At 44.5% G+C, this 144,179-nt stretch overlaps 1 protein-coding gene across 2 annotated transcripts; it reads left to right on the forward strand.

The window, feature by feature from the left end:
• The first annotated feature begins 43,643 nt into the window (after positions 1 to 43,643).
• LOC135248650 (glucagon receptor-like) lies at positions 43,644 to 116,596 on the forward strand. 2 transcript variants are annotated; one of them, XM_064323471.1, is made up of 14 exons: positions 43,644 to 44,258; positions 91,017 to 91,168; positions 93,693 to 93,789; positions 94,354 to 94,461; positions 96,058 to 96,149; positions 97,334 to 97,437; positions 98,651 to 98,816; positions 100,228 to 100,387; positions 101,312 to 101,372; positions 106,690 to 106,759; positions 108,954 to 109,042; positions 109,314 to 109,455; positions 109,731 to 109,772; positions 111,023 to 116,596. In XM_064323471.1, exons 2-14 carry the CDS (start codon positions 91,115 to 91,117, stop codon positions 111,410 to 111,412), a joined length of 1,575 nt encoding a protein of 524 aa, XP_064179541.1. In that variant the 5' UTR covers positions 43,644 to 44,258; positions 91,017 to 91,114; the 3' UTR covers positions 111,413 to 116,596. The 2 variants fall into 2 exon arrangements, with proteins under 2 accessions (XP_064179541.1, XP_064179540.1); XM_064323470.1 differs by having other exon boundaries at positions 43,646 to 44,258; positions 97,331 to 97,437.
• The last annotated feature ends 27,583 nt before the right edge of the window (positions 116,597 to 144,179 follow it).

The following is a 144,179-nucleotide window of genomic DNA, read 5'->3' on the forward strand; positions in this document are numbered from 1 at the left end:
GACGGAAGGCAATTTAAAAATGAGGGGGTAGAAATGTATGTCAGATGAAGGAAACATATCTTCTTCCATTACAGGCGGGGTTAGGTAATATTCGCCGCCGTTTCAGATGATGACGGATAATGTTCGGAAACCCTTACCGACGACGGGAACAGACGCGCGGTGTAAGAAGGATCATGAATATGTAAATGGCCTTCAACTCTGGCCACCTGTACGGCGGTGTGCCGTCTGGTTTCCATGGCTCCGGGGGGTGTTCGTTTCCTCCCAGGTACGGAGCCGCGCACCTGTGTGCTCCGCGGGTCACTGAACGACAGCTATACCGCCGGGCCCGTCCGCGTCGGGGCGAGCTTATGAAAATTTACGGGGAACGTATGGAAATTACGTGGCAAAGGGGTACAGAGTACAGCAGGGAAATGCAACAACATTCAAAACATGCAAAAAGATGAATGCAACAGCTGCCTTTTTAACGACTTCAATGTCACATTTGCATTAGGTGTCCCAAATGTCCATGTGCTTAACCTGTTCCTCCCGTACATAGACAGGTCATTTTTATTCACCACGCTCATACACGTTGTTACATAATGCTTAAAATTGCTTAACATGTCTGTTGTGATTATTGTGTAGGCCATGTGATCCGAATGCACGTAATAGGAAATGTAGGCTACCGGAAGAAAGGAGTGGCTTATACAACATGATATGTGAAATATGAATGGCAATAGCAGTTTGATAAGAGTAGACATTAACTGGTGTCGAGCGGGTGTCTGGTTTCACGCAATAATTTAAGTGAGAGTGCCTTGATTTGGATTTGTCTTGTTTCACAAACAAGAAAAAAAAATTTGAACACTTGTTAGGCTATTATTCTTTTTTTTCTTTTCTTTTTTTTTCCTTTTTTTTTTTTAAATGCACGCACATGTAACCCCTGCTGAATTTAAAGGCATGGCCCATCCCTCCATCCTACTGTGAATGAGAAATGTTCCCGCAAATGTGTGAAATGGCCTTAATGTGTTAATTCATGGCTATGAATAACTGTCACTTAATGAGTAGGCTATTGTACCCTATCGGACCTGTGTGCTGTAGTTGTTCCAATGACCTTCGGTAGCCTATGCACTTATTGTAAATCGCTGGATAAAATGGATAAAAGCGTCTGCCAAATAAATGTAATGGAATGTAATGTAATCGCAACTGCTACTTCAGTCCTGAGTAATGTCCAGTTATGTACTGTGTTGTGAGTGTGTTTGAAAACAGTCAAATGGAATGCATTTCTGTGTGGTGGCACTTTTGTCTGCCAGGGCTCCCTTGAAATGTCATATCTCATGAATATTTACCGCGAGAAATAAATGATTCTTAAAAATCAGATAAATTAAATTAAATAGCAGCCACCCTGTTGCGTGTTTGGGGCAGGTGGACCGTAGGGCTTGACCGCAAACGGTCATGAGTAGGGTGTATCTTGGGTGTCTGTCTCCACCACACCACCACAGCCAAGTAGACAACATCTTGTTTCTCGCACACGTAATAAAAAAATAAAAGAAATATAAATAAATAAAAAAACACACGAAAGGAAACGTTTCTTCAGTTTCCACTGAGATTTCCCATTAAATTCCTCCCGCGAACACCACCGCGGCAATCCTCGGCTTAGCATTAGCATGCCGCTTCGCGTAGTCAACACTGCAGTTAGTTATGACTGTTATGGGTGGATTGGCATCATCTGGGGTCGTTTACTAAAGCTGTGTGACTTATATGTGCCTGCATGAGGCCATAAGAGCGTTTGTCCATCTACAAGCGCCTGCTAAACACCTACATGTAAAGTAATATAAAGACAGAGAAATAGACATGAAAATAAGTGTGACTCTAAAACAAAACAAAAAACAAAAAACAAACAACAAAAAAAATAAAAACCGAAACAGATTTATTCCATTTTTTAAGTAAAACGAAATGCTTCTGCTTTCTCAGTAGCCTAGACCAAACGCGTACTGTGGATTGGTTATCTACCCACGCACACCCCTCAGGGAAACCTCGGGCGTCAGAGAAACCAGCTTTGATCCTACGGCTGTGACCGATGAAGGTAATGGATACTGGGAGTTTATCTAGAACCTATAACAGTTTATCATTCTCTCCCAGTCTCTGTCAGAAAGACGCATCTTAATGGTCGAAAAATCTCCAAGAGGATGGGCAAAAAGACACAAAAATTGATTGCTAGCTCGCTTTCTCTGTCTCTCTGTCTCTCGCTTTTCCTTGGCAAGACTTATGTAAAAATACATGTCACCGAAGCTTGTGCATTTTATTTATCTTAACAAATCTCTTTCTCATCCAATGAGGACAATTAACAGTTTCTCCCATTCCTGTTGTTCCTGTTTTTCTCTTTACCTCTCCTGTTTTCCACTTCCTTTTTCTCTCTGCCTATGACTATGCCTCCACCAGTCTGACCAAGCAGAAGCCATTAGAAAGAGAGAGAGAGAGAGATACAGGGGTACATGTTCTTCCTTTTCAGGCCAGTGTGTCCATTTCCTCCACCAATCTGAATTGTAGGATGGAAGCATGCGTTGGGAGGGAATTTAGCCTGCAGGATAATGATGGGAAGCTTGCATTGAGTCATGTATGTTTGTGGACTCTCCTGTTTGGAGGGAGAGACCCTACTGGTGAATTAGTGGTACTGCACCCCACTCTCCCCCTGAGAGCTTGCATGGAGTTTCGGCCTGGCGTCCTGTGTGCGGAGTACACAGACAGCCTCTGTCTGTCTGTCAGTTTGGGCCATCTACCAAAGTGAATGTTGACAAGGCACCACTCAGTTTATTCTCACTACAGGGAACTTAAATAGCAATATCATCATCATAATCATCATCATCATCATCATCATCATTAACATCATCACCATCATAATTGGTATCCTTAGACTGAACCTTGTAACCTCTATGCCCTTCTTTTCCATGACCTATTCTCAATAGTAGTCTCAGAATATTGACTTTTTTCACAGTCTTCTCTTCGTTGTGAGAGACGAAAGAAAAGAGAAGAAAAACGCTTTTTACCATCACCGCAGGTGCTTTCAGCACCTCCTCACTCGTTCCGTCTCCTGGTTCACCCTGCTCTCCTTGCGCTGTGATTGCGGAACGGCCTAAGCTCTCTCACGAGGTCTCGGCACCGAGCTGCCCCAAGCTGAGAGCATTAAGCTCAACAAGCAGACAGATTAGCCTCCGCAGCACGCTTTTCCCCCGAGCCATTTAACACAGAGGTAAGAGGGAAAGTGAAGCTCGGCGTAGCGGGAACGTTTCCTGCATGTGAGCCGCCTCCTAATCCAACAGTGGGCTTTTATGCTGATTACATTCATAACTGGGCCACCCCGCAGGGTTTCTAGTAATCGCTGATACTTTGTTGAAACTTTCGTGAAAGCCTTTTGCGACTCTCGGAGCGGAGTTGGGTCAAACAGTTTATCGAACAGAAACACAGGATGTCTGCAAACCTCGGGATTTGAGAGCCACACGCAGTAAGGCGTTCAATTCAGCTTTAGCCGGGTTTTTATGGGTCTGCCAGGGTTCACACGTGTACTGCATCCAGATGAAAAATTAGCTCCTTCAGAGTTGATTTATTACTTTGTTACTGTACTAAAGGACTGCGCAGCTGATAGCTGCCTATAGGAGGCACTGTTGTGTCATGGTGCAGGGGATTCCCAGCACATCCACTACCTTGTGTCTCCAGGAGACAGCACTGACACCCATAGCAACTATATATATATACTCAATGCATAAGTGCTTAAAGTGAGTACTCAAAGTGCTTAATGCAGTAAAGTACTTTATTTTCAGTGAAGTATTTTATCTGGATTGCTACTCAGGCCCAGGTTAAATATCTCTGTTTGTTTTGTGCCAAAAGATTTAAGTGATGTCCCATGATCCAATCTTGATTCTCACTGGATCCCAGCTCATTAATCTCTTTGATAAATGTATCAGCCAGAAAACTTGCCCCTGAATTTTAAAAAATCGACTGAATCAGTGAATGATGTGGTGGGACATCCCGCAATGGTAGATCACGCCTGTTTAAATAAGTACAAACATTTTTTTTTTTGTTCTCAACTTTTGAGCTGCTCGCAATGCATACTGGTACTCCTTACAGTTTCCCTTTTTTCCCCACGATGTTGTGGAAATGGTCATTTTTGATGGATAACGAGACTACATTCATTTTAAAATTGGATATTTTTAATGCTGAGCAGGTATCCTGAACGACCCCATCGGGTGGAGTAGGGAGGCGCTCTGACGGTCCACAAGGCGCTTCTCTCTCGGAAAGCGTTCTTGGAGCAGTGCCAGCGTGGGGGAGATGAGCACATGACCTGCGGGGTCACGCGCCTCTGGCTCCCCGCTCCGCTTACGCACGCGCGGCGCGTCGGCAGACACCTCCGGCGTGCAAACACCGGGAAAAAACGACCGAAAGCAGGCTCATTCGAAAGAGAAAAGTGCTTTTTGAATCACGATTTCAACCTGAGTTTTGTTTCTTTTTTTTTTTCTTTGCGCCGGCCCAAGAGGAGAGCTCCGGAGACAAAAGCGTGCTGATTTCAGGAGCCAATCGGGCCGACGGCTTTGCCATTACGGCGTGAGTCACCGTTCTTCTCCCTGGGCTGGCACAGAGCCTCCGCTTCTGCCAAAATGCCTGTGATGGTCTGTGATGGGAAAGCTGAGTTCGGAGTCTGTAGATCAGGTTCGCAATAGAAAGTTGTGGCAGGAGTCAAGAGATCAGATCTGTAATAGGATGTTGTGGTAGGAGTCAGTAGATCAGGTCTGTAATAGGATGTTGCAGTAGGAGTCAGTATATCAGGTCTGTAATAGCATTTTGCGGTAGGAGTCAGTAGATCAGGTCTGTAATAGGATGTTGCAGTAGGAGTCAGTATATCAGGTCTGTAATAGAATTTTACGATTGGAGTCAGTAGATCAGGTCTGCTATATAAAGTTGGGGTTGGAGTCAGTAGATCAGGTTTGTTATATAAAGTTGGGGTTGGAGTCAGGAAATCGGTCTGTAATAGAAAGTTATGGTAAGAGTAAGTTGAGCGGGACCCAAGGACACAGCGATGCTAAATTTTCTTGCCCTCCTTTGTATCAAAGAGAGTGACTCATCTCTTTATGCATTCCATGTGAAGGATGGGGGGGGGGGAGGAGGGCAGCCTGTGGGGGGTGGAAATGTGCTTTAAAGTGGGTTAGAATCACTCCTTTATTCAAATAGATTTTCTCTATATCTTTTCACTTTCAAATAAATGCAAGCCTTACTTAGACTTTGTCTTCACAAGCTTAATTTGACTAGTTAGCATTGGCTATTGCTGAAATGGACAATCTGTGTTTTGTGAATAGCAAAAAAAATAAAATAAAATAAAATAATAATTCTTGCTTTGAATTGAATTCTTAATCAAAGTTATGTTTAAATGTTGATTGAATCTCAGCCATAGATACAAAGAACCCGGACGTCAGGGGACCTGCGTTTTCGGTGAATGCAGGTCCTGAGGTCCCTTCCACTGCTGTGACAGTGTCCTTCAGCTGTTGACAATGAAAGCCGGGTGGAAAGCTGTTGAGTGCACCCGATGAGGCAAAGAAATTGAAATCTGGCTCAAAATGTCCTTTTTTTTGCTCAAAATGAAGAAAGGAACAGTTACCATGAACCAGGAACAGGTATGTCTACAAAGCTTAATTCATTCACATTTATTAAACTCACTTCAGGGTGGATAAAAGGGAAAATTTACCATTATGTGTTCAATTTTCCATCGCCAAATCCAGCCCCCACTGTACACATTGCATTTGTATTCCTGATTTCTTTGATCTTTAATGAAAAATAAAATCTTTATTTTGTCTATTGTTTTCACTGGGATAATGACGTTCATGACTTTATTATAATTCCTGCACTACAAATCCCATTATCAACATCCTAATATTGTTTCTTCTGTGACTGTCATTGTGATTGTCTCGCGTGTGTTTGTACACAGTGAGTGTGTGTGTATTTGCATATGTGTGTGTGTGTGTGAGCGAGCAGAGCATTGTGTATATGTATGTGTTCAGCTGAGTGTGTGCATGTGTGTGCCTGTTCGAGCATAGAGGGAGCATGTGTTTGTAGACCTATTTGTGAGTATGCAATTGTTGAATATAGAGAGGACACAGTGTCAATGTATATTCAGGTGTGTGTGTTATGTGTGTGAGTGAGACTGAGTGTGTCTGTGCATGTGTGTGTGCATGAAAGTGATTGTGTGTGTGTGCATGATAGTGAGTGAGTCCACGTGTGTATGTGCGTGAGAGTGTGTGTGTGTGCATGTGTGTGCATGCGAGTGAATGTGTGTGTGTGCATGTGTGTTTCTATGTCTGTGCATGTGTGTGTGCATGTGTTTGTGTGTGTGCATGTGTTTGTGTGTGTGCATGTGCACGTGTGCGTGTGTGTGTGCATTTGCACGTGTGTATGAGCATAAAGAGAATGAGTGTACAGTCTGCTCATTTGTTGCTAGAATCTGTCATTGCTCTGACTGAATATTTATTTCCCCGCACACCACGATTGACTCCTCTGCCTGTTCAGGCACTGTGTTCCTGTCTCCTGATGGGTTCAGACAGATGTGCTCTTGTCTAGTTTGGCACAATGGAGATAGATGCTCTAGTCGCTCACCCCCACCACCCCTGCACTCAATCCGTGTATAGCGGGCCCTTCGTTGAGCCCCAGGGGATCGTGGGTGAGTCTTCCCTCGTTACCTCAGGAGACAGCGGGACCTGGGAAACGGTGGAAACTGAGTTAAGACTGACATTGAATGGTGACTGCTGTGAGGTTTCATCTACTCACTCTTTGTGCTTCATGCCCCCCCCCCCCCCACCCACACACCCACATCCCTCCCCAGCCTGAACCACTTGTCTAAGAGAGAATAAACCTGGTGAATGTTAGCACTGTGGGGATGCCAGACAGCTCAATGCCTCCCGGTTGTCCTCGTTAAACCTGGACAAGGTGCCCTGGCACACACACATAACCGTTCTCCGTCTGTCTCAGCCTGCTGACCACTGGAATCAGAGAGCTGTGTCTGTCAAGGGGGCGGGACTACATGGGGGTACACAACAAGGTCCACAAAGAAATGGTTTTGTTGAGAACGGAGTGGAAGGACTTGACTGGCTTGCACAGATCCCTGACCTCGACCCCATCCAACCCCTTGGGATCAATTGGAAAGCCAACTGAGAGCCTGGCCTAATTTCCCAATTAGTGTCTTTCTGTGCAGTCAGCCCACTGGTGTGGTGGATAAAATTCACAGCACTTCACATTCCTCTGTTTCTGGGCTTCTCGTGCCCAAATTCAGCTGTGCACTTTCACCAGTTCCTGTTTATATTACAGATTAAACAGTACCAGAATACATCACCCATCACATGAGAAAGGAATGTCCATTTAGCATATTTCTCCACTGGCCTTGTACAACAAAGTTAACCTGTGCACATGCTTTTCTTTTAAAGAAGAGTAGACAGTCCACCCCACTTCCATGAATTATTTTTATTTTTTATTTTACTCAAACAGAGAATGTTGCAGATAAAGATGGGATGATAGTACTGAAAGGGCAGGGGACTGAATCCATGGCCACACAGGAGGATTCGAACCGAGGACCGGTATCACTATGCTGCCCTACAAAGCCTGCAGTAACTACGCAAAGAGTAAAACTGAGGAGAATGGCTTTAAAGTGTTTTAACTGGCCAGCCAAATGGGTTATAGGTATATAAGTGATATTGCACTAATTGTACATGTATTCATGAGGTAATTTCTATGCCAAAAACCACGACGGCTGGGCAATTAAAATACTTTAAAGCCATTTTTCTGTTTTACCCTTTGCGTAGTTACTGCAGTTAGGCTTTGTAGGGCAGTATGGACTGTGCAAAAGTCTCCTGTGCACACATCTCTGTGCACAAGCACAGAATTTCAAAAGGCAACTGCAAATAAACTGACAAAATGCAAATTTACATCTATAAAGGTTATGCTGTGCCATTTCTTTAGATCCAACAATGTTTAATGTTGGCAGATAACTGTACTGTAATCATTCACAGCCAAATGATATTTTGGAATAATGTCCACAAAGGAAGCCACATTAAATCTGAGTAACTTCCTCTAAACAGTAAGGACAGACACAGCAGTTTCGTCAATGTGTTAGAACAAAAAAGAAAAAAATCCAAGTACAATAAGATAACAATAAATCAATATGCTACCATGCCATGTTTGCCATTGCATTAGCCAATGGTTAATTAATTTACCAACCAATGAGATCACATAACTGTGAAAATGATAAGCTGCACTGAATTTGTTGAAAACTGAATACCTTTGTGCAACCCAGACTAGCTTAAAAACAATGGTTTCATGTGCAGCAAATTCGATGAAACAGATGGCCCTTGGTGAAGATGGGGCTGTCTTCTCAAGCCAATAGCAAATCACAGCAAGTGCCCTTGAACATGTCGCTGTGTTGCGAGCGATTTGATTAGCCTGAATCTGCTGTGATTTGAGCAATTCGGTTGGCGTGATGTTTTTCCACCGTAGACAGCGAGTGCGGCAATTTTCCGCAGCTTGTGGGGCATTTCACCAGTGATGGTGCTTCATCTGCTGTCCACGTAGAGTGATGCATCTGGAATATGAACGAGTAAAATGAAGCCATTACGTTCATGTACGTACGCATGCATGCATGCACGTACACATGCACACACGGATGCACGCATACACGCATGCCCGTACGCATGCACACGCACATACACGACTGCACGCATGCACGCACACACATACACACAAACATATCCTTTTATCCAAACCCTGTTAAAACAGTCTCTGAAATGCATTTGTCCTCAGAGACAGGTTAGTCCTGAATATATAATGAATGAACGAATGAGTGAATGATCATACAATACATTAACCAGCCCCAGAAGCTGAATTGTATGTCTGTTTTTTCTCTATTTTACCAGGAAGTCCCATTCAGATAAATAATTTATTTTGCAAAGGAAACGTGGTCGGGGGTGGGGGGCGGGATGGTGCCGGGGGTTGGGGGGGGGGTATAGGCCTCTTCAGCTGACGTCAGCCGAGCCCCCCGGAACCATATCTGACACAATGACGTGGGCCAAGGCACTAATCCAGGAAACCTTTTGTGCGTGAAACAAAGAAGGTTTTATTGTGACAGCGTTGATTTTTAATTTGGAAATAATGAAAGCTGTCTCGTTCTGGCAGCATCCATCCTTGACCCCCCCCCCCCCCGCGCCACCCTCCCCCATTAATCTTTTTGCAGTTGTTCAAAAGCTCTACCCTCATCCAGAGTCTTGGCTGGACAGCTGCCATTTACTCTTCAATGAGAAGTGAGCAACCATAGGTCAATATTGCCAGTGATGCACGGTGACTGTGACAAGTCTCCTCTAAATATATTCAGCAATCATTATCTGTAATGAGAAATACTTTTCAGATATTCATCTTCATGTCACAGTTTTCCCCGACCAGACATTTTGTGAATGAGACAGCCTCCAAGATGAATCTCATTCATCAAATGCTATAACAAAGGGACTGATTGGGCAACTGATACTGTGAGCATGCAGTTATACTGGTGTATGTCTGAATGTGTTCAAGCTTTGCACTAAAATGGGCATTCAGTTCAGAAGGGGGTTTATAAATTAGAATCTTTGAATGTTATTATTATTATTGTTATTATTATTATTACTTACATTTCCCCAATCACTAGGCTGACTGATGCTTAAAAAAAGATACATTTAATAATAGATTTATTACTCAAAATATTCTACTCAGAAAGACCCAGAGCTCTCAGCCTGGCCCAGCGAGCAACCAATCATGCCCGCTTTTCTGGCGATTGCCCATCTACATGTGTATGTGCCCATGCACATGTCACGCGCATCATTAACTCTGCTGTTTTAATTTAAACAAAAATACTGCACTTGAATGTCTGCCAACACCCCAAGGGCAAGTATCATATCCCCAGCTGCGTCCATGGAGTGGAATTGCAATCACCCGAGGCGAATTCAGACTCACGCGTAGCATCGCGTAGAAACCCACCCTCCCCCCAAAAAAAACATTAATTACTGGAATGCGCGAGTATCAGTTTAGAGGAGGCAAACGCACGTTAGTAATTATGGCTGTGCGGAATGTGCGCTGGCTCACCCGTGTAATGAGAACTCAGTCCCGGCAGCACGCGGAGACCGGCGTCGCTCACGTACGGAAGCCCTGCCGCAGCTGTCTTCGGGACTCGTGAGTTAGCGCTCAGGCCTGCTTAATTTCCTCACCAAACAAACACGTTTGGTCAGTTTTAATGAGGTCGGTGTGACATCTGACACAGTTACCCATTATCACTGTGCTACAATAAATTGAGGGGCCTGCATTTCAACGGCTCGTTATGGATAATTGCTAATCCATCTCTAATTTTAGCTGGGTAAAGCCACGAGGCACGTCATAATTATATTGATGAAAACTCGGTGACTAGCCACTGGAAAATAGTTGGAGTGCTCCAATGTTATTTTCCAACTTCATAGTCTGTAGTTGTAGGGCAGTTCTCTCATTTTTGTTATGATTAAGAGCAGAAGACACATAAAGATTGAACTACTAGCCGTCCTCATTTCTTTACCTTCTTTTTTCCTCACAAGCACAGGTTAACACTAAAGTTTTGGTGCCTGCTGAACTTGCTATACTGTGTCTGTGAGCAACCTTGCATTCATTTCTTCATTGAAGTGAAGGGCAAATGATTGAATCCAAGCCAAATATCCACTGGAGTTATACTTATGGGGATCTAGTTCCTGAAGAGAAAGTACTTTCTGTGCATAATCACGGTTAATAAACCGCGTCTTAAGACAGACTATGGTGTAAATAATAATAAATAGTAATAATAATAATAAGATTTAGCAGTTGAAAACAAAGAAGACAACAAAGTAGTATAAGAAAACAAATAAGAGAAAACATGATCATGAAGAAAAAAATTATTTCTGCTGCACCTTTCATCCACTTTAACTGTAAAATGAGTAAACATTACTCTCCAGAATTCAGAACACCTGGCAAATCCAAAACACCTGGCAAGGGTTGCATTTTTACATTTTGTTTTTTTGTGCTACGTCACTGGGCCAGATGTTAAAAAAAGGACTTTTTGAAGGCGACATGATTAAACAAAGGCCTAGGTTTCTCTGTATTTCTCCCTGTGCTGCCAGGAAAATAAGTTTTACATTTTAAATGTTTAAGATCATCCCCTTCATGTATCTAGCGTTGTAAATCCCTTAAGAAAAGTTGCACGCTATCACTTGACGGGAGAGTGTGGGGCAGATTTTTAATGTGGAGAACATTCACTTATTTATTTTAAAGGAGTAATATGTTAAAAGCATGACAGAGGTCATAATTAATTATATTTATCACCCCACTGGGAGCCACTAATGGTTGTATGTGGGCACATATAGAGTAATAGAGCCTAATGTGAGGAAATTGCAGGCTCCCTGGATGCATGGGTATGCAATTAACTTGGACAAAGGTAGCCCTGTGGCTCTTGACATTTTTTCCTGTCCCTTTAACCCATTGAGTGAGTACAGAACTGAATATTTTAAATATATATATATAGAAGCCTTTGCATCTTTTATTCAGTTATTCTCTTGACATGTATTTTGCTTTTAAGTGTATAATAGCTTGTTAGAGAGCAATGGTCCCTGCCTCTCTGCCTTGAATGAGAGGCGGTCATAATTCAAGGGAAAATGGCAGCCGGACCCACATTGGTAGTGCTGATATGAGTCAACCCAGGTCTGTGAAAACATTTCTTCTTCTTCTTCATGTCTTCTTCGTCATCTTCTTCCTCTTCTACTACTTTGTCATCTTCTTATTATTATTATCTTCTTCTTCTTGTTATTAATGTATGATTAACAACAACTGTGTTCCAGACACCAAGCTTTCGGTACTTACAGCTAAGTTACACAGTAGGCACATTAAAATGCATGCAATAGAAAGAACACAAATGTATAATTGCCCAAACAGGCTCGAGGTAAAGTGTTTTGTTTGTAGCAGTTCTTGAAGAGGGAAAAAAGGCACAGTATTATGGCTGGACTGTTTCTTTGGGGTCCTTGAGAGCTGTATCTTTCGGCTAGATTCACGAGCCAGGTGTTCCTTCAGCTGAATCTGACGTTGGGGTTAAAGGCAGACCAGCTGTTGCTCGTAGGCTCTGCGCTAACCGAGCGAGCCCACGGACCGTGAGCATGGCGTTAAAACCGCAGCGCGGCGCGTCACAGCTCCGCCGCTGGGAGGGAGGTCTCAGTGCCAGAACACTACCTTACCGCGAGCTGCACCTGGAGAAAATCCACAGGACCACGGGGAAAGTTTTAAAACATGCTGAGTGGTCAATCAAGCAAACCGACTTCGGTATTATTATTTATTGTTCCGACAGCAGGGGTGTCGGAGCAAAATAAAAAAAAATAAAAACTTGACTGTGATTATTTCAAAACACCGCACTGTTTGATAACATGCACGTTAATTTCTGACTTATAATGCTATTGTTACATAGTCAGGCTTGAAGCCTGCTTATGGGATAGCTCATGCATCGTATGACTTCACTTACACTGAATTAGTGAATTTTAAGTAGTGGGAGTCTCTCTGTGACTGTGGTACAGTAGTGTTGCTATGTTTTCACTTTCCAGTATAATTTTTTTATTCAGATTCAGCAGTAAAGCTTAGCAAGTGACACTAGCTCAATAAGATTCCCTCGACACAAATGATTTAATTGGTCTAGTCATACTGAGATAACAAAGGCTACTGTGTTAACTTTACAGGCCCAACCTCAGTGACTTAATCTTACAAAACAGATTTTACTGAGTTAACTTTATTGCGGAAATCTTATGGAGTCTCAATGAGCCAACCATGCTAAAATAAATTTACAGAGTCAATTTTACTGAGCTAATCTCAGTGCTCTATTATTACTGAGTTAGTTAAATTGAGCTAGCTCACATTAACTCAGATTGGTTCAAGAGGATTAGCTCAGAGAAATTAATTCAGTATGATTACCTCAGTTAGATCAACTCAGTAAATTTATCTCTGCAGTATTTTCTCAGTATAATCGGCCAGTATGATGACTACTTCAGGGAGATTAGTTCAGTAATCCCGACTGCTGCATTAGCTCAAGCAGGATCAGACCAGGAAGATGAATTTGGTAAGATTATCTCAGCACAGCTAAGCATATGACACGGGCTCAGTATATTCAGCTCAGCGACATTACCGCAGTCATTAAGATTAACTCGGACGGGTTCACTTGACAGGTCTCGGTGTCCATCTTCAGGTACAGGGCACTATCAGCGAACGTGACACAAGCGGCCTTGTCTCGTATCGCCGGTGCAGCGGCGCACTTCGTAAGACAGCGGCGAGGCAGAAAGGGAGAGCGCTCTCCCGTCGACACTAATATCCTCCGCTACACCCCCCAGGCCCTCTTTGTGTCACCTGTAAGCCTCCCGCCCTGGGGGGGGGAGAATATCGTGTTCTTATGGCGCTGAAGTAATCCGCACTCCCCATGTCCGGAGGTGACAGCTTTCAATTCAGTTCCGGTAAGCCATTCCTCCCACAGTCGGACGTACGGACATTGACCTTAAATTCTGCCGAGGCTCTAACACGTGCACCCAGACTAAAAAGAACACGATGATGCTGTGCTGTGTTTGTGTTCTGATGCCCGGACTTAAACAGGTGAATGTTGTTACTGTGGTGACAGTTCAAGGGAAGCTTCACCCTAAAATCAGTATTTAAAAAAATAAATAAATGGAAGTGTACTCAGGAAAAACCACTCCCCGTCAGTTTAAGTTTTTTAGGATCTTTAGAGTCAATAAGATGGGCGATTGTGTAGCTGGCCTGTACAAGGACACTCTAAGCTGTGGGAAACTTTCTCTTTGAGACTTTTTCACTTTTGAATACCTTAAGTTAGCTCTCAAGACTTATCAATCTTGCACTCAGACATTAGAGCCCTTCAAGTATTAGACATTGCAATTTCTGACCGCTGTTCTGTTTTTTTTTTTTGTTTAAATGTCAGCCTGTTCCAATAAAGGACAATCACCAAGCGTAATCTTACCGCGACAACCTTCAAGAACCTCTTGTGCTCTCTACCTCCTCTATCAGCCTGTTTGTGACACAAATTAAACTCCAGACTTATTATTATCCACGCGTATTAACACTGCTGCCCCACTGAAGACTAAAACTGTCTCTGTAAGAGCCAAAGCTTCCGGGAGGAATGCAACTAAAACTAACTGAACTAAAAAAGCACTTAGAAGAGAACTAAAAAGAGTCTGCCTATTGTCGGAAAGGCTATGGCGGCACACAAAACTAAGAGTTAACAGAGATCACTTAAAAAGACTAAACAGGGAAATGAAGCGGACTGGAAAATGCATCCTATTTCTCAGACCTGATCGACAATCATCACTGAGACAGCCCAAACAGAACTGTGGTCCCCGCGGATTATAAACTCCTCCTACACACAATGGAACAAAACACAAAATGTCCACTTTGTCAGTCATTCATTTTAAAGCATTAACTAAAATTATACAGTAGCACTCTGAAATACCTCAAGCTGATCTCTTGATCCTATACTCGCCAGTCTTTTTTAAACAAGTCTGGATCACTCTATCAACTGATGTGCTGAATATAGTAAATCAATCACTGCAATATAATTTATCCATGTAGCCAAAAAAATAATAAAATAATTATCAGGCCTCTGCTGAGGAAAAGTTATTTTTAATACCACTGTGTTCAGTAACTACAGGTCAATCTCCATCCTTCCATTTCTCGGCAAAATAATTGAAAAGGCAGTTTCTATTCAATTCGATGTCTACCTTACTGTCAATAATATTAATGAAAAATTCCAATCTGGTTTCAGGCCTACCACAGCACAGAAACAGCATTTCTGAAGGCATTCAATTATTTGATAATCAACAGAGACTAAAATTCCAATCTGGTTTTGGGCCTACCACAGCACAGAAACGGCACTTCTGAAGGCATTAAATGATCTGATAATCAACAGGCAATGTGTCTACTAGTTGGCTGAAAATCTGGGTTGGCCTTTCTGGTTGTGTCTTGGACTGGTTCAGATCCTGTCTAACAGGCCATGAATACTATGTCACATTGGGCACCTGTCTTTTTGTCCCCCAGGGCTCAATTTTAGGGTCACTGTTGTTTGGCTTATACTTGCTTCCTCTACCCAGTATAATTAAAAACTACAACAGCTCTTTCTGTCAGTATGAGGAGGACACATAACTGTAGTTGCCTTTGGCACCAGATGCCCACAGTTTGATCAGCTCCTTACTTGACGGTATTAATGACATCAACGCATGCAACTTTCTACAACTAAACTACAACAAGACCGATGTTTTTGTTTGTTTTCTAATTAGATAACATAAAATAATATCGGATACACTTCACGGTCTTCCCCCGTCTAAAATAGCTAATTCTACTTGTCCAGTGCTTCCAATAAAATTACACAGAATCCTGACATTCAGTTTACGTCATTCCAATAGTAGCATACCAGATGTGTGTATGTTTAAATTACTTGCTGTACATTATGGTGGTGAACAGATGTACACTAGCGAATGTGTTTGACCAATATAACGGAAAGCAACGTACTCGCGCAAAACAACTGCTACCATGAGCAGATACACAGCTAAACCCCATTAGTTTTTACAAATAGTGTTAAGTTTAAGAACTCCATTACATTACTTTACATTATATTCATTTAGCAGACTCTAATCCAGAGCAGCACACAGTGTCAGAGAACATTAGTTCGCCCACCTGTTTATTCTGAGCAATAGTGACAGACCTAGCTGACAGCCTTCCCAGAATAATCCCTGTCCATGCAGCAGGAGAGAAACACTAATGCACGTTAACTATGCTCCTGGAGAACCAAAATACATATCCTGAATATATACAGATTATACATCCATAGCAAGAAGATATCTCCAAGAAGATAAACATTAGACCCAAAAGAATGACAATAATAATAATAATAATAATAAATTAATATGAAAGGAGGAAGTGCTATGGGGTGGGGATGGGAGAGGACCAAGATGCAGTCTGAAGAGGTGGGTCTTCAGTTCACATCGGAGAAGATGACCAACGATTCTCCTGTCCTGACCACCGTCAGATATGGCAAGCCGTTGTATGATTTATTAGCATGACCAGATTCACCTTAAAGATTGCATTATAATTGCATTTCGACTAATAAGATTTACATTGCCGGTCATCGTTCTACTAACGTTCTAAGATCATCCACACTTGTTAAGTTCCTCTCATGTATCAAGAGATTATAAATGTGCAGTTCTCAGTAAATGTCTGGAACTGTTAATCGAATAGAGCTCTGATTTACCTAAAATTCCTTGATGAGCTCTTTTAACTTCCTGACATTTACTTACAATTTTTATTTTTATTTTTTGAGAACAGCCACCACCATTGCTTCAACCAAAATTGATCACACCTGGTTTGCAAGACCAATATCCATTGTGAAACTGCATCAGAGTCACATTATGCACAGCAGATTTGACTAATCAGAATTCTAACTCAGATATCTGAAAATATCATTTTGACTAGTCAAAACATAATTCCAGCTGTCTCTAGTTGTCAATCGGGATGTATTATGAGTTGCATGGCAATATCTGTGATGCCATTGTAGATATCTTAAAAGGTGCCTTGATGAGTTAAAATGCATTTGCAGATATCCTGAATTGCCATTCTTACTAGTCAGATAAAATTAGCGAATATCTTGAATTTTCATTATGGTCACACTGTAATTGTGACTTGTCAAAATGCATTTAAATGTACATTTGAGAGAAACTATTATATGTTAAAAGGACTTGTCATACTGAGAAGCTCAGTCCACCATTGAGGAGAGGCTTTTGTCATATTCCCATGGGGATTGTAGGATAATAATATGAATAACAATAATCCAACAGATTCTTTTTCTTCTTGTCTTCTTCTTCTTATTATTATTATTTATAGTGTACTTACATTAAAAATGACCAATAATATACAAGATGATATTTCCTGTCTCATGTCAATACTGTCAAAGACTAGCAGGTTGGTTCTTTATGTTGAGTGTGGAACTTAATGAATAGAGAATTTAGTTGCGCTTCATTTAAGCAGGAGCGCCATTTGATTTATGGCCACTACCCGCGGAGAGGCAGCGGTAGGTAGCTAATGTGATTGCACAGCCAGAACATTAAAAACCGACATGATAAAGCAATGGCAACTTAATTCGTATGGATCAGATTTTCTCATTTGTGCCGCAGCTCAAAGTGCTCAGCAGACATTAAAATGAAAGGACCTGCTGTGGGACAAAACCAAAGTGTATGGTAAAACAGGCACAGCGATATATACCATACCTTATATGAATTAAAAGCACAAAAACATGATTTAAAACAAAAGCATGATTTATTTGAAACGGTAACCACGCGAGTGAATGTCTTTTTTAAAAGGTGGCTAGATTGAGAGAGCCTAGCATAGTCTCAGCTATGTCATGCTACTGTCTCTGCTATTTCAAACAGGCTTCCTTAGCTCATCCTATTCCGTGAAACGGCTGATGTATTGTGTAACAGACATAATCCGCACCATCCACACAGCGGTCCACGCTTTACATGCCTTCAAAAATGCCTTTAATGTAGCACACAGGCTATTCTGCAGTTTATTAATGGGAAGGAAGTGTGCCTTCGAACAGATCAGAGAGTATTCGTCTTTCTAAAATCCTTATCTGTCTGGGCTGCACATACAGCTCTTTAATTCTGGGAATGCTTTGGTGTCCCTTCTTGTCTCCCCTCTGCAGTCTGTAATTAACACTGATGGGCTTCATGAATAAATGAAGATGGCCCTATACGTTCAGTAAATTATGTTCATGCATATGACTCAGGGTGGCCACACCTTCGCTCTCAGTTCCATAACCCCCCCCATCCCCTTTTATTTTTTTGCACGTCCAGAGTCTTTCATCTTGGTAGGCCCCCTGCTATCACCTCCTGCCACTTTTTTTGAGTGCTGGGTTGTAGTGAATATGATTGGCTGCTTTCCAGATAGGAAAACACGAGGGACTTTTAAAATGACGACATCATCTTGGCTAGCAACCATACCACCATGCACCCTGCTCCTGCCGAATGGCTGAAGCTAAGCAAGTGTGGGCTTGGGAGACTCCTGAAAAAACTTAGTTGCTGCTGGAAATCGATGGACCAGCAGGAGGCAATCTTCCCTCTGCTCGAATAAACCCCAGTGACCCAGTGCTGTGAAGGGGACACCTCTCTGTTGAAGATGCCGTCTTTCGGGTGAGACGCTAAACCGAGGTCCTGACTCACTGTGGTCATTAAAGACCCCGTGACACTTGTTGCAAAGGGTAGGGGGTTCCCCAGTGTCCTGGCTAGATTCCCAACCTGGCTCTCTCAAACTTGCCACCTAATCATCCCCTGATTTAATTGGCTAAAAATGTTCTCTCCCTCTCAAATTTAGCTAATGTGTGGTGAGTGGTCTGGCACAAAAATGGCTTCCGTGCATCATCCAGGTGGATGCTATACATGGGTGAGATGAGTTCCCACTCATCACTGTGAAGCACTTTGAGCGTTTGGAAAAAGTGCTATATAAATGCAACGATTCATTAATCTCTCAATTTCAGTTGTTGATTATGACTCAGTGGCTGAAATATGCTCCTGCTTTTAATCTCTTTAATTTCTGTTATACTACTGTCCCATTCCCGATTTGTTGTTCGTAGCTTGATTGACAGCTGTCTTGTTGGGTAACTTTGCGTTTTATGTCGCGTCCCCCTTGCAAACGAGATTTAAATCTCAATGGGCTAATCCTGGTTAAATAAAGGTTAAATAAAAACATTTTTAAAGCTTAAAAAAAAACAGTAAAGTAATATGCTCTGGACAAGAGCATCTGCGAAATGTCTAAATGTAAATGTCAATGTAAGTAATCGGATCTTCAGACTATTCAGCAATTAGCCTTGGGACTAAATTCATTCCTTGTTACAGTTCCCCGATGAGAAGGTTTCTGTTTTTTTTTTTTTTTGGCGATCAACGTTAAATGTGACGTGCAAGAATGACTGCCCCTGAGTTGTCATATCCGGTGAACACTATTACCCAAAGACTGACGTGCTGTGCACACGCAGAGGCACTGCTGTCCCCTGAGGTTTTGACACTCGTTTAGAAGCCGGGGGCTTCTCACCTGCGGTGTGGTCATTTACCGCGCTGTGCTTTTATCGCGCGGCGAATCCTCCACAGCTCAATTTATCCCGAGTGTTTGCAAACAAGCTGTAATTATTTTAATAGTGCTGATGAAGTGCTAAACGCTCTTCGCGGCAGGAGGGCTGATTTGGGCCGACAGGGCTGTCGTGATGTGGATGAGAGCGCTAATGATAATAATGTGTTTCTATGACGGGGAAAAGCATTCGTGATGACCTGTCGGTGAGCTCCATGTTTCTAAGCACTGACCTATAGACGGGGGATACGCATCCATGACAACTGCCAAGCTCTGCCCCTCTTTCCAAATTTCAGGCCTGTGGGGCAGCGGTCCAGCAGGTTTTACTTGTATATTTAAAACTGAGGCCCAACTGTTCTTTAAAAAAATAAATGTTCCAGTAATGAATGAACCTGCATTCAAAATATTCATTCTTTGATGGAGTTTCCTTCAGCGCAGAGCTGTTCTCTGACCCTTTACTTGCAATGTGGAATAATGCAGTTGAATAAAATGGAACAAAACTGTGCAATTGAATGGAGAAGAACACGTTGCTTTTTTTTTTTTTTAGCTTGTTCTCAAAAGGTTATCTCTTGTGCTTTTCATAAAGTGCGACGTGACAGGATAAAGTAGAGGAGCATGACACGCGCTGCCTCGGTATTTGTCATGCTGACAGGTGTGGGGTCGGCACAGTAAAAGCACGAGACTGCGTACCAGCTGTGGGAAAAAGAGAGAGAATGTGTCATTGAGTGCATTAGGGGGGAGCATTTGTGAGAGAGATTGTGAGACAGAGTGTTTGTGAGAGTTAGTGTATGTGAGAGACTGCGCATGTGCATAAACTGCATATAGCGTGTGTGTGATGTGATCTCGAGAGAGACAGAGAGAGGCACAATACGAGCACCATGCCAACCAGTTCTTGCAAATAAATCCATTAGAGTAATGAGCTGATTGAATGATGGCATCGCCGATTATGAGATGACCTTTCTCTGTGCTGGGGTGTTGAACTTATACCGTCATTCCATTTGGGTCCAAAGAGATAAGGGGGGGGGGGGGGCCTTAAGCTGGCGCAAAGCTCACACACCTGTCTGTGGTTACCCCGGTAACGCTGAAACGCTTGGCGTCCTGTTGGCCTGCAGGTGACCCCTCGGGCAGACCGGGTGATGGAAGTGCCCCCCAACCCTCACCTCCGCTCTATTTCTATGAAGGAAGCTTGGCTCCTTGTAAAAATGATTACCGTATAATTCTGCTGAACCAGGTTTGTTTGTTTCCTTTTCTTTCTCTTTTTTTTTTTTTTTTTTTTTTTTTTACAACCAAATGGGATTAGATAAAATGGGGTGAAAATGCAGGGATTGTTGATTGGGTGACCCTTATTTAAACTGACATGGGCGCAACTGGAGCGTGTCAACTGAAAACACATTCAGGACGCTTACCAAACAGTCCACCTTCCCTTATTTATGAGCTCACCTGCCACTGCTTTACAAACCCATTTCAGTCACGCAGTTTCAAAAGGTTATTGTGGCATTTACAATAAAATCATATAACAATTTTCGATTGTAATGCAGTATGCACACAGTGAGTGGAGAACTTTTCAGAAATTATATTTTAGGGCTCAAGCTCAAGGGTCACCTTGCTTATGTGAAACATTTTTACAGCGCTGCAAGGCTTTTGGTGGAGGGTGACAACGTTACGACAACATCCCAGGAACATTGAGAAAACGTTCTGCCCTGGTTGAGTAAGAAGCCTTTTTTGTGTTGCGCTCACTATTGTTGAGCAAAAAGAAAGCATGTAAAAGATAAACGAAGATGGGAGAGAGAGTGCGTGAACAAAAGAAAGTAAGAAAACAAGAGAAATACATGATAGGAGAGGATGAAAATTTGGCCATATGTTGGGAGCTCAGTGGCTGTTTTTGTCCCATAATCATTCAGCACGTTACTGGGAGAGAGATGGTGGGAGGACCAGAGGAGGATTTAAATTCACAGAACATTCCTCTCCACCTCTTCAGCCCTCCTCAGATTTCTGACGACTCTGGCATGATCCCTCACTTTTATCTTTCATTTTTTTATTTTTAAGCGACAGGTTCATTCTCTCCACTGATTTACTGTCCTGCCCCATGGCCTTCGTTGTACACGATGACCATTTTAAGCAGCTTAACATGTGCATGGCTCGAGGCCGCAGAAGTTGCGTCTCGCCCAGGACTTGAACCCGTGACCCCCGCTGTCTGTTCCCCAATTCTGCACTCTGCAGTTGCTCCGGTATGCTATTTCATCTGCTCTGCTGCAGCAGAATCACATCGGAGACGGAGAGGTTAGCGCTGTCATTAGCATTATCTTCAGGCCTGAAGACAGGAACCCGCTCGAGCCCAGGTGATCCCGGTTCTGCATCCCTGGAGGGTAGACCTTCAGCCCGCTTCGTCGCCGTGGCACCGGGTTGCCCTGACATTGTGTTGCCACGTTCCACTCCGCGGCACGCTGTGTGCTTGCGCCCGTCGGCCCACAGGGTAAACGGGCTGTCTGATATTTGTGTTCTCGCGCGTCAGGAGGCCCATTACTTTAATGTGCCCTCTTCCCTGATGTCGACTCCGCCATCCCCCATCCCCCATCCCCCATCCCCCAGGTTAACTGGCAGCAAATCGGTCTCTTTGTCTTCCCCTCATCTGCAATTTTCTGTTTTCCTCCTGCTGTGTGCGTACGCACGTGTGACGGAAATTACACAAATCGGAGCGGAGTGCAAGTGTGCTGGAAGTGCTGAGACAAATAAGGACAAGCTCATAAAAAGACAGGAAGCCGTCCTGGGCTGCGGTGTGAACAGAGCTGGCCTCTTCTAAACTCAGGTCATTAGCGGCCCCCGTATGTGCCTTCGTTACCCAGCGGAAGGCAGCTGTTAGGAGGAAAATTGTTCTCTGCGCAGCTTGGCCTTGGAATAGAACTGCTTGTTTTGATGGGCTAATTCAGCCATTGTTCCAGGTCACCTGCCCCCCCCCCCCCCTCGCTTCCTCCTCAGATGGAAGCTTGTCACGGCTGAAGAAGCCACACTCCTTTACAAGGACTCCAGTGGACCGCCCCTGTCTGCCGCCTGGTCCAATCACTGGCTCGTGTTGCAATTAGCTGCTGACTACGATGACCTTTGTGATCTCTCCTCTTCGGGTCCATTTGGGAGTACCGTGCTGCCCAAAACACCTGGAACGATTGCGCACTGGAACCAATCAGAATTCTGCTTAAATTCCTGCTGGTGATTTCTCACAGCCAAGGAGGAAAGTAGTGTGTTTGTGTGTATGTGTGTATGTGCATGCGTGTGTGACTTGTGTACGTACATCTAAACTTGTGTGTTTGCATGGTGTGTGTCTGGGTAAGTGCTCATAACAGGGTCAATACGTCAGTTCACAATAACAAAAACTCTCTGTGCAGCAGCAGTACGATTTGGCCCGTGTGAGACAGAGAGGGGCGTCACTTCTGCTTCCTGCAGTGGATGCCAGTTGCCACGGCGTCAGGGGGTGGAGTTTGTGTGGCACTGCTGGTGTACTCTGATATTCTACGTTCATCACCTGGCAAGAGGTTAAATAGGTCTGGTGATACTTTCTGGCTGATGTCCTGTCTTGTCATGTTCTGTCCTTTCCTGCCTCATTTTTGCCCACAAAACAGCTGGTACCGCCCCCCCCCCCCCCCACACTCTATGGAGCAGTGCTTAGAAAGGCCAGAGTGTCCTGCACATCTATGAGGCCACAGGAACCTAAGTATGCTCATTAAAGAGAAGAGGCCATTCAGCCCATCAAAGTTCATAATTTACCTGCATTTCTGCATGATTCAGTACCAGCTGAGTGGAGTTAGATTCAAAAAGGCTTCTGCTCTGGCTGAGTGGCTTCGTGTGAGTGTGTGTGTGGGTGCGTGTGTGTGTGTGTGTGTGTCTAAGTGTGTGTGTGTGTGTGTGTGCGTGCATGTGTGTGCGTGTGTGTGTGCCCACAGGAGAGAAATATCGCAAAACTGTATCCAGTATATTTGCAGACCAAGAGAGTGTTAGTGAAATAATCTGCTTGAGAGTTTGTGTATGCGTGTATAAATACGTACATGAGAAAGGTTTTTTAGAGAGATTGTGGGAGTGTGTATATGTGTGTATGTCTTTGAAACGTTCTTAAGTGTTTGTGAGTGGGTGAGAGAGGGCAAGATTGTGTGTCTTATGGAGAGAAAGTTTGGGAGAGTGTTTTGTGTGAAATAGTTTTTGGAGAGTATTTTTATAGATACTACATGCGTGCGAGAGAGTGAGCATGCTCAGTAGTGGCAGACTGAAGTATAGGTGTTGCCATGACTCCGGCGCTCATTAATCATGTTTCCATCTACTTGGGGAATACATTTTGGCTCACCTTGTGTCCTGTTGCATGGATTAGTTAAAAGATAGGAAAGAGAACTGATTTGGAGTGTGACAGAATTACCTGCTACGGACAAAATGGTTAGGCAATAAAATTTCGCTGGCGATACCCATGTCTCCAATGTCATTCTAATCTTTAATTCCTCCTTAGCCGAAAAAAAAAGGTCATCGCTCAAGCCGCCGTTCATTAAAAGCAGACAGGCGAACGATCATAGTTGCCACGGTAGCCATCTGACCGTGACAAATAGGTCTTCTCTGACAACCAAAAGCATGATTACACGAGTCTCAGCGAAGGGAAACCCAAACACCGGCAAACAAATGACCCTTTCCTCGTCAAACTGCACATTACAGTGCAGATGCATCTTTAAAGGTCCTCAGACATCCCTTTGATCGTCTACGGGGAAATCCAGTTTCACTATGAGAACCTCGAGGCTGAGTTGCTAAGCGTGTGGGGTCAATAAAAGAGTGGTGCTTTGACTTGCTGCTCACAGCTGGCCAGCATGCTGTGTGAATGTGCGTGTGAATGTGTGTGCGTGAGTGTGTGTGTGTGTGTGTGTGTGTGCGTGTGTGTGTGCGTGCGTGTGTCTGTGTGCTTATAATGCAGCACTAAAACATGTTTTTCCAGTGATCATGGTCATAATTGAAGACCCTGAGGTGATTGGATTAATGCGATGTTCTAGCTCTGGGCTAAAATAAAATCAGAATCCCCAGCAGCTCTTGACAGGTCAGACTGGCCCCTGGTCTGAAGAGCTGCCCTTCACGCTGCTCTCTGCCGTTTGACGTAAAAGCGGGGTCGAGGGCCGCTAGCTTCCGGCTAGCGGGGCGCTTTCAGCGCACGGCGGTCCCGATTCGAGGCTCCGCCCCCCTCCCCCCCCCGGCCGGAGGCGACAGCGCGCAGAGAATCATCCGCGTCTCGTTTAACGGGGGTCACGGCACCGTGGGATGCCTCTGTGACGCAAAGAGCTTCCTGTAAAAAATGCATCTGGGTGCACGATGCATTTAAATGCAGTTCATCAGACGCTCTTATCCAGAGCGACTGGCTAATGCGCATCCACAGAGGACTGGAGGTGAGTCATTAGTAGCAGACAGGAGTACACAGACCTGCAACATGAAGTTAATTGTTGTAGTCGGGGGCAAAAGGGAGGACGTTGTGCTTTAGCAAATGGGTTTGAGGATGTAGTGTTAGATGTAGCTCAGGGAGAGCTAGCAGATCCATGATAAATGCTTTGAGTTCAACAGTTGAGCTGTACTGCAGTGTGAACTGGTGTGTTTTCAGTCTGCGACAGAAGATGGGCAGTGGCTCTGCTGTCCTGACAGTAGCAGGGAGCTTATTTCACCACTAGGGGGGCCCTTTAGGGAGGGGACCACAAGAGTACCAGGGCATGTAAGTGAGTGTGTAAGTAAAAGTTTATTTGTACAGTGCCTTTCTAGAGCAGAGTCACAAAGTGCTTCATTAGCAGTGCATAATAAACAATGTAACCTAAAAACAAACAGAGTTACTGCCACAGCACAAGAAAAACAGTTCTCATGTTCCAACTTAGAAAAACCCGGAACATAATAAATAATAAAACAACGGCTTCAGGTGAAAACTGTATGTGAGCAAAGCCACTCAGGAGTGCTTTTGAAGTCACTCTCTATTCACACGGATGATGACTCATTACTCAAAAAGTCCAACAGAGTGCATTTTCATCATTTTATACCCTGGCGTATAGGTCAGTTGAGCACTACATGTCTTTTATCCTTAATAATGGCAAATAATTTTGAATATGGCTATAATTTTATGTTTGTCTCTCAACAACTCTTGCTAAATTTAGAACAAAGGACAGTGACGTTAGATTGAATCAGTCCCCCAGTTTGCAAATGCATTTGTAATCCATTTGGATCTGGCCGAGCAAGTGGAAGTGATGATTCATAGTAATGAAAATGATTTGCCTTTTTTTCCTCCATATATAATCTTGCAATTAAAGAACTATAAAATAAGACTGCAGCTACATGCCCTTCTGAGGAGAATGAAGCCGTGTTTGCTTTCTGGATTTGGCCACGGGGGAAGATCCTCCTTTTCCAAGGGTTTTCTCATTGGATGCTACTGTCTGTCTGATTGAGCCTGGTAGGTCCAGGGCCAAAGCAGTTCCCATTCACTCCAAACAGCCGCTGTTATTAGTGTGGAGAGGATTGCTCTTATATTTTCACCCTTGTAAAATGCCTACTTGAGCATCCCTTGAGCATATGCCCCCCCCCCCCCCCCCATGACCACCACAAACACACAAAACTTGACATAATGTACGCAAACAGTACAAAACAGTGTGTGTGTGTGTGTCTGAGTGTGCATGTGTGCTTTTCTGCATGTGCGTGCGTGCGTGTGTGTGCACGTGCCTGCATGTGTCTGTGTGTGTGTACATTGTATTGTATTCGTTTATCATATGCTCTTATCCTGAGTGACTTACAATCCACCACACCCTCAGTCTCATATACAGTGTTAATTAATTTCTAACTAAATTTAGGTTGCTTTCATTTTGTTATTTTTATTAATCCTTTATATATGTAAGTAATTCATGCAGAAATATTGTAGAAGTCAAGGTCAATGTAGTTTGTTCACTTGATAAATGTATTTAATTTGCTAAATAGATTGCAACAGATGGTATTAAATTGATTACATACCATTACACATACCAGTGATATTAAATCTGGTTGCCATGGAGTGCAGCTCTGCATTGTGTCCCATATTTTTGGAAAAATAATATTTCCAACCCCACCATCCCTATTGTACAGATCTCTCTCTCTCTCTCTCTCTCTCTCTCTCTTTCTCTCACACACACACAAACCTACACACAAATACACACACACACAAATGTACACACTTACACACACACACACGCATGCAGCATTGTTGAAAACACAGGTACATGTCAAAAAAGCACTCTACTCCACTAGTCAGGAAGGAAGAAAAACACATTGCTTAGGTGTCTGATGGATATTCAGAGAACCCATTTATTTCCCATAATCCCCTGGGGAAGGCTGCCTTGCCATGTGGTCCTAAATGAACTTGTTTGCACCAACAGGGTGAGAAAGTGAGGAGGACAAAATGTGTGGACAGCCAATTTCACAGATTCAATGTTGAGGGTTTCGTATATATATTTAACTTATAAGCTGTCACCATTAGAATGAGTCCCGTAGTCATGGTAACATTGCTTAATGGCAAATGGTAAATGGACTTTTATCCAAAGCGCTTCACAATTGATGCCTCTCATTCGCCAGAGCAGTTAGGGGTCAGGTGTCTTGCTCAAGGACACTTCGACACGCCCAGGGCGGGGTTTGAACTAGCAACCCTCCGACTGCCAGACAATCAGTCTTACCCCCTGAGCTATGTCGCGTTTGTTTACAAATGGTGCTTGATATAGCTCCACCAGTGCAGTGTCTTCAACCAACTGTTACACTGTACACACTTACTAGATCACTCTGGTCTGATGGCTGGAACCATCTGACCTCATGCAGGAGCTTTTGCCCCACCCCGCCCTCACATACAAAGCACCTGGCCCGGTGCTGGAGGTGGACAGACGTTTTCACAGAAGAAGAAGAGGAAGAATAACAACGATGACAATGAAGGTCAGCCAGTCGAATCAAGGCTCGTCATAGAGAACTGTTGCTTGCCTAGAGAACTGTTGACCCTTGCTTCTGCTCAGGCATGAAATCTAGATCTTGCTTGTGAACTACTATTCCCTGCCCTTCTATAATTTAGCATGATTTTATTTTACCCTCTTCCATACAGTAGTTCTGTCTTAGGTCATGCAATCTTTGTATTTTGCTATTTTAAATGTCATTTGCCAGATTTCTTCCCAATTCCCTGATGACAGTCAAATAATCTTTGAAGATTCTTGGCAGATGTTGGATTTCGTAGGATATTTTAGAAGCGTCTAAACACCACCATGTCCAACAGCACATCTCTCAACGCATTTCTGGAATGTGTATGTCCTCAAATGCATAAGTGTGCACGTGTGTGTGTGTGTGCGTGTGTGCATATAAATAATCACAACCACCCTTGAAAAACAGTTTTATCCCTTACTTGTAGGATTTGCAGCATCCCCATTTTGCCAGCATGTCATTGTTGTTTTAACTTTCCGCAGAAAGTAGTGAGCTTGTCAGGAAAAGTGTGCCTGTTTGCAGGCTTAAGAGCTGAAATGGATCTAATCCTGCAGAAATGACAGCGTCTCATCTTCTGGTCCACAGAGCTGCCTTGCACATGCCTGCACCTGCATTAGTGTCTAAAACAGACTTATGCAGGTGTAGTGACATTTCATTCCAGCATTTAAAAAAACACGATGAACACTTTAACATGATGATGTGATGCATATTCGATTAAAATGCACATTATTTTATACATTTAAAAATGTGCCAGTTTCATGTGTGATGGTTCTGTTAGTGCTGAAGTTTACTGATGTGCGTGTGTGTGTGTGTGTGTGTGTGTGTACATATGTGTGGTGATGATTCTGTTAATGGCAATAACATTCTGTGCTTCTGCAGAAAGTAATGATTGCCTGTCTGTTCTTTATGGATTTCATTTAATAATTTTCTCTCAAATATGATGCATGAATCACTGGTCACATCTCATCTACAGGCTGTTTCTGGTAATATGCTCCACAGAGACAGATGAAAGCGCTTTTCCCAGTTCAGCAAATCACTCCCGTGCCATTTGAAAGGGAAAAAAAATGCAGGAGCCTCTACTGCAGGATGAAGTAGAAATATTGTACATTTCTCTAATTCTGACTATTTTTCATATTTGTGCAAATGGTAATTCTGCAAATGTCATTAATCAGTTTTTTTTTCTAATCTTGCAAGAAACCTACTGTGCTTCTGTTTCAGAGTGGACTGCACAGTGTCTCCCTCTGTTGGTCACATGGAATATCTGCAGCGCACTGGTCTCTGCCAGTCCCGGGTGGTTCCTGTTCGGGGAGAATGGTCTAGTTTCTCTGTCTATTTCTCGGTGCCTTGATGCTCTCCTTGCCCTAAAATCCCCACATGTATCGTTGCTAATAAACAAGCGTGTACTCCTTAAAGCATCATTCCTTAATTTTACAGTTTTGGTGGATTTTGGTGATGTTTGGTGACTGGTTGTCACGACAAATCCCAGAGTTCAAAGCAACGCGGTTTGCTTGGGGGTGCAGCACTAGGAGCCCTTTGAGTGTCCAACAATCAGCAATGCCGTCCGACACGGTAATATTGGGCAATGCGTCACGCCTAATTTTAAAGACACAGTGTCAGCAGATGCGGTTGCATTTGATAGATGTTACTGTTCGAGACACCAACTCAAACAAAAAATGGAGCCACCGTTAGGTAATTATGTAAGAATGTGTAAGATATTAATTAGGCACTCTCACTTTTTTTTTTATCCACAACCCTGTAAGACTAAGAAAAGGAGGAGGCTGACACCTTGACACCTTGATTAGCAAAATATAAAACCATCAAACATCTTTTACCTGAAGCACCTGCTAATGCACCTGCTAGACACTTGCTCCTCCGCACTCGGCATGCTGGCTCCTGTGCGTGTGTTAGCTCACTGAAATGTAGCACCCGACAACACCAATGTAAAACAACACATAGAGGAGGAATTACAGCGCACAAATATTTAGAATGGATACCGATCCAAAAATGCCAGCATGAAAAAGTATAAAATATGGCATTGAAAAATATTTAATATGACTGTATATTCAATGAAACAATCCAAGTGAAATAGCCAAGGTTTCCCAGGTAAGAATCGGCACGACACCAACTTGGTTTTGCAGTCACTACTTTCATCAGAGTATAACCATGACATTCTGCCTCTTCTACTTAAGTCTGCCGTAAATACAAGGATTTTACAGAACGGCAAATGTGTGGATGCAGTTCTGAGATATCGCAGTCTAATCATCTCATTTTCTCAAAAATCCACTTGCCAACAGCCTGCAAAAAACAAACTTTAATTCAGCAGATTTTTCAGTTATTTTAAATAATTAAGCACGATTGGCCAATAAACTGCTAATGATATAATCACAGGGTACCATAGATATTTCTGTCACACTTAGGTTTTTGCTCCACTGACAATGACCTAAACATGTAAAGCATGTTTGCCTTTGATCTGAGTGACCAGTTTGCTCTTTCACATTGTGTCTTCTAGTGGTTTATTGTGAAAGACACATGAAAAATGATTATAAAGGGATTATTAATAGATTTTCACACAGCCACTGCTGGGTCCTACCCCGTATTGATTTCAACATTGAGTAATGTACCCACCCACCATCCCAATGCACAAATTACTCGCTCTGCCCACACACGCACACACACACATACACCCACTCATACATGCACACACATTTACACACACACACACGCACACACACACTTCATCTACTCCAAAGTACTTCATCTGAAAAACATTGCTTACTGTTGTATACAAATCATGAGTAATGATGCAATATATCTTTACATAAACATGTATGTGTGTGTGTCTGAAAGAGGGTGCGTGTTTGTGCGTGCTTGTATATCTGTTTGTCATCAGTTCTTCCACAGTGATGGAAACTATGGGTGGATGCTGATCAGAGAGATATGGCATTGAGTGTAATATGCTAAGATTCACTCCAATTCGCTCACCGTATGCAGGGGAGAAATGGTTTACAACACACACAACAGCATGGTTTAACCCTGCCCTGAGTGGCCTCTAATACCATAAATTCAACATAAAATGTGACCAATTTTAGTAACGGATGAGGTACTTTAACAGCACATGGTGGGGAAGTAGCAGAGATAACAGCATCATTATACTGTAGAAATTAATACAGTAATATATTGTAGAAATAAATACAGTATACTTCTTTCTTAACACATAAATAGGCTTGAGTGTCTTCAGAGGTTTACAGTGAGGGAAAACACTGCCGTTAAAGATCTACAGACTACCAGTCTTTCTTGGTGAATCACATTTACTGTTTACTAAATTAACATTTTTTTTTTCTTAACGAAGCATGTTCACTGTAATCCTATTACCACATATTCGGATACAATTTGAATACATTGATTTTGCACTGTTGGGATTGGAGTATAAGATGTGAAAATTCTGTAAGGATTTGTGTTTGATTGATGCATAAACAACTAATCCCCCTGTGCCAGTGCATTTCAACAGAAGGATCATTTAATAGGGGGCCTCGCCCAAAATAAGGAATAATGGAGCACACTTTATTCAGGGCAAAAGACTCATTAAAACAATGTATTTTTTGCTCAGACCAAAGTGTGCTCCGGTTTTCCATATTTTTGTTTTTAAAAATATGGTACACGGTTGTATATATATATAGGGTTGCCCTGTACAGTGTGGTCTGATACTGCATGTGGCTGCATGGTGGGACTGTGGGACAGGAGCAGAGTCACCCCCGCATGGTGGGACTGGGACAGGAACAGAGTCACCCCCTCATGATGGGACTGGGACAGGAGAGTCACCCCCCCATGATGGGACTGGGACAGGAGCAGAGTCACCCCCGAATGGTGGGACTGGGACAGGAGCAGAGTCACCCCCGCATGGTGGGACTGGGACAGGAACAGAGTCACCCCCACATAGTGGGACTGTGGGACAGGAACAGAGTCACCCCCCCATGCTGGGGCTGGGACAGGAGCAGAGTCACCCCCTCATGCTGGGGCTGGGACAGGAGAGTCATTCTCGCATGGTGGGACTGTGGGACAGGAGCAGAGTCACCCCCCTCATGCTGGGGCTGGGACAGGAGAGTCATTCTCGCATGGTGGGACTGGGACAGGAGCAGAGTCACCCCCACATGGTGGGACTGTGGGACAGGAGCAGAGTCACCCCCGCATGGTGGGACTGGGACAGGAACAGAGTCACCCCCTCATGGTGGGACTGTGGGACAGGAGCAGAGTCACCCCCTGCATGGTGGGACTGTGGGACAGGAGCAGAGTCACCCCCCCCCCATGCTGGGGCTGGGACAGGAGCAGAGTCACCCCCTCATGGTGGGACTGTGGGACAGGAGCAGAGTCACCCCCGCATGCTGGGGCTGGGACAGGAGCAGAGTCACCCCCGCATGCTGGGGCTGGGACAGGAGCAGAGTCACCCCCCCATGCTGGGGCTGGGACAGGAGCAGAGTCACCCCCGCATGCTGGGGCTGGGACAGGAGCAGAGTCACCCCCCCATGCTGGGGCTGGGACAGGAGCAGAGTCACCCCCTCATGCTGGGGCTGGGACAGGAGAGTCACCCCTGCATAGTGGGACTGGGACAGGAGCAGAGTCACCCCCCCATGATGGGACTGTGGGACAGGAGCAGAGTCACCCCCCATGTTGGGACTGTGAGATGGCGGCAGCCAGGCATGCTCTGCGCTCATGACCTTTTCCACTACCACTTCTTTTCACACTCACCCTCTCCTTCTCTTCTTCCTTTTTCCCTCCCTCCAACTCTTTCCCCTTCTCTCCCTCTCTCTTCTAAGTCTTTCCATCTTTTTCAGTTCAGGTTTGCTTTATTGGCACAATAAAATATGTGAAATAACAGCAATAATATATTACATTACATTACAGGCATTTGACAGACGCTCTTATCCAGAGCGACGTACAACAAAGTGTATAACCATAACCAGGAACAAGTGTGTCGAAAACCCTAGAGAGAAGTACCGTTCCAAGTGCAGGGAACAACTGCATAGTTTAACTTGGACCCTGTAGGTTAAACTGATTAACACTAACACAAACAAGAACAGCAACAACGCAGTCTATGCAAAAATACAAGCAGTAGTTAAGACACATGTGCATTAACTAAGTCAACTATGAAACAGCTACCTAGTTACAACCCTAAGCTTACAGTCAATTCAGAGCTTACAGGGAGGTAGGGAGGGATGGGGAGAGGTGCATCCTGAAGAGGTGAGTCTTCAGTTGTAGCTTGAAGTGGGTCAGGGTCTCAGCTGTTCTGACTTCCACAGGGAGGTCATTCCACCATCATGGGGCCAGAACAGACAGGAGACGTGATCGGGAAGCGTAAGTGCGAAGAGGGGGAGGTGCCAGGCGTCCTGAGGTAGCGGAACGAAGGGGTCTGGCTGGCATGTAGGGTTTGAAGATCTTGTGGAGGTATGCTGGGGCTGATCCATTGACTGTCTGGTATGCTAGGACCAAAGTTTTAAATTTAATGCAAATAATAAATTGATATTTTCACTTTTCAAAACACTCATTCCTCATTCTCATCCCTTGTCTTCCCTTTCTATTTCACTGCTTTTTAGGAGTGCATCTCAAACAGTGATCATAATCATTTCACTGTATTTTTTCTCCACTGTATTTTGTTTTTTAAAATTTGTTCTTATTTCCTCTGGGAAACCTACCCGATCCATTTCCTCAGCCAGCACTCTGGCCAAACATACGACCATAATTCTGTGGGCTTGCTGACGGTCGGGTCGATTGAGCAAAGGTGCTGTGCAGTTGTTCTCTTCGGTTTTCACAGATTTTGTGCCGCAGTTTGGCTTATTGGTGCAATAAGACGTTTTCTGAAAGGAGCAAAGTAAAACGATGCGAGACAAGGCAGCCATTTCGTGTGCCTTGCATCATTTTTATAGAGGTCTTCCGGTCGAAGTGCAGAGCACTTTGGGTTGCGTGCATTAAAATCGCATCTACCGCATCGATGCGTACGGTATCTATGTCCGCAATTCTACCCCCACCGTGGCGTCTGATGGAGTAACTCTACCCCCATGGCCACTGTAACGTTTACCACAAAAGCAGGGGATTGTGGGTAACGCTGGGGGGCTGCTGCCCGACTGTACCTGGGCCTTCAGCGATGTCGCCAGACTCGCTCCTCTGGATCCGGTGACAGAGGAGAGAGAGCCGGTGCGGGTGAGGGTCTGCGCCCTATCGAATTACGCGCCCCCCACCCCCAACCCCCGCACACACAAGCGTAATCGTACCCTCGCAGCCCGCAGGAGCGCGGCCAATACCCATTACCGCCACGGTCCCGGAGACAATGCTAAGAATAAACGGCTTGTTTAGGTTCCCAGCAGCCCACAGACGCCCGTGTTCAGTTACGTTTCGGCGTTGAGGGATGGGGGGTGGAGCTCAAGGTGACCCTGAAGCAAAGAGGCGAGGGATATCGGGTGCTCCCCGTGCGCGCGGAACTGACCAGGGGCGCGATGGTGCTCCATTCATCATCTAATCATCTAATGAGCGATCAGCTGTGTCCAGGCAAATCCCTATCGGTATCCCATAAATTCCCCAGGGACAGGTGACGTCCTGCGCCGTGCGCGGAATGTCCCGCCGAAGCACGGCATGCTGCCCTTGTCAGGTTCCAGGACACCCTGAGACTCCCGAAAAAATCACCCCGGGCCCCTCGGTCGGTGCACCGCGGCGCTAAGACGACCGCGCGTGGCGGTCCCGAGTGATTGATCTGCTCTTAGATCGCCTTCCGGGGGAAAAAAACGACAGAAAAATGCCTCTGCTGAGAGGATGAGAAATGGCCTGACATGCAAAATGCAGAAGTAGACCCCCCCCCCCAGCACTCTTTCCTTACATGATTACTCTGGGGTTGTTATGCCATGCTTCACTCTTTTAAATGTGCGCTACGTGGCCAATAGTGTGTGGACACCTGACTTCCAACATCTCATCCAAAATTTTGGGCATTAATATGGAGTTTGTCTGCACCTTGCTGCTATAACAACCTCTACTCTTCTGGGAAGGCTTTATACAAGATGTTGGAGCTTTGCTGCAGGGATTTGCTTCCATTCAGCCAGAAGAGCATTAGTGAGGTCAGGCCCTGATTGGGCATTTATGCCTGGCTCTCAGCTGGCTTTCCAACGGATCCCAAAGGTGTTGGATGGGGTTGAGGCCAATCAAGTTCTTCCGCACTGTTCTTAATAAAACCATTTCTAAATAGACCTCACTATGTGCCCAGGGGCATTGTCATGCTGTAACTGTGGATGTACAGAATCATCTAGAATGTTGATTGTATGCTGCAGCATTAAGATTTACCTCCACTGGAACCAAGCGACCTAGCCCAAATCATGATAAACAGCCTCAGAACAAGGGATGTCCAGACACTTTTGGTCATATAGTGTATATTAGCAGGTTGATTGTATGATTTGGATTATTGTCCTAGTTTAGCACTCTGTGGCAAACACGCCTGCCACAGGCCACCGAAGTGGCTTTCCTAGGGGCCCTCCAGCACAGAGACACAGGGAGAAGATGTTCAAATAGTCCACATTTATTCACGAGGGTTTGGCAAGATGGCACAGCCAAATGAGCAGATGTAAAACCCTGTCATGACAGAGAGGCTCCCCTTGTGTGGGTGGGGATGGCAGATTTAACCTGTGCGCAGTGATTACCTCACTACGCACAGGTGCAGCCACTCCTGTTCCTGGGTCCAATTAGCCTGGCCAATGATCTAATTCTTAACCAATTATCCAATTGGCCAGGTCTAATTAGCTTGACCCAGGGCAGGTGTGGCTGCTTAAACCAGCCATCCCCACACCACACACTCATATTCAGAGTTTAATGATGTCGCTTACATGCTCGCTGGTCTGGAAATGTTGTTAGCAAGGTTAGCAACATTGTCTCACATAACTCCAGTAACTGGACCCATGTTCTCTTTCATTGAGCCACTCTGTATGAGAGCATATCCTCAAGTGAATGAATGTAAGTGATGGAACCGATACCGAGTAATGAGTAAATCTCACTGGCCGTCTTTACCGAAGGCATTTATGCCGCTGCGGTTTTGTGCTCGTGATTAACGATGACAGCCGTCCGCCTCTTTCAGCCTGCTGATGTTTGACTTTGGACCTTGAGGATTAGTTATCACACGGATGGGGAAATACAGTTGTTTGCATGGTAAAAAGAATTGCTAGGTAAGCTAAAAATACATAAGTATGCATGTATATTTGGGAATACATTTATCAATGTATGTCTGTATATTATATATGGACATATATAGCATCAGAATGGGGAAGAAAGGTGCTTTAAGTGACTTTGAACGTGGCATGGTTGTTGGTGCCAGACCGGCTGGTTTGAGTATTTCAGAAACTGCTGATTTACTGAGATTTTCACGCACAACTATCTCTAGGGTTTACAGAGAATGGACCAAAAAGAGAAAATTTCCAGTGAGCGGCAGTTCTCTGGGCGAAAATGCCTTGTTGATGGCAGAGGTCAGAGGAGAATGGCCAGACTGGTTTGAGCTGATAGAAAGGCAACAGTAACTTAAATAACCACTCGTTACAACCGAATTACGCAGAAGAGCATCTCTGAACGGACAACACATCAGACCTTGAAGCAGATGGGCTACAGCAGCAGAAGACAACCCGGTACTAGCAAGGTGTACCTAATAAAGTGAGTGAGTGTATAGAAGGGAATATATATATATATAATAAAAATATTTAAAAACTATTAAAAGCAGGCATGTTATAAAAAACGACAGATCCTTGCGGCAAAGCCATGGACAATATATTCTAAAAGTCTGTGGAGCTATTGATCCAATACGTCATTGGAAAGGCGTTTGCTCATCACGTGCTGTGATATATATATATATATATATATATATATCCTCTGTAAAGCTCTTTGAGCTGTGTCTCTCTGTGGTACTATACACCTACACACAGATTTCCAAGACCAGAGTCGTAGACCCTCTGATAAACGCTTTCCACTGCCTTTGTTTTATGAACTGTGCATGGAAACTGCTTGACCCGAATTAACTATTTTTAAAGCCGTTTTTTTTTAAAACTCTGGGCCTCATTAGCAAATAGCTGAAGAGCCTAATCTGTCTACTGATGGGCATGGCTCCAATCAGAAGCAAAACGGAACATACCGTTTCTCCTAATGCAACAAAAATATATTCTTCCATATTTGGAGATTCAATAAACAGTCATTCTTTATTTATTTATTTTTTTGCTTATTTATTGTGACAGCAGAAGGCCATTCTAATATTTTCAGCAATTAACTGCACATAACAATGATATCGAGGCATATATCATGGGTGTATTTCTCAAATGGGAAATGGTTCCCAATGTACAAATGCACAATATATTGTAATTGTGTATTGAGAAATGTATTGCTACAGAAATATACTGCAAATTTCGATGGCCTCAGCAGTGCTGATGTTGCTGTGGTAATAACCATGTGGTCATACGCGAACAGGAGGCTCGACCGTGCATATTCCTGACATTCCTGATATTCCTGACACGTGACGGGAGGAGGTTCAACTTTGTGTTTTCCTCGCTCTGTTTCCGACATGTCTTCACCCTCCGTCTGCACCTTGGTGTTCCCCTGGAAAATGCAGGTGTGGCAAACACGCCTGCCACAGGCCACCGAAGTGGCTTTCCTAGGGGCCCTCCAGCACAGAGACACAGGGAGATGATGTTCCAACAGTCCACATTTATTTACGAGGGTTGGCAAGATGGTACAACCAAATGAGCAGATGTAAAACACTGTCATGACAGAGAGGCTCCCCCATGTGAGTGGGGATGGCAGATTTAACCTGTGCGCACTGATTACCTCACTATGCACAGGTGCAGCCACTCCTGCTCCCGGGTCCAATTAGCCTGGTCAATTATCTAATTAATAACCAATTATCTAACTAGCCAGGTCTAATTAGCTTGACCCAGGGCAGGTGTGGCTGCTTAAACCAGCCATCCCCACACCACAGCATGGCAGGGTGATTGCTAAATGGATTTCAAGATCAGTCTGAGGACTTATTGCAAAGTAAATGAATGCAAATAGCAGATATCCGCACCCTCAAGCCAGGTAACAGATATCTCTCCCGCGTAAAGGGCTTGGCTGCGTTCTCTTCGGCTACAGAGGGAGGGAACTTGCTTCCTACATTCTAAAAAAAGACGTGTTAATATCCAACACACTTTCTGTGTTACTGTTATGTAACTTTCAACACCTTTTGTGTCAAAGTTCCTCCTACCTTTGTGTTACAAATTAACTATTTATTTGTTGTAAGGGGAGAGACAAGGGGAGACAAAATGTGTTGTTCATGACCGGACATGGAGGTGTGTTAAAAAAAAACGTCATGTGTCATGTTGTTTTTAACACGTTTGATCTGAGAGTGATCCTGTCTCTGCAATAATTTTGTCGCCTGGTGCTTGTTTTGTTATCCTGTTGGTTTTTTTCATTCATCCATTATTTATGCCCAGCATGCACCGAGCGAGTGGCAGGATACACCCCGGACAGGTCCCTAATCTATCGCATAGCACACATACTATTCACTCACACACTCCGACCTATGGGCAATTTAGAGTCTCCAATTAGCCTAGCTGCATGTCTTTGGACTTTGGGAGGAAAGCGGAGTACACGGAGGAAACCCACGCAGACACAAGGAGAACATGTAAACTCCACACAGAAAGGCCCAGGCTGGGATTCGAACCCAGGGCTTTCTTGCTGTGCCACCCCCTGTCAAATTAGACAAGACCAGGTTAAAACCTAGTATATGGCTGGCCATAACACAAGTGGCTGACCAATGGTGTAATTTCATCACTCAGTCAGTCACTCACAGACATTCGTGTTTGTAGGGCTGGCCCCGCTGTTGCGGTCCAGCCAAAAAAAAAAAAAAGCAAGTTAAAAAAAAGGTAGCAAACAAATGGTGCTTTTTAAGCTTCCTCAAGATCTACAGACTCGACTCACCTGGTTTTTCCAGGTAACAGTCAAAGCCAGAGCAGCATATCCCCGCCCACCAGTGCTCAGCAGTTTTATCAATGATAAACGAACCGCAAGTTTTATTTAGCAAAACAAATAACGAAAAAAACACCTCACCTCACCTCACCGCTCACAACATGCAAATCGGTGACGTTTGGAATGCAGCGCTGAAGGATGGCAAGCGTTTGCACCGACGCCCCTGATGAAAAATTAAACATTTATGGAGCAAAACCACAGCCTCTGTCCACCATGGCCTGCCTGCCTGTGGGCACAGACACTCAACTCCAAACTCCTGACCAAGTCCAGAATTCAAGAAGTACAGCTTTCCTCTTAATTAAAATAGAGATATGTATTTATTTATTCATGTTATTCCTTGTGGTGTTCTTCCTACCAGATGCATATTTGCAATTAATTTCCCCACGTGAAATCACAACAGCTTGTTAAAGAAGGTCTAAAGGAAATCCCTGAGTAACTTTATAATTAAGGCTAAATAGTCTCCACTGGTAACGAAAATAAATAATATAATAATAATAATATCCTTGCATTTATATAGCACCTTTCCAAATGCTCAAAGTGCTTTACAGTCAGGGGGAACTCACCTCACCCACCACCAATGTGTAGCACCCACCTGGGTGATGCACGGCAGCCATTTTGCGCCAGAAACTCACCACACAATAGCGAAGGTGGAGAGGGAGAGAACTTATTTTTAGGCAATTAAATCTGGGGATGATTTTGGTGGCAGTTTTGTAAGAGCCAGATCTGAGATTTAGCCAGGACACCGGGGAACCCCCTACTCTTAGCGATAAGTATCATGGGATCTTTAATTACCACAGTGAGTCAGGACCTCGGTTTAACGTCTCACCCGAAAGACGGCATCTCCTACAGCACAGTGTCCCCGTCACTGCACTGGGGCATTGGGGTTTTATTTGACCAGAGGGAAGATTGCCCCCTGCTGACCCACCAACACCACTTCCAGCAGCAACTCAGTGTTCCCTGGTGGTCTCCCATCCAAGTACTAACCAAGCCCACACCTGCTTAGCTTCAACCATTCGGCAGGAGCAGAGCGCATGGAGGTTCTACACCTGAGACTTGAGCGATTTCAGTCCTTCTTAATACCCAAAAAGCGTTCACTTTTGCCTACAGTATATGCTTGAATGCAGTCAATGACTGCTGCTCTAGAGTATTTTTTGACCTTCAGTATCTTGAAGTAGCTTCCAGTTATGGATTAAATGGGTGTCTGAAAATGAACTGGCAGATATTAAGAGAGAGAGAGAGAGAGAGAGAGTATGTGAAAAACAGAGAGAAAGAGAAAGAGAAAAAGATAAAGTCAGAAAATCTTTTTTTTTTTTTAATTCAGAAAACGAGCTGACAGGAATAATTATTTATGTGTTTTTTCCCCCTCTGTTCAAAGCATGACCTTATGTATTTATGGAAGTTCCATCAAGTTTTCAAATGAATCTTATAATATTAACTGTTGTTATTCATTTCAAAGCCTTGGGACTTGATATGAATATAAACTGAACTGCTCAACCTACCTGTGCTATCATCAGGGGCATAGGTTTCATTTTCATATGGGGGGGGGGGGGGCACAACCACGGATCATCCAGTTCCTCCCAACCACAAATGCCAATAGAAAATGAAATGTTTTATACCGCCAGACAAAGTAAACAACTCTGCATCATCTGGTGTCATCATTCTCCCATAGTATCTGTGTAATGCAACGGCAAAATACATGTACATCTATAATTCAAAAAGTTAAACAAATGAAAAAAGGCAACTTAGGCAACTCCTTCAAAAAAAAAAAAGACCTGTTCAATATGGCAAACAGTTTATCATTTTGAAAAATAGAATGACAAAAGAAAAGCAACTGAGCTGATACGCCTTTTTGATAATGTATTTGTACCATTCAATAATTCAATAATTAGCGTCTATGCAGGCACGCACGCTTGCTCTAATGACGAAATTAAAAATACAATTAGCATCAGTCAATTGCAAAAAAAAGATTTGAGGGAACTTTGCTGATGCTTCATTTTGAATCATTGAGGATCATTAGAGAAAAATAAATTCAATGTGACACAATGAAAACAAATCAATTTTTATCTTTTCTGAAGTCTTTTCTCTATCTCCATGTGCAGCAGAGTTCTACAGTGCCAATAGAATCATTTGACCAGAAAGCGACCGACAGACTGTTGGAAAGTGGACTTGTGAGGTCAGTCACTCAGCTGACCACACAATTAAAAACAATGCTGTGAGTGTGACTCACTTCCTCAAAGTCTGTGAATAATGTATTGGCCCAGCAGGCCAAATTACATTTATAACAATTTTCATAGATTGTGTAAATTTGTGAAAATGTTGTGCTCTCACAACTTTGTCAGCGCATAGTCGCACCTGCAGGGAAAACCTGAAAGGTTTTGATCAACCATTTCTCCCAAGTCTTTTTCAAATTGAGCACATTCCAATTTTGTTTCCTCCCATAAAGTAATCCTGCCTGATGTTTTTCTTTCCCACATGCAGAACTCTACATCTGACTATATTGAATTTAATTTGCCAGGTTTCTGCTTGCTTCTGGATTTTGTTTAAATCTTCTTGGATTAGTTTAGTAGATTCCAAAGTATTAGCTGGGCCTTCCAGTTTTGTATCATCTGCAAATTTGACTAATGTACTTTCTACATCCCTGTCAAGGTCACTGATATAAATGAGAAAGAGCAGTGGTCCTAGTGTCAATCTTTGTGGGTCTCTTTGTGGGATTTCCCACAGTTCCATGCTCAAATAATATCCCTCCTACAAGTACTCTTTGTGTTGTACCCTGTAGCCGGTTCAAAAACCACGTAACCTGAATCGCTTCAGTAAAATATCCAATTCAGTATAAATGGACTGCATCTAAACAATGTCACCTGTGTAAGTCACTCTGGATAACAGTCTCTGCCATATACAAAAATATAAAGGGACAGACTCGGACGAATAATGCAGTAATAATGCAATGAGATGCTTGCTCTTCATATGATGAGGGAGGAGAGGGAGAGGTCTGTCGATACCTCCGGAGTTGTGCTGCAGGGGGAGTCAAGCCTTCAGTTGCCGCACATGCAGACAGGTGAGGGTTGTAGCCTCCGTTTCGCGTGTGTAAAACTGTCCCAGAATCCCATGGGATCAGGGCAAGAGATGGACGGCCTCCTCTCAGGCGTTCATCCGCCTGGGCTTCGCACCTTAGAGCCAGCCGGGACTTATCAGCTCACAGGCCAGACCCGTCCATCAAACACCACTTATCCTCTGCAGGTAAACCTGGCCGTCGCGCCGCAGGTTGCCACAGCTGCGCGTTCGGCACTTCGGGCCAGTGCTGGGGGGGGGTGGGGGTTGGGGTGTTAGGACTCCCTTCGCTGGTTCCGGCTGGCTGTCATTCTCTCACGCTCACCAGGGGAAGTATGGAAAGATTACAGAGTGTGGATTTCAATCTCCCGAACATGCGGTGAAAGGGAAAGAGAGAGAGACAGAAAAAAGACGGACAAAAATGTATATATGGCAGTATAGAGAGATTGACAGCTGGGGTCTCTGTTTGAACACAGGATAGATAATATGCACTGTATAGAGTATACACATTGTATAGGGTATAAACACTGCATAGGGTATACACATTATATAGAGTTCACACACTTCATAGGGTATACACATTGTACAGGGTATACACACTGTATATGTATTTTTAAAAAACGGTAACTTATACGCAAGTGGCCATTTCTTACGCGCGCTTGCCAGAGGATGCCCTGCACGCGTCGTCACATGATGGAAAATTGACTTCACGGCAGTTATGTTCATATCATCTACAGCACCTCGGGGCAAGTCATCAAGTAAAATTAGCTGCAAACCGAGAAAGACACTGTTTTGATCAGGGGTGCATTCAACCAGCAAAGTGCCACAGGACATTTTGCAAAGGGGCTGACAGGGGTGCAGCCCAGAGCTTGTCAAACAGACTTGAAAATGTCACTCTCTCGACCTCCTGCGCCAATCTGCTCACTCTTGTGATGTTTCCTGACTCTCTGATTTTTCTACACACAAAATTGGTAGCGAGAGACCAATACTTCCGTCACTTGAAATTCAACCCCCAATTTGCTGTCAGTGTCGCACTTGTTTGAACCAATCAACTTGTGAATTTTGCTGTGTGAGGCAATGATTGGCTTTTGCAAATGATTGACGTACATCATGATCGCTCCACTCCCCTTGAGGCTCCCAGGAGGCTCACTTTCTGATACCAGGACAGTGATATTTCAGTTTACTGCAAACTGCATCCTAATGACAGGTGAACATACCTGTTATTCAAGTCGAGCAAGTCCTTCTAAACCTGCAAGAGAAGATTCTGTCATTCAGCGATGCAGGATGCGGAGACAAAGCGAGGTGGCAAACGTCGATCTAAACGTGGCTGTGATTAGACCTTATTTTCCATTACAGCGCAAAAATTGAAAGGAGATGATGAAAAATGTCTGGTAAAAATAAACGCATCCTCGCTGCAACGTGATTGGCGCTCCAATTTCCGTTTCTTCTCATTTAACATCCACAGCTGCATCCTGAAAATGCAACGGGGAAAATGCTATCATTGGATTTCTGAGCTCTGAAATTTTATTTCACTTGTCTCTCGTTGTCTTTTGCGTTTTTTTTACCGGAGCGTCTGTGGAGCGTTCAGACTAGGGCCAATTGCGATTCATTCTCCAATGAATAGTACAGAGCATACGCACAAAAAAAGTTATGTCGGTCTTTGACCAGATAAAACAAATACACATTTTTGCGCATGATCATGTTTTCTATTCCTATGTGAGACCACATTCTAGAAAGTATAATAATCGTATGGCGAGGCAGATTTTTCATCTGGAACATCAAATACATGTAGTACGTGTATTGGCGTGTATGGCGGGAGCGCGCGTAATGGAAAGAGAACCGGGTTTGGGACTCTCTCAGGTCGTCGGGCACTGCCCTTGCGCCCTTTAGCGAAGTACTAAATCTTAATCGCTTCAACAAAATATCCGGATGAATGAACTGATATACAAGAACGTAAGGTGTGAATGTTAGTCGCTCTGGATAGGAGCGTCTGCTAAATGGCAAAAATAAACGATAATCGTATTTACTCAAATATTATTTATTATTTATTCTAGATTTATGTAAACTACAAAAAAAACATATGCATGTATAAAGTCAATCATAAACGGTTTGAAAGTTAATAACATTAATGTTTTCTGAACATGCCGTTTGATATTTCACTGGGTGTCGCCTCAATCGTTTTTCTTTACAGTCTGTAGCCTTTCAGCTGTGTTTAATGAACAACCACTAAACAAAAACCAGTCGCCTGTCCAAATGGAGAATTTCTCGTCACAATACTGATTAGAATACAGTCCGATTAGAATACAACCTACTGGACAATAGGGATGAGTGATAGCATTAGGCTAGTGCCGAGATTCCTCCTATACACGATCCTCTGAGTTCCAAGAGTCATAATCTTTCATTTCTATTTAAATGGAAGATATCTTGTGGCTATAAAACAACTGTAAATGTCCAACGTTCTTCATTTCCTGACGATTCTTAATGGGGGAAAGACAAGAGTCTTTTTGAATCATATTTGTTTCACTAGTCTTCCGAAACTTTGCCAAGTAAAGTCTGGCAAAATTCGCATATTACGAATACAGGGTAATAAAAACAAGATTCACAGAGGGCAAGTTTTTTTTGTTTTATTAATTTTTTGTACTGAAGATGAGAAGAACTGCATAATGTAGCCTATGGTTTCAGCGCGCTGCTTCTGTGGGTCCCGCTTGCGCGGTCGCTGACCGGGGCTGTGTAGTGACGTCACTGGAGAGCAAAGAGCTGTTTTCTTAGCGCTCGGCGCACACTTCGCTTCTCAGAACCGAATACTGTTCTGCTTACTCTACGTTTCTATCTACCTTCTATCTGAACAAAAAAATAACCGCAATTATTTAACTCATAGTTTTGTTCTGCTGCTCTGCGAAGACGGGCTCAGAATCAGATCTGCTCTCTGTTCCTTTTGGATTATGAACATTGCTTGATCAGATGGATTGTATCTGCGTTTATGTCTTTCATTAGAAAGAAGATGAACCGTTATGGCGTGATGATCGGAGATACAAGCGGAGTTCGACGCGTTCCAGGTAGGCTACCCCCTTTTCAATGTTAGCCTCTGCGCGTGCCTCTGTTGTTTGAAGTTTGCAACTTTGAGTCATGTAGGCGAGTGTTTATGACCAGCTATGTTATTTGCAATAAGCATTTTCTTATAACGCAAGTTGGTGCGCTGAAGTTCAATGAAACTTTACCGTTACGCACACCAGCTGTTTCCGTGGTTCAACTGCTTCTTAGGAAACTCGTCGGGAAAACATGTAGCCTACACTCTGGTCTCTCCCGTAGAACCAACTTTACTTTTTGAGGTCAACGTGCTTAACCCTGTGGTGCACACTGCCACTGTCTTCATCAGCTTGATACAAATGAATGGCACCGTATAATTTATATTATCTATACTTCTTTTTAATCACAACCACGAACTGTAACTATCCCGTTACCTGATTAAGGCTTATCGGGCACTAAAGCAGTTCAATTAACAAACGCCCTTCAGTTTAACAGCTTTAAAATAAATTATGCGGGAACCCTGTCAACCTGGTTAATGTGGGCTATCCCCATTTAATTACGTAACCCCTTCTCACCGTTTGCGGAGTGGAAAGAGCGCACGCGCGCGCTTGTGTTTGTGTGTTCTGCCACTTCTCGCCTGGCACCTCCGCGGTTGGCAGCCGCTGATCTTGCTGTGAAGCTGCGCTCGACCTCGGTTTAAACTAGTAGGGAGAGGTCTGGTTTTCCTTACACCTTGCTGAAAAGGATTCTCTCTCTCTCTCTCTTTACTCATCTGTATGTCTTTCTTAGCTCTCTGATTAAATAAATACTGGGAATATCAATGCGTTCCTCTTATATTCACTGGATTTACAAGTCATTTAATACACTGGATATTTACATTATTGATGTTAAAAACTTCCGCTATATTAACGGCGAAATTGCGCCTTGTATTCGTGAGTGAGTGAGCGAGTGAGTCCACAGGTCTATAGAGCAAGTGTGCTGAGAAAAAGACAAATTATTGCGAATGAGCAACAGGTTGTTCTGGGATATTAGAATGACGCATGACCCCTCCCTAGAGGTCCGGCTCAGTTACCGGACGAAATTGTCAAAAGCTGGTGATGCAAAGCATTTTTATATGATGGCAAACCGTGCAAGTGTGAATGCAGATTGTAGCCTTTACAATTTGCCTGGTGGTGTGACTTTGCTGACCTGCTGCCCCCGCACCCAAAGGTACTGTATTATAGGCAATCCAGGCAAATTCATTTAACCTACCATCTTCAAAATTAAGCCACCTATTCCCCAGGAAACAGATTTAGAAAGAACATAAAACAGAAAGTTGTATGATGGTCGTTCACATTTGAACAGCATTTCCTTTAGACTTTGCGTCAAGGGAGAAATGAGAACGTGCGTTGTTCCTGTTTCAGCACAATTAGGTGCCTTTTTTACTAGACAAGTGAATAACATGCTGCTAGTCCCATTCGTTTCTATTGATAAAAGTGTAAGAATTGAAAGAAGGCATTTGAGAGTCACATATTCATTTCCAGCAGGGAAGTTAGAGACGAATATAGCGTTATGTTTGCAAGAGTATAGTCGGCTCAGCTGCACGTTTTTCTATAAAGTGTGTCTCGTGCTTGCAAACCGAAAGGGCCCCAGCCACCACGCCCCTTTTAAAGAAAATAATTTTTGCAGAGAGTAGCGCACTTGAATAATTCCGAATACTTTCATTACATTACATTACATTACAGGCATTTGGCAGACGCTCTTATCCAGAGCGACGTACAACAAAGTGTCTGTCATTACATTACATTACGTTTATTTGGCAGACGCTTTTATCCAAAGCGACGTACAAAAGTGCATTTCATGGTCATGGACAACTACAAAACACAGGTTCAAACTTTCACGTAAATTAAGTGTGAGAAAGTTCCGCAATGGGGCTGATGAAAGGACGGATGTGGTGTAATGGTAGAGTCGTGTGAAATATCCTTGTATCTTTTGACGCGTCTCTCATTGCGCCGTTGAATGGTACGGGCGCAATAAGCGATGCGGTGCTCGAGATGTGTGTCACTCACGGTAACGCCGTCCGCGTCTCAAGAGATACAGCATGGATAACAGATGAGCTTCACACGTCTACGCTTACACCGCATCCGTGCTTTACACCGCATCCGTCCTTTCCTGAGCCGCATTCGGGAAGTTTCTCATACCTTTAATTTACATGAAAGTATACGGAGTTGTTCGAGTGCGCTTCTCTCCCCAAGCCGAAATGCTGAAAGAATGTCTTTCTGTAAATTAAATATGGAGCGTGGGCGGGTCCCTATTTGTTAGCAAGCACTAGGTGCACTTTAGCCCCGCCAGTTATTTCTCAGTGTTATAAAATGGTTTAAACCCTTTTTGTGCTGGCGAGGACTGCACACTCTGGTGCTCTACTTTGGGTCGTTCCTGGGCATCATGCGTAGTAAGGATTCGCGCATTTGAGAGAAATTTAGCTGGGTCGTAATAAAATGAACTGATATTAATAACACATACATAATCAATACGCCTCCTTTTAACACAGGCTACTGAACATTGTTATTTCTAAATCTGAAATGCAGTTACGTGGACTGTGCTTTGACGTAAAAACATCTGATGAAATATTTTATAATAAAAATAGACTGACGTTCACTTGCTACAATAACATCTGAATGAACGCATGAAATCAGAATAACCACATTTCCTCCGCAAACGAGGATCGTGCTCTCAACTGCAGTCACATGGTGCCATTGGCGATGCCAGTGATTTCCAGCATCACTTCTACGTCACGTAAACGTATAAATAATACATAATAACAAATAAAGCAGACGTGTAGCAATACTGCATATTAAAATGAAGATTACAAGTCGATGCAATCCAATACTATGCCACTTAACTTATGAGATATTTAAATCCATACAATATTTAACTAGCCTGTCAATTATGGCGTTCATTCTGATACCTTCATTGTGCGTCTTTAAAATACTTTTAGAATGATTAATGATTTTTCCGTCTCCCTCTGTTGTGGTAACAGATCTCCGCGGTAGGTACACATCACTTAAAACATTTTTCACATTAGAAAACCTGAACAATACATTTTCTATCACGATCTTCGCCAAACCACAGGCCACGCGGACATTATCACTATTTCAAGTATCAGGGCTGCACACGACAGAATTCTCTTTTTTTTAAAAAAAGTTTTCTTATTTTCTGTCAACGAAACAAGTGTTCTGTCACCTGGGCATGTTCTGCCTGTTGTGATACATTGGCCGTGTTTGCGAAATAGACCGCAGGACCAAAGGATGAGTAAAGGAATGTAAACACTTAAAGGTCTGGCGTACGGAAAAACAATAAAACACATATTGCTGGGCGTTAAGTATGTAATTTACTTAACACCTTAATCAAGGACAGCAAACATCTAACGTATCATAGTATCCCGGCTGCATATTTGTGTCTCATATCTTTGACCATTCCCATGCGTAAATCTTGGTTTCTTGGTTCCGTTTAACAATGCATAATAAGATGTTTTCTTGTTTTTTGTAGAAATGAACGAGATTGAGCATGAACCTGGTGTTCCTGAGTTGATTTTAAGTCAAGTCGGCTACTAATGGTTGCGGGTGAATTCTATTTTAGTTTACAGTTGTGAAAACCAATGGTGAGACGGAAAGGCGCTCTTGAAAATTACACAAGGAACTGCACAACGCCTATACCTTTGGTTTTAACCATGTGGTTAATATGTTGAAGGCTTGTCCTGTCTTGTCGTTCTTCATTGAGTTTACATCAATATTCCTGCAACGTGAAATCTCTCTGACGTGTGCGGGGGGTGCTGCAGCCGTGGCCTTGGAGTGGAACGGGGGGTGGGGGTTGGTGGGTGGGGGGGTGCCGTGGTCAGAAAGCAGAAGCGGAAGGGAAAGCCATGTTAGCATAAACAGCAGCGTGAGTAGCCGCCCCCCCCCCCACCACACTTGCCAAAACTTGGATAGAGACCTTGTGCCAGAAGCCTCTTGCAAAGGCCTTGGTTTCTTTTCTGCTGCTAGGAGCCCTCGTGCCAAATAGCGTGCTGAACCGCGTGCCAAACCTCACACCAAACCCTCTGCCAGCCCCCGTGCAAGCCCCTATATCAGCCCCTGCTGGGCAGTTGCTGACCTCCAACCCCTGTTTATGTGACCTGTAACCCATGACCACTGACCTTGGAGTGGAAGTGTCCTTGACCACCACGACCCCCTCCCCCCCCTCCGATCCGCTGTGTTCGCAGGAGGACAGACTTGTTCAAATACTGTAGTTTCTTTCACTAATTCTGTCTCTTGAATTTCAGCCTCCGTCTCTCTCTTCCTCTCTGTCTCTTTCTATTTGTCAAAGTGTTTGTCTTGACCTCATGGTAACTCTCTATCCCTGTTATTGTCTCTGTACTTCTCTCTGCCTCTGTCCCTTCATCCTTCTCTTTCTGCCTCTTTCTCTTTGTTCGCCTCCATTTGTCTGTCTCTTTTTTAGTCCTTCACTCTTTTTTTGTTATACTTTTTCTCTTTTCTTCCTTTATTCTCCTCTGGAGAAATTATCCAGGGACAATTTTACACCCTACAGGCCATGTAGCAAACTACAGGAGAGCCCGTGTCTGTTTTGTGGGAGAGGACTTGTGCTGATTGGAGGAGAGGCTCTCGCCGATGGTGAGCTCTTATCAGATTAAGTACTCAGCTCTGGGGAAACAGCCATTTGGTGATTTGCTTAATGTGTGAGAAATGCAATTAGTCTCCATCCTCCTGGAGAAGAAGGCTGTGTTGTAACGCTAGGAAAGAGCGATCATCAGCAGAGAAAGATTCCAGAACCTTCCAGCTCTTTAACTCTTTTATTTTTGGTCGAGAAAAAAAGCAAGGGAAGAATTTGCTTAGGGTCAATTTTTAACGCTTGTTATTTCAAAATTACTGGAAAATTGGTTTGTATCTGACCAAGAAAAGATCACTAAAGAGTGTTGATTGATTTACCCTGCAGTACATGAGGACATTATGTTTGGCACTAAAGAAGAAAAAAAAGTCACCAGCAGTCACTGTTGATCTTATCACTGTACCGGTTCCACTCACGCCAGTGTTTGATAAACAGAGTGCTTTTGAATTCACGGCTCGTCAAGGACTGCCGAATGTGTCTTGAAAACCACTAAAACAATTCAAACTGACAAAGCATACGACTGTTTTAACGACAGGGCCGTTCGACCTGTCTGGGCATCTTTTTGCTTGTATGGTCCATAGTGTGTCAAGCACTGTGCCACGCCTGGTCTTGATTAAACCAGGGATTTCTGCTTTTGTTACGACTCCTGGTAATCTGTTGTTATGTTCTTCCAAGGGAAAAACAAGGCACGCCTTAGCTAATCGGACAAACCCTCTCTGGAAGTGTATGCTTCAATAAGGGGAGGAGTAAACCTCTTGTAAATGTCCTTAAGATGACTGCTTATCAGCCTTTCGCAAACATGCTGGGCCTTTGTGTGTTACTATGCACACTAAATGACCAGTTAAGATTTTTGCTGTAATGTAGTCAGGAGAAAAACATCTGTGTGAAGATGGTGAGAACACAAACTTTTTTCTGAAACATGGAATCCACTTGCAGAAGGTCAAAGGGCAGCCATCGATACAGCTTTCACAGGTCATTATCCCTGACAGCCTCCCCCTCCCTCTCCATGGTTAATGGCACCCTGGCCCCTCAGCTTCTCAGAGTTACTGTGAGACCAGAGTGACCGTGTCCAATCAGAGCTGGGATGGAAGGACTCTGCAGTCAGATTGTCCAATCAGAGGTTCAATGCAATGACTGCTCAGTGAGCATATCCAGTCATAGCCTTGTGCAGTGAGCTTGTCCGATCATAGCTTTGATAGAATGATTGGCATGTCAAATCCGAGCTTGGGTGGAATGACTGAACGACCAGCTTGTCTAATCAGAACTTGACTGGAATGGCTAATCGGTGACTGCGTCCAATGAGAGGAGGGATGCCAATGGACCGGAAGGTGTGGGATGTGAAGAGTTTGTGCTCGGTGTGAGTTGTCGAGAGAAGCAGGAAGAATGAAGAGCTGAAATAGCTCAGGGCCTTCAGATTTAAACGAAACGGCAATTGAGGCCATGCCGTATTGTGCATACGGTCAAGGTGCGGGCGTGTTAATAGGCACCGTGTGAAGCGGAGGATCCGGCAACACCCTGCAGCCGTGATTGGCCTTCGGTTCTGTATTGCTTTTATAAAAACGGTGGCAACGAATAGAAACAGTTAATTGATGACACAATGTTATTTATTTTGGAATATTATTTGTTAGTAATGGTTTTGAGTGCAGTGTGATACGGTTCATAAACAGGCTGTATGATTAACTGTTACTGTTATAAGATTTACAATCACTGTAGAACACAGACTCAGCCAATCAGCACTCAGAATGGAAACAACCCGTTTTGTAATGCTTGACACGGTATAACTCATCATTCTTTATGTACATTTGCATGACAACAACTGCAGTGAGACAACAAGCCGCCGCCCCTCCTCCCCCAAACACACACCACCCTGTAGAACTGTAGAAAATATTTTAGCCCACGCCCTTTTCTCAAACTACGGCAGGCACATATCGCTAACTCCACTGAGGTTTTTGCTTTGCCCAGATTTTTATATTTTTTATTTTATTAATTTTCATCTGCTAAATTCTGAAACATCTATGCATATATTTAAAGATATATTTGAGCTATGGAGAAGAGGCACAGCACTTGGGGCAGGTATTATGAGAATGAGCTTGTTTGTTTTATTTCTTTTTTCTTTGCCATCTCCATCTTTGTACTTTTTCTCCATTCTTGCTTTTCTGTGTCTACTCCTTCTTTAACTCTCTCTCTCTATAGTGTACTGATTAAGGAGTAGAGAGATAAAGAGGCTGCTGGGAGTCTGAGTTTTTTTTTTTTGTGGGGGGGGGGCTTTTTTCAGCTTTATTTGACAGATCAGTGTAGAGAGACAGGAAGAATTAAGAGAAGAGAGACATGCAACAAAAGTTGGTGGTCGGACTCGAACCACCTATGTCGCGGCTCAAAATGGGCATATGGAAAGCGCTCTACAGGCTACGCCACACAAGACACCTGGACTTTGTGTTTTTAACGGTAGTTAGTTTATTTTGTAGGTGAAAGATGGACGAAATCAGGACTCTTTGAGGCTTGAGGTGATCTTGAATCAACTCTTGATTCAAATGTATCCTGTTAGAGTTGAATTAACATTTCATGTTACTCTGTAGTAGGTATTCCTTCTCCCTTGTTAGTTTCTGGTTCTGGAATCTGTTAGTTTCTGGTTCTGGAATCTGTTTGTCCTGCTTCTGGACTCTGTTAGTTCCTGGTTATGAAATGCGTTAGTTCCTGGTTCTGAATGCAGTTAGTTCCTGGTTCTGGACTCTGTTAGTTCCTGGTTATGAAATGCGTTAGTTCCTGGTTCTGAATGCAGTTACTTCCTGGTTCTGGACTCTGTTAGCTCCTGGGTCTGGATGCTATTAACTCCTGGGTCCATAGGGGAGATTTTTAATGCATGTGCGTGCATTCATGCGTGTATGTGTATGCGTGTGTGTATGTGTGCATATGTGTGTGTGTGTATGTGCATGTGTGCATGCACGTGTGCATACGTGTGTTTGCGTGTGTGTGTGTGTGAATGCGTGCATTCATGTGTGTGAGTGTGTGCGAGTGTATGTGTGTGTCAAAACTATATGGACATGCCTGGACAGGATTTTACTTATTTTTCATTTCCTAATTATTCATTCACTTTTTCATCTTTAATTCATCTTTAAAAAAAAAAATCATTCCCATTACTCTAGGATTTACATTTAAATCTAGGATTTATTTAAGAAAATGCATAGAGCGCAACAACAGGAGGTATTTCAAGGCTTGACTGACAGGTTTTTTTCCTATGAATAAAAATCCAGACAGCTCTTTTCTGGATTCTATGCCCAAGGCTATTATTTGAGCTCATTTCATGCGATTCAAAGTGGCAGATTGTGGATAAATGCCATACGGATGCGCGAGTGAAAGGCGGCTGGCATTTTTCACCGTCCCCCGTCCATCGTGCTCCCTCCTCCTCTGCCCCCGCCCCCGCCCCCGCCCCTGACCCCACCTCTGCCCCTGCCCCCGCCCCCAGCCCCGCCCCCGCCACCTTCCGTGTTACATTATCGTCTGAAGATGTAACACAGAGGGCTGTTAGCCGCGTATCATGACTACACACCTGAAGGCTTTCAGGCCTCACCCCCGGGGGAACCTCTGAGTAAAATGGAGAGGAGCAAAGGGAAATGTCATAAACTGTCGCTCGCCCGCGCTGACATGTCCTGTGCCCCGGGAAGTGCTGATAGGTGGCGGGCGGGGCCTGTCAATCAAAGCTTGCCAGAAAGCTTGTGGTCAGAAGGGGTTAGCTGCGGTGGCAGCTGGTGACACGTATATGCTCCGCCCCGCTCCCTCCGCGCGTGTGAGATCGCCATCGGCGACGGATCTGCTCGATCTCGGCTGCGCGGGGCTGTATCTCTGCGCGTGTAATTTTCACACTGCTTTGGAAATCTCTGGGGGAGCAGAGATAGGCCAGGCGGCTGGGCCCCTGGCTGCGGTGGGGGCCTCTGCCATAAGGTGTTCGCTGCATACAGATGGCAGAGCACATGTGTGTGTGTGTGTGTGTGTGTGTGTGTGTGTGTGTGCGTAAGTGTGTGTGAGTGTGTGTGTGTGTGTGTGCGTGTGTGTGTGTGAGTGTGAGTGAGTGTGTGTGTATGTGTGTGCCTGCATGTGTGTGTGTGTGTATGAGTGTGTGTGAGTGTGAGTGAGTGTGAGTGTGTGAGTGTGTGAGAGTGTGAGTGTGAGTGAGTGTGAGTGAGTGTGAGTGTGTGTGTGTGTGTGTGAGTGTGTGAGTTGAGGTGGTGTGAGTGTGAGTGTGGTGGTGGTTGTGTGTGTAGGTGTGAGTGTGAGTGTGTGAGTGAGTGTGAGTGTGAGTGAGTGTGGGTGTGTGTGTGGAGTGTGTGTGTGAGTGTGAGTGAGTGTGTGTGTATGTGTGTGTGTGTGTGTGTGTGTATGGGTGTGTGTGTGTGTGTGTGTGTATGGGTGTGTGTGTGTGTGTGTGTGTGTGTGTGTGTGTGTGTGCATGGATTACTCTGAAAGGCAGAAGAGTTTGCTCTTGTCAGAGTCTAAGCCCCAGCAGCTGTTTCGCAGGTAAATTCCAGCAGGACTGGAGGCTCATCTGAGATCTGAGTTTGATGTGCTGCAGGTGCGCTGGTCCCCCAGGCCCCTGTACTCACTGTTCTGCCCAGGCCAGATTGAGTTACAGGTCCTGAGACGTGCACCTCTCTGTCAGATTGCAGCAGTGTGATGTGGTCTGATGTTTGCTCTTTGCTTAAAAATGAATATAAGTTTCTCTTCGCAAACAATTTAGATTATTATTCTGACGTTAGTGGATGATGCAGTAAAATGCACAATTACCATGTGGGCAGGGCAGCAAATGGGGAGGAAATGACATCACTGTTTGTGCTCCTCTGGTCAGTCAGTCATCTGTAGCCCATGAGAGCCTGATCAGCAAATTTTATCTTCACAGCACTTACTCATTCTTTATGCACTGTTTATTCAGTCTTTATTCAGGGTTAATTCAATTCATATCAACCTTCTCCTGACGCTCTTTGCGACTGGATCGGCTGACTGTCCCAGTCTCCCAGCATGCACGTCTCCGTGCAGGTTGTGCGCTGCGCGCTCGCATTCCTCTCCTCTTCATTGGAAAATCGCATTACCCCAGCATGCTCCGCTGCGGGAACGGACAGGCGCTGATGTCATAACTGCCCTAACGCCACCCGCCCCCCTCCGTCCGCTCGGCGTGGTGAAATTACAATTAGAAATCAGAGCGATGTGTGCCTGTGTGATTAAAGAAGGGGTGCGCGACCCCTCCGGTGTGAGGGGAGGCGGGGTCACGCAGAGGGAAGCGTTGATTGACAGATACAGTGCTTTGCCGCTCTGTATCTTCCCGTTTTGCATTGTTGGTTGAATGCTCAGAGAGGGAAAACTGCCGGCTGTCTTTTCTGCGTCACGATAATCGCGACCCCCTGAGTGCGTCTTTGCGTGTGGGTGCACACGCGTGCCTACGTACGGGATTATATGTGCACCTTCTTTGTGTGCAGTCCATGAGTACTTGTACAGTCACACAAAGTTTGGTGTTTTAAGTTGGATTTGAAATGACGCAACGGATATGAGTGTAAAGTGCAGGCTGTCAGCTGTAAAGTGAGGGCACTTACATCCATGTCAGCTGAACCGTGTAGGAATTACAGGAAGTACCTTTTTATACACAGTAGCCACAGCTTCGCTACGGCGCTGTCACGTGGCCCCTATTCCACCATGACCTTCTTGTCACCGCACACCCCCCCACCCCCCCTTCCCAGAGACGGCATGTGGGGAATCATAGGGCTTTTAAATCCATCCCACAATGCATCATGCCCTTTTCTCCACTCTCCGCTTTTTTCCCTGAGAAATGAAGGAGAATTGATGGAATGTGCTATCCGAAGTTTGGAAGTGGATCCAGGAGCACACTGCAAAATTCAGCGGCTCCATTTGCATACGTACATGCTTGCATGCAAACAGCAGCCTGCTACTATTCATCTCCACAGCTCTGCTAGCTCATCAGGCTCTGAAATATAGTCTGCCGAGCTGGAATATGGTTTGAAAGTATGAAAAATATCTTGGCTATAAAGTTCCCAAAGTGGTGCTCGTTTGATAAAGAGGTCTCAAGAAACCAAACATAATCAACAACAATAAAATATCTTGCCAATATTCGAAAGGGTAATGTATTCCAGCATTGCGCGTTATTATAGTATGAAATGTACTGGCATCGCCAGGGATGCAATTCCATTGCTGTACATATTTTGACCTGTAGTGACACTAATTTCCCTCCTAGCTGTTTTTTTTGTGCACATCTTGATGCATTTGATTCCCAGCATTTAATAACGAGATCCTTCTCGTTCTTGTAGTCCTGTCTAAGAGCAGCGGAAACAGAGGTTCTCACCTGTGAGCTGTGAGAATTGGCTCTGCCAGGACCTGAGTCACCCTCTGCTCCAGTGAAGAAAGAATGTTTTCCACAGCTTTACTGCTTGCATTGTAGTGGCACACACACACATTCTCTCTCTCTCTCTCACACACACACACGCACACACACACTCTCTCTCTCTCACACACACACACGCGCACACACTCTCTCTCTCTCTCTCTCTCACACACACACGCGCACACACTCTCTCTCTCTCTCTCTCTCTCACACACACACACTCTCTCTCACACACACACATGCATGTGCACTGTTAAGCAGCAACACTAAAGGGCTAGTCAGAAAAATGCACTAAATAATACATTTCAGATTTGTGAATTTTGAACAGGACAAATCAAATTAAGAAAGGCACCGATCTCAATTAAGGTGGCAGCGGCACAAAAATGAATTGCTACGAACACAGATAACCTCTCTCATCCAAACCAAACTGACTGTCTGGTCTGGACAGATGTGAGCGGAAGCTTCAGAGGGTCAGACCCTGGATTCTGCGCAAGCCTTTTCAGGAATGCTTTAAACGAGTTCCTGGCGACGAGAAACATCCCAGGATCTTAATCCGTTCCAGGCTGAAAAATGCGCTGCCGCACCAGGACTTGCAAGCCAGCTGTTTTCAGGCAACCCCAGTACTTTCTGGCAGGCCACAGCTTAACCCATTGGCTAAACGGCGTTAAGTTTTACCGCTGGCTCTTATTCTAAGTGACATAACCCAAAAATGGTCCAAAAATCATATTTCTGTATCAGAACTTTGTGTTTGGACCCCTTTTTTTGACAGGACGTAGTTTTAGGTTTTTGCTTCTTTTTTTTACAGTGTTGAAAATATTTAATTCCGACAGGATATCAGGAACAGGAATCAACATGTGGCATCGTAACCCGGTTAATACCATCACCAAGTAATTGCAGCATTCCCGCCTCTCTCAAAACTGTCTAAAAAATAATTTGAGCACCGAAGTTAGCTTTAATATGTTTTTTTTCTGCCAGGTCAAGAAACAACGTGAGGCTGAATGTAAGACTAAACAGTGCTCTTATGGGGTTGCTCTGATTTATGAAGCCAAAAGACCCACATCTCCAGCACAGCTTATGGCTCTCATTCTGTTATGTGCTTTTGTGCTTTACATAGAACAGTCGAATATGATGTTAGATTTGTACTGAGAGATGTTGGGAGGACTGAATGGGAACCCAGTCAAGAGCACTGCATGAGAGATAATAATAATCATAATAATATCATTATTAATGCCTCCTGCCCAGTGCATGCTGGGTTAGGCTCCAACACCTCCTGTGACCGTGACCAGGAATAAGCGGGTATAAATAAGGGATGGATGGATAAAAAATTTTTAAAAAATAAATTAATTAATTATTAATAATAATAATAATAATAATAATAATAATAATATTCTCATTAGTATTGTTATATAAGTAAGCATAATGCAGTTATTAATATTTTATTACACATTAATAATTACCAAGTGATTTGAAGTGTTTGCCTACATACCACAAATATTTATGTAATACCTGCACTTAAGGGCACTGGCCAGAGAGTGAATGTTACATTATTTATTGTTCTGAGGAAGGTGTGCTGTTTGCATATGCCACTGAGCGCTCTTAAATCATTTATTTTCTCAGGTAGACGCCCCTGGTCTTCTTCTGTATACCAGCTAATATTTCAAGGGGGCCTTCAGTATCCCATTTTCTTATTTATAGAGCAATATAAGCAACATGTATACTGCAGCTGGCTCTTTGTGTGATTGACAGCTATGTTGTTACAGTGCAATCAGTGATGTCATCCTTAACATGAGCCTGATTGGACACAAGACCATAAAGAACATCTTTTGCATTAAATCTAGTTACTTCTGCGGGATGAGTCAGGCTGACAGTCTCCTGAAATATCACCACAAATTAAACAGATATCAAACGTGATGCTGGTAAAATAGATCTGAGAGTTGGTGTGCGCATCTTTTGATTTTCACACCATGTCCCATGTTCAGTGGTGTCTTTGCAACGTCCTGAGTTACTTTGACGCATTGCACAATTGTAATTCAAACTCCGTAAAGCTTTATTGTCCGTTACATGAATACAAATGTAAGAATTCAACCTTCGATTGTGCGGCAGACACACAGGATGCTCCACATGCTTGACATACGACAATCAGCAGTAGCGAGGCTATTAAAATACCAAACAGTCTCTGCCTTTTACAACTGCAGTAAATAATAGTAGTGCTTTCAAATGACAGGGTAGGCAGTGAGGACACACTTCTTTAGATTAGATTCTCTGAAATGGGTGCCTGTGAGAGCAGATAAGGGAAAGGAATACCTAACGAGGCTGGTGTTATTTCCATTTTCAATTCAGTCACTTCAAAAAGAAAAATAAAAAAAAAATTGGAATTCAATTTACAAGCAGAACAAAGATTCTTGTAGAACATTATGTGCTTAGGATTCTAATTCATTCATAGTAAGGGGCAGAACCAGGCAAAGCTGGAATGAATAAGAGATTGGGTAAACCTGTGAAATGTATAGGAACAGCTCAGAATCTGATCTGGTAGTGGTTGAGCAGTTGTGAGTGTGACCAATGAGAGTGCAGCGTTATTAAGTGATATTTGCGATAAATTTGTGCTTTATTTCATTTCTTTCACAGCGATTAGCTTAAGAAGGCCACGTTCTCAAATTCAATGGCAGTGTAATTAGATGATTTAATCTTCCATGTGCCGATGAGGCATCCCCTGGCAGTTTCGTCTCTCAAACGGAAACCCTGCGTCACGTATCTGCAGCGACCACGCGTTCACGTCGTGTCTAATCTCACCCTCTCTCTCTCTCTCTCTTTGCGCGTGAAATTGGAATCGTCCCTCCTGCACTGCGCGTACATCCTTCGCAGTTTCCCCTTTCCCTGTATTTTTTTTTACAGGCGATGTCACGCCCTAAAATTGCACAGTACGGGTTCAAATCCCGGGGTCTGGGTTTTGCCCGCTGTGCCTCGGATCACTGGCGCATTAACTGCGATGCTCCCAGGGTAAATAAATAAATAAAAATAAATAGAAGAAGCAGCTGGTGCACGGGCGTCCGCTGCGCTTAACACGCTGTGTGGTGTGTGTGCTGCGCAGCCTCCTGCCTGCGTCCGCAGCCTCTGAATGTGTCTGTGTGTGTGTGTGTTTGTGTACAGCATTAGATGAGCATCTTCTTTACTGTGTGCTGTGTTCTGATATCGACCTGTCAGTGCCAAGAGCACGAGACCCGGTTGCTTTTTCCTAAAACGGCCATTTTGGAAATGACAGTGACTTAGCCAGTCTCACCCTTCTTGATGGTCAGGGAGAGAGAAAGTGTGTGTGTCTTTGTGTGCGGGGAATGGGGTGGGTTTGGGGGGGGGGGGGGTGTCTGTGTGATGATGTGTGTACAAGTGTTTGTATGTGTATGTCTAACTTTATATGGCTGTGCATGTATGCGTGTGCAAGTGTTTGTGTGTGCATTTATGCGTGTCTATCTATGTGTGAGGGTCTGTGCAAGTTCAGTGGGGGTATAGTCCATTTGAAGTGGCATTGTGATATTGTGAGCTTAATCAGGCCAGGAACTGAGCGTAAACCTCATTCATTTTGAAATGTGTAACAGATAAAATGTGCATATTCACGTGTCTGGAGAAATTGGTTTCTCACTGCGGAGTGAGCAATCATCTTCAAAGCATTCTCCTGATAAATAAGGAAGGAAACGCTGATGCTAATGTATGCTAATTCCCTTATGACTATAGAGGAGAAAACATGAGGAGATAAAAGTTTGAAAAAGTGGAATTTATTAGCATGTTCACAGTCACAATGTTCAAAGTCAAAGACAGACATTTTGTCCTTGTCTGTGTGCAGTGTAGATATCTGGGTATCTGCACACATGCATGAGCTGTTATTACAATGTATTAAACACACTGTAGGTGAAATATTCCTGGTTTCTACTAATATTGTCAGAGTGTTTTCTGTGCTTCACTGTGCAGTGTTGCTTGAGAAAGAAGAAGTGTGTGTTTATGTGTATGTGTGTGTGTGTGCGTGTATGTTTGTGTGTGTGTGAGAGAGAGAGAGGTGGAGTGAGATGGTGATGTTTGTGTGTGTATTGAGATAAAAGATGTATTATGCACTGGAAAACACAACAAAAACATTGATTTTCACTGTGAAATGTAGTATGTCCTAATGTACCACTTTAAGATGATTTCTATACATGTATTATTCGCTGAAATACTGCATCATACACACTTTGTAGTTTTAAACACAAATCAACAAGAACGAAAATGTGGACATTTAGAGTTTTAAAACCGCTGAGAACTTCTGGCAGCTTGGCCTCTCGTTTTTCTCTGTCAGCATTGTTTACGTGTCTGCTAAATCTCAACACGGAGATGCACCTCAAATCCAAGGAGTATGAAATTGCATTCGCTGACCCCCCCACACTCAGCCACTTAAGAGCTGAAGTGCATTGCGGACTATCGACTTCATTATCCCGTGAATCGGAGATCATTGCGTTACGCTTCTGGTATTCCTGTGTTTGCTTAATCCATTTCATTGACCATGGCCTTTGCATCAGACTGAAACACTAGGCAAAGTGAAACCTTAGAACCAAGTCTCTGCTTCCCTCTACATCACTGCAATTGTGTAAAGTGGAACATTCGTGTCCTGACTGGCTAAAAGAGGTGCCTGGTAATAATATTCATCACGCTCTCTGTATGGTGCTTTTTTTTAGAAGAGGTGTGTGAAAAGGCTTCTTTTACGTGTGAAGGCGTATCTTTTACGCAAGTTCTCATAATGAATAAATTCATGCGCTGATTTCAACCCCTGTGACTGAAACACAGTTTTTTCATTGTCACCCAGGCGATGCTGACATAACAGCGTTGAGTGATTTCAGGAAATAAAGTTAAATGGAACACTCTTTCTTTAGGCCTTGTCAGGGTGAGGCGGGATAGGACCCAAGTGCAGAGTAAAACCAGACGGAAAAAGGTAAATTCAAATAAAGACTTTACATTCAGAAAAAAAACAGAACAAAAAAAAGGCCACGATGGGCAATTCCAAAAAAAAAAACACAAAATTACAAACAAGCAAACAAACTCACAACACTAGAAATACAGGGAACTTGAAAACTCGAAACACTTAGCGAGGGCAGAAAACAGTCAGGGCAGAACACCGGACGGGCAGAACACAGTCAGGCAGCACACAGACAGGCAGGCAGAACACATGCAGGCGGAACACAGTAGGAACCAGCACCCGAGTCAGGCAAACCAAGAACTTAAATAGACAGGGGCTAACAAGACACAGGAGGACACAATGCACGATGAATCCAGAGAGGAAGGGACACACACTACTAAAAACAAGATTGGAGAATCACACGCTTACAAGTTAATCCAGTGGATCGGATCGAGGGATGGAAATAAAACAGGTTCTCTTCGCAGGTCTATCCGTCAGCAACAAAACACTGCAGACCATGAGGCAGGCTATTAAAACCATCTCCAATCTACATGTTTCCCCCAAGCTACCCGCTGTATTCCCGATCAGGGACGAGGACATCCGGCTCTCGTTCACAAAGGCAAATCGGCCTTTTATTCGTTAGCGCTTCGAAGGCCAATGTTTTCCATAGAACCCCTTACAGCTGTTCAGCATTAAAACGTCCACAAGTCATGGAGTTAAGCCCAGGGGCTGGTCAACAAATCACTCCAAAATGCAATTTGTGACACCTTGTTTTTCACACGACCTGGTCGCTGCGGGCTTGAACTTTTGCCCGTGAGCCCTGTATGGGGTCCACACGCGCATCCCTGCACCGCTATCGCTGTCGAAATCACATGACATGGCAGCCGGGCACCAAATAGATGGCTTAACGGGAAGCCAGCTGAACCGCAAAAAGGCTGTTTCGTCTTGTGGAGATGGCCCTTTGCTAGGCCCAGTGCTGCTTGTGTGAGTATGTGTGTGTATGTGTGCACATGCACGTATGCATTTTCGTGTGCATGCGCCTTATCAAATTCCTGATTTAGGCTGAAATAAGAAGGAAGAATAGTTTATTAAACTGCCACTCATATTACAATAATCCACACGCACAGACACACACACACACACTCACACAGACCATATTATATATTATGTTACGGAACACTCTTATCGTGATTGAAGTGCTGCATGACCTTTTGACCTCCACTTAAGACCACTCAATGTTATGTGATGATCTATGAAGTGACGGTAGGAATCAGCAATGAGTTAGAACAGAAGAGCGTGCAGCTAGGTTGGTCTGCCTGTCTGTCTGTCTGTCTGTCTGTCCCAAACTGGACAAAGAGAGCAGTGCTGTTATTGGTTCAGCCAGAGTGTACATATCGGACTGCCAGTGGTGACAGCTGTCAGTCTGCCATGTGGCTGGTTATACAGCGGTCCACGGACCACAGGACTGTGCTCCAACTATTTCACTTTTTCAGCTATCAGCCAGCGGACCGCTGTAGTCACCAGTCTGCACTGACAAGGGCAGCTAATGCGCATGCTGAATGGCTGGGGACATTTGGCATGCCCACATGTGCTCCATTCCTGCCCTGCACTTGCCCTGCACCTACCCTGTACCTGCCCCGTGGCTGCCCCGTAGCTACCCCGTACCTGCCCTGTACATGCCCAATACATGTGCCATGCCCCTCACTCCCAGTGAGAGAGAGAGAAAACGAGGGAGGGAGAGAGAGGGAGGTTGAGTTTTTAAGCGTGTGTGAGAAAGAAAGAGAAAGTGAGAGACAGAGAGAGCGAGAGAGGGAGATGGGGTGAATTTCTTTTTTTCTAGTGAGTGTCGTGAAGACTCTAAACATAAAGAGCTCTCAGTGGTTTGATCTATTGAGCCACTCTGTTTGTACAAAACAGACCCCCCATTCCAACTGCCTAAAAATGCCATTTTGTGCTGTTACAATGTGTTCTGGCCAGCTTTAGCCATTGGGCAAAGTCCAGTTTCTCTACTGAGTCTACTCAGTTTAATTAGCACAGCGCACAGGGCTAGTACCTGTTATTGTAAATACCTGCAGCCTCTGCACATCCTCCTTCAACGCCATAATCTTTATCGTCGTCCCCTTCACTTCTGGTGAGGGGTTGGGTTCATTGTCATGACAACACTCGTTCCAGAATGTTCTTGCCATGCGTGAGGACTCGTGGAATCCTCGCTGACTCTCTTAGCCTGGTATATTTCCAGGGACGTGTAGTTTGACCATCATTGGACAGTGAGCATGCACTCCAGTGTTCTGATTGTGAAGGCAACTCTCACTTCAAATACATGGAGTCCGTTTTTTTTTTTTTTTTAATTAGCAGGATCGCTTTGATCAGGCTCTGCTAATGGTAAATAATTTTCCTTCCGATAATTGTCACCAGCGTCTGCATTTCATTAGCGATGCTAGAATGGAATCAGCATAGAGACGTTATTGAATCATCACACTGATTTCAGCCATATTTTTCCGCCTTCACACAGTGTTAATATAATGGTGCTGCATGATGTGATGATTTTTACCAAGCACGCATCATTTATGATGCATTGTTAGCTTTCAAAGGTGTATGTAATTTTGCTAAACGTAGCTACCGGTCTGGACTTTAGTTGGATACAAACTAATCAAGATCCATCAGAAAGATGACACCTCCTACATTTTCTGACTTGAAAGCACTTGAACTTATACAATATATGCTCACGTCTCGTGGTGAATACAGTCTGGAAACAAACAGGAACAATTTTTTATGGATCCGTCACATTAGCTAGGTGACATTGCTGCTACACAGTCTCCGATTGGATCCCTGACACAGTTATCTGGGTATTTAGCTATATGAGCTGATTCAGGTTGAGAAGAATCAAGGACCGGTTTTTATCTCAGCCACTCATTACAAGTGCAGGATGTGTAGGGAACTTCATTCCTAGTTGTAATTTTTCAAGAAACAACTCATAAACGGTACATAAACTACATATACAATTTTTTCAAACATTTTTGTGGGCTGCCAGTTAGCATGTTAGACTCAGTCACGATTTTCCTGTGCAGTGACAGGCCACGCGATCTAGAATTAAATTGCAGCCATGGCAACGGCTACGACCATGGTAACCAGCTGCTTAACAGAGCACCGCGCGCCTGGCCCTAGTGTGACCCCAGGAGGGTGGGTTTCTGTCAGCTGGGTACTCTCCACATCACTGCACAAGGCCGTAGGGCCATAGGCTGAATTACTTTGGATGTACTGTAATGCAGTCCTACTGTGCGAAGGCATCTGGTGGACTGCGGTTTTAAGATGAACGCTGTGTGCTAGCTGACTCTCTTCCAGACTTTCCCAGTGGATGGGGTGGGCCTACAAGTCCAAACTGGGACAAGAAAATAAGCTTATAAATCACTATCCAAATCATCTCAAGGAGCTCAGATGCAAGGACTGGCAAGTCCAGACCTGAGGGCGTTTGATATGTTTCTTGCCAAGATCCGCTGCTGGGTGGCTCATTCAGTTAAAGCACCATGCCGTGATGCATGGGTGAGACCCATGGTCTCGGCTCGAATCCGGACTGTGCCAGTGCCGACTGTGGCCAGTAATTTCATTGGGCGATGCACAGTTGGTGATTGTGTCACACAAGGTACCCATGGGTCCCGTAATTTAAGGCTCAGAGTTTCACTGCAATCTAGCGACCCCTCCCCGGTTGATTGGGTGCCCATGGGCTGCATGTCAAAGCTGCATTTGAAAGGTCTTCCTCTGACTCCAGTCTGTGAGAGCTGACCTGTAGTCTCAGGGAGGAGTGATTCTTGTCAGTCTTGTTTGTCGGTTGATTTTAATTTTGTATTTATTTATTTATTTATTTATTTTCTGTGATGGTTCCTATGTTACATTTTGTGGTCCTTGCTGCAAATCATATGCTGCACTGTCCCCAATCGGCAGTGCAGCATATGATTTGGAGTTAAACATGGAGTTAAACATGTTTAACTCCATGTTTAGCAGAAAATTTATATCAAAAAATAGAAGTAGTCTTCTTGTGTGGAGTAATGCTTTCACTCCCAAACCCCCACCCCCTGCCCCATTCCCCCTGCAGGGCTTCACAGCGTTCTCTCGGTCGTCATGACACTATTTCATGAACATATGAGTAAAAATGACTCTTGTCAAACACAGCAGTTAACCTGATATACAAGGGCACTCATTTAACGTGATTAACTGACAGCGACGTAAAAATGGTGGTACCGTCGCTGCCCGTTTTCAGTGTACTGATACAGTACTTGCTCAAGTAAGGATTATGAACTGTATTATAATCTCTTGGAAGGAAAAAAAAAAGAAGTAATGTGGTATACCTCAAGGGAGGCTGTAAGCCAGTTTTTGGCTGAAGTCGGTTTTGGACACTTTTTTTGACCATTACTTGGATTGTGAGTTCTGTAGTTTTTGGACCTTTACAATCCGGCAGGCTGGCACTGAAAGGTTTCCTGTGAGGGGGGTGTGGGGTTTTGGTAACTAAGCCTGCCCATTTATCCATGAATTCTCTCATCGTTGAGGGGATTTTGTGTAATCTGGTGCTCTGATTTTTTGTAATATCCAAGCGGTTATTTGATTAGAAGTCTTTTTTTAAATTGGAGTGGGGATGGGAGGGGGGTTCTCTTCATTTAGAATCAGACTGTTTTTAAACATCATTATCTTATCCAGAGTATCTCTTTCAGATGGTACCGGGTCCCAAGAGAGCATTGCATTAGCAGAGAATCTGTTGTTCATTATATTTCAGACCAGGCCTATCTCTGTCTGTCTGTCTGTCTAGCTATTGATCTATCTATCGTCTATGTTGCTGTCCATCTCTTATTTTCTTCTTCCTCTCGTATTTATGTATCTGTCCTTCCATTTACCCTTTGTCATCAGCCTTTGTGTGTATCTGTCATTCATGTCACTGTCATCTGACCATATATCTGATCTCTCTCCGCCATTACATTGCAGATGCTTAGCTCTGTTTTTGCTCTTTTCTGTCACTCTGTAAATCATCTTTGTGACAGTTTTTTGGTAAAAAATGCGCTATACAAATAAAACAGATCTTATCTGATTTGAATTGACTCAGCAGACGCTCTTATCCAGAGAGTGACGTGCAGGTTTGTCTGTCCCTCTGTTGATTTTTATCTCTGTCTGCATCCGTCAGAAGTGTCACTCAGCGCTGTGTGATGAAGACGCTCTTTATTTGACCGCTTTGCATTCTGGGTCGCAGCCAGCTGGAAACAAAAAATATGTCCTCCACGTCATCAGGAAACTCAGAGGTCACGTGATGTTTTCCCCCTCTATAGTCTGTAAACTTTGGGGGGGGTGGGGGGAGGGAGCTGGTGGGGGTCATTGACCCTTTTACCCTTGACCACTTGCTGCCCATTGAACTCCATGACTCACTGACACAGTTCTAATGCTGCGCCACGCCAGCGTTTGTTTACTTAATCGCCTTCTCCCTCGTGCTGATTTGTCAGAAGCAAGATTAGGTGAACATTCAGACGTGAGTTTCATAGAACAGCAGAACTCAGCTCACTCTGTCTAAGCCCTGTGTGTACTGTTGACTAAATCCTGTGTGAAGGCAACTGAAGCCAGTTAACATATGAAAATAAAATATATGGACGACTGTCAGTTGTCCTGGAATGTAAAAATGTTGTTGACTATCTGAATGGTACTGGACCTTTTTTGACCTGATCCTTCAGCTGCGTAAAGCCTTGGAAATTCATCAAACCGTTTTTTGAGGAAGAGGTATTCTGGGATATGTTTATTCCTAAAATAAATGCAAAATCATATTTTCTGCCAACAGGTCTTAATTTTCCGCATAAAGGTTTCCAGTTTTGATCCTTCCTGATGTAAAAAGGTGTCGGTCTGGCGCCTCCTGACTGGTTCTCCCCTGTGGTGCGAACGATTGAATTACATTCGCCCTTTGTATTCTGCGATATTAATTCACATCTCTTGCCTGCCCCTTCTCCACTGATTGCTTTTATGGGTTAGAGGAAGGTATCGATTGTACATCATTGTTCTCTATTGTACATCTAATGTTTTAACACTAGAGGTTTATTGTTACATTACATTGTACATTTTATTTTTCCTTACACAGGTCTGACCCCATTTATGAAGCCCATTTTTTTGGTGAATACAAGTTATTCCAGAATGCAATGCCACTTTCCCTTTCGAGAGTCATCCTAAGACTTAATGTGCGTTGATGCACCTTAGCTCGTTACAGTGGCATTAACATGGAACGAGATTTCGATTTTGTTTGCGTAGGTTGTGCAACTGATCGTGTTTGCATAAGGCCGGGCGGGTGATGTTGTGTTGCTATACACTATATATGATGAGTCAGTGATGTTGTGTTAAGATGGATGGCGTTGGTAACGGGTTGACATTGCGTGGGCAGTGTCACTTCGCGCAGGGCTGCGGGAAAAATGGCTACTGCTGATGGTTGAGTAAAGGTTAAAGAGAACAGCTTTTGTGGGAGCTTCCTAATTAGCGGGTTACAGATGCCAGCTCAGATCAGGCGAGTCAGGTTCTGATTAGCATAAGCATTGTGTGGTCAGGCTCATTATGACCTGGGGGCGGGCTGGAGGATTGAGACGGGGCGTTCCCAGGGGAGGGTTAGCCTGGCCATCGTACGCGACCGGCGGGCGGGACGTTTCTGTCGCGGCGGCTCGCGCTCGCTAGCGGTTCACGCCGGTGAGCAGGGTTTTTAATGACTCCCCAGGTTTCCGTTTAATCCCCACGGCACGATCGGCCAAAGAGCGGGTCAGCCGGAGACCGCGTTCGGGCAATCTGCCACGTTTCCCCCCACCAACGCGCGGGAAGCGGAGGGCTCAGCCTGCAGGTTTTGCTGAGGTACCCATTCCCGCCATCACGGCCGCCACAGTCCGGGCTCCGCAGAGCTGCTGGATCCACTGCTTTTCGGTTTCACCTTAAAAACAAAGACCAGGTTAAAACCTAGCATATGGCTGGACCTAACACACGTGACCCGGGCGACCAACGCTGTGACTTCATAACTCGGCTGACCAATGGTGTAACTCACTCAGTCACTCACTCAGTCAGCCACAGTCATTCGCGTTTGTAGGGCTGGCCCCGCCGGTGTTTTGCGGTCCAACCAATAAGATTCAACTGATTCAGACCCAATAAACCCAGGTAAGCTGATCATAATGGACTTTAACTGTAACCAGTGCACCCCCCACCCGTCACCCGCCAGTGGTCAGCTGAAGAGAGCGACAGCTCCTCGTCCTGCTGGTGTCTCTCTGTAGTGAAGACGGACAGGTGGTTATCCTGATACAGCACACAGGGCGGGGTCATGGCTTGAGCACACAATGTGCCAGTCACACTGTTTGCTGACAGTTCCTCATAGTACCTGAGCGGAACCGACACGCTTCACTGCACGCGGCACAGCAAGGCCAGCCCGTATTCCTCCTCTACGGTCACTAGCTGAGCAGCTTTTAATCCTGCCCACACACACGCAGACACACACACACATACATGCACACACACACACACACATACACTCATACACACACATCATTTAGGGGTTCGTAGGTAGGTAGGTAGGTAGGTAGCAGAATTTGTTTGTGCTGCTGATACAGGACACAGGCCCCACACTTTTCTGCTGAAGAAATTCAGGTTAAGCACCTTGCTCGAGGGTACAACGGCAGAGCCACAGCCTGGAATCAAACCCGCAACCTCTGAGTTGCAAGCACAGTTCCCTAGTTGCTTTATACTCAGGCACTGCTTGTGATGAAAACCAGCTAAACAGATAAATAATGTAAAGTATAAGGCGCTGAGTAGCTGCTGGTTGTCCACTTGCGTGTCTTTCTTTCGCGGATCTCAGATCCAGAACAGATGGTGTCTATACTTTGAAATGTTACAGAAAATGAAGATGATTAAACATGACAAACATAAAAGCATATGGATTTGGTGCAGATGGATCCATTTTCTGTGTTGCTTTGTCCTTTCTTTGATGGTGCTCCTTAAAATGTAGAGCAAGAGTCAAGTTGGGTGTGAGGTTTGCATTTTGACTGACCTTTTTTCAGTTAAATAAATAAATCAGGAGGGGAGGTGAGGGGGAGGCGGCTTTTAAATAACTTAAAGTGTGTGTTACGCAAAAGAGGAAAACCGCTGATGGTTTGAAAAGGAACGTGTCACATTTTTAATGGGCCAATTATTTATTTATATCTGAGGGAAGTAAAAGTGCGATTGCTTATTTTCAGCTTCTGAGATTCTGCTGGAGGAACGCGTCGCTCGGTAGAACTAACCAATGCTTGGTACTGACCTTGTGTAAGGGCATGATCCTACCCTAGATGTATATTTTGGATATTGTTACTTTCGAGTGGTGATGGAGGAATCTTATTCTTACAGATTCCATGGAGGGAATTGATTATTATTATTATTATTATTATATGGTTTCTTTTCTCCTTCTAGGAGGGTAGGATGTGGACACTACAAGTCCTGGGGAGGAATAGATACATTTTGTTATTCGATGAATTTCCTGCATCAGGAAATGATGTCATCAATTTGTCTCCTAAAGTGATGCTTTTTCCATCTGTAAGTGGTACCCCATTCTTTTCAGCTCTTGCCACCCATAACAGAACCACTTGAACCCATCTGTGTTAAATGTGGTTGCCTATCCACCCATTATCTATACCCATTTTTCCTGGGCAAGGCCACGGGGGTTCTGGAGCCTATCCCAGCATGCATTGGGCGAGAGGCAGGAAAACGCCCTGGACAGGTTGCCACACACACCATTCACTCACACACTCATACCTATGGGCAATTTGACATGCAAACTCCACACAAAAAAGGCCAAGGACCTTCTTGCTGTGAGGCGACAGTGCTACCCACCGCACCACCGTGCCACCACGTTTTGTTGGGTGCAGGACTAACAGGACTAATAGTGAATGAGAACATTGTAAGGGATGGAAAAAATACTTTTTAAACACCATACTTTCACAGCTTACATCCATTTTGCACAGACAAACAGAATGTGAAACGTAAAATTAAACGTGAAAGATGGCGGGAATGATTAGCCCTGATGTGTCCACCTGCTTCTGTTGAGCCACCCCGCCCCGCCCCGCCCCGCCCACCCCGCCCACCCCGCCCCACCCTGCACCCACGCTCAAATAATCTGCTAAAGAAAAGCTTAAGCAAGCAAATGGCGCCATTTAACCCTGCTATTATGTTACGTAGTTCTCAACTAAACTAAACTAAACTAAAACTGAAAGGCATAATTCCTAAGTACTTACACTTGTCGCTCAGCTCGTTAATTGGAGGGTTTAAAATGAACATCTGTCTCACTTTGTAGCAGCTGTCAGCCAGGAGCGAAACACTGTCTGCAAGGTCTTATGTTTTGGCAGTGCAATTAACTCAAACATGTGACAGGTAAGTGCGGAAGATCAGCGCAACAGGAAACAGGAAACAGTCTAATCCTGTGGTGACATATAGTGTTACTCACAGTGGCTACATTATCTCTGCTTTATCTACAGAGGTGTCATGTTTGCAAGCAGTAGCCGAATAAAGTTCTCAAGACACTCACGCCACACACACACACACACACACACGCTTGCACGCATGTACACACACACATACACACACATGCATGCAAGCACGCAAATACGCACACACATATACACACACATTCTAAACTGGTAGTCAAGTCCAACTGTTAAGAGTAGTTGTGCATTCCATTTGTGTGCTGACATGTCTTGACATGTTAGTGCTGTCAGTGTCAGCTCTTTGTTATCATCCCAAACGTTGTGATTGGAGGATAGACTTCAAGCAGTTAGGCCTCAACAGGTCCTCCTTTCCCACTGGAGGGGGTGGTCGGGCATGTTGCAGGGATATGGTGTGAGCCATCATTGTGTGTCATGCTGTGACATCATATCCACCTGGCAACCACCACCCCCACACAACATGTCTTCTGAGAGAAAACTGAGGTGATATTTGATCTAGGATTATGAAAAATTTAATTTAAAAAAGTGGACCACAATAGATATGTAAAATTTGAGATTTGTCAATCACAAAAGGTGGTTATAACTGGAAGTAATTAAAAGTAAATTTTAAACTTGACCTTTGAAAGTGGAGTATTCATGCAGAGCTTTTAATGCATTGGCTGGCAGGCCCTGTAGGGGAAGTCCTAAGGGTGTTCAGGATCAGTTTTATCACAGTGCTGGATACTCTTTAGACCACACAGAAATTAGGTGGACTGGGTGGCCTGGTGAAATAATTGAGCTGGTGACTGTCTGAGCTATCGACCTCAGTTTGAGAAGTTATCCTTCAGGTTTCTGTCTGTGGTGGAGGACTGAAAAACCTGATTGTTCCAACCTGATTCTTCCTCCAGACCAGGTGATGTTTGAACCTGTGTGCAGGCAACGGGAGCTGGTAAGGGAGGGGGAGGTGGGGAGAGGGTGGTGGTTGAGTTTTGAGGGGGGTGTGTTGGAAGGGAAACCCCTCTCTCCACACCGTAGCATGCAGAAAGGAATTAGCTGACTCTATGACCCTTTGAGAGAGAGTCACTGAGCCTCTCACTTGCCCTGCATCTGATAGGCTTAAACCCGGTGAGTCATTCACTTTACATTAAAAAGATTGAAATGGAAATATGAGCAGCCGTTTGTGTCCCGTTCAGCAAATTAATGCTTCATTTCTGAACAAGACTTTTGTCAGCAGTCTTCTTTTTCTTTCCGCATTAAATTTGAATTTGCGCTTGCTCCAATGATAACTCGGACTGCCATTCAAATTCTCATTTTATGTGGGATGTTTTTAATTTGCTCTTTTTTAAAAATAATCCTTCAAAGTGCAGAAATTATACCATCACAAGGCAAGGCATCATACCAGGATCGCTCAATGTGCTTCAAAAATATTGTTTTCCAATTAAATTTTTTTCCCTCCACTTTAATTTTTCCTAACGATATCTCTCCAGATGATTTGTGTGGTGTCTGTCATTGCGTCTTACGCGCTCCATTAAGTGTTATGATTATATCAGTTATGGTTTTTTTAATTGCTTTTCTGCTTCAGGCTTGACGTGTTCTCTCTCCCTCCCTTGTATGCAGATAATATTGAGTTTAGTGGTGATTGATGCCTCATTAAAATGACATATCCGCCAACCTCAGCTCAGCTCGTCAGCTGACCTGGCAGTTAAAGCTGTTCTCTACATACCTTTGTTTTGGGCGGCTGCTCACTTTTAACCTGCTACTGGTGGCCCTTTGAGCTTTGATTGTCCAGTGATTTATACGCTTTGTCAAGGCTAATTAGCTTTGTTGACAAAACAAAGCCCTGGCAGTTTTACTATCGTTTCCTGGGCTAGGCATGAATGGTGCATTTTGTTTGTACATATTGGTGCTGTACGTAGTCTGACGTGGGAGTCCACATCATAGGCTTGTGATAAGGGAGGCCCTTTGAACCACTGTCTGATGTTGGATGGCAAAGTGGGTCAACAGCATAGGGGGTTGGAGGTGGTGAGTGTGTGTGTGTGCATGTGTGTGTGTGTGTGTGTGTGTGTGACTGAAAGCCTGAAAGGTTTCCTCCCTGGTTGAAAGTCAGGTTTTCTTCCCTGACTGAATAGGATATGGTCTTATGAAGCCATGCCTGTGGATTTTTCCAGGTACTTGAACTTTCTTAAATTATGCAGGAAGTGGTATAATAAATAAAAAATCAAACAAGAGGTCCTTGAGCCCAAAGGAGTCTAGTGGAAAGCCACATTCCTCTTTAAAAAATAAGAATAAGAAGATGAAGAAATAAAGAAAGTCCTTGGGTGGATTAAAGGCAGAACTTCAGCGCTTCCGTAGATAAATCGTCTCGCATCTCTTCAGTCATGCGCTGGGAACGCAAAGCAAACAGAGCCTTTGGCGTGGTTTCTGTTACTGACTTTGTTCCCAGACGGCTGCGCTTCCAATTTCTGGCGCAGCCTGCTTCCGCAGGCTCACGCACGGAACGAGGCTCACTTTGTTGTCACCTTTTCTCCGGGTTTCCGTGTTGTTTATCTCAATGTGAGCCCCTTTAAAAAAATAAAATAAAAAAACAATTATGCCACCACCTCTCTTTCTCGCAGTTGGGAATCACCAGTCCTATTCACCAGCCGCACTTATAGCGCTAGCTTCTGCTGTTGATTTGGTAGAGCACAGAACATGTGCTCTCTGTCTCTCTCTCTCTCTCTCTCTCTCTCTCTCTCCCTCCCTCCAAAACACGTGACGTCAGGACTCTGCTTCTTTTCTCTCCCCGGTTTGCTAGCTGACATGCACTCATATTGATCGGAGAAAGACACTTTCATGGGCAGCATGAGCGAGCGGACCGCGGACGATTCGCTGACCAGCAGGGGGCACTGGTGAGCGATGAAGAGACGCAGCCCTACTGACCAGCCGAACGGCTCGCTCTCATGGTTTTGCCAAAGCCAAATGTGCATTTCCCCGTGGGGCTGCTGGACCTAGTCAGCACAATCTGATACCAGACGGTGAAGCCCGTCCACTCACTGGATCAGAGCCTTAATAGGATGAACCACCCTGCAGCTCATGTCAGCATTTTATTTTTAGTTTAATTCATTTTTGTTCTCTCTCCGGCACCAAATTCTCCCTCAACTTCTCCCAGAGTCAGCCAGAGCTGAGCAGATGGGCCTGCAGGCTTCTCACTTCACAACAGCTTCTGTTCCATGTCAGCTTGGCGACTTCTGGATGTGACGTTGCACCTCGGCGAGCTTTATTCACAGTTTGACTCAGAAATAACAGCAGCCCTCTTCTCCTTTCCATGCCTCTCTTCCCCCTGTTCTTTCCATCTGTCCTTCCCCAATTCAGTCGACACAACACGTTCTCCATTTAGACGACCTGATTGCTTATTCTTCTCCTTTCCTGCAACCCTTCCTTCTCGGCCTCTTCCTCCTTTCTCATCTGATCTACCTCTCATCTTTTCCTTCTGTTCTCTTTCTCTCCTCCTTGCCCTCCCTCCCCTTCCAGTGTTTTCCCTCCTGCCACCTCCCCCCTCCTGCTTTCCGCCCCCATCCCTCAGAGCAACAGCATGCCCACGTAATCGCCTCCCTCTCCTCTGTTTACGCTAAACACGGAGACCGGTCCCTCAGACTGTTTAGTAAACCGACACCGGCACAAACCCCCACCCCCGCACCCACCCACCCACCCACCCACCCCCACCCCCTTACCCCACCCTAACCCACCCACCCCCTACCCCCACATCCCCACCCCCACCCCCAGGCCACAGCCCTTCCATAGTCCCCTGTGATGTCGCTCTCGCCAAACAAGGCAGAGTGTACACAGCCCCCCCCCCCCCTTTTCCGCGGAGCAGGAGGTGTGTGGGTACACACTGGCCGATCTGTCCGCCCATCGGCTGCGTCGTCACATTAGCTAGGTGCTCCCTCTGATTCCCTCTAAGACACTTAATCTCTCAGGCATCACTGAAAAGCAAGAATGAGAGGGGGGGCTTTGGACTGAAACTTGCAAAGGGATTTTAGAAAGTGCACTAGGTGTACAATATTTCAGGGTTGGCTTCTCCTCCGTTCGGCTAAAGCTGAGCTTTAGATCGATGTCAGAAAGTATTTATTTCTCCAAGGACGGTTGTCGATGCGTGGAATGAAAGCTAGCTACGGTCCTGCAGTAGAAGCGGAGACTGCTGGGGTGTTTAAACACTCTCTAGACCAGGGACACTCTCATTCACTGGTGTCAGAATCCAGCCCTGCCGGGCTGCAGTGTCTGCTGGCTATCTGTCCTTTTCAGCCCTAGTGATTCTTTTAAGCTGACGGCTGCCTGAAGAGTCCACACACTTCGTTCTCAAGGCCTTGCTTGGCAGCTGCTTGAAAGGAGATTGCAAAAAACATTTTAGCGCACGCAAAAATAATAACACGACCAATGATTGGTGCAAAACAACTACCATGACCGCTCATAGGTCATTTTGTTGGTTTTTCATACGCTTAATTGTTTTGCACATGCTAAATGTATTAATAAATCAGGCCCATACAGCACCAAAGGCACACTCACTCTCCCGCTGACTACAGTCTTATATGCTCACAACCTGAAAAAGTTCCATTATTTTTCAATATGGCCGCCCCCGCCCTTGTGCACAGTATTTTCAGTGTGGATTCTGTGCAAGGCTGTTTGGCTTCTTTCTTTTGTTGAGGTGTCGTTAGGTCAAATGGGTTGATGACGCAGTACCGAATTTCTCTAAACTTCAGTTGCCATTGCACTGTTTCCAAGGACAAATGCTTCAGTGCTTGTGGGTGCTTTTAGAGACATTTCTTTTGCATGATGATGCAAAGGAATCGTACCATGCCATGGTAAATTTGAAACCTGTTCAATGGTAGCATTCAAATCAATGTCATTCATAAACGCCTCAAGAAAACACACAGATGAGCCTTCTAAGTCAGGTGCAATAAGGTTGCTATGGTGATTTCTGTTGTTTCCATTTTTGGTTGTTGCTGCTGTCCTTGTGGGGGTGGTGGGGGGGACTTGGGGGAGGATGCATCTTGTGTGACTCACAGAAATAGCAGTAATATCATCAGGAGGATGGCAATAGTCTCTCTAACACCTGCTGGCTTAACTACAGTCTCTCTAAGACCTGATCACTAAACTACCAGCTCTCTAACACCTGCTCGCGTAACTACAATCTCTCTAACACCTGCTGGTTTAACTACAGTCTCTCTGACACCTGCTGGTTTAACTACAATCTCTCTAACACCTGCTGGCTTAACTACAGAGAAGCTTAAGTTAGAGTTGCATGGCTTTGCTCTTGAACACACTGAGAATTGACTGGAATATGGGCCATGTGTATGTACCATTGGCATGCCACATTATTATTAGTGGCAGCATAGAAACACAGTCACCATCCGGATATCCCGATTGGCTGAAATATGTTTTACGGTATAAATGCATAACTACGGTACACCTAAGCAGGGTTCTGTCGGAAAAAAAAAAAAAAATAATAATTCAAAGCAGGTCATTTAGTAACCCAAGTAAAGAACTTCACGGTAGTTTAGGGACTCACTGTTGATCTCCCTTAAGGGGCATAAATGACCAGAACGAGGCAGGGGTTCGACTCTACAGTATGTGACTCAGTGTCATTTCGTCGCCAGTCCAACATGCCTTGTGCAGCGTACGGAAAGGATGCACTGGCTCAGGTGCTGAACCATGGGGCACCCGGGTGTCAGCTCTGCACGGCAAAACGTCGAGTGTAAATTGAAGACCCATTGAGTTTGTGGGCTCTAATAGGGCCCCTACTGGACTGTGTTAGAGGTCATTAGAGATTGCCACGGGCCGCGGCTGCAAAGATCACATCGGTTTGGCGCATTCATTTTTTCGCATTTCCAGCGGCTGGCTGTTCAGTGGCGTCGGTGGTGCAGTTATTCAGCTGAATTCCTCCAGAATGATTTTCCTGCTTCCTGTCCGAGTCCGCATCGCATGGGCCCTGCCGTCAAGCCGACAGTTAGCAGCAGCTGCCCTGCACTGTGCTTGTGTCTGTGTGTGTGTGTATGTGTGTTTGTGAGAGTGTGTGAGTATGAGTGTGTGTGTTTGTTTGTGAGAGTGTGTGTGCATTTGTGAGAGTGTGCGAGTATGTGTGTGTGTGTTTGTTTGTGAGTGTGTCAGGTGAGTTTTGTGTGTGTGTGTGTTTGTGAGAGTGTGCGAGTATGAGTGTGTGTTTGTGAGAGTGTGTAAGATGAGTTTGTGTGTGCTGTGTATATGGATTTCTCCCCCCGGCAGCAGACAGGAGCTGAGTGCTTGTCTCTTGTTGAACGGTGTGGGGAGGGGGGGGGGGGGGGGGGCGGGAGTTTCCACTTCTCTCCTAAAACGTGGCATATTTTCCCAGTGGAACCTGGCGGAAAAAAAAGTAATCGTAAACAACCGTTTTTGAGTTTCGGTCTGGGTGTTTTCAGACGTGGCAGAGCAGTATCCGTTACCGCGAAGTCTGCGGCCTCCAGGGGGAGAGACCCCGTCTTAACGAGAGTTAGGTACTCAACCGTGAGTCCCCTCAGCAAACATTAAACGCAGCAGTGCAGCTGTTTAAGCGGGCCGTTTGCGCTGTTCCCTATTCCAAGGTGTCTGCGCTGGGGATTAATGGCATGAGCTGTTTTTCAGCCTCGGCTCATTTGTAAGCATTTTCGGATCCATTTATTTTAATTTGTTTCTGCCTCATTAGAGAACGCGGAAGGCCAAGCCGTCGAGGCTCCGTTTGCGGGGGCATTGCGTCACCGCCCTGCAGGGGGGCTGCTGATTGGCTGTTCCGCGGCATTATGACGTGGTCCGGGGGGTTTGGCGGGGGGGGGGTTGGCACCAAGGACGACACGGAAACAGGGGTTTGCCCCCCGCGCTGCTCGGTCATTGTGGCTGCACGACGCGCGACCCGCGAGCATTCGCCACGAGGGCTCCCCGTGACTGCCGTTTATTTATTTAATCCCTCAGAAGTAAACGGTGTATAAATATCACCATCCATGATGAATCAAAGCAAATGTGCCAATTAAAAAAATTAGTTCACACCCTCACAAACACATACGCAAGAACTATCTCACTTACTTACATGCATGCACATGCAGACACACACAGACACACACACGCACACAGACACATGCACACGTACACACACACACGCACGCACATGCACACACATGCATGCGAATACACATACACACACATGGGACATCAGACCAGGAGGACTGGTGCAAGCAAGATAGTGGGGGAGGGGGGGGTGGATTCTGACACTCAGGGCAGGCTGGGGAGAGCGGCACCTTGCGGCCGTGTTATGCAATCCCTGTGACTCCAAACTGGGATACAGGAAATAAATGCAATGTGAGGTTTCAGCATTCCTGAAATGCGCTGGATTTAGCCTTCATATCTGTTTCATGAGTTTCTGACCACAAGGAGCTGGCTGTTCCCAACGCATGCACAAGCACACACACACATATAACCCCCCCCCCCACACACACACATAACCCCGCCCCACACACACACACACACATAACCCCCCCCCCCACACACACACACACACACACACACACACACACACAGATGGGTATTTAGTCTCAGCTGTCAGTCCTGCTGTAATGAAGCTCAGAGCTGAATCAGCAATGGTGTGGGAGGGGATCTGCACAGATCGACCACAGAGTCATTATTCTTTATTAGGCGAATACAGTTACGCTGTATATATAATTTATGTGATGTATGCATGTGTAATCATTTACTGTGTTGCTCTACCATATGCACCCATACACATAACCATCTTCAGTTTTCTTTATTTATTCACAGTTTTGTAAGACCGTAACAAAATAACTTTTGTTAAAACTTTAAAAATTTTTTAAAAAAGACGTGCCCATGTGTGTTCTTCGTTTTTGCGGTTTTCGCTGATGCTTCGCACCACTGTGCAGACCAGCAGGCCGTTTTGTGAGGAAACTGTTAAAAGCAGGCCCAGTGTTCTGTTGGCTAGCTCCCCGCAGCGAGCACCTTCCATGACCGCACGAAGCCTCTGATGTGTGTGGAGAGGTTAAGTAAATGTGTGTTTGTGCGCAGTGAGCGCTCTGGGGGAGCGAGCCCCTGTGTAGGGCCCTGTGAGAAGACTCTGAAAATCGGAGGGCCTGACAAGTGAGCGTGACCTCGCTCCGACCCGCGGGCCAGGGGGGCAGGCGGGTGTTTGACACCCCGCACCTCCAGGTGTCTGTCAGAGGGGTCTGGACCCGGTCCAGCTACAGGGCTGAGATAGTCACACATGCTCTGTCTCTGCCTGTGTCAAATGCCTGCACAAATACAGGCCTATGCACATACATACACATACTGCACACATACATGCTGTACAAATATGCGTACACACACTCAAACACTCACACGCAGGCACACACACATGCACACACACATACACTCACACATGCACGAACACATACATGCGTGCACACACACAGACATACAATCACGCATGCACGCACACACACATGCACACACACACACACAGATATACATACTTTTGCTCACACACATACACACACGCACACACACACATACACACACACACACACACATACGAGCACACCCACACTCATTGTATACACACTCCTCTCTTCAGACCCCAGTACACAGCTTCCTTTGTATGTTCTACTAATTTCCCCAGCAGAGACAATGAGGAAACCCCATCGCTTATCCCAAACACGTGCCATGTTTCAGCACTGGCCCTCTCCTAGCTAACGCTAGTCACCCTCTTTCCTGAAACAAAACGCTCAGCTTCAGCTGCGATGCTGAAATTACAAGCTTGACTGCGGAAACTGGATGATACAGCCTGCCGCCGAGGCCTTTCCACTCTGAAATGTGTGTAATCTCTCAGAGAATGAAAAATGAGACTCGGTGGAGTTGGAAAACATCCGAAGCTAAAGTATCTTTTGTCTCTCACACTATGCTGCTTTTCACAGGGGCATTGTATCACAAAGGGTTTCATGTTTGGCTGGATGAGCAGGCAGCAAATTAAAATGACCAAACAAAAGGAGTGCAGTTGAACAGGAGCGATCCAGAGTCCCCTGGAACATAATGTATTAGCTGCTCATTTTTAATGTTCATCAGCATGCCTGTGTGACGTGCTGCGACTTGGGAGAATGGCAGCACCAGTGGTGCGGAAACACACACACATGCGTGTACACATGCATACGTGCACATAGGCACACACACACACACACACACACACACACACATATGCTCGCGTACACTCACAGCCACACATGCACACACACAGTGGCTGATGGGTATGTGCAGAGAGTGTGACTTTTATTAATTAGACACTGATTAGAACCAAAAAACGTTTTAAACTCCCCAGTGATTTTGCTGCGTGAGGTCTGTGTGAGGTGTTTTAGCCTGAAATGGTTTGGTAATTTTTTTTCCTGCTGTTGTAAACGTGTGGTGTATAAAAACATGAGTCAATCACCTTGGGCAAGGACATCTGAGAGAGAGAGAGGGAGAGAGGGAGATAGAGCAAGAAAGAGGAAGAGACAGAGAGGGGAGAGAGAGAGAGAGATAGAGGGGGAGAGAGGGAGATAGAGCAAGAAAGAGAAAGAGACAGAGGGGGGAGAGAGAGAGGGAGAGAGAGTCTCCAGGGAGGGATACATCACAGCATGTCAGTCTAATTCCCTTACATTCATAATACCAAACACCAATTTTCCTAAATTACATTTGTTTATCACACTGATTTATCCAGCCATGTTTTCCTCAACGGCACTAACTCATAATTACATTTGGGAGTAAAAATGACAAGTCGAAATGTCATGGCCAGGGCACACCCAAACGTTCTAAAAATTAGTGAGATCGTGGGAAAGAGAGTGAGAGAGGGAGAGATAGACAGAGAGAGGGGAGAGAGAAAAAGAGAGAGGGAGAGATAGATAGAGGGAGACAGAGAAATAGAGAGATAGAGAGAGAGAGGGGGGAATTGAAACTGTTCTGCCTGTGTCACCTAGTTTTTAATCATCATAATCTTTAGAGCCTGAGAAGCTGTTTAATCTGGAGCATTACTGCCCCACTGGTGTACACGTGCCTATCTGCAGGTTTCACATTAAACTCATCCACCATCATCAATGGAACAGAATGAAATCTGAAAAGGGGAAACAGAATTAGCCAGGGGGCGGTGCAAGGTTGCCGATGGCCTAATTAAAAAAAAAAAAATTCACCGGAGTGCAGCGCTGGACGTGGGCGGTGAAACGGGGGCCTCCCGATTCCTCGTCGGAGGTGGCGACAGCGCGCACCCCGTCCTGATTTACCGCCGGTAGGGTCCCTTACCGGAGCCTGGACGCCGCACGGACGAGAGGCCGCACATCTTTACGGCTCTGAAACTGACGGGGAGTGGAAACCACGAGCGCGCGGGGGGGGGGGGGGTGATTAGAGGATACCGCCGGCTAACTGCACTCCTGACGACCTGCTTTGTCATAATTTGATGAAGGCCGCCGGGGCGAATCCCGGAGGCTGTGGCGTTGTCCTTTCGCCCCGGAGCTGACGACGTCCTGATGATCACCTTCCCTGGTGTCGGTCTCATCTGACCGGCCTGTGTCGAGTCACATCTGGTCCTTCCACAACAGGGCTGCCCAACCGGATTCCTGGAGATCTACCGTCCTGTAGGTTATCACTCCACCCCCAGCAAAGCACACCTCATTCAGCAGCTGGAGATCTGCCGTCCTGTAGGTTATCACTCCACCCCCAGCAAAGCACACCTCATTCAGCAGCTAGAGATCTACCATCCTGTAGCTTTTTACTGCACCCCCAGGAAGCACACCTCATTCAGCAGCTAGAGATCTACCGTCCTGTAGCTTTTTACTGCACCCCTAGCAAAGCACACCTCATTCAGCAGCTGGAGATCTCACTGAGCTGCTAATCAGTAGAATCGGGTGTGCCATATTAGGGTTGAAATGAAAACCTACAGGATGGCATATAACCCAGGGGAACAGAGTTGGGCAGCCCTGTTCTAGATTTTTTTTAAAACATGGTCTCTATCCACAATGCGATCAGTTCAGCTATAAAAAAATAAATATTTTGCAGTGAGAATCTTCCTGTGAAAAACTAGGCTGATCAATGTTTTAACTTTTTATACTTTTTAAAGGAGACAACAGACGTTTAAAATGTAACCTTGCGGGCAAGAGTTGGCTTGAGTGTTCTGATCACACAGCCGAGTAGATGCACTTAGCGATGTTTTGCAATGCATTTACATTTTACGTTCAGCGATTTGGCAGAAGAAGTGCTTATCCAATAACGCCAGGCCCAGCGGACCAGTTTGAGGTGAGTTAACTGAGCAATCAGCTCCATTAATTGGTCAATTAAGTGGCAAATAACCGTTGAGAACCATCAACTTCCTGAGTCTCCTGAAGCACTGAGCACGTGTTCATCTGTTTTTATTTTGGATTTTGGGTCATACTCATACCTACAGCGAGGCACTTCAAAATAAGGTTTTTTTCTCCTTTGCTATTTATATTGAGACCTGGGAATTTGGTTAATTTTTTTAAGGTAAAAATTCCTTTTTTTTTTTTTTTCTTTGTTGCCCCAGCGTTGCCACCAGGGGCTACTGCCTCATACATAATTTCCCATAAACCACACAGTACATGAGGTGGGTGGTGAGGTCAGCTGTGGGTACAGAGAGCTGCGTAATTTCATGGTCTGAACAGACACACAATTAAATTTTGCATTCATATGCAAATGTATGAGCGGGACCAAGCAAACAGCGCTTCGCTGTTTGGGGTGACTCATCGTCTGGCCTCAGATGAACCAGACACAACAAAATGGCAAGATGCTAAACAAAGGCCTTAACCCCCTGTGGGCACGCAAGGCAAAACTGTCCCTGGCATTCCTCTACCCAAGTTGTGAAGCTGTGAGGGCAGTGTGTGGCTGGGACTGTTGCCATGGTGAGGGCATTATGAGCACGCACTCATAAATGCAATTCATCTGCAACATTTTCCTGAACTTTGCAATGACTGTCTGATGTCATGGTCTTGAAAATTATGCCATTCCCCTACCGTAAAAAATGTACTGCACTATAACCTTTAACCTTTTAGCAGGCCATGAGGGTTTGTTGAGGCTGATAAACTTTGGATTGTTGATGAGCGAGAGTAGGAGTTCATCCCTTTATATCCTCCGTTTTCAACGCCACCCAACACAGCCTCTCCCTCCCCCTGCGCCCCTCCGTGTGCTCCACAATTCCCCAAGCCCCCAGTGGGAGAGAACAATGCCATCGGCTCAGACCGGGGTGCGACCAGACTTCGCGTTCCACAGACTCTGTATAAACAAATAGCCTAATATTATGTTCATAATGCCTGCCTGGTCCTGTCCTCTTTTTTAAAAAACCCCATATATGGTCACTCTATTTCCATTGCTCTGTAGGGCACTCAGGACAAGAGCATCTGCTAAATGAATGCAGTTTGACTTAATAGCCCATCAATGACCATCTTCCTATTAGTGAATACGGAGAGCCAGGTTGTCAGAAAGTAAAAGCTCTGCCGTGTGTTTCCTCCACCCTCAGCCAGCTGATTTAACTGATTAGCTCTACCTCCTCGCTGAAGAATTGTGCTAATTACCATGTCCAGCTGATTGGAATAAAAACTGGGTAGGGCTTTTAACTTCCTGCACCTGTATTTTCCACCTCTGGCGATGTGTTCCTCTCCCCTTCCCTTTCCAGCTTTGAAGACCCCCCCCCCCCCCCCCCCCCCCGAAGCCCAGAGTTCCAAAGATAGATTGGAACATTGAAATTGTATGAATGACTGACCAGGTCACCTGCGTCATTTGGCCCTGTGCTTTCTCCACCCGACAATGATGCGGGGGTTCTGCGTAATTTAACGTTGCTGTGGTGAAATTATATTATTTGAAGAGTGTGTGGAAAATAATACTGAGCAGAAATGCAGCGGTGCGGTTTGATTCTGAAGGCAAACGCTTATTTCTGATAGTTTCCTTTCGTGAATAATGTCTGTTGTTTTCAGTTTCTTAAATTACATTGTCAGGCATTTTGTTTCCTGTGAAGGAACTGGGCAAATAAAACATGTCTTATGCAAAATAATTGTAGTAATGTCAACTGCTGTGTCCTCGGACCGAAGTTGTTCTGCCGTTTCAATTTCTCATTTAAAGGTCATGGAATAATTGGGTTTTAAGAAACAAGACTTTGCTGTTGTTCCGTCCTCATGTGCTATCAGCTGAAAGCTAGAGGATATAAGCTAGAGCCCCATATTAGCCTTCAGGGCCAGGATAGAGTTAAGATACTGTCTGCTGAGATCAGACAGGCATGACTGGTCGAGCTAAGAGGCATCAATCGTTGGTGAGATAGCCAAGGTGGGCTGACCTCCTTAAACTGGCTTTTAGGCTCATTTAGATTCAGTGAGCTGTTTCAGATTGTGAATGCTGAAATAACTTCCTTATGAAACACAATTGCTGACCGACATTCTTGGGCAGAAAGGGGGTGGGGGGGTGGGGGGGTACAACGACCATCACACGCTCCCCTAAAACAATATAACAACCACCTACTGGAGTAGATTAAGAGATTCTAATTAGATCCTTTACCAGAAGTTGAATAGGGCCAACATTCCATGTCTGGGAAAATGCCTTGCCGGCCGACTTTTCAGATCCTAAAAAAGACTCTTCATGTCAAGGTTTCTGCCGCCTCCTCGATCGGGCAAGACGGATGTTCCAAGGGAAAGGGATGGAGAGCGGGATGGTCACCTGAGACAGGTGGGACATCTCGCGAAGGGTCCTACTGGACAGGCGATGGGTGCCTCAGAATTCCCGCACTGTTACTGCTTGCGTGTCCTAGCCTGCCTCCAGTTCTCAAAAGCAGCTGTGCAGAGTATTTTGGGAACATTCTCATTCTCACTGACACTCATCTGGAACAGGCTATATCCTGCGTGCCTCGATATTCCGCATGTCTCATTAATGGAGTATAGTTGGCTTGTTATAACTCACCCTAATTGAGGAGACACAGGAGACAATGTGAACCAGCGCTGCCCAACCCTGTTCCTGGAGGTCTCACCGTCCTGTAGGTTTTCATTTCAACCCTAATTTGTCACACCTGATTCTACTAATTAGCAGCTCAGTGTGGATCTCCAGCTGTTGAACGAGGTGTGCGTTGTTAGGGTTGGACTGAAAACCTACAGGATGGAAGATCTCCTGGAACAGGGCAGGACAGCCCTTCTGTAACACTCTCCACAGGGTGGCCACACCAGCCAGTGGCTCGAATAATACATGTGAAGTGTTCATGTTCTCATGCATAACCAGCTCTTTCATTTCAAATCCAGGATTACGGTGTAGAGATTAAAGTTTTCTGTTCAAACTGAATGTGCCCTTCCCGAAGGAGCCCCCACAGAGCCATATTGTCTGCGTAACTGAATAGATCCATAATGTCTCTTTTCTGCTTCAGAGCAAGAAGCAGGCCAGATTCAACAGTACCCTTTGTGCTTTTACTCAATGCATTAATGCATTTATATTAAGATTAAAGATTTCCTTTGTGATTTTTTCCAACCTTATATAACTTTAATACATCTGGGTACGTAAAAAAAAAGAAAAAAGAAAACTGATTCATCTGGGTATACAAAAAGAAAAAGACAAGTGCTCTTCACCTCCGTATGGGTGCCTAAGCAACCTCCGTCAAGGTACCAGACGGCGAAGGCTGATGCAGATGGGTGGATCTGGGTTCTTGTGTTTGCGCATCCATCCTACGGTTCAGCCTTCCATAAGGGAACATTCCGGAACAGTGCCAGGGCTGTTGTGTCGCTGTGGCGGGCTGTCAGACTGTGCGACCACCACTTTGGCTGGTACCCTTGACACGACACGGTTTGAACGACACTCTGTCTTAATGGCCCGTGTACTGTCCAGCCTTATATTGACCTGCCTTAACAAGCAGTCCACCTGTCTGTGTGTGTGTGTGTGTGTGTGTGTGTGTCTGTTCAGACCAGGTCAGTGGATGTATCACTTCTGTGATGTACTCTAATGCAGCTCAGGCCCTGTACCCTACAGCTCACACTCTGTGCTCCTAATGCACCGCTTGGCCTTCTGCGTTAGTGATGCTGCGTACGCGCTGCCTGGACAGGGAATGTTGTTAGGCAGGCCTGGCCCTATTGATCATATCCATCTGGTGAATGTACTTGAGTGCTCTGACTTTGTGACTCACTCTGGATAAGAGTGTCGGCTGAGCGAATATAAGGTGTCAGCACAGACAATAGAAGTAGACATGGACGTGCGGCCCGCTTTGATGATGTCATTACTTACGAAGCTTAATGTGGGGGGGAAATTCCATTATCTGTTTATCACATTTCAGTCCTCGGTGCCTCGGTGTTGCGAAAGAGCGGAGGACTCATGGGGGCTCCAGTTAGTTTAGTATCTTTTGCAATTGAACGTGAATTTAATCTGGAACGCGGACAGCGTGGGCACAGTTTCAGGGCTGCGATGCACTGTTCTCTTGGGCCTGGTTCTTAAACCCACTCAATTCAGTAAATTCTGCTGTATTAGTGGGGAACAGGTAAAAAAAAAAATGTTAAATCCATAAGTCAACAGACATGGCTACCAAACAAATAAATAATGCGAAAAACGCATTTGGACCTTTCGTGAATCAGTGCTATTTAAAAAGAAAATTATTTTATTTCATTTCCTCTATTTATTGCTGTTTCAAGTAGGAATGGCATTTTGACGAATGATCGTATTTTTCGTTTACTGCGCCGGGGGCGTTTGGTTGAAAATGTCATTTCGAAGCCGTCACGTGCAATCTAGTTTGATCATCGCGCGAGTAATTTCACGAGTCTAAATTTTATGCGGTATTGTACTGAGGGGACATTTCTTGGCTCACGTTTGAAGATATCAGAAAACTAACGTCCGAGCTCTAAAGCTTTATGAAGGGTGCACTGTAATCTGTTGAGTTGTGTCCTATGGTTTTCCGTTTTAGGGTCTTTTGGAGTGAGAGGTAATTACTGTGAGAGCCAATGCTTGTTAATTGATTGTGTTTCCTGCAGAGTGTATGTGTATGTGTGTGTGTGTGCGTGTGTGTGTCTTTGTGTGTATGTGTGTGTGTAGCTGTGTGTGTGTGTGTGTGTGTGTGCAGGTCTGTGTGTGTCTTTGTGTGTATGTGTGTGTGCAGGTCTGTGTGTGTGTTTGTATGGGTGTGCACAGGTCTGTGTGTATGTAGCTGTGAGTGTGTACAAGTGTATGTGTGTGGTGCAAAGCAGTCATTAACAAACAGCCTGTCCAGAGTCTCCATCTGGGCAAGGTTAGTGAGTGGAAAAACAGATCTGCTTTATGACACCTACTGAACAGTAGCTGACTGAGCCGGGGCCCGGGAGCCTCTAAGCTGAACACATGTCTCTGTGTGTCCAGGTCTATCCCTGATACTTTATACAAACTCCAGTCCAAGTACATTGACTCCAGTGCCTTTAGATTCCTCAGCCATTCTGTTCGTGGAACAACCAGTAAATTCTCACGGATGTCAGTGAGCTTTTGTGTGCTTTTATGTATCGGGTGGCAGTGTAGTATAATGGGTAAGGAACTGGCCTTGTAACCTAAAGGTCACGGGTTCGATTCCGGGGTAGCACACTGCGTTGTACCCTTGAGCAAGCAGTGCTTCAGTGTATATCCAGCCATGTAAATGGATGCAATATAATTGCAATGTAAAAGTTGGGTAACACTTTACTTGAATTGGGTCTTATGTAGCACTCATAATACCTTTATAAGCACTACATAATGTGTCATAATTGTTGTCATAGGCCTACATAAGAATTATAACCACTTTATAACACTGTTCAGTGCATCATGACACCTTATGGCAACTGTTATAAAGTGGTCCTAATCTTTATGAATGCCTATGCCAATACTTATGACACAGTGCTTATAAAGGTGTTATGAGTACTACATAAGACCCACTTCAAGTAAAGTGTTACCAAAAGTTGTGTAAGTCACTCTAGATGAGAGCATCTGCTAAATGCCTGTAATTTAATTTAATGTTTCATCTATCCAATCTGTCTATCCAATCTCATTATACTTTATACAGACAAATGTGTATTTAATGCTAATTCATGTACGTTTATATGAATTGTGTACGTTTATAGACCCCTGTGAAAGTATATGATCTACTGAAAAGACAAAATACATAAGGTAAAAATACCAGAGGTGGAAAATCCAGGCTCAGAAGGTAAAAATCCTCCCAAGTATTTTGTTTCAAATACCTGGACTTTCTAATTAGCACATTTCATCCACCAGGATGTAGAACTAGTAAGTGAAATTAGCAGAGTGTATGGGTGGAAGAAACACATGGCATATACTGAAATGTATTTTAGTACCGAATACAGAACGCCCCAGAAAAGATGTGGATCTGTAAACTGCAATCAAATGACAGAAGCATAAACCATGCAAACAAAGAAGCAAGTCTGTTATATGTGAAATACTCAGGTGCGGGTACACAGTTTGAGACACTGCCCATGCACGGTCCCTGATATAAATAAACTGTTGGCTGTGCATTTGTATAAATCCCTTGGACTTTCAAACGGTTTCCCGAGCGACCCGCACTGTTCCCACATTGCAACAGGAAGGAGTCGTGATTCGCACCGATGGTGCAAAATCGTCGCTGTTACTGTCAACGGTGTGGATCACGACCCCTTCATGCGAAGCGCAGCACTGCTGCTCTCAACAGCCGGTATGGCCTCACCTCTGTTCCTAATTGCTAACTGCTGTTATCTGATCCGCCTGCTGTGTGTGTGCTTGTGTGTGGTGCTTCGTGCATGATTGTGTGTGGTGTGTGCGTTGCTGCATGTGTGTTGATGTGTGCTGTGTGTGTTGTGCTTATGTGTTCACTGTGCGTGTGTGTGTGCATGTGTGGGTGTGCGTGTATATGTCGATGTGTGTGTGTGTGTGTGTGCATGTGTGTGTGTGTGGGTGTGCGTGTATATGTGGGTGTGTGTGCACGTGTGTGTGTGTGTGTGTGTGTATGCGTGTGTGTGTGCTCTTGAGATCACCTATGTGTTTGCAGTGCCCATCAAAGGTCACCTCCATTATAACCTGCTGACAGGCAGTACTGTCCCCACATGCCTGTTAGATCTCCAGGAGGCCACCCCAAAGTGCTCGGAATGTAGGAAATCAAATCTTTGACCCTGGACCTGTGTATGTGTGGGCCTGTGTATGTGTGTGTGTGTGCACATGTGTGTGTGTGTCAATGTGTGTCTGTGTGTGTGGCTGTGTGTGTGTGTGTGTGTGTGTCTGTATGCGTACACATATGTAATACAGTCTAAATTACCCCAACATGATTCATTGACCCCAAACGGAATCACTGAGCCCATACCCAAACATGACCTACCTCAGACTACCTCTGAACTTCATAAACTTGATGCATATACCATAAACTACCCCCAATTTGATGTATCTATTTTAAATTCCCCCTGATACGATGTATGCACTCTCTGTTCATTAGAGTCACTGGGCCCTGGGGGGGGGGGGGGGGGGGGGGCGTGCAGGGTGCAGGTTCTCTGCACAGCTGTTCCCCCTCCCTGTATGAAACACAGCACTGGCTCACAGATAGTCTGACCACGAGTTTGCAGATAGCCTTTTTTTGTTTCGTTTTGGAGCGTGGTGTTTGCTATGCAAACACATCCTGTGGATATGATGCTATTGAATGTCCTTTTGTTTTTTGCTATGCAAACACACCCTGTAAACACAATGCCATCGCCAGGTCCTGTGGTTTGAGCGGTCTGATGGGTATCTGAAGGATTGCAAAGAAAACACTGCCAGGTCCTGGGACCCTGATTGAGCAAGTCTTTTCGATAGCTTGGAGCATTCGTATCTGATCCCATCTGATGTTACAGAATAGTCCCCTTGGACCAGCAGTGCACATCAAGGCCCGATCTGTTTCAGGTTTCTTTTTTTCTTAGCACAAGTTGAATCAACATTTTTAAAACAGTATTGAGCATCAAGCTGTAGACTGCACATGCACCCTGGGTGAAAAGGTTGCACTGTGACCCAATATTGCAGTATACCAACACCAGTGTACCAGCTCTTTGGGAAGCCAGATTAGCCTACTGGAATGGAAACTAGCCAGAACAGGGCTCTGTACCCCGACCTTCAATTTTTTTTCTTGTTGATTTTTAATCTAAATTTAATCTGCAGATATATTACATTATTTTTCAAACATGCAAACAAACACGCACACAAACGCACGCACACACACACATATCCACATAAGTACGCAAATACAGACAAACACACTCTCGGGAACACCGGAAAACCTCCCTGATCGTCGCCTGCAGAAAGACTGGAATAGAATGGAATTTGAAACGTTTTAGCCAAAAATGTTTCCATGGTAACGGTGTTTTTTGCAGAAACGTTTCAGATTTCGTTCCGTTCTCCGACTTCAGCCGAAGAAGTCAAACGCGGACTCAGGCTCAGGTGAGTAACCAGCGTGGGAAAGGTACCCAGCTGGAAGACCTCTCTCACACACACCCATTAGCACACACACACACACATACACACACTCATACTCACACACACCCATACACACACACACACATATACACACACTCATACTCACACACACCCATACACACACACACACATATACACACACTCATACATATATACACACTCATACTCACACACACCCATACACACACTCATACTCACACACACCCATTAGCACACACACTCATACACACACTCATAAATATATACACACTCATACTCACACACACCCATACACACACACACACACACACACACACCCATACACACACACACGCACACCCATTAACACACACCCATACACATACACACCCATAAACACACACATGCACACACACATGCTCACACACCCATAAACACACACACACACACACACACACACACCCGTACACACACTCACACACACACACACACACCCATAAACACACACACACTCACACACACACACGCACACACACACATACACACGCACATGCACACACATGCACACACACAGTGGAACTGGGTAGTCCTACTGGGCCCTCTCAGGAAGAACGCTCCTCTCCCTCCATCAGTGGTCAGTAAATCATAGTGTTTGGTCAATGCCCTGAGGAGAGTGTTACTGTGGGAAATCAAATCAAAGCAGTGACCCCCCCCCCACCCCCCTTCAGAAGACACGAGTGGGATTTCATTCTTTTTCTTCACTTCGCCGTGTCATTATTTTTCCCTATGTTACCCCCTGATCCCCAAGCCCCTTAGTGCCCAGGGTCTCTACAGATGTATTGTCAGATGCTCTGTGGAATTAAAGTGCTGACGGTCCTAACAAAAATAAAAAATAGCAATGATGATGATGATGATGATGACGATGATGCGTTTGATGAATAACTTGATAACGACAAAGGTGTTGACGATGAGGACAATGATGGTGATACTACTGTTGATGATCAGGTGATGGTGGTGATGATGATAATGATGAGGATGTGGATGATGATGATGATGATAATGATGATGATGAGGGCAATAAAGATGATGATAATTATGAAGATGTTGATGATGCAGATTATGATGAAAGCGATGGTGGTGAGGTGGATAATGACTGAAGATAAATGGCAGCAATGGGGATGACTGGCAGTGGTAACTGAAATGAGAAGAAACAGTTATGTAAGGGGCAGAAGGTATGCCTGACAGAGGAACATAAAGTATTCATGCCCCTTTCCCTTGGCTGTCAGCCAAGAATAATAGCACACGATTCATTTACAGTGGGCTGATCACTTATTTAAGAGTACAATTTGAGTCTAATTGGATATAAAAGGCAAGATTGTTGTGTGTTGGAGAACATGCTTCCTCCTCTGGGCTTATATCTGCAACAGAGCTCTCTCCTCCATGTCCAGTCTGTGAGATATTCCCTACACAGAAGGCTTGTCTGGAAACAACATTATACATTTAATGATATGAGATTATAGGAGGTGCGGGCGTGTGTGTGTATGCGTGCGTGTGTGTGTGTGTGTGCGCGCGCGCGCGCGCGTGTGTGTGTGTGTATACGTCATACAGAGCAGCGTGTTGGTTTTATCTTATTTATTTTTTGCTAATTCATACGCACAGTGTGGAGTGTGTAAATGTTTGAGTTCATCTCTGTTTGCTTTAGATGCGCCTGATATTGCATTACTGAACATTACCTTGCAGTAACTTAGCAGACACTCTCATCCTGAGTGACAAGTGACTTCCAGTGGGGGTTCCAGCGTTACTCTCAGGAATGCAAGCACGCGGTATCGCCAATCTGTTTTAAACAGATATTCATCAAATAAGGCATTTATACTTGCGAGGACACCTGCAATATCAGTGTCTCTTTTATATTGTTCCTTCCCGCCCCCTCTCCTCTCCCTCTCTGTTTCTCTCCTCTCTCTCCTCTGTCTGTCAGTCTAATTCCTCTCTTCCTCTGCTCCCCACGCCTCAGTGGTACAGGTTGTATGCTGAGCACAGGTGAAGCCCTCCTATGAGGTGAGCTCATCTCCCACCCCCCCCCCCACCCCACCCCAGCCGCAGAACTGAGGGATGTCACAGCTGTTCCTTCTTCTGACCCTGCTCACGCTCTCCATCATCACCCAGGTAAGTACCACGCACCCACACCTACAAATTCACACGCACGCACACACACATATATTCGCGCACATGCACACACACAAACACACACATACACTCGCACACACGCACACACACACGCACATGCACAGACACGCATGTACAGGATAATTTGATTTACGTTCTGTTTCATTCCAAAAACGAAAAACAAACACACAGTCACAAAGTTGCTAGTTTGCTCACAAACTGAAGTCATATTTTTGGAAATAATGTTTTTCCACAAATCACGAAGTAGCCCATTACGCATTGCGCTGATTAGTACTTGCTGGTCAGATAAAAACGCATTTCACCCTTCAAAGCCTGAGTTTTTCATTTTTGCATGATTATTTTTTCATGCATACATACAAAACGTATGCAAAATGAACACGTAAAACATGAATTATGGCTTGAAATCTGAATAAACTACGGTGAACTTTAGAAATGGAACAAACATGCCATTTATTTATTTCATTTTGTATTAAAACACAAACATGCTCACTTGCACACACACACACACACACTCCCAGTGACTCCTAATCAGAGTTGAGCTGGCCTGCAGTTTCTGCTTCTCCTGGTGCAGTGTCCCGTGCGCATTGTGCAGCCGCCTATGTCTGGACGAGAGCTTCCTCTTTTTCCGTCAACGCCCACGTGAAACATCCCCGTGCCCTAGCCCCATGAGGCAGGGTTTCTAGAGTAGCCCCCCGAACCTGTGCGGAGAGGGGGAGGCGGAAAGAGCGGCTGACCAGCGCAGCTCCCCGTTCGCTGGGAGAAGGAGTGGGTGGGAAGGGTCTGTCTCGCGCCGCCACACACCCCTTTTGTGGACAGAAAGGTTTGACGCAGGGAGGAATTCCGGATTTTACCAGTCTTTATTGTAAATGGGTAGAGATAGAGCGGAATTCTACAGGAATTAAACAAAATGTCTTCGCCTTTCGCCCTCATGGGATCCAGGTAAAAATAAAAATAAATAAACACAACAAACTAAAATAACGAAGACAAAATAAACAGAACAGCCAAACAGCAGCTTCCCAGCTCCTAACAGTCGGTGCAGCTCTCTCTCTCGATTTGGGAGTTCCCCGGTCACAGCCAACTACTGGGTTAGAAAGCACACTTTAAATGCCTGGACTAATTACTGATGCACTCCAGGTGCGTGTGCCAACTTAACCAGTAGACGTCCTCTGATTGTCCTGAACCTCTCCCACAAACCGAGCCCTGCCACAGTCCTTTAACAACAGATTCCCCAGACTCCGAGGGCAATGAGCCGTGGTGGTTTTTTTTTGTAAATCTTAACTCAGTCCTGACCCGGCTAATTGGGGGGAAAGTCTTCCATGGAAAATCGTTCACACACGACGCCTACGTGGAAAACCCCCAGAACATTCAGGCGATAAGATGCATGTGTGCAAGAGTCCACATTCCATTAATCACCTTGATTTTGTACATACATCATTAATAAGCAGGCACACCTTAGCGATTCTACCCCTGAGCCTGCCTGTATAAAGTACAGTGTTTGCACAGTTCCAGTACTGCAGGGCTGGGGTTTTTTTTTTTTGGTACATCGCAGCACCATTTCATTCATTGATTGTCTAAAAAGGCTGCACGCTCCTCCTTTACAAAGGCCTAAACTGGCTGCAGGTGGAAAGGAAACAGTGAAAAACTGCAGACCCTGCTGGACCTGAGTTGCCCAGGCCTGATTTAGACGTTGTGGATGACGGTTTTAATGAAGTGTTTTCGCTGCTGCGCGTTTTTCGAGCTGGGCTCACGGCGGATCGTGAATCATCTGTGTTTAAAACCCGGGGACGTGTGTATGCTTTGTCCACCCTGCATGGCTTTTAAAAAAATAAACAGCTGGTCCAGCCATTGCCAAAGCAGCATGTTGTCGGGACAGTACCGTAAACTGTGAGGTGCCAATGCGGGAAGGCCCCTCAGGGGGGTGGGGAGGGAATTTGAGGACCTAGAGTCCTAAGGCTGATGACAGAGACCTGAGAACGCTGGTTTTCAAAAAAGAATTTGCTGCTTTTTTCAGACTTAAGTGAAAAGCCCAGACAGCTTGCTGATTGGAATTCCCTACCACCTACCAACATTTCATCCATCCATCCATTATCTATACCGGCTTATTCCTGGTCAGGGTCGTGGAGGGTGCTGGAGCCCAGAGGCAGGAATATACCCTGGACAGGTCGCCTATCTATTGCAGGGCATACCTACATTTCAGAACTAGAAATAAGAAATGTGAAGGCATCATTTTTGTTTATTATGGGGGGGTTTGTTTTTTGTTTTGTGTAGTTGTTGAGTGAAATCTGTAATTCAGGCTTTGATTTGGCATACGCTCATACATCTGTTTCAAAAACCAGTTCTGTTTTGATATTGGTCGCACATTGGTTGAAACTTCAGTCGAGTGAAGATGATGGCCTGAAGTTGATCAGGACTTTCAGTTGGCATTGCAAGCTCGTTGTGTCACAGGATTTATGTTTGGTCAAGACCAGTATTTTTGAGGGATTTGTAATTTCGTTTTTAACAGGTGTCTTCAAATAAAATCCTAAAGGAATTGATGGAACAATGGATGAGCTACAAGAATGAGTGTATCCACAACATCACCACTGAACCACCTGCCACAAGTAAGGCTTGTCTGATATTGTGACTGCGATTCAGCCGCAATGTTATAATGAAAAGATTGTAGGAAATGAAATGGCCTTTGAATGGGGTAGGATTTGCCTAATGAAGTCATCAACAGATGACTAATATTCAACTATAATTTTTTAATGGTAAATGAACTGCATTTATATAGCGCTTTTATCCAAAGCGCTTTACAATTGATGCCTCTCATTCGCCAGAGCAGTTAGGGGTTAGGTGTCTTGCTCAAGGACACTTCGACACGCCCAGGGCGGGGTTTGAACCGGCAACCCTCCGACTGCCCGACAATCGGTCTTACCTCCTGAGCTATGTCGCCCCATAATGCAAAGATATGGTTGAAACTTGTCATTGAACTTTAGAGATTTACTGTAATTGATAGCTTGGGTTAGGGTAGGAAAAGTCATGGTTTATGAGGGTATGGATTTCTTAATTTCTTCAGGCTGTTTGGTTGTGGTTCTGGATAAACTGTCTGTGGCTTTAAGCCTGAAGGCTGAACCCTCTCTGTGTCTTTGGGTCCTGATGTTCTGTGGGAACTGTCTCCCCTCCAGGTGTGGTGTGCAACCGAACTTTCGACAATTACGCCTGTTGGCCTGACGGTCCGCCTGGCACCACAGTCAACGTGCCCTGCCCCTGGTACCTGCCATGGCATCGCACAGGTGAGCAACCTGGGGGTGGGGGTGGGGGGGTGCTGAAGGACCACTATGGACATGAGATGTCGATATTGTTGCCTTCCATAGCTCTAACATGTATGTGCTTGATACACCAGTACTTTCCTACACCGATGGGTGTATTTTCTTAAACTGTCACAAAAAGTCAATTGACCAATCAGTGGGGAAGGGGTGGGGCGGTTTGAGTTTCTCCCTGTCCTTCATTTGGTTTGGTGGTGAGCCGGTTGCATTGTTGCAGTGCTCCGGTGGCTGTAGCTGAATGGTTTGAGTGCTGTGTCGGTACTGTGGGGATTTGTAATTGAAATGATCCAGGCTCTTTTTTCGGGGCAGAAAAAACAGCCATGAAAAGATGAGGAATCCAAGGTGTGGATCTAATCCACTGTGCCAACAGTGACTGGAAATTGTGTGGATGCACAATTAGGCATATTTCACCCAGGAAGGAAGTTTGAGTGGCATTTTTTCCATGCTTAAGGGTGCAGTGTGGACCGCCCCCCTCCCCCAGTCTATCAAACGCCTCTGGTCTGCCTGCACCGGAGGTGTAAGTTACACTCAATGGTTCAGCGACCGCAGAAAAGAAGTCGCAGGCAGCTGCACATCTTTTTGAGCAGGGTTGTTCACAAACACACACATAGACACACATAGACAGACATAGACAGACATACACACGCACACGCACACACACACACACATAGACAGACATACACACGCACACACACACACACATAGACAGACAGACACACACACACACAAACACACAGATACGCACACACACACACACACACACAAACACGCGCATACGCACACACACACATGTACACAGACATGCACACACAGATGCACACACACACATGCACACAGACATGCACACACAGACACACACACACATGCACACACACATGCACACAGACTCCACACACACGCGCACACACATGCACACGCACGCACACAGACACATACACGCACACACAGACATGCACACAGACATGCACACACATACACACAAAGAGGTAGAGGTCTGGTATTTCTGCTTTATTTCTTTAATCAGGTCATCCTTTAACCAGGGCGCATAAAAAGGTCCCATAAAGTTTGATTTGTGGTTGGGAGAAGACCGTTTAACTGTGTGGCATGAATCTTTCACTGCTGCAGTTGGGTCGGGGGGAGGGGGGGGGGGCAGTGATTGATGAGAGGCCTGGAAGGGGTGAATAGGTTCAAAAGAGGGGTGTGGATAATGGAGAGAGATGATAGGAGTGGGTGTCTGATATAGAATGTGAACTGTGCTTCACATTCTGGGGATTGTGTGTGTGTGTGAGGGAGTACAGCAGGCTGTGGAGGTCCCCACTTTGTCAGTTAGATGTGTTTCAGGTCCTCACTTTTCAACAAAAATAAACAAAAACATTTGTTTCAGTGCTCATTCAGAACAGTGACAGTGAGCTTAAAACATAATCTTCTTTCTGTTTTATTTAGTGAAAATATTTACTAAACATTTTTACTGCCTGGCAGGCATAGAGTGATAGTCCTCTTTTTGTAATGTGTGTCTGTGGGTGTGTGTATGTGTGTGTGCATGGGTTCATGTGTGTGTTTCAGTCCATCATGGTCGTGTGCACCGGTTCTGTGGTGCAGATGGACAGTGGTTTCTTAAGAACACCAGTGACTGTGAACAGGATGACCGGGAACAGGTGAGAACACTGCACCTGTACACGTTCTGCACGTCACGTGTTCTGTGCTCTGTACCGATGTCGCATCTTCATTCAAGGACTGACACAAATTCATATTTCAGCTCATACTATGCAATATGCAGACCTCATATGCATTCAAAAAAAAAATTGCTAACATTTAGACATATTCGTACTATTTTCTTTTCACCACAAATTATCGCTTTTGTTAGCTAACAGTCTGAATAGGTCGTCCACCGTGAATGAAAAATGCCTTACAAAGGAAAAGACACAGATAGCAGGGGAAGATGGGGGGAGAAGTTGTCAGCATTCATGGGCCATAATATCAGTTTCTATCTTTTCAAAACATCTGCAAATTGGACCGTGATAAGGCCTCTCTCCTCTGTGCCTTTTTTATCTAAATTAAATAAATGTCATCAGCGAACAGTATAGAACGTTCAGCTTGAAATTGTACCACAGTAACTATTACAAGGAACATGGCTCCCTGACATGCTCACAAAAACATTGATCTTTCATAGAACAAGTAAAAGCTGTGCTAAAATATGGAATTTAAAAATGGAAAAAAGTAAAATCTTACTTTACAGCTGAAAATAATAGCTACAGTATAATAAGTGTACAGTATTTTCATTCTGTAACATGCTGTAATTATGATTTTCCATTAAATCAGGTATGTGCTGAAAGTGCAATTACTGATATATTTTCCTTATTAAGAAATTCTTCACATTTTTGTTGCACATTGTATAGCAACATATTACTTTTTTCCATATGGGAGGTCTCGGCTCACAGGCTTAATCCAGTGGTATGTCAAAGGGCCAGGGGGCGTATAGGGGGAGTAATGTCCCTTTTCAAGGCTTTGTAAGGCCCTACACTGGGTACAGGAGTTGGGGCTGTATGGCGGTTGCCATGGTGATGTGACCACCAAGCTGTGTGCTGATTACTGCTGGTGTGCCATGAACATATGACCTACTGCAAATTGAGTTTCTCTCCCGTTTCCCTTTACATTTTCCCCCCCTTTTCTCTCTTCTGCCTCTCCAATCTCTTTTGTTTTTCTCCCTCTCTCCCACTCTATTTATCTTCCTCTCTCCCTGTTCCCCCTTCCTCCCTCCTTTTTTCCCCTACTCTCTCCACATCTTCCCACCCACCCCTCCCATGTCTCTCACTGGCTCTCCATCCCTGTCTCTCAGCAGCGGTATGGGAGGATTCTCAGTAAGTTCAGGGCTATGTACACAGTGGGCTACTCCCTGTCCCTGGGAGCTCTGGTGCTGGCTCTTGGCATCCTGGTGGCCTTCAGGTAAGAGACATGCCTTCACCTGTATCGGCAACGGCCCCGACCACACCTTTAGACGTTGGTCTATACGTACACGCTTCTGCATTAGCCTGGGAAGGTCCAAGCAAGGGACAGTAGTATTTGTATTAACCCTTTAAGGAATACGGTCACAAAATTTGTGATTAGAGTGTTCTTAAATGAACATTCCCGTGCTGATTCTAGCAATTGCCACTAGAAAGCAACAGTTCTAGAACACTGATTTAGAATTTTTTTTTTTTAATTTCAAACACTCTACTCTTCAAAGGATTAAGAAGGTGTCTCGTAATTATGTTTTGCCAATTGTCCATTCTTTGGAAATGCAGCTTATAACTTTGAACTGAATTTGAAAAAAGATGGGAGCTCTGATCAGAGACATACAGAGAGAGAGAGAGAGAAACAGAGAGAGAGAGAGAGAGAGAGAGAGGTGGGGTAGGGGTGGGGCATTGAGCCCGGGGTAAAGTACACTGTTCTGTGATAAATCATTTTAGTACATTTATTCTGCTAGAGATATTTCTCTTTTAGATCCCTGAGAATTTTCAGTGAAATATGTCACGAACCAAAAACGCGAAGTGAAGAATACCTTTTTCAGAACCTTAGTGACAATAGATCATTCTTTAAAAATGGGTTGCAATCTCCATGAATGTCAGGGGGTGTCTATAGTACTTCAAACAGTTATATGTCCCAGATCTGACCTGAATGTGAAGTAAGCGATCGCTTGCCCAGCTGACCAGGAGAATGGCCACTCTGTGTCGACCATGGCAAGGGGGTGGTGGGAAGGGGGAGGCAGACAAGTGTGTGTGTGTGTGTGTGTGGGGGGGGGGGGGGGGGGGGGTATTCAAGCGCATGCTTCCCTCTCTCTCAGAAATCGATGTGCCACGTACAACAGTTCTGTTCACACCTGCATTTTTCTTTTCAAATCAAATTTCTTCTCCAGTCTCCCCAGTGACCTCTGTCCTGTCACAGCCTCTGCATTAAATGCACCCTCTGGCCTTATAATGGGGGAAGGGGGGGGGGGTCACAGAGTATTGCTTGATGTGGACAGGGTACAGAGTTGTGTAGTTGGTCATTTGATTAGAGGGCACTGACAGAAGTTAAACCTTGGGGCAAAGCATTCAATTGCCCCCCCAACAAAAAAAGAGACAGATACCCGGGAGAGAGATCACAAGGTCTCCTCATGTCATAACCTCCGCCCCCCCAGGAAACTCCACTGCATGCGGAACAACATCCACATGAACCTGTTCGCCTCGTTCATCCTGCGGGCCCTCTCCATCCTGATCAAGGACGCCCTGCTGGACACGCCCACCCTCAACATCAGGAGCGACGTCGCCCCCGACTACCAGGTGGAGCGCTGGGCCAACCTGGAGGTGCGTCATGTGATCACCCCATGGTGATCGGAGAGGGCGGGGGAGGGGCAGGGGCATCTGCAAAGCGCCCATGCGTAAACGATGCACAGTCTGAGCGCACGCTACGCTTCTATCAACATAAAAATGTTTGTGGCTTTCATTTTGTAAGTGACAGTTTTGGTTCATGTGTCAAATTGAAATGAGCCGTGTAAAAAACAGAGATGCTAGATCTCGGCAATTCAGGACAGCACTAAATAACTGGTGAAAATGTGCAAAAATAAGTCAAATGAAATTGCACATTAAGGTAATTTAAATGCATTGTGAACAGATTTGGGTAATTAGCTAATATATCAGATATTTGCACTGGTTTCATACCGGACGTGCTGCCAAGCTATAGGAGAGGCTAACTATGGTAACTACAGTATAGACTGTCTTGCTATCGGAGGAGCTAACTGCAGTAGCAACTGCACGGACTGTCGTGCCATAGGAGAGATTGAACAGTATCAACAAGAGGCTTTCATACTGTAGGAGAGACTACGGACAGCATCAACTGAAGACAGACATGCTACATGAGAGACTGTGAACAGTATCAACAGGAAACTATTGTGTTATAGGAAAGGCTAAACATTAACAACAAGAGACTATCGTACAATGGGAGAGACTATGGACAGTGTCAATGGGAGACTATTAAACTATAGGAGAGGCTAAGCAATAACAACCGGAGACTATCGTACAATGGGAGAGACCATGGACAGTGTCAGTACATTGCGTAATACAGTAGGAAAGGCTAAAAAAAGCAATAGCAACAGGGCGCACCATCTTGCAGTAGCAGAGGTCAATTTGCTGTTGCACAGGCCAGCTTGCTATAAAAGAGGACCCCTGCCACATAAACAACACATTAAGTGTGCTATCGCATTAAGGCAATTTTAATACGGAAATTGCATTTCCTCTTGCCCCAGGGGAGGTTTTTTTTTTTAGAGTGTGTGTTTCACGTGGCCTGCTCACACAGATGACGCTGTGCGTGAGGGATATTGAGAGCGAAGAGTCTCTGTGGCGAGAGTGTGTTTTAATCGCAGCCTCTGGGCCTGGATATGGTTAGGTTCGGAAAAATTATGGCGTGCGTGTGTGTGTGGGTGTGTGTCTGCGGTGTGTGTGTGTGTGTCTGCGATTTGTGTGTGTGTAGGTGTGTGTCTGTGGTATGTGTGTGGCTAATATAACATCACTAATATAACAAATTTGGGTTCTTTTCTGTGACTTACCCTTAACTCTGTTCCCAAATAAATGTGTGTCTGTGATGTCTGTCTGCGCCTGACTGTCTGTGTATGTGTGTGTGTGTCTGTCTGTGTCTGACTGTCTGTGTATGTGTCTGTGTGTGATGTCTGTTTGTGTCTGACTGTCTGTGTATGTGTGTGTGTGTTTGTCTGTGTTGCAGACGGCTGCTGGATGTCGTATTGCCATGGTGATGATGCAGTACAGTGTTATGGCCAATAACTACTGGCTGTTAGTGGAGGGGATCTACCTGCACAACCTGCTGGTCGTCACCGTCTTCACTGAGAGAAACTATTTCAACATCTACCTGTGCATCGGCTGGGGTCAGTGTGTGTATTTGTGTAAGAGTGTGTGTGCACACCTGCCTGTCTCTCTGTATATGTATGTGCATGTGTGTATGGGCTAATCTGGTGATGGTCTAGGGGTTAATTGAGAGACAAGGTTGGGTTAATCAGGGGACAGGGTTGGGTTAATCAGGAGACAGGGTTGGGTTAATCAGGGGAGAGGATTGGGTTAATCAGGTGACAGGGTTGGGTTAATCAGGAGACAGGGTTGTGTTAATCAGGGGATAGGTTTGGGTTAATCAGGGGACAGGTCGGGTTAATCAGGAGACAGGGTTGGGTTAATCAGGGGACAGGGTTGTGTTAATCAAAGGACAGGGTTGGGGTAATCAGGGAACAGGGCTGGGTTTATCAGGAGACAGGGTTGTGTTAATCAGGGGACAGGGTTGGGTTAATCACGGGACATGGTTGGGTTAATCAGGGGACAGGTTTGGGTTAATCCGGGGACAGGGTTGGGTTAATCAGGAGACAGGGTTGGGTTAATCACGGGACAGGGTTGGGTTAATCAGGAGACAGGGTTGGGTTAATCATGGGACAGGGTTGGGTTAATCAGGAGACAGGTTTGGGTTAATCACGGGACAGGTTTGGGTTAATCAGGGGACAGGGTTGGGTTAATCAGGAGACAGGATTGGGTTAATCAGGGGACAGGATTGGGTTAATCAGGGGACAGGGTTGGGTTAATCAGGGGACAGGGTTGGGTTATTCACGGGACAGGATTGGGTTAATCAGGGGACAGGGTTGGGTTAATCAGGAGACAGGATTGGGTTAATCAGGGGACAGGGTTGGGTTAATCAGGGGATAGGGTTGGGTTATTCACAGGACAGGGTTTGGTTAATCAGGAGACAGGGTTGGGTTAATCACCCAGGCTGGGCTGGGCTGTGTCTGACCCTCTCCTTTATCACTCAGGAGCCCCTCTGATGTTCGTGTTACCCTGGATCACTGCCAAGTACCTGTATGAGAACGAGGAGTAAGTACTGGCTCTCATTACATTAAGGCCATTTCAGCAGATGCTCTTATCTTTTTTTATGGGCAGCTGGATATATATTGAAGAAGGTTAAGTATGTTGCTCAAGGTTACAACAGTGGTATCCTTTCTGGGAATCAAACCTGCACAAGCCATTTTATCTATCATTATACTACACTGCCTCTCACATTCTTATACACTCCAAGGGGGTATATGTTGCCAATTAAAAAGGCATGAAAAAGTCGCTAAATAGGTACATACATTCATCACTGGGGTGATGCCCTATAGGTACATAAATGTGTACCCCTGGCCAACAAAACATAATTAATTTGTACCTTTTTTGCTTTAAAAGGTTCTTATTAGTACCCAAATTATTGAACATTATTGTATCTTCAGGGTACATTCGGGAAAAATGTACCTGTACACTGAGAGTGCACATGCTAAAGAAAAAGTGATAAGTCAAATATATGGAATGTTATGATCCTGTATAATATGTGACACATGCTCTTTCAATGGTAGGACCAAGGGTGAAAAAGTGTGATGTCCAGTCATTCTATGCTTGTCTCTCTTACACACACACACACACAAGGGACACAGGCTGCATTGTCTGCTCTTGTGAGGAGCAGACAAAGGGGTTGAAGGAGTCACACAGCCCTGTCTTTTCATGGCCTTTCAAACCACCCCCCCCCCCCCCCCCCCACCATTCCTCGGCCCCCCACTGCTGCCAGCACATAGGCAGTTAGAGATCACTGACAGAGCACCATCGCCTGGCTCGCGGCCCTTCTGTTCGGACATCCGCCGAGCACCGCGTTACAAACGATGCCGCGGGATGCCGCGTGCGTGTCCTGCCTTGTGTGGGATTAAAGCGCTTTAACTGTCACGGTCCCACCAGAGAGAGAGAGAGAAAAAAAACCAAAAACAAACGCCTCGCTTGCTCCGGCAAACCTTTCATGTCGAACTGGGCTTTGATGTTCCAGAAGTGCTAAAAGACAAGGCTGCATTTGTGCCGAGCTGCTGTAAGCCGCTGTCGAAGGTCTTTTAGCGCATGTGTGTGAGCTAGTGGCATCATCAAAGCCAATATTTCCACAGATTTCATGAGTCAATAATGGTTTGCATAAAAAGTAAACTCCTCACAGAATAACCTTTCCTGTAGTAAAGGATATCATGACATTGCAGGATATTTTAGTATTTAGTATTCCTTGGTATATGTTAGTGGTTAGGCGCTATATTTCTATACTATGAGTTGCTTATCCAGTTCTTTAGCTGGGTAGTTATAGAAGTAATTAATGTTATGAGCTTTTTCAGAGAGTACATTGGCAGGATCTCATCTGAGATTATTAAACCAATAATATTTGGCTTACAGCTTGTAGGACCAGATTTACTGAGCCTTTTGGGAATATTTCAGTTGCAGATACAGTATGACACATTCTTCCCCAGAGACATGCATCATATGGTGCACAGGGCTGGAATATTGGCTGAAGTCACAGAGGAGTCCAAGTAAAGTTGTTAAAAATAACAGAAACCTGAACAAGGGGTGGAAATCATAGTGTTTAAAAACATTAATTTATTAAATTAATCAATAGATGTAATGCGCAGCAGTGGGAAATGATTGAAATAACATGCCGAGCTGTAGCAACAGTAGTAAGTGCTTGAAGTTTAAAAAACATCAGATGTTTTAGTAGGCTAAATAATACGAATAAATGCATTGATAAGCTGGTGCACTAAATCGCATTTGTCCATCATGGAGAGAGCATGCCTTTTAACCAAAGATTGTTAGAAACAGAGCATACAGAGCATGCTCAAATTGCATTACTAAAACACAGGGCTACTGTGTGTTTGTTTTTATATCTTAATAGTTGATTTTGGCACATGTTGCAAGGTTTGAGGTTTGTGCACCTTTTGTCACTGACAGCATTACCGTACTCAAAAAATTGGCCAGAATGGACTCATATAAACTCTGTGAGAGTTGAATTAACACTGGACATTTTACTCTGTATACAATGCACAAAAAACGGGAGTTTTTTTTTTTTTTTTTTGAGCTGTGCCTGTTAAGCTCATATGCATATTTCATATGCAAAATTAAAATAGTAGACAGTACCATTTGCTGATTGTGCAATTAGCGGTAGCCTTACCAAATAAGACAGCAATTTCAGGTGAACCACAAACACACCCTCATCAGCACGCAATTTTCACTACAGGTTTTTATGTACATAAATTTGGCCCTTAGTTCCTTAACCACTACACCACGCTTACATTGCCACCTCACAAGCACACAGTCAAATTCACACCTGGTGGTATTTTAACTCTTATCAGTTCATATATGCCCAATGAGGATGAAATGGACTCTGCCGGAGTACGGTGTGATTTACTTTTCTGCCTTTTAGCGGACACTCTAATACGATGCAAACACCAGTGCAAAGACCAGGGATGGAAGAGCAGTAATTCCCTCAGAGGGGGAGAGAATAGTTCTTATAGAGAGACAGCAAAGTGGAGACAAAGTTACACAAACAAATGCAATGAGGCTCTCAGGCATGAAAAAAATAAAAAATGAAAAAATAAAAAAACCTCTCTAATAATCTCCAAATGTATAAAATAAAGAGATGGCAGCGCTCATTGAGATGTGAATGTCACTCTTTGTGAATTATTTTCTCTGAAAGGTCAGAGCTCTTCCAAGTGGACAAGCGTGCTCCTGCTGAATGCCAACCTTAGCGTGTGCCTCTGGAGAACTGGGTTCTCTTCTTTCAAAACCAAACTGTTCTTCTTCTTTTTAAAAAAAAAATCACCTTGAGTGGGCTGGAGCGCACCAAATATTCTCCTATGTGGTTTCTCCGAAAGTGCAGTTCTTGTGATGGCCATTCCTTGTGATGGCAGGTGCTGTGTCTCTTAGGGATTTCTCTCTGGAGAAGAATGACAGATGCATCTCTATCACTTCTCCATAGTTAGACTCACTAACAGGACAGGCAAAGGAATGAAAAATTGAAACCCGCTAAAACATTTCACAGCAGCCTAGCCCGTGCAGCCTTGTCTCATAATTGACAGGTACGGGGGACTGTGTCTCATATAATATTTATGCTCAGTCATGCAGGGTTTGAACAGAAAGGGCCTTCACTACGAGATAAACAAAATGATTAAAGGTTTCGAATGCCAGGTTTCCTGGTGGCCTAGCAGACCCTGTGCCCGCCCACCCCCACAGCATTACATTACAATTACTTAGCAGACACTCTTATGCAGAACTCTCCGGAATAAAAATGAGACCAAGGCACAGAGGCCTATCAATAATAAATAAGTGAAATGTTAGCCTGACAAACAACTTATTTGTTTCGTACCTAAAGAAAGTTCTGTTAGACAGGTAACCTGTATTTATACCGCTATAGCTATAACGTCAGTCAAAGGAAAATCCAGAGAAAGAGAAAAAGAGTGGTTATCTGGAGGGGTTAAACGGGTGCCGTGGAGCATGTTGAGTCTTCAGTCTGCTTCGGAAAATCCTCAGACACTTCCACCCCTCACACCACCCACCGCCGCCTCCTGTGGCTTCCTAACCTTTACTCAGGAAAGCAAAACATCAGAAGCTGCTGATGGGGGTAAAAAAAGAACGAAAAACAAGTCTTCTGAGTGTTTTTTGTGCTTCTGTTTTGGACAACGATTCAGGCGTTCTCCTGCATTCGTCGTGGCTGAGCGACGCAACCTTGTGTGAAGCCAGGGTTTCTTCCGGCAGGGCCTTCTGATGTTCGTTTTTTAAATGAAGGGACACGGACCCCCTTGGTGATGGGACCCCCTCGGGTGCCTGGTTTTTACCCCAAAATGTGTAAAAGCACCGATCCGTTCATCCCTCCACACAGTCACAGGGGTCCAGACAGGGCTCTGTTCAGCTCCAGAGCGGTCAAGGGTGTGGACTGTCCCGGCGAGAGTAACGGCTCCAGACCCCTTAGCGGCCTTAGTGGTGAGGATCAATGGGAACTCACGGTATGCCCCTCAGCCCGCCACTCTTACCATGGAGCCGTTCAGTAGCGTTCTGATGCTGCTGCTCTCTGCTGCTCACAACCCCCAAGACAGGAAATGACACGCGCAGTCCGCCCTATGCCCTGTTCACTTGGGCCACTCTGAAGAGGCTGCCCGCTTGCATGGGCCACATCCGGTAACATTCTGTCCTGCCCTCTTACAGTTTGTCCATTATGAATTAGGCGACCCCCTCTGATGTTCCGCCACCGTGGGCAAACAGCTCCCTGCTGGACGCCTGACAGGAAAATGCTGAATTCTGGGATGGGTTTGTTCCGCCAGTCGCGACCAAGACCCGTCTCACCAGGCGCAGCCAAACAGAACCCGCTCACCTGCAGGGCGAACAGATTCAGAGCACGCACTCTGTCCTCATTTCCGCTGTTTTTAAATTGCAGAATGAAATGAGCTGGGTGTCATCGGGGGTATAATTTCGCTCATTTTTAAAAACGGTTCTCTCGCCTCCATGTGAAATTGTTTGAGCCTCTGGAAAAAAAAAAAGTGTGCAAGGTGGAGGAATTTGATTAGGAGGAGGCATCAGCTGTGCTTCACGTGGCTCGGGAGGGACGGCCGCTGACCGGATGCATGGTGCTGGTCGTTAACGGCAGCAGCGGGGGAGGCGGAGGTGCGAAGGGGTGGAGGGTGGAGATCAGAGATGATGTAGGCCAGCGGAGCTCGGAAGGTTGAATTCATCACAGCTCATTTCTGCGACCACCTTACTGGCGAGATGTCAGCTGTGTCTTCATATGAGGGCTCCGGACTGGGCTCGACCGTGCGTCACGCCCAACGCGGTGCGGAAATAGGTGTGCGGAAAGCTCTAAACATGGACATTGCTATTCCCACACATCCACGCCAGGCAGACTTGTGTGTGTGTGTGTGTGTGTGTGGCACGTCTCACACACACAGTACTTACGCACAACTGAATATTCTGCCCTAGGCTAAAACAGCAGTCTCAGGTTCTTTAAAACAATTTACTCCACCACCGTGCATATGCAGTATGTGGAAAATGTGGATTGAAAGTCTGAGAACACTACCAAGTCCTGGTTGCCTTCATTATTCATCAAGGAATAATGCAATTATGAAACTCTGAATTACAATTCAGTTAGCTTCTTTCCAGATATAAATATAGTATAGAGAGATGATGAATTGCACTTCTTATTCAATAATGCATTATTGAGAACAAGGGGATCTTATTAGGATGGCATTCCCATCACAGACACCGGCCCTAAACCCAATGGAACATCTATGAGAGCAGTTGACGAGGGAAAAGTCCAAACATCAAGTATCTCTTTCTATTTCTCTCTCTCTCTCTCTCTCTCTCCTCTTAGGTGCTGGGAGAGGAACATCAACATGGGCTACTGGTGGATCATTCGCTCGCCTATCCTTTTCGCCGTGCTGGTGAGTACTGTACCAATTCTTTCTCTCTCTCTCTCTCTCTCTCTCTCTCCTCTCTGAAAACAAGACCTTTATGTGCAACCAAACATCTCTGTGTACAGCAGAACCCCTTTGGAATTGAGCTGAATAGTTTGACTCGCTTCCAGGTCCCTCTAGAGTACAGCAGAACTCTCTAGAAAAGAACAGAACTCTCTGGAGTACAGCAAAAATCTACAGTGAAGAAGAGCTCTCTAGAATAGAGCGGAACTCTTTAGAGTACAGGGGAACTCTTTAGATTGGAGCGGAACTCTCTAGAGTAGAGCACGCTCTAGAGTAGAGCGGAACTCTCTAGAGTAGAGCGCTCGCTAGAGTACATTGGAACTCTTTAGAGTACAGCAGATCTCTCTAGTGTAGAGTGGAACTCTCTAGAGTGGAGCAGGACTTCACGGTGTGTGGCACAGATAAAGGCATCCCCTTAAGGTGCAAATGTTCTGCTCAATGTCTCACAGAATTCCTCATATATACAACAGCAAGCTGACTAAAGACACAGGGATCTTTCTCTGTGTGATTTCAACACTTGTAAGGGAGCAGATCTCTGGTATGGCTCTGATGTTATTTTACCTGTGGGCTGGAGTGCCACACCCTCGTTTCGCTCTGCCATCCCACCTTGACTCGTGAAGCTCATCGCTCCTTTTCTACAACAGCCATGCAGGCCACGATTATGCCGCTAAGCTGGCAGTGTATTTAGGAAGAGGCAGTCTCTCATGGTGGAAATAGAGCTAGGATTTACGCCAGGTTGTTTTGAGCCGCTGGTTCCCAGCAGGGACAGTGTTGAACTCCACTGCTCATTGGGCCTAGGCTAATGCCCATATGTGCACATTGAAATCATGGTGTGAGGTATGGAATTCACTGTGCATGAGGGTGCCTGCCAGACACACACAACATTTTACACAAAATTTTACACATCATTTTACATTTCAACAGATGCTTTCATCCGGGGCAATTTACCCCGCTTACATTCCTTGTGCGTACAATCCATTTGTACGGCTGTATGTTTTACTGAAGCATTTAGTTTTAAGTGCCTTCCCCAAGGGCACGATGGCAGAGTGTCAGGCCCAGATTCCCTAACCATTATGCTGTTCTGGCACCGCACACAAAGACCATAATGTATGAAGTGAGGATGCTGGACACGTTCCCTGTCGGAGTGCGGTGTAGAGCAAGGCTGTCAAACTCCAGACCTGGAGGGCAGCGGTGTCTGCAGGTATCTGTGGTTTTCTTTCACAGCAGCATGGTCCTGAAAACAAGGTGTGAGGTCTCTTTAGCCAATCGATGACTTAAATGAATTGCTCGTGTTGTGAGAGGCCAAAGTCCAGCGGCTGCCACAGCCCTTCAGGGCTGGAGTTTGACGCCCCTGGTGTGACGATTCTAGGTGGGGGGGAGCCCGGTGTTTTCCCCACAGCCGAAAAGGGGGGCGGGGGGGGAGTCTGTGAGAATCTACCGTGCCGCCACCCCCTAGGTCTCCCATCATGCCTGCATCTGAACAGAGCGCAGCCATGGATAGCCATCGGGAATTAGTCGTAAAAGTCTTCCCTGCGGGAGGTAAAGGGGGTGGGGCTACATGGCAACTTCCAGTGGCTTCCCGCGCTGCTGTCCAACTTCCTGTGTAGCTGTGAGAACTGCACAGATTTTCACAGTTGACTTACCAGGGATGGAGGGTAATGGGGGGGGTGGTGGTTCAGTTTTTCTGGTTGGGTCCCTAGAGGGCGTTTAATCGTTTGTTAACGGGACAGACAGCGGGGACTGCCATCAGAGTCACTGCCTGAAGAAAATAAAACACTGATAAAGCTGAGACCGTATTCATTACAGTCCTTTTCCATGCAATAAACATTTAACACACACACACACACTCACACACATGCGCATGCACTCACACATGCACAAGCACATACACATATGCGACACACACAGGCACATGTACAGATACAGCCTGGGAGCTCTTACTCTAACATACACAAATGCACATGTGCATGTGTTCTGGAAGAAGAAAATTCCCTCACACACACTCATATGCATGCATGCACACACACACGCAAACACACACATTGGTTGAAGGTCCTCACTACGTAAATTGGGGACGTCCCACCAAAGATGGTTCCCTTTACAAAGCCGCTGGTCTGCTGAGTCATCTGTGCCTCCCTCTCTCCTCTCCTTCCCACAGGTCAACTTCTTCATCTTCATCCGCATCATTAAGATCCTCATGTCCAAGCTGAAGGCCCACCAGATGAGATACACGGATTACAAGTTCCGGTAGGGGGCGCTGCTCTGGGGGGGAATCTACAGTGCACTGTTGCCATGGGGGTGAATTTAGTTAGTTGGTTAGAGCTGGCGTAAGCAATCACAGTAGTATTCTTCTAATCTTGTTCCTCTGTCCATCTGTCCCTCACGCACCCTCTCACTTATTCCCTCTACCTTTTTCCTCTCTCTCCCCCAACAACCTTTGTCTTTCAGTTCAATTAAATAATGCTTTATTGGCATGACTTGTAATATATTATCTCTCCCTCTCTCTCTCTCTCTCTAGACTGGCTAAGTCCACTCTCACTCTGATTCCTCTGTTGGGGATCCATGTGGTGCTGTTCATCTTTGTGACGGATGACCACACCCCAAACGGATCCCTGCGCCTCATCAAGCTCTTCTACAACCTCTTCTTCAACTCCTTCCAGGTCAGAGGTCACCCACACATAATGCCCATACACACACTAGAACGTTTTAACTATGAAGCCAACACAACTCTGTCATAAACACGATAGCTTATGACAACTATGTCACAGGTGTTTTCTGGTGTTATAAAAATAGTTTTGAAATAACTGGTACAAAAGTACTGCCATGACATCCGTCATAAGGTATAATGCTTTCATGACTGGTTATGACAGGTGTTATAACATGTGTATGATAGTGTTATGTAGGCTTTTTTTAATCAAAATTTCTCTGCTTCCAGGGTCTGCTGGTGGCCATCCTGTACTGCTTTGTTAACAAGGAGGTGAGTCTCCTTTGTCTTTGTCCAAATCCCACTGCACAGAAACTGTTCTGGGCTCATATGGTCACAGATATCTTCCTGGACGTTTGCAGTTTTACATTCAAATGAGCATGGTTCTTCCATTGAGTAATTAACATTCAGATGTTTGCAATGTTATACCCATTGAAGAACGAGAAATACTTCTACTACTACTGCTACTTCTACTACTGCTTCTACTTTACAGCTACTAATGCTAATAATAATAATAATAATAATAATAATAATACGTATTATTATTATTATTATTATTATTATTATTATTATTATTATTTTCCACCAGAGCAAAATCCACAGGATCTCATTTCGTGGGCTTAATGGTGGTGTAGGTGTACACACACACACACACACACACACACATATATATATATATATATATATATATATATATATATATACACACAGACCGAGAGAGAGAGACAGAGAGCGATTTTTATACAGAAAATATGTGAAAGGGCCTTTGGTTAAGAATAAATCACACTCAAATGCACAAAACAATTAATTTTGTAAGTCACTCTACCCTTGTAAAGCCTCTGATGTTTACGTAAGCCTTAGCAGGCATTAAGGGTAGCTAGCAGGGTGCAATGCTATTACCTCCAACATGTAATTACAGAAGCACTGTGTTGCCTGCCATTTCTGTGCCCACGGGGTTATCATTTTGGACTGGCTGTCAGTGTCATTCCAGTTTAATTTCAGTTTAATGTGTGTGTGACTGAAATAAGTACTTTTCCGTCTGTTCACTTTCCTTGGTTTAATTTCCTCCGGCAGACATGGAAATTCTAGACTAAATTTCAGGAAGAAATGATGCTCAGTAAATTTACATTGAATTGATACCAATTCAAATTCCTCCCACTTCCACTCTCTCTCACCCTCTTCCTCTCTGTGTCCTCCTCTCTCTGTCCCTTCGTTTATCTCTATTTCTCCCCTCGTTCTTTCTTTCCCATTCTCTCTCGGTATCTCTCTCACCTTCTTTTTTCTTCCCCCTCTCTCTCCTTGTCTCTTTCTGTACCACTCTGTCCCCACTCTCCCTCTCTCTCTCCCCTCTCCCCCCGTCCCTCTCTCTCTCACTCTCTCTCCCCTCTCCCCCCCCTCCTCTCTCTCCACTCTCTCCCCCCTCTCTGTCCCTCTCTCTCTGTTTCTCTCTCTCTCTGTCTCTCTCTCCCTCTCTCTCCCCTCTCTCCCCCTCTGTCCCTCTCTCTCTTTCTCTCTCTCTGCAGGTTCAGTCAGAGATGCTGAAGCGGTGGAGGAGGTGGAAGTTGGGGAAGGACATTGAGGAGGAGTACAGACACACCCACAGCCAGACGCCCCACATCAAGAGCGGCAGCGTGGCAGTGCCTGCCCCCGACCCTGACCCCGATCCCGACCCCCCTGACCTGTCGGAGCCGCCGGACCACGCGTCGTCCGCCAACGGCGACGCGCCCGACGAGAACCACAAGCTGGTGGCCGCCTGCCGCAACGGCACCGGCAAGGCCGTGCCCCGCCTGCCCTTCCCCAACCCGCCACCGGAGGGAGCCAGCAACTGCAGCGCCTTCGCCGAGAACATCCGCCTGGAGGACTGGGCGCAGTGCCTCCAGAGCCCTGCGGGGGGCGCCGAGAGCAATTTTTGAGAGGGCTCTGTTCACCCCGGGGGAAAAAGGAAAGAGGAACCAGCTGCTCCACCTCCACCCCTCGCCATCCCACCCCCCCCCTCCCCACTCTCACCTGCTCCAGGCCCCACCCTTGGTCTACGGGGCCCGACGGTGGCAGTCGTGGACTAGTGGTCTGAGCTGGGACGGAACGGGCTCGCAGTCCGTGATGCCGTACCTGGTCAGTGAAGACGCTGGTGCTCAGTTGCGCGGTGGTTGGCTGGACCTTTTTGGACTGTTTCAGCGCAGACATTCTGGAGCTGATGCTCGCTCGCCTGGCACACATCGAACCCAACTCTACAGTCGGCAGGGTGTAATGCAAACCTCAACCGGGAGGAAGAGACACGGTCTAAGACTTCCCGTCCCATCTACTTAGTGTGTCAAAAGGGGGGTGTATGTCTCGGTGGACATATATTCACATGCACACACACACACTCAAATGCATACACATTACTCCTTTCTGTACCTGAATCAGTGACCTGCGCATCCAATCATAGTTCAGAGTCGGCCCGGCAGCAGGCACACGCCTCGCCCCTCCAGCCCAGTCCTGCACGGTCTCACACTGTCTCACGTGGTCCCCCACGGTCTGGCATTTCGATCGCGGTGTTTCGGGGAACCTCAGAGAGTCACAGCGCAGAGCTGAGAAGCAGGCAGGCAAAGAAACGGCTGTGGTCATAGGATGATTCATGTCCGTGCCGTTTGTCCCTATCTCCTGTGGCATCTCACCGCTCTAGGCCCACATATGGAAGAACAGGGAACCCAGCTCTTAAAAATATCGCAAGACAGTCCTGTATGTGTACGGTAATGAGGTTTTGGACAGATCCTATCGCTGAAATTCTTTTTATCATTGTTTATAATTTATAGGGCATTGTATGAAGTGGGGAAAGTACAGTTGGCTGGGGGAGAGTAGAGTGAAATAGATCTTCCCTCTGATCTGAGCTGGCACTGAATTCCTGCTTTGCTCCGCAGCGAAACTGTCATCAGCTCTGAGTCTGGAGCAGTGGCCGGGATTCAATGAACGTTTGTCCATAACTTTGTCCATAAACTCTGACTAATTGCGAGTGAAAATTTTAGGACGAATGTGGATTGAATTCCGGCCAAAGCCTCTGATTCGGTGCTGAGCGCGGTTCAGTGAGCTGAAGCTGACTCTCGCGGTGTGAGTTTGTGCAGAATTGCAGTGCTTGCGTTTACTTGAAAGTAAAAGCTAAGGGGGAACGTTGATTGAATCGCAGCCTTTGGCTTGGAGAACAGAAGTTGGGGGGGGTGGGGGCTGCGCTCCCAAATCCCCCTGGAGGGGGAATCAGTCATCCGAATTTCAGCACAAACTCATATCTAGAGTGCTTTTGTATTCTTAAAAATGTGTAACACCCATGTATACAGTGCAGTTTGTATGTGTTTGGACAGTGACACATTTTTGTTGTATGTTTTGGCTCTGTACTCCAGCACATTGGCAATATGTTGCAAAATGTATTTGAAATGACAGTTTGCCCCTAACCCAAACACAGCGCGGACTGGACGTGTGGGTGCAGATCTGTCCACGCAGCCCTGACAGAAACAAGCACATTTTCCCCGTGGCATGGATGGCTTCGCCCCGTGGCATAGATGATCGGATGGCTCGGGCACGTGTTCCGCTGTCGTGACCGCGTTGCCATGATGATATGCGGTCTGGATCTGTAGCAGGCCGAGGCTCGCGCCTGCTCACCGCTCGGCCCTCAGTTAGAGACCCTCGACCCAACAGGAATCAAAGTGTCATCGCAACTGTGTGAGGCGTGTACCAGACCAGATACGACCCTTACCCATTCATACTCAGGCCGTTACAAGCGCTCACACATTTACACAAAAAACACATGTTTACACATACGCTTGTCGCTCACAATCTTGTGGCTACTGCCAGGTATTTCCACCGCACTCTCAAGGAAGACTTAAGCTTCTTCTCCAGGACTACACTTGCCGCAGAGCTGCGGAGAAGAACTAAAAAACAGTCTGAATACTTTGCCTTGGAGACCAATCACAGTGCCTGTTAATCACAGGGCTGGGCACGGAGACCAATCACAGTGGCTGTTACTCATGCAACTGGGCAGGGAAACCAATCACCTTGGTTTTTTCCTGCCAAGGTGGCTACTGTCCACCGGCTAGACCTTCATTAAGATATGGCAGTGCATGGAGCATACACAGGCATGATCAAAATGCAAAACCTTATCTGTGCGCATGCTGTACATGCACCGGCAGGATTCAATCAGAGCGGTATAGGCAGCCAACACTGCCTCGTGCTCCATAATACAATGTTTGATTAAACGTGGATTTCCATGTGGGAGAAGAGGGGGTGCACTGTAGCCCCCCTGTACTCAGCGAAAATGGCGGAAATCTTGCCTGCTCATTGCCATTCTTCAGCTTTCAGGTGTTTTCTCCCCTTCCTCAGTGTTGAAAACAAGACTGACAAATGACAATGTAAGCCTATTTGCACAATGTTAATTTAAAAGGTGTACATGGTAAATATGTAGATATGTGTATATGCAGATATAAGAGACTTGTTTTGCGTCTTGTTTTTTTTTGTTTTGTTTTTTTGGTGTGCGCTCTGAAACGAAGGCCAGTTGCATGCATCCGCCCTGAGGAGCTGGCTTGTGTGTTTGACTTAATCGCCTGTCCTCTCCCACAGGCTGAGGGTGTTATTCACACAGTGGAGGCACATTCATCTGCAGAGTGTGTGTGTGTGTGTGTGTGTGTGTGTGCGTGAGAGAGAGAGAGAGAGAGAGAGAGAGAGAGTGTGGGTGTGCATGCTCCTCCCTCTGTCTCACACACAGGCACACACACATAGTCAGAACAGATCAAATTCTCATTTTTTTGGTGAGAGATTTATTATTTTTTGGCACTGTGACCGTCTCTTTCTCCGTACAGCAGGTGAGACCTTTATCTGAAAAACATGGGTGTGGTTTAGAAGATGCAAGAGGCCAGAGGTTGGGAGGGGGACCACATGTGATTTACAGGGGGGACCCCTGGAACACCTACCCCCCTCTAAGGGAGACAGGGGTGGTTGGGAGGGGGGGGGGGGTGGTGGATAATAAAAATACATCATCTCCCCTGTTTCTTTACTCCCCAATTCAGATCAAGCAGCTGTATCCATACCTCCCCCCCTCCCCCCATTGCTAATGTCCGTCAACTCAGGAGGGTGTAGCTGAAGTTCAGGAGGGTGCAGCTTGCAGCTGAAGTTCAGGAGGGTGCAGCTGAAGTTCAGGAGGGTGTAACTGAAGTTCAGGAGGGTGTGGCTGATGTTCAGGAGGGTGCAGCTGAAGTTCAGGAGGGTGTAACTGAAGTTCAGGAGGGTGTGGCTGATATTCAGGAGGGTGTAACTGAAGTTCAGGAGGGTGTAACTGAAGTTCAGGAGGGTGCAGCTGAAGTTCAGGAGGGTGCAGCTGAAGTTCAGGAGGGTGTAACTGAAGTTCAGGAGGGTGCAGCTGAAGTTCAGGAGGGTGTAACTGAAGTTCAGGAGGGTGTATTTGAATGCAGCCAGCTGCCGCTTCTTTATGCTCTGCAGTCTCTCCAGCTGAGCTGTGCAGCTGCTGCACCTGGAGGACTGTCCAAACCAATGCAGCCTACGTAGGCACACACCTGGTGTTTGGCCAATCAGAGGAGGCACTGTTGTATAGCGAGACACGGAGCTCTGCTTACCAAAAATCCTCTGTCGCCGGGTGACGCCACAGCCAATTACGCGTTGCCCTGCGGGATTTTCAACGTTCGCCGACACTGGCACGGTCAGGAGCTCATTAGAACAGCATCTCTGCGTGAAGAGTCAGTGCTTTAGACAAGCACACCATCCACGAGCCCGTGGTGAACCTTAACTTCATCAACATTGCAGAGAACCAAAGATTCAGACCACTTCATTACCTCCATTTTGTGCTTACACTGTCAGTGGAGATGCTTATTAAATTGTTTTATTTTGGTTTGGGGGTGGGTGCATTTTACAGTTTTTTTTTTTTCTTTTCAAATGTCAATTACCCCAACTCCTTCCGCTGCGGGGTAGGTGGCTGACGATGGTGGTAACCGGGAGAAACTCAGATGCCATACATCGACATGAACCGCCACAAAGAAGTCTATCCTGTTACACAAACTGGACATCAACGCACAGTACCAGTGGACTTGAACCTGTGCCAAAGTGTTTTTGCGACAAATACTGTAATGTACGTCCATATAATATAAACCAGAAGCCCCTCCCTTTAACTTACACACCCTCTGCCCCCCCACCCCCCCCAGCGAGGAATTACGTCTGCTTAGCCTCCAGTTAAAACATCATTCGGGGGTGGTGGTGGTGGTGGTAGAGGGTGATGTGTTGGTCTAAAGGATGGCGTATGTGCCATTGGTAAGCATGGCATGATCACTGAAACCAAGAGATTTAGTATTCAAGAGCCTCGAAATGCGTGGAGCTTTCACAAGCTTTTCATCAGTCGCTCGCTGATTTCAACCAAATGTTCTTTCTGCAAAAAACATTTTGATTGGTTGAAACAAGTGAATGATTGACAGTGACGCACTAGGCGGTTCATGAAGCCTCACCCCCCCCCCCCCCCCCATCGCTACTAGTCACGACGTACTGCTGAGTAATTATTCCACTTTTTAAAAATAAATCTTGACTGCTACAGGGGACAATAGGAATTCATGGCACTGCTGAGAGCACCTATGCCGGAAGGGTTAGGCAAATTAGCCAGTCCTCTGACATTATACAATAAGATCCGCCCCCCTCGCTGGAGTTCCCATACTGTTCCCTGAATTGGCTATTTTATAACGTCCATTATGTCAGGGGGGAAGGGGGGGCTGTTTCGCTCAACAACAGGACTGGTTGTAACAACCCCCGCCTTTCCCTCCATTGGCTGTTTTTTGACTCCCGTTTTACATGTATTTGAATGGGGAGGGGGGGGGCGCTCCATACAATGCTGGCACTGGAGTGTACATATTCTATCTGAATGTATCCTCATGTTACAATTTCTGAAAGAAGAAACAAAACAAAAAAAAAGAAAGAAAAAGAAACATTGAAATGTGCCATTGTTTTATCTCACTGTTTTTTTGGTTAGGTCGTCGTAGTTTTGTATGTTTTGTACGTTCGTCAGACCTCCTCCGAGTCCCGGGAAGGACTTCCTGCTTGTGTGTATATACAACAATAAAATCTGTTTTGTGCTCTGTTTGCTGCTGAATGTGATTTTAATATTATATATATATATATATATAGCATTGACAAATATAGCTAATAATAAAAATACAGTATATGAAAGTATGCATAATATGTGGTCTCTATCATGTTGGTTCATATCAGAAAGCATGAAAAATTCATCATCACACACTAATATGAAGGAAATTCTGAATTTGCTCTTAAAATTATGTTTTTATAGGTCATGGTTTGTACTACTGTCTTCTAGACCAGTTTTTTAAATTGACAAAATGATGTACGAAGGTACGTAATAATGGCTTGTGTGAGCCAAATCAAGGCAGCTGCATTTTTACTATGAGTAACTACACTTCGTAATGACTTGTCAGTAAAAGACTAGCATGAAGCAAACTGGTGAGAAACAGAGGCTTCTTAAACAACAGTGGTGGTTTTCGAGCTTCCAATCACTGCTGTCAATCACCGACTAAGTGAACCAATCTAAGGCCTTTCATCTCCATGGCAAGAACTGCAATTGGTTCAAAGGCGTGGCATTATGCACAGAATGTTCTGGAATTCTGTGCGTAATGCGGCCTCATTCTCCCTTATAGATCTATAGACGTTCTTCAGGGCCCCCCGAGGCTGTAGATGGCCCAGAAGGCATTAGGCAGAATGACACAAGGGGAAAAAAAACACAAAAATTTGCGGCATGCATTTTATCACATGCGTGTGTCGACGTCCTACTGTAAGTGCATGAAATTACTCACAAACAGCACAAATGACATATCTTATGCATTTTCATCCATGTGGAATATATCTTGAGATGCCTTATGTAAAATTCTGTAACTTAGTTTTATCCTTTTTGTATTTTAAATTTTTTACTTTTTCTTGAGAAGCAGGAGGAGAAATGGCGAACGACCCTTTTAAGCTCACCTGCAGGGGCGTTTTTCTTCAGAGGGACGTTTTTGGGGTGTGAGTCACCGCTGGGGATGGAGTTTGGCGCGGCATTAGTTAGCACCTCGAACCACCGCATCCCACGCTGCGTACCTCGGTTGCTATGAGCCCGGGTATGACCCCGCAAAGTTATGTTCGATTCCCCGCTGAGGCATTGCTTTTGTTCCTTCCAGCAGTGACATTTCACTGGAATTAGATCAGTAATCCATGTACAGTAAGGTGCAATTTAAAAGGGCATTTGCTACAAAAACTTTTTTTTTTAAAAGCTGAGGTTATTAAAAAAGTTATGTTTAAATAATTCAATAAAACGAATAATGGTCATGAATTGTTTGATACTTCTGTTGAAGTGATTTCCTCAATAGTGTCATCAAAATTTTTTTATCAAGAGCAGAGTATCAGACATTAAAAGGATGCAGCCATCAACATTTAAAGGCAATGTAGAACGAGAAGTTGTTCTAGATTCTTCTATTCTGGCATGAGTTCTAAAGATTTTGTTTGGATGCATGTTGTTCTAGATTCTTCTATTGTGGCATGATCACTAAAGAATTGTTTAGGATGCATGCTGATTATAGATTATTATGGTGTGAGTTCTGGAGTGCTTAAAAATTTTTTCAGAAAATCAAGTGCAGAATTGAGAAACATCTTTGTGATTTAGGACACTTATCAGAGGGTAAAGCATCTTTTAAAAAATGGTGAATGACTGCAAGCAAGACAGCAACATTGACTTTTTTCCCGTGTGAAACTTTGTATTGCTGAAGAAAAAAAAAAACGTATTTAACACTGAAACTGGCCATTTGAATTTATAAAATAGCTTAATTCATGTGTATTCCCAAATTATAATTGAGAAGAAAATGATATAAAAAGGGAGCCACAGTGCAGGAACAATTCTCTCCCCCACCAACAACCGTCACTCCCCAAATATTTGTAATGCCACCCACCTCTCCACCCTCCACCTTCCACTCTCAGGGAACAGGTCAGGAAGCTCTCTTCCCTCCAAAAAAAAAGAAGTCTGAGTGGTTTCAGGGGGCAGCGGTTAATGTACGATGTGTGTGAGCGTAATCTGTCCTCCGGTGGGGGGTGGGGGGGGGGGGGATGATTAACAGCGGCTTGGCACTCTCTGGAGAGGGAGTTTACTCTCCCCAGCCTTATAAGGCCTTCCTCCTGGGATTCCGTCGCTCTCTTTCGACAAAGAGGAATCCGTCCGAGTTTTGAACGCGCTGAATTATTTCCCATCCCTTTGGAGTCCTGCGTTCTCATGACCTGCGGAAGGCCGGAGCTGTACCGCGGGTCATCTGTCACTCCCGTGGCCCGGCACGACTGTCCCCTGAGAACGGAGCACAGCAAAACGTCCGGTGTTAATTCAGCCCTGACAAAGTCCATATCAGTCCAATAGGGACCATACGCGATCTGCAAGAGTTGATTTAACACGGTGACATATTTTACGGTGACATATTTGGATATTTTATCCAAACTGTCACATCATTGTAAACTTTGGTCTGAACAGAAATGGCAGTCACTATTAACAGTGGGATGGTGGGGGGGTGGTAAGCGACAGGTGCTCAGATTCACATTTCCATTCTTGTTTCCAGGGTTCCCGTCTCCACAAACACATCTTAAACAAAATACAGATCACAAATGCTCACAATCAGACTCGGACTATTCACAGCCGTTGGCCTGAGGTGAAGACGTAGCAGATATCGACAGAGTGATGAATCACAGCTGACAAAGTGAGACCCTTTACGCTAGAGCTTCACAAAGAGAAGCCCCAACCTCGCCCCCCGCCCCGCCCTGCTTCCTCATGTTAAGCGTCAGAGGAAAGCTGTGATCACCAGAGGGCAATGCCACTGTGCAATAAAGACGTCCTGGCACGCTCTACACCTTCCTTAAGTGGCATTGAGATGTATTCCAAACGGCCTGGGCAATGCCGCCAAGCACGCACGCCAAGTCCTTCCTGTGATGACTCAGCCAACTCATCCCAAGGTTATTATGGGTAATGAAATCTAACCTGCTCCTGCATACGCACACACACACACGCGTACACACAAACATACACACACACACACATACACATGCGCACACTCATACACACACACATACTCAACAAGAAAATATATCTATGTTAAATGGAAATCATTTATATAGCGCTTTCTTATATATATATTTATATATCCAAAGCGCTTTACAATAGATGCCTCTCATTCACCCAAACACCAACGGCAAAAGGCTGTCACGCAAGGCACGATTCAGCTCGTTGGGAGCAATTAGGGGTCTTGCTCAGGGACACTTCAACTTGCCCAGGGTGGGGGATCGAACCGGCAACCTTTCAACAGCCAGACAACTGCACTTACCTTCTGAGCTATGTTGGCCCATATAGTTATTGAAAAAGCAATCGATTACCCATTACTTAAAACATGAGATTCAGTTTAATTAAATGTGATTTTATTTGTGTAGCGCTGCTTCCTGTTGCAAAGATGCTTTTCGGGGGGAAAAAAAAACAGGAAAGTAGGTTGACCTACTTGTTGACCTACTTGTGCCCAAGACCTTGGGAAAAGAGGCACAAATTCTGCTTGTACATGAAACAGCCTTAAAGACTGAAATTATTCAATAATTTTCACGCCAAATGAAAAAAAATCACCTGGTTTTGCTTTTGCATTAGCATAACAGGCGTCCCAGACTGTAAGTCGTGAACTCTGTGTGAGTATTGGAGTTTAGTCCAAATGGTAGGTGTTGCATTAAAAATTCAACATGGATTTTTTTTTTTTTTTTTTTCCTCACGTGCTTGCTATTTAGGGGTTCAGGCCTGGTTTCTGCTACTCAGTAAAGCTACTTCGTGACATTTTTCTCAACAAAACAAAACCAAATAGATCCAGAGATGGTGCCGTAAAGTACTAGTGAGTAAACTGAGAACCTGTACATGTTCAGTTCAGTACCCAAGCGAGACACTGCGGACTCATCTAACCCTAACCCTAACCCTAACCCTAAACATCATATGCAATACATACACCCAAAATACTGCATAAACAGAGAGCAGGTGTATTTGCTTGGGGCCTGGACAAGGCCTCTGCTGCTGCTAAGTGAATAAATATTAATAACCAGTAATAGAAATTCATGCTGGTGACTTGCAGTGACCCTGTAATGTAATGGACGCCCATTTGGTCCAGGTCCAGTGGATGCACAGGAAGTGTGGTGAAAGCATTTCTTCCTCTATGCGCACGTGGGTGTGGATCTGGGGGTGCGTTGTGGTGGGGTGGGGGTGGGGGGTAATCCCTCTGACAGCCCTGCTATGCCTCAGTGGATGATGAACAGTCAGGACAGTTGGAGGGAGACCCCCAAGCAGAGGTTTTAGGGATATGGGGGGCAGGTTTAACTTAGTTGTGTGTTTTGTTGCGTGTGTGTGTATGTGCATGTGTGTGTGCATGTATAAGAATGTATTAGTGTGTGTGTGTTTATGCATGTGTGTGCATGTATAAGTATGCTTCACGTGTGTGTGTGTGTGCGTTTATGCATGTGGGTGTGTGAGTGTTTATGCAAGTGTGTGTATTTGTGAGTGTTTATACACGTATGCGTGTGTATGTGTGTGTGAGTGTTTATGCACGTGTGTGTATGTGTGTGTGTGTGTGTGTGAGTCCCACCAGCATTTCTGGCATTGGTGTTTGAGTTTGTGGAATGTTAGTCACCTGTAAATCAAACTGTGTGTGCCTCTCATCCCCACCCTGATTAATTTTCACAATAACAGCGTGTGTGTGTGTGTGTGTGTGTGGTTGTGTGTGTGTGTGTGTGTGTGCATGTGTGTGGTTGTGTGCCTGTGTGTGTTGTGTGTGTGTTGTTGTGCCTGTGTGTGTGTGTGTGTGTGTGGTTGTGTGTGTGTGTGTGTGTGTGTGTGTGTGTGTGTGTTGTGTGTGTGTGTGGGTTGTGCTGTGTGTGTGTGTGTGTGTGGTTGTGCATGTGTGTGGTTGTGTGCCTGTGTGTGTGTCTGATTAATCTGCGTAATAGCAGTCGCTATTTCTCAGTGGCGTGCTGAGGGGTTGCTGGGCTGCGGAGTGTGTCGGTGGAGAACTGCACAGAGAGCTCATTGGCTCTCTATCTCCGGGTGCATTCGCAGTGGTAAATAAAAATGCCATTCCTGCTGCCTCACACACAGGGAGGGCAAGGGGAGGACGAGAGACGCGACCGAGAGGCTCAGACAGCGGGCCTGGCTCACACAGGTGTGTGTGTGTGTGCATGTGTGTGTGCGCGTGTGTGTGTGTGTATGTGTGCGTGTGTGTGTGTGTGTGTGCGTGTGTGTGTGTGTGTGTGTGCGTGTGTGCATGTGTGTGTGATGGATGTGATATGTGCTGTATGCCTGCGTTACATGTGTTCTCTGTATATGGGTTACGTCTGTGAGCTCATTGGCTGGAACTCAGAGACATTTCAAAGCTGCGGTTCATGACTTTCACATGTGTCGCAGCACATCTTTCCTAGCTTTACAATGCTGCTTTACAAACCTCTGTCACTCTCTGACTGCTACTACACATACACTAACTCACTAGCTGGGCTTTCTGAAAATGTCACTCCTTTTATCATTTCCTTATTTACAGTAAAATAGGAGTCAGGTAAGCAGGAACAACTTTTATAAGACATTTCCAACATCACAAATACGCATTTCTCTCCGCCTGTTTTTACTCTGGGTTTTCTCATGTAATAAGCCAATCTTATTTATTGATTCATTTATCATTTACCCTTTGAAGAAAAGGTTTTTTGGGATGTTTTTTTTTTCTTGTATCCTTAGTCAGTGCTCTAGAACTCCATTGCTATCAGTTACCAGTAGTGATTGTGACATCAGCTTTAGAATTTCCAGTTAAGAACATTCTAATCACAGGTTTTGATCTTACACCATAAAGGGTGTAATACTATGTTGTGACTGACTGGGGGGGAGGCAGTACTCCCTCCACTTGCTAGCAGCTAACATGAGGTATAGGGTAGCAGAAAGCACTTGCTGAAGATGTGCCGGGTTCCCACAGAGACCTCGCAGCGGTTCTTCACAGAGCTCGAAGAACCAGGCTGAGTCTGATTAATCAGCCTTCGCTTATCTGCACTTCACACCGTGCAGACGAGACGGAACCTCATCCGTCTCCAGCCCATCTCCAAAAGCAATACACAAGTATTTCTTTAGCAACATTTACTTGATGGACTGTCATTTGGATCGCCACACGTCCCCGTTTAAAACAGTGTGTTCTCTCTCTCTCTGTCTCTCTCTCCCTGAAAAACCTAGCTGAATCTCACAAGCTGTGTATGAGTGTGTGTGTGTGTGTCTGTATACATGTGCGTGTGTGTGTGTGTGTGTGCATGTGTGGGTTTGTGTGTTGGGGGTATGATAAATGGTATTAACAACAGAGAATCAGATTATTACTTTCTTCTCTTTATTTTCACAATCTCTCTCTCTCTCTCATTTTCAGATATTACAATATACAGAGCTCTCCAAAAGTATGGAGTGGAGTGATATTTGTTATTTTTGCTATATACTTAAACTCAATTTAAAAACAGCTGTTTCGGTAAAATGGTAAAACATAAATTCATGTAAAGGCCATGTAAAAGCTGATATAAAAGTCAGTACATGTATCTCATATTCATATCTTGATCTCAAATCCAAATTACTTTAGTAAATAGCAAAAATAACAACTTTGACTCTACCATACTTTTGCAGGACACTGGATATATTAATACATTGCTGTGAAATATATTTATCATTACATCATTACATTTCCTGAAAGGTGGACATTTATAATATATGTATGTATTCCATTTCCAGCAGGGTTCCTGTTTCTTTTCCCATAATGATGGTTAACTGATAGCCCAGCACAGACTTCCCCCGGTTCAGCTGCTTTGTACTGTATGTGTTGTAGTGCATACGTGATGCGCGTGTGCTGTGTGTATTCATGATGTGCATGCGGGACAATTATGTATGTGTGTGTGTGTGTGTGTGCGTGTGTGTGTGTGTGCGCATACGTGTGTGTGTGTGCGTGTGTATGTGATGGATGTGTTCTGTATGAAATGTCATCGAATGCTAAAATAGGGGGAACGGTGCCAAATCTGGCACTCCCACCATACATAAAAGCACATTTATGAATGTTAGTAATAAGGGATATGTATAGGGGAGCTTCTTTCATCTCTCTCTCTCTCTATCGTTGAAGATCTTATAAAATTCAGATGACTTGCCTTTTTTAAATCGCAAGCATCCCTCTAGTGGGTGTGGCCTGTGGGAGGTGAGCTCTGTGATTGGCCGGGCATGTGGGAGGTGACCGTACGTGGGTCTTTGTGTTGTGAAAACAGACGTTGACTGAGAGGTCCCAACCCACACTGAATAGAACACACTACCCACACAGCACCAGACCAAAAGCTCCAGTTAGAGAGAAGAGAGCAATGGAACTTCACGGAAGGAAGCGTTCTGAGGTTGCCTAGTGACCCCTGAGATCAAAGCCGCCAGCAGTGGCTCAGGTACGCCTTCTTCCAGTTAGCAAGAAAAAGGAAAACTTATCCATTACAAAAAACCTGCAGAAATAGCGATTCATTAACTTAACTCATACTGACATCCTTATTTTCAAGAAGATTCTTTCCAAGGCAAATCACAGTTTCAGTGACCAAACTCCATAAAAAAACAATAACTTGATAAATTATGCCATGTTTCATGGACACTCTTTATTTACAACCTTGTCACAAATGAAAGAATGGCATTTAATTGCTCATAATTTCATAAAAGCTAAAAGCATTTTTCAACTAAACGCCTCTGAAAGGAACTTTAAATATTGCAGTGCTCTGAAAGTCCAATATTGAGTATCAAATTGATTTTTCATAAAAAAATAATATGTCAAAATAATTATGTATGTAAAGAGAAATTAAATCCTGATGCTGAGAAACACACTGAATCATATGTGCTGTCATCCCACATAAACAAAATCAAATGCATTAATGAAATTGCTTCTTTTTTCATATATTCTTATTTTTTTATTATAATACATTATCACATTAAGTAAATTTACTCAGGTAAGACCGTTCAGATTTATTCATTCTTTATTTAATTGGAGAAACAGTATATTAGCAGGGACAGAGACAAATGGAGAGAGAGAGAGAGAGAGAGACAGACTTAATTCTTAAAAGTTTTATTTACATTGTACCGTACCAAGGATATGATGGAATAGTAGTAAACATGTCCTTCGGTGTATTTCTTCCTTTTATATAATAATCAAGTGAATTTCTTCTTCTATCTAAAGAACTTTTCTTCCTGTTAAACGATGAAAAACTACAACTGAAGGAGCAACAGCCTCAACTGTACAATAAACCTCAGCCTCCCAACAACAGAAGAATGCTGAGTGATGAGCAAAATACAAAAACGTCAAATTTAAATAATCAATTACTCTTGGTCTTTGCTCTTGGTAAAGACCTTGATGAATCAAGTGTTTTAGTGCTGGGCGCATCATTTAGTCTGACAAAAACCAATTCGGACTAACGGACAGTCCCCTGGATTTAAATGTCATTTTTATGGGACCTGCTTGAGTGAATGTGTGTTGCTTTTCAGATCCACACGCATCCAATTGCAACCGAGGGACATGCAGGAAGTGTAGCAAGTGTAGCTACACATTAGGAAAGTTTACCCAACTTTTCCGGAATGTTCTGGGAACCAAAAAAAAAGTCTAGCTAGGCCCCTAGAAACAGGCACTGTGCACGCATGTGAGATATGGCCTTATGACAGACAGATTTACAGGCAAATTATTTGCAGTTAACATTCACCACAGGCAGCAATGAAGCTGAGATTAGAAGAAAAGGTTAATGTAAGCCATCCAAAAATGACTCCATTTAAGTTTTCCTGTATTTGGTTTAAAGGGACTAGTTCACCTCCACTCACTTAAGCTATCAAAGGACTCAAATATTTATTTCATTTTATTTTTTACTCTTGTAATGACCGGCAGCTTTACGTGGGACTGACCATGTCTCATGTGCCATAAAAAACAGCAGACGTAATTTGGGTAATTGTACAAATTTCTCACAATTGCCTCCTTAAACTGGAATTTCAGTCAAACATCACACTGCAGTTAAGATGTTACAGAAACTATTGAGTTCAACGACTTCAGATAAATGACTTCAGTGTCTGTGTGTGTGTGTGTGCGTGTGCATGCATGTGCGCAGTATGAACATTTAAGATTGCTTATAAGCCTGTGAAATGCAGAACTACACACAGACTGCATGTTTCCATTGACGTAATTAATTAAATAAGTAATCAATCAATGAATTAATTAAGTACTTAATGCAGTTACACAACAGCGCTATCCCCCACCCGCAACTTAATCTGTCCATTTTCTGCAAACAGTTTTCTGAGGGGCAGAAGCCAGTTAATCACTCAAATGTTGTATAATGAGTGGATGAAAGAGGACGCTAATGTATGCCGTGGACTGGAAGCTAATGTATGCAGTGAACAGGAAGTTCACATACATTGTAGACAGGATAGCCTCACACAGGAGACTCCTCACACAGAGACAGGGAAACACTTACTGTCGCTTTCGGTTATTCAGACACGAGAGGGATTTACAAGTTAAGTCTGGTGTTCTCACAAAACGTGGTTCGCTGTCCTCTGCAGATATCTGCTGTGGGTCACGTCACATGACCATCTTCTGCACTTAGAGAGGACAGGAAAGGTTTTGGCTTGTTGCCCCTCATACACTTAACCCCAGCTTTTTATTTACGTTTGTAGTTAGTGCATGGGCCCATCCTGTCGGATTACGACGATGCGCTCACAAGGCTGAAAATACACCCCGAGACGCTCTTAAAATGTCTGGGAATGTCGAAGTCCCCCTCCATTACAGAGCGACTGTGAAGGCCGTGGCACACAGCGAAGGGTCGTAAGTCATCCTCGCATGCTATCAGAAGCAATCCACGACTTAGTGCTACATTACCATAATTAAACAGAAAACCTGTTGGGGTAGCTAGCTAAAGTCGGACATCTTTCATTCTTCAGCTTTCTAGGTAATGGATAAAAACAAATTATATATATGAAATAGTTTAAAGCAAAGCAAATTTTCTATGGCAGTGGCAACCAACCCTGGAAGTCTTCCATCCTGTAAGTTTTCATTTTAACACTAATTTGGCAAACCTGACTCTACTAATTATCAGGTCAACTAGATCTCCACCTGTTGAAGAAAATACACTTTGTTAGGGTTGGAATGAAAACCTACAGGACAGTAGATCTCCAGGAACAGGGTTGGTTACCACTGGTTACCACTGGTCTACGGATATACAAGTCATATGTATTGTTCACTTTCATGGCACCTTAGTACCTTCTTTCTTAAGAGTAAGTTGGATTTCAGTTTTCTTTTCAATAACATTGTCAATAGAACCCGCCATAGTATCCTACCTTGGACATCTCATGTCCCAATCTGATGGGTAGCGCTGTTACTCAGACGAATTTGATGGGTCAAGTCTAATCACAAAGCAGATCGTCCTGAGCGGATGGATGGGCCAGTTTTTCAGAACCCTGGCAGTCAGTCGGCTAGACAGTTCAAGGCCTGCTGCCTGACTCTGAGATATAAACCGCGAGAGATGTTCAGTCTCCTGCAGAAGCTATTGAGAAAATAAACGCTGAGCAGATTTGGTGAACACAGCCAGGCAGGAGGACTTGGCCTTGCTCCCTGTAGTTAGAATGCACAGCCTGAGCTCACAATGCAATCCATGAGAGACCGAAGCAATGCTGGCAGCTCATCAACGTACATCCCACAAATCTGTCCGAAATCTATCCAAAATTCTCCCGTTGTAACCATGGGGATAGATACATTATATCACCTAGGGAGACAGGGGTTTGCTGTTCTGAAAACTCCATAAGTTTCTGCCTTCTGTTGCATGAAGATGCTCAAAATGTGTATTCATTCACACCTTAGTCACTGTAGGTTTCTAATAAAATGTTTTACTACAGTAAGAACTGTTGTGCGCGTATGCTGTATGTGCAAAAATATTCTTTTAAAATGATATTCTATTTAAAAAATATTTTTAGAAATCATTTGTACATCTGCATCTGATTATCAGTAGTTGTTATCCCTTCAACCAAAACAATTAGGTAGATTCATCAAGCACTTGAACATTTAAAATGATGGTACATGCTATCATTGCACTAATGCATTAATGGTGAGAGTTTTGAATCATTAGAGGTCAATTGTTTTTGGAATTTATTTGCTAAACAGGCAATTAAAATGAATATTAATTAGCTGCAAAATTTCGAACAGAATAGATTAGCATACAAATGTTTTTGAAATACACAATTATATCTCTCCCATGTTGAAGTATTCGCTAATCATGAGCGGGCAGATTGAAATTCTGGGTATTGAAATAATTCAAGAACTCATAACAGGTTGCGATAGAACCGAATACCCTCTTTAGTAAGAAACATTACGGACCTATCGTATGTATATGCATAGACAGCAACAGGGTTCCCAGGAGTCGCTCTGTTTTTTGCAAATATGGTTTCGTCACTGATGATTATGTGCATAAATATCTGGCTAATTCTTAACTGCTGAATATTTCTGTTATATTTATGAATCAATGGATCAACTAGAGTTAATTATCCTATTAGCGTATAAATCGTAATAATTTCAATGAGCAGATAAATTGCTTACAGCGAGTGATGATTGGGGTCAGCTCATCTGTGCTATTGTCATGAATACAATGTATTTATTTAGTTGTTTGTTTACTTGTTTACTTATTTTTGTATTCTTGCCTTTTGTAGCCAAAGAAACGTTTGTTTGGCCTGAAGGTATACGGAATGTTCTTGCATTATTTCTGTGACTCGTAAAAAAGAACAAAATAAATTAGCAAAGGAATAAAAAAATACATCTTTGATTTTTCTTTTTACAAATTAATTGCTTTTGTGTAGGACAAATTGCCAATTTAGTTTTGGTGTGAAAGTGGGTGGAAAAGCTTGCTACTGCATCACTGATTGCACCAGGAAAAGGGACATGGCAAAGTTATTACAGCAGGAAGGTAGTCTAACAGAGACTTCAGCAATTATAAAGCATTCTCAGCCATAAAGCGAACACATATGACCTTTACTCATGTTCTGTCATAATGCACAGATATTTAATCAAATAAATACTCATTTCATTCAATCTGTGCCATTTCTTATTGCATTGCATAAAAATATAGTGAGAGATCAAATGTTCTGCACAGATTTTGTTACAATTTAATGTCTGAAATGTGTGCTTCATTGCACTCACCCTCTGACATCTCTGTATTCTTAGTCACTCACTCACTCATTCACTCATATCTCCTCACTATGTCTCTCACCCACTCATTCATTCACTTACACTCTCACCTACTCACCTACTCACTCACTCACTCACTCATTCATCATCTCATTCACTCACATCACCCTTTATGTTGTATTAAATCAACGTATATTTTTAAAATATTTAATATGTTAGGGTTAACAAACATTTAAGGAACAGCACCTTGAACATTAGAGATGCCTAGTATTCAATTCGAGCCACTCACTCCTGCTAACAACTATTGCATTGCCTCCTGTCCATTACAGCCACAGCTAGCCCACTGGAAATAAATGAATGAAGAATTTTTATGCATCGCTCTACAAGCTACACTCTGCCTCTATAACTGAGGCTGTACTGCAGAGACATACTCAAGGCTCACAGTCCCAGCTCAACTAATGGGCCCAGTGTTATCATGTGACAGCCCGCCATACTATCGACACACCAGATAAATCCTTCATTCACCTGCTTACAGTACACAAATGCACACACAGACACACATGCACACACAGGCACACACACACACACACACACACATACACACATGCACACAAATGCACAGAGACACACATACACACACACACACATGCACAGAGACACATACACACACATGCACACAAAGGCGCGCACACACACTCTTTTCATGCACACACACACACACACACACAGACATGCACACATTCTGTATCTCTGTCACACACAGCCTTTCTCTCTATCTCTCTCTCACACATACACTCCCAGATTCAGACTCATTAATAAGGAATTTGCGAAATGGAGCGATCCTGCCCTGTTTCCTCTCACAGTCTCACAGTGTCTTCCTCTCTGCACAGTTTGAAGGTGATTATTGCCGTGTCTGCTCCCAGGACTGATGGAGCTCTAACCTGGGCTGGCTGCTATTCTGTGAAGAGGGAAGAGTTTCTTGTGTGCCTTCCCATTCCAGGGCTTAAATGACAGGGTCAATCAATCCGGGAGGAGCCGATTATGTCATTTATTTTTGCTTTCCTTAGTGTCTCTCAAATTGCCTGTTTTGTGTGAGGATGGAGACCACCATTTGGCGAAATGTGAATGGGTCTCATCTGTACGTGTGAGATGTGCAGCAATACATTATTCACTGGGCCTGCGTGTCTGACAAACCTGCATGTGCTGGAAAACAGAAGTGAAAAGACCAGAGTATCCCCTCAAACTCTCCGAGTCATCAGCCTCTGTGTTAGCCTCCTTACATGCTGTGAGTTCTCTCACACACTGTTAGCTCTCTTACACACTCTGTGTTCCTTTAAACACTGTTTGTTCCCTTACACACTGTGAGTTCTCTTACACACTGTTAGCTCTCTTACACACTCTGTGTAAAGCAAAACAGAGTGTGTAAAGGAACTCGCAGTGTTTAAAAGAACTCACAGTGTATAAAAGAACTCACAGTGTGTAAGGGAACTCACAGTGTTTAAAGGAACACAATGTTGGTTCTCTAACACACTTAGTTCTCTTTCACACTGTGAATTCTGTTACACTCTGTGAGTTCTCTTACACAATATGAGTTCCTTTGCACACTCCGTGTCACTTTATACACTGTTAGCTCTCTTATACGCTCTGAGTCCTCTTACACACCGTGAGTTCTCTTACACAATGTAATCCACAAACACACAGTGAAAGAAAATAACCAATACTAGTGATTACAAAGATCCAAAAGCCAAATGAAAGTTTCATGTGATTCATTACCCAATTATAAGTGATCATTAATTCAAAACTAACAGCTATTTTTGGGTGATAATGACAGGATTCATCATTGACAGTTGAGGCTAATGCAAGTCTTTATACGAACATAATATATTATCGGATTAACACTTACTGTAGGAGAAGATATGAAAAATGATTTTAATATTGAATTATCAGGCTTATAAATGAGCTTGATGAAACATTCTGTTGAATTTTTAGATGCATGGAACACAGGGTTGCTAAAGAGACCATGGCCAATTTAATCACTCAAATATTCATCTCCCTCCCCATCCTCCATAGCAATGGCAAAAGCAATCGCAAAAAGGACTGATTGTGAGATGTTGTTTTTTTTGCACTTTCGGTAATATTTTGTCAGAGAGTGAACAAATAAATCATAAGCGCAGCCTCGGAAATCACACTAATGATCCATACCCGAAACCAACGGCAGCCTTGCTTCTGGAAATAAAGCAGAACTTGCGCTCGATGCCAAAACAACCTCTTTCTCTGCCAGCAGTAATGAAATTGCTATCAACATTGAATTGTTTTGTGCCTGGTTCTCTCCGTTGCCAAAAACAAATACAACATTTCTTAGATTGAGGGCTGCTGTCTAACATTCCCAGTTCTGTATCACAGCCGGGACGAGAGTCAAATTCAATTCCCCAGTTCAAATTCAGTAGTAGATGGTATATTGGAAAGGTCTGAGAGAAAAAGTCTATTTATAAAGGGGTGTACTTCCCTTGTTCATTTTCTTGGAGAAGATAATTGAGTATGATTTCCACGTGTTCCCACAAGGACCAAAAATAAATAAATAAATAAATAAATAAATAGTGTTCGGAAACGGATAGCATATGTCCTTGTAAAGAACTTGCAGGTCAGCGGAGTAGATAAGCACGAAGCTTGTGGTTTCCAGGCAACAGGGAGGATTTCTCCACAGTCTGGTCCACAGCAACGGTTCATTCACAAAATCGACAGAATGAACTCGGTAAAAAAAGCGGCAGAAGAATAATGGAGCAAAATGTCAACACAAGACTAATACATCTCATATTAGAGAGTGTTTAACCCTTTTTTTACTTGTGTTTTGTATACTTTTAGCACCCGTGAAACTGTTAGCTTAGGCAATGTTGTAGTCCTCCCGGTCACTTGTCTCACCAGTACTGTCTCTGTGTCTGTGTTCCCTGAGCTGCTTCACTCCCCTGTATTTGTGTGATTTCACTATTCGGGTGGTTCCGGGTTTTCGTGGTTTCCCCCCCTTCTTTCCAGTCTCGTTTTACTTACTTCCTTCTTATATCTAGTTTTACTAATTTCTACTAATCCTTACTAACTTATAGATTGTAAAGTACTAACCTCATTAATATACTAACATGTGAATATTACTAATGGACTAACACACACTAGTTTTGGGTTTTTGATAGTTTAAATCACTATACTAATACATTAACCATTCTCCCCTTTTCCATGCTGCACTGTAGCTCCGCCCCTTTTCTTTCTAGCCTGCTCTAACGCTGAGTTCTGCAATTGCCTGCACCTGTCTCTTGCTCTGACTGCACCTCTCTCTCTCTGCACGCGTTTTTACCTGCTAAACCCAGGCCGTCTATTATCATTGTTGTCTATGTGATTCCAGTCCGCGTTTTGTCAGTTCCCTGTCATTTAATTAGTTATCCTAATGTTCTTCACCTGGATGTTGTTTGTTACCCCGCCCTCATTCACTTAACCCCTCCTTGATTGTTACCTTCCCCAGTGTATAAATGTCAGTCTTTTCCACCAGCTCCCGGTCAGAACGTTGATCGAATTCACTGTGCCGATGTTTAGTAAGCCTTTGATTATCGAGATTCCTGAGACACCCTTTCTGAACGACTTCGAGTTTGCCTGCCCCTTTTGGTTTGTTTGCTTTCTGGTTTGACCTTCGCTTTGCTTTGACTTCTTTTGCCTGTCCCTTTGTACCTTCGCTGCTCTGATCTCCTGGTTTTTGATTTTTTGCCCGTTTATCACAATTCTTTTGGAAACTCGATTTGGCACCGTCTTTTCTGTGATTACCTGGCTTCGAACGTCGGACTGAATAAAGACAACGTTTTTTGGATTTCCCTGGTCTGCATTTGGGTCCTTGCACAGAACATCACAGGCAAAATATGACCAGGACATTATTGAGATTGTAATGCAATACAGCAATAAAATTAATGCAAAAACACTCAACATATATTATCTTTACCTCAATTCCAGACAATATAAGCAATATGTGTTAATGGTTGCTAATGTCCTCTGCTGGGTTGCAGTTAATGAAAGTCATTCGTTTGCATTAAAGATGTGTATATAAACATGATTATATCAATACTCTATTATGAAGGTATGGAGGTGCAGGGGACATAATTATTGTCTATCTGTGAAATTTTTAATGAAACAAGGTTTTCGTGAGGTAGATTGTGGAGGTCAGAACAGCTGAGACTGTGAACAATTTCAAACGACGACTGAAGACCCACCTCTTCAGGCTGCACCTCTCACCATCCCTCCCTTCCCCCCTGTAAATGACTAAACTTAGGGTTGTAACTAGGCAGCTGTTTCATAGGTTACTTAGTTGATGCGCCTGTCTTAACGACTACTTGTACTTTTATTTATTTTTATTTTTCCATAGATTGCGTTGTTGCCGTTCTCGTTGTTAGTGTTAATCAGTTTAACCATCAGGGTCCAAGTTGAACTATGCGGTTGTTCCCTGTACTTGGACCGGTACTTCTCTCTAGGGGTTTCGTCATACTTGTTCCTGGTTATGGTTATACACTTTGTTGTACGTCGCTCTGGATAAGAGCGTCTGCCAAATGCCTGTAATGTAATGTAATGTAATGTAGATTATATTTATTGTTCTGAGCTGATATTCTCAAATATCTTTCATCTTTGTTTTATTCAAATAAATTATATAGGCAAAAAGACATAAAGCAAATAGAGATGATGAACACCAAATACTAACATAAAACAAGAACACTTTTTAGACCCTGGTTACGAAATACATCTCTGAAAAGTGTCATTCCTCATTTATTAGAAGTTTAAAACAGGTCAGTTTGACTCAAACTGAACACAAAGGTTAGACAGTATTCATGTGATAAAATAGTCAGCATTACTCTGGTCCTCTTTTGTATTCTATGCTTCAGTGGCGATGGTGCTGAGAACATGAAGAGGGCATGGAGGCTGAGGAGGAGGAAGATGAGGAAGATGAGGAGGAGGAGGACTAGCTAGTGGCACCACCACTGTCAATTTCTTTATAGAGAAATTTCTTATGTAATTCATTGCTTCTTCATATGAATGAGCAGTTTTCATATTTACCTTGTTTCAGTATCATTATTATTTTTCTTGTTTTGTATTTATTTAATTAGCCATTACATTACATTAAATTTATTTGGCAGACGCTTTTATCCAAAGCGACGTACAAAAATGCATTTCATGGCCATAGACAACTACTAAACACAGGTTCAATAAGATACAATACTTATTTTGTACAGCTATTTCTAGCCAAGAACACAGTTTAGTTCACACAGTGAACAATATTCTGACCTAACCTCTGCAAAGCCAACAAGGCAGAAGAATAAGCTACAGTACTGGGCCAAATACAAATTACCAAAAAGTGCTGGGATGGGGCAACATGTAACAAGTGTCATAAAAGGTGGGGGGGGGGGGGTGGATTTAGAGTGAAATATACAGTGTGGTGGTAGTTAGTCTAGGTATAGTCTGAAGAGATGACTCTTCAGGCCACAGCGGAAGATGGGTAGTGAGGGGGAGGTTTGGAGAGGGATGGGTAGTTCGTTCCTCCACTGGGGAGCTAGGGTGGAGAAGCTCTGTGATCCCTTTGGTCGGGTGGGAGGGGTTACAAGGCGCCCTGCTGCCGCAGAGTGGAGTGGTCGAGCAGGCACATAGGATCGAATCATGTCCTGCAAGTAGATGGGGGCTGTCCTGTTGGCTGCAGTGTAAGCAAGGGTCAGGGCTTTGAACCGGATCCTGGCAGCGTCCGGTAGCCAGTGGTGTGATCGCAGCAGAGGAGTGACGTGGGAGAATTTGGGAAGGTTGTAGATGAGTCGGGCAGCGGCATTTTGGATCATCCGTAGTGGCTGTATGGCACGAGCTGGCAGGCTTGCAAGGAGAGAGTTGTAGTAATCAAGGCGAGAGGTCATCGTAGCCTGGACGAGCAGCTGGGTAGAGTGCGTCGTAGGGTATGGTCGAATCCTTCTGATGTTGTACAGAAGGAATCTGCAGGACCGTGATGTTGCCTTGATGTGCTCCTTGAGGTCCAGTTGGTCATCCAGGACCACCCCCAAGCTCTTGGCAGAGTGAGAGGCAGTCACTGTGGTGCCATCAACCGTGATTGAGAGCTCACGTAGTAAGGAGGTCTTGCATGGGAAGAAGAGCAGCTCAGTTTTGTTGAGGTTGAGCTTCAGGTGGTGGCTGGCCATCCAGGTGGAGATATCAGCCAGGCAAGAAGATATCTTATCATCGACCTGTGTGGCCGAGGGGGGGAAAGAAAAGAAGAGTTGCGTGTCATCTGCATAACAATGATAGGAGAAGCCATGTGAATTAATAACTGAACCAAGAGATCTGGTGTATAAGGAGAACAGCAGAGGACCCAGTACAGATCCCTGCGGGACTCCCGTAACAAGGGGATAAGAAGCAGAGGCAGACCCCTTCCAGGTGACCTGGTAGGACCTATCTCCAAGATAGGAAGCGAACTAAGACAGGGCAGTCCCAGCAATGCCCATCTCAGCCAAGGTGGAGAGGAGTATTTTATGGTTGACCATGTCGAAAGCTGCAGACAGGTCAAGAAGGATCAGGACAGAGGAGAGGCGTGAGGCTCTTGCAGTGGCAAGTGCCTCCGTCACAGCCAGGAGCGCAGTCTCTGTTGAGTGCCCGGATCGGAAGCCAGACTGGTGAGGGTCTAGCAGGTTGTTCTGATGGAGAAAAGAGCTGAGTTGTTTAAGAACTGCTTGTTCAAGGGTTGGACAGAAAGGGTAGAAGCGATACAGGTCGATATTTCATTACATCGGAGGGGTAATGCCCAGTCCTTACATTGCAAAAATAAATAAATTCGAAAAACGGCTGGAAAAAAATTGCAATTTCACAGCATAACTTCTTAGGAGAACATCACATTTCATCCGATTCTTAAAAATAAAAAATTGTTTTCTATTATGTTCAAAATCATGACTCATCACTTGTCCTTGTCAAATGAAGGCAGCAGTGTTCGTTTTTGGTTCACTACATTATTGCCTGCTTTTAATCACAAGGCTAGCCAGCTGCTACCTCTCTCTGTCCCCTTTCTCAGCTCGCTGCTGTTGCCCAGAGCTAGAAGGACCTTCAGGACCCCAGACAGTGGCCTCAGTGAAAGGTAAGCACTCCTGAGGATGACTCAGTAACAGGTAAGCACTGCTGAGGATGACTCAGTGACAGGTAAGCACTGGCAATCAGCCCATGTTTTGTTTTCAAGCCTACACCCAGGTCTGTTGTCAAGGCAATAGCTGCGTCACTGCCATATTATAAACAGGAGCATTTGATTGATGGCTGGCTGATGGGATTGCTGATTGTTTGTACACAAACGGGTATATTCTGGTCATTTTACTAAGGTGGGTAGGACTAAATAATGTTCTAAAATAAATAACACATTTATTATAGAGAAAAAATTGTTATTTTCCCGTATATATACATTCAAAGACACACACACACAACTCACTGACTACTGTATTCATAGCCATGAGAAAACATGTACACACTCTCACATATGCACTCTCACACACACACACACATGCACACACAAGTAATTTAGTCCACACCTCTTTGCACACAGGCAGTTTATCTAGGATGGATGTGTTTTCTTCATTGAATGTTCCCTCTGGCCATTGTCTTTGTTTGTTTTTATGCTGCTTGTCGTTGCAGATGTCGCTGCTGTTGTTGCGAGTTCGTGCACAGATTGGCAATGGAACACGGAGAAAAACATTGTTGCAATCTAGTCTCCCCTTTATCCTGCCAAAATGAAATAAAACTGGGGACTGGCTGTAGGGGGGGACCGGCTGGATTACCTCAGCCGCCTCTGCCCTTTTTGGGGAGGGGGGCGGTGGCGGGGGGGGTATGGGGTTCATGGAAGTTCTTCGGTTATCAAGGTGGAATATTCCTATAAACAACTGCCTTCTCTACCAATCCCCCCCTCTTTAAGGCCTAACCGGCTTCACCAGAGACCTGACTGACCGACCCGGCAGAAAAGCTTCTTTCTGTTCCGGGAGTTCTGGAGGCAGAAGCTGGAGCTCTCCAGCACAGTGCGATGTGAGGCTTCATCTGATCTGTTTCTCAGGGGCGATTTCATTATGCAAGGGAGCCCGGGTTGTTTAACCCGACAACGGGGCCATTGGAAAGGTGACTGTCTACCTCAGGGCAGCTGTCGTCAGGAAGATGGGTGGGGAGGTGGGGGGGGGCGGGTTAGCTCTGCAGATTTTGATTTTGTCCAATAGGCAGCCTTGCTCCTGACTTTTGTGCAAGAGTGGTACAGAAATATATCCCAGAGTGCCCTGCTTTCCAGCCTTATTATGCTCATTTGTTTAGTGAATTATACAGTTCAAAGGACCGCGACAGCCCCATCCATCCTCTGGAGGGAAAACAAAATTCTGTAATGATACAATTCTCTAAAAAGAGGCTCTTCTCACTGAAATACGCCCCGCTTTTTAGTACACCTGGCAAAGGCCTTTCCAGGTCAAAAGGTCATTTGAATTTTAAAGAAGTGGAGCATGTTTCTGTGTGCGGGACTTCTATTTTGAGATGTTGATCGGTAACATTCCAGATCCACTTAGGGAAACCAGACACAGGTGTTGCTAACTAACAACCTACCTGCAGTGCAGCTTCCCTGTATGGTATTTGCATACAGTAACTAATCAAATTCTCCTTTGGCATGTATATCATTTAAATGACTTGTGGTATTTATATTTACATCTGCATTGTTTTACCCTCATGTAGAACAAAGTTCTCTTCAATAACTGTCATATTTATGCTTTTTTGGGTCGGCATAAATCCATCCTGTCCAAGTAAATGCCAGTAATGTGCCGTGAGCCGTGTGGAGTGGAAGGCACTGGGTAGCACACACCACTATCAGCACAGGAATCTTCTGCCTCTCCGTAAGTTTTTTTCCCGTAGGATTTTTTTCCCACACCGTGTGAAAAAAAAATGAAATAAAATAATTAAAGTGAAGTATATTTTAAGTAAACCTCAGCATAATAGTTTTTTTTGTTTGTTTGTATTCACATCGGAGCCAGTATGCGTGCACTGAAATTAGTGTTAAAGGTTACCCAGCAACAGGATGAAGGCCGCTGTGGCTTCGCCTGCCCTGATCACATGTTGTTACATCACCAGAGCAACATACCCAACTTTTTGCTTTTTAAAATTATTATTATTTTTACAGAGTATCCATTTATACTGCTAAATAGAAACTGAAGCAATGCAGGTTACTGTAAGTGCCTTGCTCATGGTGCTCAAGGGTACAGCGGCAGTGTTCTGCCTGAGAACCTCCAGGATACGAGGCCAGCTCCTTGTCAGTTATACGACACCGCCACCCTAAGCCCCCCGGTTTCTCCGCCGTGCGTCTAAACGCCACCCGAAGCAGCGGTGTTAGCGACAGCATGCGACGCGCCGCAACCCGAAAGCTCAGCAGCATTGAAGAAGGCTCAATTGAAACTAATCTCTGGGGGGGGCGGGGGCGTGATGATACGGACGTGTCTCTCACGCTGTGAAATGGCGGTTATTATGCACTGTAGACATTAGCGCGCTAACGGCCTGTAAACTCAACGGCATTAAGGAAGACTCAAACGTAACTAATCTGAGGGGGAGCGATACAGATGCCCCGCTGCGGCTCTGAAACCGGCGCTTTTTATGCAGGCATTAGCGCGCGAACGACAGTTTTATTTCCCTGCCGTGCTGGCAAGTTAACCGGCAGGACGTGAGGGTACCATCAGCGCTCTGCAGGGTGTGACTGAGAGGGGTAATCACACCAGCCCTGATCCTGGAACCAACAGAGAAACCCACACACACACAGACACGCACATACACACACACACACACACGTACGCACACGTACACACATGCACTCACACACCCACACACACGTACGCACACGTACACACATGCACTCACACACCCACACACACACATACACAAACACACACATTCACATTAGGATATACACACACACAAATGCTCACATTCACACACATATACACACACACACAAACACTCACATTCACACACACACACACCATTCATGCACCTCACATGCATCCTTATTTTCACCCTACACCCCCCTCAAAAATAAATAAAAATGTAATATATTATTGTGCATACACTGGAGACATTGAATGATGTCTAACCTGCTGCAGCGTGAGCTGCTTAATACACACACTCATCACGCACTTAATGGTTTCCAGAGAACGAGGCTGTTTGGAACCACATGCACTGTGTGCTTTTTAAATCCCATCGGAAAAGTTTCACCCCTAGAGGGACAAAGAAAATAATTGTGAGCCTGCTATTAATTGAGGAACAGTTGTGACGCACATCCGACAGAAAATTGAAAAAGCACCCTGCAGGAATTGGGAACAGGTGAATGAAAGCCTGCTTTTTTTGGTCTTTTCATGAACAGATCACTTCTCTGAGTTTAGCCCTGAACTCCAGCACTCTCTGCCGATGTGACGGTCTTTATTCCGCTCATTGCTCATATCTGTGTAAAAACCCACTCCCTGAAATTGCATTACATTACATTGCATTGCATTGCTGTCCCTTGGCAGATGTTGTTATCCAGAGCGACTTACAGAAATTGGAGAACACTAGTGTTAGTCGCAGGATTACAAATGTGCAACATTACCATGAAGGCACAGAAAGTCCATTTATAATCAATTAGCGCAAAGTTACCTGAACAAACCAGACATTGGTATTGTAAACAAAATTAAATTCCACAATTCAGCTAAACTATCTTTGCATGACCATACCTATAAAATTGTCTCGATATGTCATCCGGAAAACAGCAGCGTCCAACCCAGGAATCAAACCTGCGACCGCAGCGAGGAACTCCAGCATCAGGGGGTCCGGAACAGACAGCAGATGTGACCTGGAAGTGCAAGCATGCAGAGGTCACAGAGGCCCGGTCACAGAGGTGGCAGAACAGGAGGTTGTGGCTGGGGGGTATTCAAAGATGAAACAGCACAGTCCCTTCAGCCACACAACAGGCCAGCACCAAGGTTGTGAATTTTAAGCAAGCTGAGGTGGTTATATCAATGCAGATTTATATTTTAAAAGAGGCAAATAATAAATATGAGGCAATGAGTGAATGAGCCAATCACTAAAGCAATATCAAAATAAGCAAAATTGCCATAGTGCCCGACCTGGCTAAATACATTCCCAAAAAAACAAGATTAAAGAAACAATTTATTTAAAAAAACAAAACAAAAAAAATCAGACTCCAAAAAAGATGCAACAATCTAAATTAATATCAAATGATGGAGTGCTATAGGGTGGGGATGGGAGGGGAAACAAGATGGAGTCTGAAGTCTGTGTCAGAAGATAGGACAACGATTCTGCCATCCTGACCACATTGGGGAGTTTGTTCCATCACTCTGGGGCCAGTACAGACAGACATTGTGACTAGGAAAACTGGGAGGGGTGGGGCCAGTGGCCTGGAGTTTGACTTTAGCATTTAAACTTTCCAAATTTAGCGTTTCAAAGCTGCTACGGCAAGCCTCTAGTATCAGGACCATTCCCCGGCTATTATGGAAATTGAAAGCAATGGAGTTCTAAAAATACTGGCCCACAATTTTGAAGAAAAATTATTTTTTTTAAAACCTACTCTTGAAAACGTTAAAATCTTTTATTTAACCACTATCAGTGAATAATTCATAAGATGCCATGCATGCACATTCACTTGATGACACAGAATGGTTTAGCTTGGTAGAGAACAGGGGGATCTTGGATACTAGCCCAGCATATTTATGGGTATTATTCTCTAGGGACCCAGCAGAAAAGAAGTTTAAGTATTTCAATTTTTGACATAATACAACTGTCCAGGATGGCAAAAATAGTTATAAAAATAGGTTATAAATATAGTTAGATGACGCACACATAATAGAGAGAGGGAGGGAAAACGAGAACGAAACTTAATTTAAGAGCTGTCAATTGGGGGTTCAAATAAGCTGTGGAAACATATCAATAAACTGCCCCCCAAAAAAAACTAAGCAAAAATAAAATGACACGCCAAAAGAAATATTTTCAGTTGACATTACATGTTGCTGTATACTTTTTTGCATATAACTGCACCCCAAAAAAAGCTGTTTGAGTCAAGTACCACAAACAAAAAATCCACATCTATTTAGAAACATTCCTCTCACATTAATGTTACAATCGAATGCAGAGGATGGTGGAAAGACAGAGAGAGGGAGATAGAGAGAGAGAGAGGAGAATAAAATACTGAAGAGAATACTTCTTCTCCCTCACTCCCTTCCGCTCTGCTACCGTTCCACTCTTAATGTTCAGGGAATGATCTCCAACAGACATGTTGGTCAGCAGCTGCCAAGACAAAAGCCATCCAGCCCAGTTCCTGAGCTCCACAGTGGCCACACATCTGCTTTCTCCGTCTGATAAAAGGGTCAGGTTTTAACACACCCCAATAAATCTATCAGAACAAGGCTAAATTTGTCTTGCAGGCAGTTCGCGAAAAAAAAGGAAATAATTTACTTATTCCCCCCCCCCCCCCCCTGGCCTCCCTGCTTCTATTTACAATACTTGTCCATTTTTGGAAAAAAATACATAAATAAAATCTTGCCAGCTGTGGCGGAAAATATGAATTTTAGAAAATTTCAATTATTTATTTATTTATTTTTGGACTTGTAAAGATCGCGGCCTCTCACGATACATCTGGTGGGAGCAATTACTGCCTGTCACCCAAGAGCAAGAGCGATTTTTCCAGACTGTCAGGCACATGGATTTGATAGACAGTGTGAGAGATTATAAGGGCTTTGGGCTATCTAAACAGCAGCACCAGTTCGGACTGTGAATGTATTCCCTCATGGAGGGCAATTGCATTGGTTAATCGTCTGTGTTATCACGTTTGTTCAGAACAATTAAAGTATTAGTGTATTTTGTCATCTAAGCCAGAGTATTTAAAGAACACGGCCATTTTTTACCACAGCCCCCCTCCTCTTATTTCGTTGAAAACTCTCAAAAGTTGTAACTCTTACAGCTTCTAATTATTTTAGGGATAAATTATACAATTCCACAAGGACATTGTTTAGCTTTAAAGCTTGCTGTTCTTGCCATCAGAGAGGATGTTAAAAAAATCAGAAGGGTTTCTCCCTGCTTTAATGCTTTTATGTTGTTATTTTTATGCTTTTATGTTGTTATCCATTTTGGAATACTTCACATGGTAATATATGCATTTAAAAGATAGACATGTTGACAATGATCCTAAAACAGTCATATCAGTATGTCTGTTATCTTGCATGTAATGCATAATAATATTAACTTTATTTATGAAAAAGGTTTACTCACTTTTTAAATAACTTTTTTTGTGTCCTGAGGATGAGCATTAAGCAGCATGAGAGTATGGGAGAAACCCTGTCTTCCCCTTGATGGGGGGATGAACGGAGGTATTAAAAATAAAAATAACTCTTAATTTTCTGCTCTGCTGTTCTTCTTCAGTGGTGTTTCACAGTAACTTGACATTGTTTATTTCTTTAAGTGCTCTTCGAATAAACTATGTTTCCTTGCTCGTTCATGCCGTACCTTACTCAGTTAAACAGAATACTAATGACATCACAACCCTGCATTCAGATGACTTTTTTAAGGAAAGAAAATAAACAAAAACATCTAGAAAGTGCTTATGTTCAAAAACGCATTTATACACAAGTGGGCGTGGGCGCTGCTGCAGTACGCACTGCTTGCAGTAGGGTGATTTGCTTCTCGTGCAATTTGCACAAATTTCACAACAATTTCATCCTTAATTTGTCACACCAAATCCATTGCGTGAAATGGGACCTTTGCGTATTCACTTGCGGTCTGCCTCTCACACTGTAAGATGTATTCAACAGCAGTTTAATAAATGAATGCTACTTCATTTATGAATTTTCATTGCGAAACAGCAAATGCGCAACACGACTGGTAGCAATCAATGAAATGATTTAGGCGCAAAAACCTGTTTGGAAGAGGGGTGGGGGGTGGGAGGGGTTCACAAGTTCAGATCCGAGCAGGCTATGGTAAGCTAGAGGTAAGCTGCATGACAGAGAGAGTATGAGAGAGAGAGAGAGAGAGAGATGGGGGGAGAAAGGGGAGCACCATATATTGTATTTTTAGCTTTCTTTGTGAGCTTCATCAGATTCCTGGTCTTTGGCTGGCCAAATAAAAACGGTGACATTACGGTAATAAGGTCCAGACGTCCCCAGCGGCGGATAGAGCTCAGAACACGGTGTGTGTAAGGGCATCCTGCAGCTGAAAGGGGCACACCGAGAGCCCCCCTCCCTGCCCCATCTTCTCCTGTTCATTCTGCCCCAGAACAGTATCTCACAGATAGAGGGAGACTGTGTTTGTCGGGGCTGCTCCTGAAGCTCTGCCTTCCTGTAGGTTTCAACTTCAGCGCTAACAAAGCACACCTCATTCAACAGCTCAAGATTTATGTTTTCTTTTAAATTATTATTATTATTTTTTTAAGTAAACAAAAACAAACAAAACAAAAGGGCAGAGGGGGTAACAAAGTCATACAATAATCAGACCAAATCAAATCAGAACAAAACAGAAAAAGAGGCTGCTTGCGTCTGTTTGTCAAACATGGGAGTTCCCACAACTCACACTTCATTTTAACAAAGAAATGAGGCCATATGTCTGCATTTAAGAGACAGGGGAATACCGATTACCAATAATCAATTGTGAATGAGTGTTCCTTTTTTAAGCAGTGAAGTTTGTACATTTGTGTAAAACAAACAAAGATAAAAGGAAGTCAGATCATAATGAAACAATGGATGATTCTCTGCCGGTTATATGTATGGTTAAAGTGTTAAAACATGGCGGCCATAAAATACTGGTCATGGGTAGTATTGTGGGATGGAGATAAGATGATGTCATTCTGTGACTGTAAAATTTTCCTAAAGATTGCAGGGAGGAGGGAGAATGATTATGACTGTAAAATGCATTTCACTCTTAGAGAAAGAATGTGACTGTAAAATATACTTGACTCTAAGAGAACGAATGTGACTAAAATGCATTTAGCTCTGACAGAATAAATGTGACAGTAAAATGCATTTAACTCTGGGAGAATGGAGTGAAAAAAGAAAAAACGATTCCTCCCAGTTGTTATTCTCGCAGAATATGAAGATCTCTCTCTCTCTCTCTCTCTTTCTGTCTCTCTCTCTCTCTCACTCTCTTTCTCCCTCCCTCTATCTGTCTCTCTCTCTTGCTTTATCTCTTTCTGCAGCTTCTCCTCGTCTGGCCTTCTCTGGGGGTGGGAGCGGTTTTGTGGTCTGTCCGGGAGTTGTTTCGGCTCCTTTTGGCCGCCCGGTGAAGGAACCGCCTCCAGGAGGACGGAGGTGAAGAAGGGAAGATCGTTTCATCTCCGTTGTGGGGAACGGGAGCAGGCCGCTGAAAGGACTGAGGCGGGTTTCACATTGCGCCGCGTAGACAGCTCTCTGTTCCGGCATGC

This window comes from Anguilla rostrata, chromosome 2 (assembly GCF_018555375.3).
Source record: "Anguilla rostrata isolate EN2019 chromosome 2, ASM1855537v3, whole genome shotgun sequence".
Lineage (NCBI taxonomy): Eukaryota > Metazoa > Chordata > Actinopteri > Anguilliformes > Anguillidae > Anguilla > Anguilla rostrata.

What these genes read in the sequence shown, in the direction of transcription:
- LOC135248650 (XM_064323470.1), top strand. Translation starts at nt 91,115, where the DNA reads ATGTCACAGCTGTTCCTTCTTCTGACCCTGCTCACGCTCTCCATCATC. An exon ending in GGCATCCTGGTGGCCTTCAG is followed by an intron (nt 97,438 to 98,650) that starts GTAAGAGACATG and finishes CCGCCCCCCCAG; the next exon opens with GAAACTCCACTGCATGCGGA. An exon ending in CTATCCTTTTCGCCGTGCTG is followed by an intron (nt 106,760 to 108,953) that starts GTGAGTACTGTA and finishes TCCTTCCCACAG; the next exon opens with GTCAACTTCTTCATCTTCAT.